Source organism: Schistocerca piceifrons, chromosome 5 (genome assembly GCF_021461385.2).
Source record: "Schistocerca piceifrons isolate TAMUIC-IGC-003096 chromosome 5, iqSchPice1.1, whole genome shotgun sequence".
NCBI lineage: Eukaryota > Metazoa > Arthropoda > Insecta > Orthoptera > Acrididae > Schistocerca > Schistocerca piceifrons.
This window is the reverse complement of record NC_060142.1, coordinates 53367326-53511504: the sequence shown is the minus strand read 5'-3', so window position 1 is coordinate 53511504 and position 144179 is coordinate 53367326. Positions and strand designations below refer to the sequence as shown.

The 144179-nt window shown below is 42.0% G+C and overlaps 1 protein-coding gene across 1 annotated transcript; it reads left to right on the top strand.

Moving 5' to 3' along the window:
• The first annotated feature begins 36593 nt into the window (after positions 1 to 36593).
• LOC124798729 (E3 ubiquitin-protein ligase TRIM71-like) lies at positions 36594 to 136225 on the top strand. Its single transcript, XM_047262256.1, has 10 exons — positions 36594 to 36597; positions 46446 to 46713; positions 81089 to 81371; positions 92677 to 92910; positions 96916 to 97250; positions 101179 to 101350; positions 124453 to 124773; positions 125056 to 125620; positions 131108 to 131119; positions 136128 to 136225. The coding sequence occupies exons 1-10, from the start codon at positions 36594 to 36596 to the stop codon at positions 136223 to 136225; spliced, it is 2292 nt and encodes a 763-aa protein (XP_047118212.1).
• Positions 136226 to 144179: the final 7954 nt, after the last annotated feature.

Genomic DNA, 144179 nt, shown 5'->3' with positions numbered 1-144179 from the left:
GCTAAATTTTAGACTGGCAGCATGCCATGTTTTATCGTTTTAACTCCCCACATGGCTTCATATTTATTCCTAGAGTAGAATATAAACTGTCAGTTGTACAGTTTCTTTGCCTCACAGACAACCATATTAATTTTTTCACATTTTGAAATAGTCATGAAATTTATTGTCCTTTATTCCAGTGTAAGCTACACAAGAGACTGTCTCTTTTTTTGTTGCAAGTAATTTGTATTCCATCCTAGTAGCATTTTGCAGTGCTGTGTAGATGTAAACCTGTTGGAAATGCTACATAACAATATTGCAGAGTACGAATTAAAAAGAAAAAAATCTGTCAAAGTCACCCCTTATGGTACTTCGAGCTGTGTAGTCTAATTTTGAAATGATATTTTGCCAAGAGCTGCTCCCTTATTTGCATCCTTTATCTGTGTGGGATATGATAAAACAATTGCTCTAAGTACAACTCGGTATGTCCTCTCAACAACATGCCGCACGGGCGGCACGGCTCCACATGGTCACGTGATGCCCCACCAGAAATACGACGAAAAGCGTATGAGCAGAGCAAGCACCAAGCACGGGCTGCCTACGTCATCGTAGCTGCGCATGCGCAGTACAGCCTGTTGTCTGGCGCTTTCTGGTAACTGCTCAAACGAACCTAATGAAACAGTGCACGCTGCACAATTTGTTTCGACAATTTATTCTCATTGTCATGTGCAAGTATTTATGTAAATATTTTGAGTGGTGGTTGTGTGTTGTGCATCGCGCGTGCGCAGGCTCAGTGTGTTAGGAGACGGACAGCACAACGCACAAGTTACTGACGTAACTATTTGATAACACTGAGGTTGTACTTAGCAGTGTTTTGTTTAAAGAATGAATGGCAGTTGCAGGCTTTCTCAAAATTTCGATTATAATGAATGAAACTGAGTCAAACACATCTGCTTTCCACTTGAGATCGGCACTTCTTGGGACAAAATGTTCACTCAGGTAGTTCTTAATTATTCCTGACACCACTTTCTTTAGCAACATTGTTTTCTTGTCATATTTTGATTGCACCCACATGGCAGATTTGATAAGCTTGTCTGAATTTAGTAAAACAACTTTAGTTGCTGATTGACAATACATTGCCTATATAATTAGTACAAATGTTAATAAACTACGATGTAGTAAAAGCCCAGACGTTATAAATACCAGAAATTACCTAATTTGAAGATAAAGTATCGTTACTTTAGTTGGCAGGGAGTGATTGCAATGTGTCAAGTGGTTATGAATGTGGTATGTAGATTTATTTCACTAATATATGTGTAACAGCATAGTATACTTATTTCTGCCTGTGCCACCACCCTTCTAAATGGGCCAAGTTAATGTGTACATGTCGTTTATAGCAATAAATGTAGTATTCCCCCCCCCCCCTTATCGGCTGTTGTGTTCGGATCCTTGTATGGAAGAGAGAAAATTTGTTCATTTTGAAACTGAAGTCAAGAGGATAGTGATGCCAAAGGTTTTATATACGCAGAAAAATCTCTTTAAGGAATAAAATGACACTAAATTGTATAACATTTTGACAAGGCTGATATGTACCGTTCGTTTAAAAGGCTAGCAGGAACCTAGTACTTTATTTTCTTCGACGAACACACAACGCTATACGCGTGTGTGTGCACTTAACTCGGTGGTATTAAACGTTTTGGAGCCAGTCAGAAAAATTTCCTGTGGTCGGTCGAAACTAGTTGCAACCGTCCACTGGCTGCCACTCGAACAGTTTCACCGAGTCACGAACTACGGGAACTGAGCGAAGGCCTGCGCCGAACGCATTCGCGCGGTTCAGGGGCTGCAGCTCTCTCGAAGGAACCTTCCAGCAGTCACACAGGCAATAGTTTCGCTACTTCATCGCTAGTTCCAAGCGTCAGAAAACGGGCGATGCCGAGGTACACAGTTGCCTCAAACGTCTGTCGAAAGGTCCTAGTTTCTTGTGTAGCTCGACGTTGTTGAAATCGGAAAAAATAAGACGTCGGTGTATAAGCACGTTGCCTTCACTCTCTCTCTGAAGGTACTTTCTTAACCTTGTACGTTAGTAACGCTATGGTTGCACTTGCGTAGTAGTCATGTCTCCCGAAAGCACTTGTAACAAGGCGACTGTTACAGGAGAACAGTTGGTCGTATTTTGTGTTGACGAGTTTTGTATTTGAATTCCTTGACGTAAAAGACTATTTTATAAAGGCAGAATTTCTCTTGTATGAACGCAATCACTTCTTTTATGCCTTGTACTTACAGCATAACCATTTACTTCTTACTGTTGCCTCGAACAGGCTTAGGTAGTCTAAATATCTAGACACTAAAATTTGCAATAATTGAATAGGAGAAAATGGGTTCTTTCCTATACATCTCTTGGCTTTGTACTGTTCATTGCTCTTTCGTGAGTGGGAATGTTGTCTGGGCTAGCTGGCCGGCCGCAGTGGCCGAGCGGTTCTAGGCGCTACAGTCTGGAACGGCGCTACCGCTACGGTCGCAGGTTCGAATCCTGCCTCGGGTACGGGTGTGTGTCATGTCCTTGGGTTAGCTAGGTTTAAGAAGTTGTAAGTTCTAGGGGACTGATGACCTTAGAAGTTAAGTCTCATAGTGCTCAGAGCCATTTGATCAACTTTTTTGAGCTAGCTGGAGAGAGCAAACAGCGTGTATTATGCTATTAAACCGGACATGGTACAGTGTCAACCGTCTATGGTCTTATGCTGTTTCATGCACTGAGTCACTCTTAATTGTTGTTGGATACAGGAAAGTTATATTCTACAGAGTTCGAAGTGAAATTAATCAGCTGCCATCAAATAAACTTCGACAGGAACACACCCTACCACTTTCAAGGCGTAACTGAACCTGCTGAGGGGCGGGCAAGGGAATTTAATGCCTCGCTTTGCGCAGAAACTCCGGAGTTTCTCTGCATACTGACGTTTTAAATCCCTTGCGTTGCGCTCAGTTGCTTCAGTTATGCCTTGAAAATGGCAGGGTGTGTTCCTGTCGAAATATCTGCGGTTGTCGACGACGTCACCCGGATGCATTCCCTTACGTTATTTCAACATCACACACGCCAGGAGAAACTCGGGTATCAAATTCATCACCTCATTAAATCATGTCATTTGTGAAGAGCAGCAACAGCACCGTAATAAATCTAGGAATGTGTGGTCATCATTGATGTGTAGATAACGAAACTAGGTGAGGTTTTAAGAGTATAAAACTGTTCGCAAACTGACATACATTATTAAGCAAATAAAATTCTATTACAATGATAAAACACTGTATGCTGTCAATCTATAATCTACGAAAACTGTCATTACGTGAATCTAAGAGTAAAACGATAAATACAAAATATCTGGAAGTCTTTTGAAGGTACCAGGCAGTTGTCGAAACATGTCCTGTGGTCGAAAAACGTTCCGTGGAAGGTAGGTATATAAAAGAAACCATTTGTTCTCTTAACCCTTTGAGCTCCTGTTGCTTCTGCCGCAGCTCAACATTTTGTTCATTTTGTTTTGAAGTACCAATGTCTTTAGCACTAAGAGAACGCCAAACTTGGTTCGCATTGCCACCTCATAAAAATGATAGGCAAAAGAATTACTAGGGGAAAGGGATCAAAAGCTCCCGCGTCAAAACGAGCAGGCCGTACGTAATGAAAGATTGCGTACTATATTCTTTTCCCGCAATCAACTTCAAATGTCATTGACAGCAATGCTCCATGCAATTTCTGCGTAGATGACGCTGAAACTAACCGCTAATTACCTGGCAACCGATATTAATGTGCACGTTTGAACTATAATGTTTCTGTTTCAAATGAAGACATCCTAAAACTATAAAATATATTAGAGGTTCTTAGTAATTATGAAGTTCTATCACTTTAAATTTTTCGGACGAAGACAATGCCCACGCATAGCGAAGTTTAGGATTATCCATGGGGATTGGCGCCCTGTGCACTGAAAAGCAACTGTAAGAGTCCCTGTCTGTGCGGATAGTGAGAATAAATTCTGCCACCAGAACAAATACGACGTAGTTAACTGCTGAGCACCACCGTACAACGTTGGCTACAGGGCTCTGCGCTAGTGGGATGGTACTTTAAAAAAACTGTAGTTTATACCACCTTTTTTCCGTTAAGTCTTATTTTCGTCCACGGTTAACTGTATCGGTTTAAATGCGGTATTTAGGAAAAGTTTTCAATGCGTCGCGTACACTTCTTAAAACACTAACACTAAAAAAAGAAATCTGTATAAGGCGTATATTAAACTGGAGTAATTTTCCTACGTCGAAACAGTAGCTTCTGTAAAAAGTAATATCGATACGCAGCTACGTAAGAAGACGTCACAAAAAAGGAGTTAACGAATCATAGGAGAAATCTGATTAATTCGTGGAATAAAATAGACTTCTGTCGGTAGCTTTCAAGAACTAGAGTAAACTTCCGAACTCGTCCCTAAATCATGTACTCGCGCGTCAGTTTTGCGCATTTTTGAATAATTAGAAATCCTACATATTCTGCAACGATGAGCTTAATATCCCCCGCAACATCAGCATGTTGGGTTTAATTTGCCTGCATTGCACGTTTTTCGATGCCGTGCCATCAGACCTTGTAAAATACCATACTTTTCCAGCCAATAACGGCTTCATTGAGGCTTTAGCTCTCATGTCCGATTTTTGGCACATAAGTCAACTCTCAGTAATTTTCAGTTTTCGTTTTGGTGGGAGTTCCTAGACCCTTCACGTTACCTAGTGGCCCACTGTGGCAGGGGAACTGTATACGCCCTTGTCAGATGTACTCACTGAACTGCAACGTTTTCCGTCTTGTAATATTTGTTTGTTTCTGGCGTTTCTTTAGTAATCTGATAAAGACTCCGTTCGCTAGTAATGTCTTGAAGCATCAAAGACGGCACAAAATTGTCGAGGCTTTGGTGAGCACTGTTAGACCTATTGCTTCTTGGCTTCCGTCGGTATGTTTTCCGCTGACGTTTGTTTCACGATTTCTCTCATGTTTTACCAATCGCTCGTGCTGGCGAAACGCCAGAAAAATCGTCAAATGTCAGCCGAAATGTCATAGACGGAAGCCAGCAGTCGATGTCAAAGAAGGCATCCCAAAAAGTTCGTAATTATTTCTTGAATATAATTTATTTTTCCAAGCGTTTTTGACGGACTGTCGAGTGAAAACTTCGTTCACCCACAATCCATATTCTTCTGCTCTGAGTGGGTTGTAAGAAGACAAAGGGTGCTCTACCTGCGTGAAATGTGTGGTCGGGAACTGGCAGCCTCGCACGCAAAGAGGGATGTTTGTGCCGCTCATTTGCTAAAAATAGCCACAGCCACCACCTTTCCGCTACCTGAATGGCAGACCGTTACCTGTTGACCAGCTTTTGTGATCCTCACACAACTGTTCGAAAACAAGTTGTCGACGAACTGGCGGCACATCTTTTGCAGCAAAGGAATGCACTGAACGGTAAATACCTATTCATACTACGGAAGATATGCACGGGAACACCTCAGTGACATTATAGTTCGATCGATTCTTAGACAACCGAGCAGGACGACACGAACCGTTATAACCCCTCTTTTGTATTCGGATGGAGGAGATTCATCAACGGCATGTCATTCCCTATCTGTGTTTCCAGTTTCTTCCAGAAACTTCAGTTTCATACGGCCGTGATTTCTTAAAGTTCACAACCGATTTTATGCTCCTGCGCTCTTAAACGAGCGTTTCCTTCGAAACTATCTTCTATTACCTGACCTACATTTTTTGGTGGTAACGTGTCCGATTTGTTTCGAATGTCTTGATCTAGTGGAGGCGTCCTAGAATACGAAAACGGTTTCTCTCTCCCACACAGTGAACAGAGCTAGATCGTAGAGGTGACAGAAAAATAACTGGAATAGACAACCAGTAATTTACGTTATTGTTGTTCCGTGGAAGTTGCATTTCATTATTTTGGCAACCAGTTCCTAACTGCCAACTTCAGTTACAAACCAGGCTGCTCTAACGGTGTTGGCGACAATCAACAAACACAGGCAATACAGGCTACACAAAAGCACACTTACATACAGGGTGGTCCATTGATCGTGACCAGGCCAAATATCTCGCGAAATAAGCGTCAAACGAAAAAACTACAAAGAACGAAACTCGTCTAGCTTGAAGGGGAAAACCAGATGGCTCTATGGTTGGCCCGCTAGATGGCGCTGCCATAAGTCAAACGGATATCAACTGCGTTTTTTAAAATAGGAACCCCATTTTTTATTACGTATTAGAGTAGTAGATATAGTGTTTCAAAATATTTCCACACACGCTTCTTTGTGGCGTTCAACCTGCTTTGTTGCTAGATATGGTGTTTGCTTACAGTGTGCCTGTGTGTTCGTTGAGTGCATTGCGACTTCCTAACCAGTTAGTGTGACAGTCCAAGCAGTAGGTAGTGAGTGGACGATGGGATTTACCAATGTAGAAAAATCCGACTCACGGTGTATGGAGAGTTTAGGAAGAATGCGGTTGGTTCGTGTACGGTGTATGCGGCTAGATACCCCAATAGACGCCAACCGTCTCGGCAATTATTCATCAACATCGTCAGCATCAAAGTGGTACTGTAACATCCAGAGAACGTGACAAAAAAAGGTGAAGTTAATGTTCTTGCAGCTGTTGCAGCTGATCCGCACGTTAGCTCCCTCGCATTTGCGCGGGCACGAGTCCGGCAAGCGTCCAATGCATTCTCCATCCACACAGGGTTCTATTCCGATCACATTTCTCTCCATCATGCTGCATGGAAACCAATATGGGAATCATGCTAATTTCTGTACATGGCCATTACCACAGGACACTGCAGATATATCATATATCTTGTTTAGTGATGAAACCAGATCTAACAATCATGGCCAGGTATCCAGTCGAAATACACGCCATTGCTCACCTGACAATTTCCTTTGGCTTCGTTAGGTGGAACGTCAGCGTCAGTGGACTGCACACCTGTGGTGTGGTATAGTGAACCATCAGCACATAGGCCCGTTTTCTTATAGACAGGACACTGAACGCATGTAAGTATCGCAGCCTCCCAACAAAGCATCTTTCTTGGTTGCTAGATGACGTTCCTATGCGGGCTAGTTGGAACCTGTGGTACCGACATGATGTCTGTCCAGCACATAGCGCACCAAGTTCCACAGCATGTGTTCACTAATTCTTCCCAAATCATTGTATTGGGCGCAGAGTACCTGGCCCGGTCGTTTCCCCGGATTTACGCCCAGATAAGTAGCAGTAATATGACAAAAGAGACTTGATTTCTGCCTGGTGACTCCGGTGTCTTGTCGCCGTCTTTTACTCACTCTTCCGTGACGTCTTGCCGTTTTAGATTCGTTTTCTCTTCCTTTCTGTATTGGACCTCGAAACGGTTTTTTACCCTCACAGTCCCAGCATTCTCTGGTTGTATACTGGGCGCTTACGACCTTAGATGTTTTGCGCACTAAAACCCCACCAAAGAAGCCCACAGAAGTGGGGACAGCTGAAAGGAGCTGTCTACAACTATATACAAACTACACCCGACTATACGCAACGACGTGTTACTACAGCCCGCTTGGGTATCTCAGCTGAAATACTAGTACGTGTGCAGCAATCATTCCGTACCAGACTGGAAGCGCATGTTGCAGCTGAAAACAATTATCTCGTTACCAGTGAGAATCCCCATGACTAGTGTATGCACTTGAGTTGTTCTTTAGTGTGAGCTACCACAGGTTCGTACAAGTGTCGGTGCGGGAACTTTACAAAATACGTATATCTCGTAAACGACTCTCACTCGAAGCATGCACTAGATAGCACTGACATTGTAATTTACCGTACTTTTAATTTGTCAATAGGCATTGTTCCACATAAGTGTGTGTGTGTGTGTGTGTGTGTGTGTGTGTGTGTGTGTGTGTGTGTGTGTTACCATAAAGTGTTGATTTGCTAGCAATACGAGTCCCTGACTACAGTCTATTCTGTGAAAACCACACATTTTCAGCCGGCCGCTGTGGCCGAGCGGTTCTAGGCGCTTCAGTCTGGAAACGCGCGACCTCTTCGGTCGCAGGTTCGAATTCTGCCTCGTGCATGGATGTGTGTGATGTCCTTAGGTTAGTTAGGTTTAAGTAGTTCTAAGTTATCTGGAGCTGATGACCTCAGATGTTAAGTCCCATAGTGTTCAGAGCCATTTGAACCATTTTGAACACATTTTCACAATATCTGCTGTGGAAATTCTAGATGATTTACGCTGTGTACTAATTTTTCAGGGCCCTTGGATGGGTTTCTCTCGTAGTGCCACTTTTCCCTGATTTTTACGAATGTCTTCTCAGGAACAGATTTTTTTCCAGAATATTCTGCCTAATCCTAATGCATTGCTTCCCCTGGTTATCATCACCACATGGTGGTTTTATTCCCAGCAGCGGTTGCTCTCTTGGGTGTTTGTCATTATCGCTTACCTCATTTGGACGCCTGCTCAGGAAACCTCGCTTCCTCGTGCATTCCCAACACGGCGCCTTTGATTTGGCTAGAAGCCATGTCCCTGTTTCGTTGCTGAGCTTACATCAGCGTGAATGGCAGCAAATGTACTTCTGAAGAACCAGCATCATCTCATCGATCCATGAGATGGGACCTCTTGAAAGCCGTTTCAGGAATGGCCATGGCAGGAATCGCAGTCCGACATTGGCAAGTGCTGAGGCAGTGGAAATACGCTGCTTAATTCCTCCCTGTTTACCATATTTAGTAAAGCCGCGCACTCGCTCGCTCGCTCGCACTTCAGCTCATTGATTAGAGAAACTTTTCATTCTAAAATAATACATTCCTTTCCCGCACAAGACGCGTTGCTTCTTCGTCAATGTGTGTTTTCTAAATATTCCGGGAGGACTGCAAAATCTTATCAGCACATAAAGGTAGCAAAAAGGTAGTGGTCATAAGTTAGGAAGTGGACACTGCAAATCTCTGCCTTACTTGTATACAATTTACCAGTTGCGAACCATGTACCCAAGCACCACACAGGTAAACCATACTCCTAAAATACGTCGTAAACAAGCAACTTTTTCATTTACTTGGTCGTAAAAGTATATATTGATTCCAGCTATGAATGTGGAAAAAGTAAAATGCATTTCAGATAACGAAGACTCAACAAATTTCTTGAAAAGTTGTCTCCTACCATGCAATGCTTTTGTATCATGGTAGAGGGCTTCATAAATAATTCTCGAAGCGGCGCAACGCTGGGAAACATGATCTTGGAGAACTATTTAATTCAGCGGATGAGTCAGACGCCGGCCAATAAACGTAATTAGTCAACTGGGAAAGTATAGACGTTAAGATAGATGAACAATACATTACTCATTTTTGTGGGAGACTGAAAGTTCTAGTCTTCTGCAAAATATACAAAGATTTTGTCAATAAGTGTGAAAAATGTGCTTCGTTCAGATAAGTTGGTGGGCTAAAGAAGCTTATGTTTAAAGATGGTTACCTATCGCACCGCTACGCGGAACAAATGAGGAAATAGCGTCAGTTATTTATTAAACGAAAAGTAAAGATTTTGTGCAATAAAATAACAAGTAGGCTTCTGAAGGTTGGTGCGCCAGGCATCTATGCTCTTCTCAATCACCTTAGCGATATGACACGTACATACGAACAGTTTCAAAACATATTAAACAACTTGCTACTGTAATCATTGTTTCCAACGGCGCGAGTAGAGAAAAATTGTGCTGGTGCGAGTAGGACTCGTACACTGACTGTTCCGTTCAAACTTAATTTTGACGATAGACAGTTGATCCATTAAGGGAATCGAAAATCTCGATTTTTGCGTGTTACCGACATTGATACTAGCAAGATATCGATCCCGCGGATCCCAAGATTTTCCGAGGATGTCTTAATTGAAAGTCTGAAGTCGGATGACAAATGACGAAAGTAATATTTTTTCGTGTTATTTACTATTTTGGGAGTTTTTCCTTCACTTGTACTGTAAGCTGTCTCCCTGCTAAATTTCATCAGTCTATGTCAAGGGAAAGTACCCTATAGTTTTTAACGAGTTGGAGAGTATCGACATGTGACATTAATGGCCGTATCTTTTCGTTGTATTGACTTGCATGCTTCACTTTTTGACATCGCCTAGGGACCGTAGACCTAAATATGTGACACACATTTCAACTTTATACGCCATCTACATCATACTCCGGAAGCCATCTAATGGTGTGTGGCGGAGGGTACTTTCGGTAGCACTATCTGATTCCTCCAACCCTGTTCCACTCGCGAAGAGTGCGTGGGAAGAATGATTGTCAGTAAGCCTCTGTATTGGCTCTAATTTCTCGAATATTTTCCTCGTGGCCAATACGCGAGATGTATGTGGGGGAAGTAATATGTTGTCAGACTCCTGAAAAGCGTTGTCCCAAAATTTCGATAGTAGCTCTCTCCGTGATGCACAACGCCTCTCTTGTAACGTCTGCCAGTGGAGTTTGTTTAGCATCTCCGTAACGCTCTCTCGCCAGCTGAACGATCCCGTGACGAAACGCGCCGCTCTCCGTTGGATCTTCTGTCTCTCCTCTATCAGTCCTGCCTGGTAGGATACCACATAGATGAACAATACTCAAAAATCGGGCGAACAAGCGCCTTATAAGCCACTTCCTTTGTGGGTGAGTTACATTTCCTTAACACTTATCCGGTGAATCTGACTGACAAGGGGAGGCCGCCAATTGTGAAATTCAGATTCGATTCATACTGCGCATAATAAAAGCTCATGGCCAGAGGTATAATGTGGCAAAGCACCAAGATGCACTTCTCAGCCGTTGTCGAGAAAATCGACAGTTAAAAGAAACCGTTGCGGTGAAATACTCTCTACGATTAGTAATTTTGTACAGCGTCGTGGTGCAGCGGTAAGCGCTCGGGTTCGTAATCTGAAGGTCGCCGGATCGAATCTCGCGCCATTCAACTTTTTTTATTAGTATTTGTATTTTGTAATTTATATACTTATATATATATATATATATATATATATATATATATATATATATATAATTCCCGGCAATCACTTGCAACAATTATGCATATAATAAGTTGTTGAAAGAAGTCGTTTGTCGTGGAAAAACTGGCGACTTCGAACGTCATAATGTTTTCCGCAAACAAAGTTGTATTTCACAAATGTTATTAATTGTCTTCATAAGGTTAACCACGTATAGTTAACGGAAGACGTAGAAACGATATTCCGAAACGAATACGTATAGCGTAAGTCAAATTAGAATAGAGACCCCATGAACACAAACTTGCTGTGGCAGGTATGAAATATAAACTCCGTTACTCGCTCGTTACACTTGAAGGACAGATGTTGAATGGGCCGAAACGAGCTGCCGCATAACAGCGTAGTTGCCTGCTAACTTCGAAAGTAGATAGATGCGGTCCCTAGCGCAACTTATAACACGTCGAAAATCAGTGCGGACGGGAGAGCTTTGGTACACCCTGTTAAACAAACGGAAAAATGGAGGCGGTAGAATTGGAGAGCGATCCGCCTTCACCAACATGCATAAGCAATTCATTAATAGTTTATTATATATATATATATATATATATATATATATATATATATATATATATATATATATATATATATATATATACTCTACGATTAATGATTTTCTACAGCGTCGTGGCGCAGCGGTAAGCGCTGGAGTTCGTAATCCGAAGGTCGCTGGATCGAATCTCACGCCATGCAATTTTTTTATTATTTTATATACATATGTATGTATATATATAATAAAAAATTGCATGACGCGAGATTCGATCCAGCGACCTTCGGATTACGAACTCCAGCGCTTACCGCTGCGCCACGACGCTGTAGAAAATCATTAATCGTAGAGTATTTCACCGCAACGGTTTCTTTTACCTGTCGATTTTCTCGACAACGGCTGAGAAGTGCATCTTGGTGCTTTGCCACATTATACCTCTGGCCATGAGCTTTTATTATGCGCAGTATGAATCGAATCTGAATTTCACAATTGGCGGCCTCCCCTTGTGAGTCTCGTGTTTGCTTTTTCCCACTGTTCTACATGGTCATTGCACTTAAGGTCGCTCTGGATAGTTACGCCTAGATATTTTACGGCAGACGCTGTCTCCAGCTATTGTCATCAGTAGTGTAGCTATACAGTAGTGGATTTCTTTTCCTATCGCTGCGCAATATGTTCATTTATTTACATGCAGGGTCAACTGTCAGAACCTGCACCACTGGTAAATTCTCTGCAGGTCGTTTTGCGAATTCTTACTATTTTCTGGCGTTGCTACTTCGGTACAGAAAACCGTATCATCTGCGAGTAGCCTTCAAGAGAATCCGAAGCTTTCTACTAGCTTATTTACATTTATCGTAAAGAGCAACGGTTCTATCACACTTCCCTGTGGTACTCATATTACCTGCACTTCCGCCGATTTAGTTCCGTAAAGAGCAACGTGTTGAGTTGCATCTGCAAGAAAGTCTTGAATCCAGCCGCAGGTCTGCTCCGATACTCCGTAATTTCTTTCATTAAACGGCAATGTGGGACGGTGTCAAATGCGTTACCGTATTCAAGGAATACGGCGTCAACCTAAGCGCTGTGGATGTCACGGAGGAACAGAGCGAACTGGGTTTCGCAGAATCTCTGTTTGTGGAATACATGTTGATTTTTATAAACGAGATGTTCATAATTCTTGAGCATAAAACATTTACCTAAATTCTACAACAGATTGACGTCAACGATATAGGCCTAAAATTCTGTCGATCTGTACTACGGCCTTTCTTAAAACCGGGAATGACCTGCGCTTTTCCCAATCATTAGATACCTTACGTTGCCCAAGCGATCTACGATAAATTACTGCGAGAACGGGGACAAGTTTTTCCGCATAATCTATATAGAATCTTCTACGTATCTCACTCATCTGGTCCTGACGCCTTTTCATTACTAAGCGATTGTACCTGCTGTTCAGTTCAGCTATCGGTTATCTCAATATCTGCCATTTCGACGTTCGCACGACGATTGAAAGGAGGGACAGTGTTCCGATCTTCCGCGGTGAAGCAGCTTCGGGAGACAGTTCGGTATTTCGGCCTTCTGTTACCTTCCTTTTCGGTGCCGATGTGGTCGCTGAGAGAATGAACAGATGATTATGATCCACTTACTGATTTTATATACGACCAAAATCGCGTAGGGCTTTTTCTCAGGTCGGTAGATGAAGTCTTACATTCAAAATCATTGAACGCTTCCCTCATTGCTCTCGTTACGCTCATTTTGGCTTCGTTGAGCTTTTCTTTATCAACTAGGTTTTTACTTCTCTTGAATCTGAGAGGAAGTGCTCTTCGTTCACGTAACGCTTTTCAAAAATGGCTCTGAGCACTATGGGACTCAACATCTTAGGTCATCAGTCCCCTAGAACTTAGAACTACTTAAACCTAACTAACCTAAGGACATCACACACACCCATGCCCGAGGCAGGATTCGAACCTGCGACCGTAGCAGTCCCGCGGTTCCGGACTGCAGCGCCAGAACCGCTAGACCACCGCGGCCGGCGTAACGCTTTTATAACACTATTAAGCCATGGTGGATCTTTCCCATCCCTTAAAACCTTACACGGAACATAGTAGTCTAGGGTATATTGAACGATGCCTTTGAATTTTTTTCCATTTGTGCTCCGCATCTTCGTCCCCATCACAGAATATTTTATGCTGACTGCTGAGGTGTTCTGAAATTTCTATTGTGTCACTCTTTCTCAGCAAATACACACATCAAAAAAAGTTTTGCATCACCCCGAAACGCAGAACTCCTGAAGACAGACGTTGACTGTGGGTATTGTCACACAGTTCCTTTCACTGTTCGTAGACGTCACTAAACCAGCACAGAGATGTAAATAACAATGCATGAGGAGCGCCTATTAGTCGGATGGGGCCTGATAGCCGATCACTTCGTCATTCCACCAGGAAGGAGGTACACGGCTTGTATCGTCTATAGTTCAACCATGCCTAGACGGTCAATACCGCGATTTGATCGTATCCGCATTGTTTCTTTGTGCCAGGATGTGTTCCCAACAAGGAAAGTGTCTAGGCGTCTCTGAGCGAACCAAAGCGATGTTGTTCGGACATGGGGGAGATAGAGAGACAGGAACTGTCGATGACATTCCTCGCTCAGGCCGCCCAAAGGCTACTACTGCAGAGGATGACCGCTACCTGCGGATTATGGCTCGTAGGAACCCTGACAACAACGCCACCATGTTGAATAATGCTTTTCTTGCAGCCACAGGACGTAGTGTTCAGATTGAAACTGTGAGCAATAGGCTGCATGATGCGCAACTTCACTCCCGACGTCCATGCCGAGGTCCATGTTTGCAACCACGACACCATGCAGCGGGGTACAAATGGGCCCAACAACATGCCGAATGGACCACTCAGGATTGGCGTCACGTTGTCTTCACGGATGAATGTCGCATATACCTTCATCCAGACAATCTTTGGAGACGTGCTTGGAGGCAACCCAGTCAGGCTGAACGCCTTACACTCACTTTCCAGTGAGTGCAGCAAGGTGGAGGTTCCCTGCTGTTATGGGGTGGCATTATGTGGGGCCGACGTAGCCCCCAGGTGGTCATGGAAGACAGCGTTACGGCTGTACGATACATGACTGCCATCCTCCTACCGATAGTACAACCATATCGGCAGCATATTGGCAAGGCGTTCGTCTACATGGACGACAGTTCGCGCCCCCGTCGGGCACATCTTGTGAATGACGTCCTTCAGGGTAACAACATAGCGCGACTAGAGGCCAGCGTGTTCTCGAGACATGAACCCTATCGAACATGCCTGGGATAGATTGAAAAGGGCTGTTTATGGACGACGTGATGTAATGTCTCTTGCAGCGGTCTCTCCGCGATATTTTCAGAAATTTTATAAATTATATAACTCAGTACATATCTCGAAATATCTCTTATCTTACCGATTCTTAAACTTTAATATACGATGATTATCAATGTAAAGTAATTTCAAGCCCTATTATTCCTTGGAACGTGCATTTACTCCATGGAATAGCTTCTCTGCTATCTATGTTTTCTCTTATGAAAAGGAAGATTGAGATCTTGCCGATTAGCCGTGAAAGAACGAAGATGTATATGTATGTATTGTTGAGCTAGTCGCCATCTTGATGAGATTCTGTATGAGAAGGAATTTAATTCATGAACTAAACTAAAGTAAGTGTGTTCGCGTATTATTTAACTGATTATTATTGACAGTGTCTGCTTACTACGCTGTGTTGCACGGGATCAGTGGGGAACGTCTGATTTACACTGGACGGACCTGCCGTTTTGTACGCTCAAGATATCCAGTTTATTACTTTCAATAAATGGCCTAACACGGTCTTTCCCATGTGATCACCGAAAGTTGATAATTATTACAAATGTTATCAGGAGAATGACTGACAATTTTCGTCGCACCGAGGCTTCGAAATTGCTTCACTTCCTTATGGAATTTAAGTTAAGCTCAATTTAATCAGGATAGAACAGTATTGAACTGTGTGAATGTGATAAGCCTGCTTTGTGAATGAAAATTCCCTTAATTTACGCATGTTTTTTTTTACTATCCTGATCAGTGAAGCTAAATCAGGCCGGTGTGCGAGAAGTTTTTAAATTTAGGATCCCACACAGAAATATTAAAGTGACCCATCCATCACTCTGAGGATCTACGCCAAATCGCCGTAGAGGAGTTACGCAACAGTGCCTTGATGAATTTGTGGATAGTATGCCACGACGAATACAGGCATGCATCACTGCAAGGGGACCTGCTACTGAGTATTAGAGGTCACGCAATGTGTGGTTTTCATGAGCAATAAAAAAGGGCGGAAATGATTTTCTGTACAGGTTCCGGAACTCTTTGAACCGAGGTGATACATAACTTTCTGGCGTGTGTTTATCTCACTGCCTTTATTAACATTAGTTGTAGGACCCGTCGTCATAGATGTATCTGTTCCTGTGAAAACAGACAACAAAGTGATGCTAGAAGGGCTCCGGTTTTACCGATTTGAAGTGGGAAACCCTAAAAAAAAGTCGGTACATGAAGTCTGCTGTCACAGTTGGAGTTTGATTTCAGGAAAATTTCGAGAGACTGAAAAGTCATTCTTTTGTGTGTGGGGGGGAAACGATAAACTGAGCGCAGTAGGCCTCTTCTTTGACGTAAGCAGAAACTTTGATTCGGAGGACACATGAAATGCTCAACAATGCTTCACTTCCCATCTAGAAAATAAAGCCACAAAGTCCTTCGCCAGGGTTCAGTCAATCACATGATCAGCTCATAAGCAACGTTGAAGCTTACTTGGAAGTACACTCCTGGAAATTGAAATAAGAACACCGTGAATTCATTGTCCCAGGAAGGGGAAACTTTATTGACACATTCCTGGGGTCAGATACATCACATGATCACACTGACAGAACCACAGGCACATAGACACAGGCAACAGAGCATGCACAATGTCGGCACTAGTACAGTGTATATCCACCTTTCGCAGCAATGCAGGCTGCTATTCTCCCATGGAGACGATCGTAGAGATGCTGGATGTAGTCCTGTGGAACGGCTTGCCATGCCATTTCCACCTGGCGCCTCAGTTGGACCAGCGTTCGTGCTGGACGTGCAGACCGCGTGAGACGACGCTTCATCCAGTCCCAAACATGCTCAATGGGGGACAGATCCGGAGATCTTGCTGGCCAGGGTAGTTGACTTACACCTTCTAGAGCACGTTGGGTGGCACGGGATACATGCGGACGTGCATTGTCCTGTTGGAACAGCAAGTTCCCTTGCCGGTCTAGGAATGGTAGAACGATGGGTTCGATGACGGTTTGGATGTACCGTGCACTATTCAGTGTCCCCTCGACGATCACCAGTGGTGTACGGCCAGTGTAGGAGATCGCTCCCCACACCATGATGCCGGGTGTTGGCCCTGTGTGCCTCGGTCGTATGCAGTCCTGATTGTGGCGCTCACCTGCACGGCGCCAAACACGCATACGACCATCATTGGCACCAAGGCAGAAGCGACTCTCATCGCTGAAGACGACACGTCTCCATTCGTCCCTCCATTCACGCCTGTCGCGACACCACTGGAGGCGGGCTGCACGATGTTGGGGTGTGGGCGGAAGACGGCCTAACGGTGTGCGGGACCGTAGCCCAGCTTCATGGAGACGGTTGCGAATGGTCCTCGCCGATACCCCAGGAGCAACAGTGTCCCTAATTTGCTGGGAAGTGGCGGTGCGGTCCCCTACGGCACTGCGTAGGATCCTACGGTCTTGGCGTGCATCCGTGCGTCGCTGCGGTCCGGTCCCAGGTCGACGGGCACGTGCACCTTCCGCCGACCACTGGCGACAACATCGATGTACTGTGGAGACCTCACGCCCCACGTGTTGAGCAATTCGGCGGTACGTCCACCCGGCCTCCCGCATGCCCACTATACGCCCTCGCTCAAAGTCCGTCAACTGCACATACGGTTCACGTCCACGCTGTCGCGGCATGCTACCAGTGTTAAAGACTGCGATGGAGCTCCGTATGCCACGGCAAACTGGCTGACACTGACGGCGGCGGTGCACAAATGCTGCGCAGCTAGCGCCATTCGACGGCCAACACCGCGGTTCCTGGTGTGTCCGCTGTGCCGTGCGTGTGATCATTGCTTGTACAGCCCTCTCGCAGTGTCCGGAGCAAGTATGGTGGGTCTGACACACCGGTGTCAATGTGTTCTTTTTTCCATTTCCAGGAGTGTATTTGAAAGGGAGTTCTATCTTCACACTCCACGGACATAGCTTGAAGGTTTGTTTTCTTTGCATATTTCTACTCAACTCCATTCTGTGGTATGAAATAGCGGATAAATTCTGCACTGCGAAAGAAAAAGTGGTCACTGACGATCTCCAGTGTCAAAAATTCTGAGTTGAACTACGGCTATCCCTTCGATAACAATTCCCAAACCAGTCTACAGGAATTTGTGTGTACTATTCTGCAGTTTCTATAATCATCAGCCGCCTTGCAGACCCGAAAAAATATTAGTGCCTAATTTTATAACGTACGTTGGAAGGCTTTGTTTTGCACGTTCTGTGCGCGACCGCCTCACGGTAAAAAAGGCTGTGGCCGCACAGCCGTGGAAGGAATGGGAGGATATCTTAATAAATAGCATTGTTACGCACGTCCCCTTTGTTAAGATAATGTTAATTGCGTTCAAACTGTTATCTTTGTGCGAGGATACACATTCAGATGGCGAATGGGAAGTCCGCTGGGGTGAAGCGTATCCGCAGTACCGCACCTCCGGTGGCGCCTGCAGAGCGCGCTACCCGCCTATCGTGTTAGTTTGTGTGTGTGTGTGTGTGTGTGTGTGTGTGTGTGTGTCGGGTTGTTTACGACTCTCAGCAGCAGAGCTGCGCGTCCGCACTCTTCTTTCTCTGCCACTCGTCCGAGACTACTGACGCAGACTCACAAGGGGAGGCCGCCAATTGTGAAATTCAGATTCAATTCATACTGCGCATGATAAAAGCTCATGGCCAGAGGTGTAATGTGGCAAAGCACCAAGATGCACTTCTCAGCCGTTGTCGAGAAAATCGACAGTTAAAATAAACCGTTGCGGTGAAATACTCTCAACGATTATTAATTATCGACAGCGTCGTGGCGCAGCGGTAAACGCTCGGATTCGTAATCCGAAGGTCGCCGGATCGAATCTCGCGCCATTCAACTTTTTTTATTAGTATTTGTATTTTGTAATTTATATATATATATATATATATATATATATAATTCCCGGCAATCAGTTGCAACAATTGCGCATATAATAATTTGTTGACAGTCGTTTCTCGTGGAAAAACTGGCGACTTCGAACATCATTATGTTTTCCGCAAACAAAGTTGTATTTCACAAATGTTATTAATTGTCTTCATAATGTTAACCACGTATAGTTAACGGAAGACGTAGAAATGATATTCCGAAACGAATACGTATAGCGTAAGTCAAACGTTCGAATTAGAATAGAGACCCCACGAACACAAATTTGCTGTGGCAGGTATGAAATATAAGCTCCGTTACTCGCTCGTTACACTTGAGGGACAGATGTTGAATGGGCCGAAACGAGCCGCCGCATAAAAGCGTAGTTGCCTGCTAACTTCGAAAGAAGGTAGATGCGGTCCCTAGCGCAACTTATAACATCGTCGAAAATCGGTGCAGACGTGAGACCTTTGGTACACTCTGTTAAACAAACGGAAAAATGGAGGCGGTACAATTGGAGAGCGATCCGCCTTCACCAAAATGCATAAGAAATTCATTGATGTATATATATATATATATATATATATATATGTGCTAGCGTCGAACGGTTAAGCATAATAATAGAATACTTCGCAGAAGCCCGGAGTATTGGGTTACGAAACATAGTAAACTTAAATGAGTTAGGCACCTCCCGTTTCTGATCGTTTGTCAGGTAGTTTTTTTATCCGTTCCGTTTTTTCTTGTAGTTGGCTCAGGTGGACGGGGGAAAAGAATACCTCCATTATGTTAATATACGCTGCCTTCTCCGTGTGACAGAAGCATTTAAAGATTTTAAATTTACTTTTAAGTAGATGAACCTAGTTTTCTTGAATACCTTCGAAGTATTTGCGTAGACTTAACACTTTTGACTTCATAGCGTTACTTTTCAGGCTAAGTAGCGCAGCTGCTGACAAGGAGACACAGCTAACCGATTTGGATCATGTTCGGCAAGTAGCTTGTGTACAACCGAAAATTAAAGACAGATATTTTGGTCACCACCACCACCACTACTTCGACAGTTTCTGAGAAAACTGGCCTTGCTGGTCATGACGCGCAATATACTCACAATTGACGGAATCGATAGATCACTGAATTTCTCAACAACATATATGTGGTCAGCCAACGTAAATTTTCCTAGAAATCCGCTAAAATATAATTTTAGACTGTCAATTATGTACCCATGAAATGGAGCTGGCGTAGTGACTTGCGCATCTGACTAAGAAGCAGGGAAGTTGTGTTGGATTCCCAGTTGCAGTCTGAAGTTTATTTGAATTTTTTCCGCGTAGAAACTAATAGAAAGACTAGGGTTAGTCTAAATGAATCAAAACGACATAACAATCCGTCAAACGACTGAAATGGTAAAAAATTAATTTTTTTATCAGTAAGTATCTCTGAGTGAGATCGTCTTGAAGACGAGCATTCGATGGACATATTCGCGTAAGGGTGTAGAACGAACCCTTGTAGCAGTTGGTAGTGTTCATAAAACAGCGCATTCGTACACGGCGCGATAACCACCATAGTGCCTCAAAAACTGTTGGCTAAATTTTTCCGTGCTTGTAAGAAACCAGTGATTAATTCTGTCTTCTGTACACAGAAGTTAACCATTAGTGGACGCGTTAACGAAATGTTTCACTACTTCCAAATCTTAAAAAACTGACATTCGAGTTACAAAACATGTCTCGAACACTTTATAACCATACGTCATGATAGCGAGTGTTGTCGGATTTTGGCTTCCTGGGGTGGACAAATTAACACCGTCTTGTATGATAGCATCTTTGTAGATGACGAGGGTCAACCGACTTGCACGATAGAAGTAATACTGACAAAATGCACATCTGTGTACCAGCCATGTGATTTTTACTTTCAATGCCAAATTAAAAACTTTATTTCGAGACTTCTAAGTTTGTCTCTGCTTCTGGAAACCCAGCGGGAAATGCAAGGCTGAGCGGATGCAGTAACGATTCGCAGCGTAATTTAGGATTTAACTTTCAGCACCGATTTTTCAGATAATGTTATTGTAAGCGTGTTATGTATCGAAAATTTCCGAAAAAACTATTTTTAAATGCAAACCAAGATTGTTTTTCTCCTAATCTTCGTAACGGACGATGTATCTGCGCGAAGATAGCATTCATTAGATGTTCTTGGTGCTGCGAGTATATTTGCTTCGAATGTTTACATGACAAGAACCATACATCTAGTTATTCAATGGAAATGGAGCACCTGTAGCGGAATGAGAGCGGTAGACATTTTAAATTTACCAGGATTAAGTCTTTAATGTTGTACTAATACAAGTCGTCTGAGAAATCTACCTACCTTATTATTGCGTATGCATTTACTTATTCTGTAAACACTCCTATCCCTACAAATTTCGAAACGGAAAATACACACATAAAAAAGACTGCAGAATGCAACTAAGAAACGAACAGATTCTCCACTCCGCAGCCACACGCTTTGGCCGCTGCAGGGGCGCTTGGGTTGCATTGCTCTAGCCTTACGCATATATAGGCGGCAGTCAGGTAACGTTCTTTCCTCGATCCATAGGAAAATGTGTGTTTGCGAACCCCACATATGTCAATGAAATACGCTCAGTTTCCAATTGTCTGTCGTTCCCGTCAGACGAGTAGACAGCACGTCATGAACTTCAGGGGAAGCTTTCTCAGAAACGGAGAGTTATTGAGCCAAAACATCTGAGTCTTTCATTTTAGGTTCTACAGAAGCGACCTGCCAAATATGAATCAAATCGGTTGACCGTTGTAGGGGTCTCGCCCTAGCCAGCCGCACGCGAAAGGCCGCACAGTGTTTGCTGTTTGGGCCACTACCCGCCAGGCTGCGGTTTCCACATCGCTAATATTCTCCTATTCTGGAACGTCCTGAAGAAATCCCACGTTGTCCCAACACACGTATCTGAGGCGATTTCTAAACTGTTTTTCCATTGTGGACGGTGGATGCAATTAATGAGACAGTGACGGCTACCTACAGACTACATCCTGCGAATACGGCTGGCAAAGTTGTTGCCGCTATTCGGCGTGCTGATTTTTTGAAGTTGAAACTTTGAAACATCGCACTCAAAACTTCCGTGTTAAAACTATCCGAACTGGATGTGCCATTTAAACCGGAGAGCCTCCATTCCGAATATCTGGAAGATCCCTAAGTCACAGCGAACATGCCGAAACTGGTCCAGCCAGTCAATAGTGCTTTTCTTAATCTTTTTTTCTCTAAAAAATTTGAGTATCGAATATAAACGTTCAAAAATATTGAGTACAGCGTCTGCTGTATCGCTTTGATTGGGGTTCTTGAAAGTATCAACAGAAACCTAGTCGTAAATCGTGCACATCCTAAACGGAATGTCTAATGAGTGAAGAACCCATTAGAGTCCAGTCCAGGCACTTCTTGGCGTTTCATGTAGGTCTTATACGCAGCCAGTTGCTTTCCCAGTTTCAATTCGTTATCCACAGCAAATATAACATACCTCAGCCATTTATCCCCTGGCAACCGCTCCAGCATATGTCGACATATCGTCCTAGATTATCATATAGACACGTAAAAAGAGTTTCGTCGTAACGTGATTAGCCTATACATGCTAGGCATCTTCACTGTTACACACGGTGGCTCAAAGCTTTTATGGCAACTGAAACATTATATTGATATGAAACTAATGGTCGGAAACGCATATTCATTTTGTTATGGACTTAAATAGCGTACACCGTATAACAAAATAGCTCACAGTAATTGTTCAAAGTGACTCCCGCCATTATGATTGCATGCATGGCAGCGGCACATGAAGGTCTGCCGCACTATCTTGAAGATTTCTGGTGTCTGTTGTACCAAGAGACAGGCACCTTGGATCCTATCAAGCAGTTCTTCATCCGTTTCTACGGGGGTTTCAGACACCGTCTTTATGAACCCGAAAGGAAAAAATCCAGAGGCGTGAGATCCGGCGATCGCGCTAGCCGTGGGGCAGGACCTCCCTTCCAGTCCGTCGACGAGGGTGCGTGTTGTTCAGGTGCTCGCGGTCCTTAACGTCGATGTGGTAGGTGCAGCAATGTTTCGAAACATCTTTTCGTCTAGAACAATGGATACAGTCTCAAAGAAATTGACAGCATATCTCACAGGAACACAAAGTAACGTGAACCAGTCAAGGGGAGAGGGAGACCTTTGACAATGCCCGTCCGTATGTTGACAGAATTGTTGCTCGTGGCCACTGACGTGAGTGGCGTGGGGATTCTTCTCACTCCAGACCTGGCTGTTGCGCCTACTGAAAACATGACGGGTCAATGAAGCCTCATCCGTGTACAATACAATCCATACGGATTTCGGTACTCCAACACTGCGGTTGATAATCCATTAACAGAGGTGAACGCAGCGCTCAGAAGTCGTTGATCAGTGGTTGCATATGTTCTTTACGATAGAGGTGTAACATCTGTTCCACGAGTAGTATGTAGACTGTATCCTTCGAAGTGTGCGTTTCACGGGCAGTTTCACGGATGCTTTTTACTGGGTGGGTGGTCACTCAATTCAAGACCATCTCCTCAAAGTCTGGTGTTCGGACGTGTCTTTGGCGGAGACGTTGGCCAGCTCGCTGCGGCGTGAACGTCTTCGTTTATCTTAACGTGTCCCACAGAGAGAGACTTCTTCCAGTTAGAATTATACTAGTTGGGAAAGTGTTCTCTGTACGTTCGTGCAGTTTCACGGGCACTACATCCTCCTGCAGTAGACATTAGATGCATGTCTGCCGATTCTCGTAACGAATACCGTAGTATCTTTGACCACGCGTCATGCATGGTACACACTAATACTCACCACGGACACATTACAAGCTGTCTGATGTTAAGGAAAAATGAGTAGTGTAAGTGCGGCGCAAGTTAATGCCCAGGTGCGATGCATGCGGCCGTCACATGACACACGTGCTGTAAGAAGTGTGTAGTATGCCTGTTTAGTGTTCAGGGTTCTAACCTGTTCATCACCCGCTGCCTGTTCCAGTGTAAAATAAACACCTGAGATCTTTTGAGTGTGGCAAAACTGCATGTGCCTTTGCAATATATGAATTGAGACTGTTGGTCGTCACAGTTACTATGAGCTACGTTGTACGGTGTATACCTTGCATATCCATAACACAATAAATATTCATTTCTAATCATTGATTTGCTATGCCAAAGAATTGATTGTGAATCCACTATCACCTGCATCAATGTGACTCAAAGTTTGAGAGCTTCTGTATATTATTGCTACTTCCTGTGAAGACTTGCCATCACAGGCCTACAACACATTTAAGACGTCCCTCATCCAGCTCCACAGGGCAAGGAACAATCTGAAATTCAAAAAAGGTTAAACAGTTTCATGTAATTCCAAATTAGTATAGACCACCGAAGCACCTAGCATGAATAGGGGGAACAAACATGTTTGCTACTCACAAACAAAGCACACAGTTCCAAGAGACGGAACTTTTTCTTATCTATTTGGAATGAATATATTTAAAGTGCCGGCTGAAAAAAAATGGTTGCAGATATTAACAATACGCCTTCTTTCAATGAGAAAATGAAACTTAGTAAGCCTCAGTTTTCCTACCACTTGCGATGGCCTAACCGTGGGATAGGTACAGGAGAGGGTTGCAAGTCTTGAGAGCGTTGGTGAATCGTAGTGTCTCCGGCAGTGCCAGACAGTCAAGATGTCGCACCTTGCGAGTTTACTTGCCGTGCAAATGGAAAACCCCGGGAGAGCGACACGCCATTATTCGCTGCGAAAACTAAAGTTGGCATTCAGTAATTATTGCACCATATTTTTTTCAGAAGGCAGGTTGGCTTTATTCAATACTTCAATACTCCAATACACCATATTGTTCCCCGCCATTTTGGGTGCAAAACCCTATTTCTCAACATAATCTCCGTTCAATGCGACGGCCTTACGTCACCTTACTAGGAGAACCTGTGTGCTCACATGGTACCACTCCACTGATCGATCTCTGAGCAAACGTCTTGCTCCATCAGTTATTTCCACGTCACCAACGCACTGCTTGGCACGCAGTGCATCCTTCATTGGGCCAAACGGTAGTCGGAAGATGAGAGATCTGGGCAGTAAGGTAGGTGAGGAAGAACAGTCCAACGAAGTTTTGTGAGCTCCAAATGTGTGTGCAAACTTACTTGAGGCCCAGCATTATCATCGAACAGTAGTTAGTTTGCATCCGTCGATTACCTCGATTGTGTCCGCACGTTCCGACATTGGAGTGGCAGCTGTGTGAAGCCAGTGGCACGCGAGAGATTTGACAGATTTTCGCTACGTTGTTGCGATGATAACAGGCTCCCGGCCCAACGACTCACCGTACCTCTGCTACTCCCAGTTCTCCGGAAATGTTCTGCAAGCGCCTATGCATATTGTGATGCTCTGATTTTCTGACAAAAGAAACTCTACGACAGCTCTCAGCTTGGAACGCATCTCCGTTACAGACGCCAATTTGAAGGCTACGTATAACGCCGCCATCTATCGGAATTTCATGAAACTACAGACTCTGGTCGAGAAAAATGTACTGCATTAATTATTGAACGCCCCTCGTATAAATAGACAATGTCGGGACAGCTGCGAGTACTCTGAATAGCAAACGTATATGACAACGCTCTAGAGTTCACAACTTCAAGCACAGAGACGGGACAGAAGTAACAGACGGTTATATACTAAGATGACGAAAGTAGTGCGATAACTCCTACTATCGTGTCGGACCTCGGTTTGCCTGGCGCAGTGAAGCAACTCGACGTGATACTAAGTCGTTGGAAGTCCCCTGCAGAAATATCGAGCCATACTGCCTCTACAGCCGTCCATAACTGCAAAAGCGTTGCCGCCGCACGATTTTGTGCACGTACTGACCTCTCGATTTTGTCCCAAAAATGTTCGATGCGATTCATGTCGGGCGATTTGGGTGGCCAGATCATTCGCTCAAGCTGTCCAGAATGTTCTTCAAACGAGTGGTGAACGGTTGTGTCCCGGTGACATATGGTTGTTCAGGAACGTGAAGTCCATTAATGGCTGCAGATGGTCTCGAAGTAGCCGAACATAAACACTTCCAGTCAGTGAGCGGTTCGGTTGTACCAGAAAAACAAGTCCATTCCGTGTAAACAGAGCCAACACTATTATCGAGCCACCACCAACTTGCACAGTGACTACTTGGGTCGATGGCTTCGCGGGGTCTGTTAGCACTGCCAACTCTACGCAAACGCCGCTGCTCTCGGTCGTTAAGTAAAGGTCATCCACCAATGTGTTTCCCATCGTAAGAATAAATTCCTGAAAATTGGTGTTCTCCGCACACTCTTGACACTACGGATCTCAGAATATTGAATTCCCTAACGGTTTCTGAAATGTACTATCTCAGGCGTCTAACTCCAACTATCTCTCAGGGCTCACAGTGTGTTAGTTACCGTAGTGCGGCCATAATGACGTTGAAAATCTTTTCACATGAAGCACCTGAGTGCAAACGGCAGCACTGCCATTTCATGCCTTGTGTACTCGATACAGCCTCCATCTGTACTTGCGTTCATCACTACACCATGACTTATGTCACCTTAGTGTAATTAAAGTGGAGCTACTCACAGAGGTCCAGTTTGGGTTGAAATATATGAAATCGAAACTTGGTAGATACGCTAATACGTTAATGCAGGACTGATTTACGCTGAAAAATAGTTCCAATTTTGGCCACCACGTGCAAATCTTGTGCTATACGTAGTTCGTATGACGGTATGACATCCACACTGTCCTTTGACAAGCCATACAGGGTTATTACAAATGATTGAAGCGATTTCACAGCTCTACAATAACTTTATTATTTGAGATATTTTCACAATGCTTTGCACACACATACAAAAACTCAGTTTTTTTTAGGCATTCACAAATGTTCGATATGTGCCCCTTTAGTGATTCAGCAGACATCAAGCCGATAATCAAGTTCCTCCCACACTCGGCGCAGCATGTCCCCATCAATGAGTTCGAAAGCATCGTTGATGCGAGCTCGCAGTTCTGGCACGTTTCTTGGTAGAGGTGGTTTAAACACTGAATCTTTCACATAACCCCACAGAAAGAAATCGCATGGGGTTAAGTCGGGAGAGCGTGAAGGCCGTGACATGAATTGCTGATCATGATCTCCACCAAGACCGATCCATCGGTTTTCCAAATCTCCTGTTTAAGAAATGCCGAACGTCATGATGGAAGTGCGGTGGAGCACTATCCTGTTGAAAGATGAAGTCGGCGCTGTCGGTCTCCAGTTGTGGCATGAGCCAATTTTCCAGCATGTCCAGGTACACATGTCCTGTAACGTTTTTTTTTTTTTTTTTTTTTTTTTTTTTTTTCGCAGAGGAAAAAGGGGCCGGAAACTTTAAACCGTGAGATTGCACAAAACACGTTAACTTTTGGTGAATTGCGAATTTGCTGCACGAATGCGTGAGGATTCTCTACTGCCCAGATTCGCACATTGTGTCTGTTCACTTCACCATTAAGAAAAAATGTTGCTTCATCACTGAAAACAAGTTTCGCACTGAACGCATCCTCTTCCATGAGCTGTTGCAACCGCGCCGAAAATTCAAAGCGTTTGACCTTGTCATCGGGTGTCAGGGCTTGTAGCAATTGTAAACGGTAAGGCTTCTGCTTTAGCCTTTTCCGTAAGATTTTCCAGACCGTCGGCTGTGGTACGTTTAGCTCCCTGCTTGCTTTATTCGTAGACTTCCGCGGGCTACGCGTGAAACTTGCCCGCACGCGTTCAACCGTTTCTTCGCTCACTGCAGGCCGATCCGTTGATTTCCCCTTACAGAGGCATCCAGAAGCTTTAAACTGCGCATACCATCGCCGAATGGAGTTAGCAGTTGGTGGATCTTTGTTGAACTTCGTCCTGAAGTGTCGTTGCACTGTTATGACTGACTGATGAGAGTACACTTCAAGCACGACATAAGTTTTCTCGGCTCCTGTCGCCATATTGTCTCACTGCGCTCTCGAGCGCTCTGGCGGCGGAAACCTGAAGTGGCGGCTTCAGCCGAACAAAACTTTGAGTTTTCTACGTATCTGTTGTGTGTCGTGGCCATATGTCAATGAATGGAGCTACAGTGAATTTATGAAATCGCTTCAATCATTTGTAATAGCCCTGTAACGTGGGACAACAGTATAGCTGTCGAGAGGAGAAATCGTGCGCTGTTAGTGAAACTGTTTTATGTGTACGGCAGCAGTTCGTGCTGCGTTTGGAGAGTATAGCAGACTGGAAGGTCTGAGGAGAGCTTTAAAGATACATGGAGGATGATGATGATGATGATGATGATTGGTGGTGGTGGTGGTGGTGGTGGTGGTGGTGGTATTGGAAAACTTGGTGTGCGACCTGGAAGAGGAACACGTCCTATGACGGTGGTAATTATTGACAAGGTTGCTGTTGCTGTAACTGGCCATGTGGCACTGCTTGAACTCATGTGGTGTCACAAGGATTGTCCATCCCATGGTCCAACAGTACCGAAAGTTTTGCTGTCTGGTTTTCACGAGTACCCTTACAAGATCCAGACAGGAGAGCAACTGAAACTTCTTGATCGGCAGCGACGTACCGAATTTACTCCTCAGTTTCTGGCTCGGACCGAAGTTGATGACATGTGTACGGGCAAATTCTATTGAGTGACAAGGCACATTTTACACTGCAGGATGCAATGAATACACAGAATTACAGAATTTGGGGTAATGTTAAACAGCGTGTCGCGCATGGCGAGTTACTGCACTCGCCGTATGTGACGGTGTGGTACGGATTCACAAACACCTCTGTTCTCAGTCCGTTCAATTTGGAAGACAGTACGCGAGAGGCCGTGCCAGGTGCACCGTGACGTCCGTTCGTTATCGAGGCCTCGAGTGTTGTTTGTCCTCGGCAAAGAGTAACTACGTATGATGGGCAGGAGGAGGAATTGGAGATGAACGTTCGATAGGTGAGCTCAACGGATCTTTGCTTGCTGTGTGTTCGAAATGTTCTTCCCTGTAACTCGATATGAGCTGTGTAAGAAAATGACATAGAAGAGAGTGGCATTCTGTTTCTACAATGTTCTAATAAGACTGACATTTGCCATGACAGCAAAACAGCTTCGAAACAGCCACGGCGGCAAGAAAGATGAAATTTCCCATAAACAGCCTGACAGAAAAATTAACGCAAGCTACACAGGACTTTTAATGCCTGTGATTCCCTCGACAATTCTATATCTGAGATACGGTAGAGTAACAACTGCCCATTTCTAGAAATGCTTGAAAAATCTCTAACGAATGAAAGTCTGGTCTGTACGCAACTCCTCCCCCCTCCCCCTCCCCCCCTCCCCCCGCGCACGCACACTCACCGTCCCATCCCTCCCGTGCGGACGCTTTAAGAGTGACAATACTTCCGTAATACCACTAAATTAAAAAAATAAATATTTTGCCACGTGCAAGTGGAACTCGCGTATGAGTGTTCCGTACAAATTTAATTATACAGGGTGTTACAAAAAGGTACGGTCAAACTTTCAGGAAACATTCCTCACACACAAAGAAAATATGTTATGTGGACATGTGTCCGGAAACGCTTAATTTCCATGTTAGAGCTCATTTTAGTTTCGTCAGTCACCTACGCTCAATGGAGCACGTTATCATGATTTCATACGGGATACTCTACCTGTGCTGCTAGAACATGTGCCTTTACAAGTATGAGACAACATGTGGTTCATTCACGATGGAGCTCCTGCACATTTCAGTCGAAGTGTTCGTACGCTTCTCAACAACAGATTCGGTGACCGATGGACTGGTAGAGGTGGACCAATTCCATGGCCGTCACGCTCTCCTGACCTCAACCCTCTTGACTTTCATTTATGGGGGCATTTGAAAGCTCTTGTCTACGCAACCCCGGTACCAAATGTAGAGACTTTTCGTGCTCGTATTGTGGACGGCTGTTATACAATACGCCATTCTCCAGGGCTGCATCAGCGCATCAGGGATTCCATGCGACGGAGGGTGGATGCATGTATCCTCGCTAACGGAGGACATTTTGCACATTTCCTGTAACAAAGTGTTCGAAGTCACGCTGGTACGTTCTGTTGCTGTGTGTTTCCATTAAATGATTAATGTGATTTGAAGAGAAGTAATAAAATGAGCTCGAACATGGAAAGTAAGCGTTTCCGGACACATGTCCACATAACATATTTTCTTCCTTTGTGTGTGAGGAATGCTTCCTGAAAGTTTGGCCGTACCTTTTTGTAACACCCTGTATGTATAGACAGTTCATCCATCCCGGGAATCGACATGGTTCGATATCGATACGGCAAGATATTGGTCCTCGGAATTTGAAGACCATATCAAAGTCTGTCCATAGTTTATCAGACTATGTCGGACATACAAAAATAATTGGACACGGGACCTCAAATGACATGCAGAGAGAATATTTAAGTAAATGCTTAAGTACTACATCATGACTAACTTGCAATTTAACAAGTTCCGTATTTTTTGTCCTTAATTGTACTGTGAAACCTTTCTTCTTCCAAAATTTCGTGATTGTATTCAACGGGAAGTAACCTACAGGTTTTTATGAATGATATCGGAAGTATGAAAATACGTGTCATGAATAGTTGTAGCCTTTGACTGCATTGGCTTTTATAGGCAGTCAAGTAACCTTAGACCTCAGCATGTGGCGTAAATTTCAACTTCGCACGTCTACCCGTTGCTGAGGAAGAGGCTCTTAACAGCCAGGCAGACAGACACAGACGGACAGCAAAGCGAATCTGTAAGGGTTCTGTTTTTACCGATTGAGGTACGGAACAAGTGTCTGTTCCCTTAGGCGGACTGGTACAGGACTTTGCGTATGTTTCGCCCATGGTTTCATGACTGGTGTGTAATGACGAACCAAGGTTCCATCGGCAGTCATGTGTTCGCAACGGATTGAAATTAAGTAAAGCTATTTCATTTGTAGTTTTTCGTGCAGGGGTTATGTAGTCCTATAGTGTACTGTCTATCGCACTTCCACTCTTCTGCTGCAAATTACGGCATAATTTTTTTTCCCAGCGTTTCCCGTTGTTGTGACTTAAACATGGCAGCTAGAGCACTTCACATCATATCTGCTTCCACAGCCATCGTCCAGTTTGTTTATTAATAATTAATTGATCGTGTTATTTCCCATGAAGGAAGAGAACATACAGGGATGCAGAAAGAGTAAAGGTAAACATCAAGCCTTGCGCGGCGTTAACAATATTCTTCAGCGGTGCAAGAGTGCTACTCATGCTTATGCTGTCTAAATTTAATTAAGAAAATTAGAAAAGAACTTACAAGCTGTGGTTTCCTCAGCTACATCAGATTACTGATACTTACGTGCTATTGGTGGCTCGCATGAGTGCAATCTATTTGGAGAAAAAGAAGTTACCTGCTATTGTAAATACGGAGTCCTGTGTACAGGACACAATTACTTTCATGCAGCTTTGCAACGAACACTGCTGTTTACCATGCAACTAACATAACTTCCCAATTCTTGAATCTAGGTACCCAGTTCAAGAGAGTGCCTAATCAGGAAAGGTTTTTTTTTACTGGTTTGAATTTATCAGTTTCTTCCTTTGTTAGATAGGTGCTTGTTCGCTTTTAAACTACAGATAACTGCACTCTCCCCTTTGGTGCACAGTCCCAATGATCTTCAAATGAAAATGTTTCCTAAAAGCACGAAACGTGTCTGTCCTGTTCCCCTTCAGCTGTGGTTACAGGCCGTGTTGGATGAGTGTCAACAGGTTACTGGTCTCGCGCTCATTTCCGATTGCCATTTACTGCACACCTTAGTTTCGGGGCTCCTCTAACCGCACAGGCGTAGGGTTGGGGTACTTCCTGAACCTGCATGCATCCTTCCTGTTTCCAACTGAGCACTGACGCTACGCTTTTCGCTATAGTTTCTCTCATCTGCCACAGATATTGTCATTCGTCACGAAGTCGCAGGATAATTTTCTGCTTTGCTATCGTCGTCTCCTCATTTTTCGCTCCATTTCAACTCGTCTGCGTGGAATACCTTCAACCCATCGACTCCATGAACGTCTAACAGTTGCCAGATGCCACGTATTTTGATTAAGACCACTTGTGTGTGTCATTTTTATCGTCCACCTCGTATCACTTGTTCGCAGTCGGGAAGGTAAGAGAGGTAAATTCCGTGACGTCACGTTATTGACGATGGTGTGTACGCCACACAAAGCGCCGAATTGGAAAGATTGTTTTAACTGCGTTAACCGCCTACCAACATGATAAAACTTTGAACATAGCTGCTAAGGTTCAGTGACCGTGTCAGAATTACATTAGAACAAATAAGCCCTCGGTCACAAATATTAAGTCAAAATTGACCAGGTTTCGACGCTACTATGAGCGTCGCCTTCAGAATTAAACTAACTGTTCTGAAACATCTCAAGTACGAGCAGCCCTTAGCGGCTCGCCATCTTATTTACAACTATTAATGACGTCGCCTTTGCGGCTTAGATTTTTAAAATGTGACTTGTAAGTACTGCATCTTTTTCCAGTCAGTACAAACTTTAATTTTATTAATGTATTGTATCCGTAATATGTTTTAGAACAGTTAGTTTAATTCTGAAGACGACGCTCAAAATAGCGTCGAAACCTCGTCAATTTTGACTTAGTATTTGTGACCGAGGGCTAATATAATACCATCATAATACACTGAAACAAACACAGGTGCAAGCAGGAAACTTGTCCACCTGTATTTTACGGAAGTTTCAACGTCTCCATTAAATAGTTTTGGTGGAGGAACTAAAGAATTGTGGAAGAGAGATGCATACCCATGTAACCACAAGTTGTGTAATCATTCCAGGTCTCTTACACCAAATCTGTATGTCCACAAAAAGTCCCACAGACCTGACCGTGATGGTGTAACAGCGGAAATACCGTTCGTGACGTACATCTATATATGTAACAGTATTTAGCTACGGTATAATGGATGGGGACCACTTTCTTCTCTACATTTTCCTGTTCCATTAAAGTACTGAACGAGAGAAATAGCTTGTCACTATTCCTCTGTAAACGCTATAATCTCTCATTTTATTTTCATGTTCACAACTTAAGGTTTACAATGAAACCTGCAGGACTGTCGCAAGTCTTCCCAAAATTTTCTAGTATTAACGAACACCGTTTCACGAGGGTAACGTTCTCTCTCGTCAAGAAATTATCATTCACGTTCATCAACATCTCTCTCTCACTTTTGTACATACGGCCGTGTGATGATCAGTACATGCTGATAAAGACGAAAGGAAGTTGATAAACCTTAACAAGGACTATTGGCATATCACATCGAAAGTGCAACAGTGAGGTTGTCTACGTATTTCGTGAGATAAATATCTTCCAGAGTGCTTTGTACTTATTTCTGCACGTATTGTATTTACTTTTTTCGGATTAAAAAAAACTTGGTTTTTCGTACTTGTCATGGGAAGAGCAGCCGTAAATGAGTTGTATGTTGTGTCTAGACAAGACAGCCTAGACACAATGAGAGGAAGCCGAAAGGCACGCGCTTAAACTCACGCAGGCTGGCGTGAGGTCTGAAACAGGATACGTAATGAATGCTATAAAGAAAAGTACGTAGCTTCTGGAATACTTAACTTTAATCCACATTTGTAGAACATCGCTCTTGATGATACATTAATAGAATCTTAATATCAATTGAATACGGCGCCTTGCTAGGTCGTAGCAAATGTAGCTGAAGGCTATGTTAACTATCGTCTCGGCAAATGAGAGCGTAGTTGTCAGTGAACCATTGCTATGAACGTCGGCTGTACAATTGGGGCGAGTGCCAGTACGTCTCTCTACACCTGCCGTGTGGTGGCGCTCGGTCTGCTATCACTGACAGTGGCGACACGCGGGTCCGACGTATACTAATGGACCGCGGCCGATTTAAAGGCTACCACCTAGCAAGTGTGGTGTCTGGCGGTGACACCACATTGTAACTAATTAAAGGTATTGGAATAAATGTAAACTGATTTTTGCAGCTGCTTTGTGGTTGTAATTGAATTCATGCAACAAAAACCACGAACTGATACAAATCATTCGATCTGTGGCGACACTTGGCGATCGTTTCGCAGGAATGACAGGAATGGAATCATCCTGTTACTTTAGACTCACTATTATTTCCCCCCTCCCTTTTCAACCAAACGTGTTGCAGCGCTTCTATAACATTATTCTCGATTTTATTTAATACATGGAAGTTTAAACATTGAAGTTTTAATAATACAAGCTGTGGTGTATCGCACATGGCGGGAGCGTATCTCTCGCCTTTCGGCTAACTAGGCAAGTGGTTTAGTTTGAATGACGCGCTGGTCTAATATGGAGGTAAGCTAGCAATGCCTTCTCGGGTAGGGTAGGAGGGGGGGGGGGGGGACATGGGGAGGTTCGGCACGAAGGCAGTGGTTACCAATTGTGCTTCAGTGGGTTGTGCTGTGGGCCAACTCGAAGTGGTTGAACTGGCTTTTCCGTTCCTTGAAGGAAATTCTTTCACGGTTGTTAATCAGTGGCTTACGACTTACGTTCAAATGTTAATGAGTTTTTTTGCAAGGATCAGCGGGGAAGTTACTGTTTATTTGGGTTGTCGCAGTTAAGAGTTGAGAGTTAATGCTGCAGATATCATCTGGTTAGCCACTGTGTTCGTTAGTTTAGTAGCAGTTTATTCTTGAAATTTACCAGTGCTTTTAGGTGCTGCTCAGATGAACCGGGCAGTCGTAGAGTTCATTTGAGTTGTTGCAGTTGGGTCTGAAGTGCTGCATAGCTTAGCCAGGCAGCCGTTGGCACGGTTGATGTTGTTGCAGATTTTCCTTATTATGTATGAACGGGAGTTTAATTCCTGCGAGGCTCACGCTAACAGCTTTTGAGTTAATTAGCGAGGCTGAAGCTGGTGGTCCATATCGCAGTTGTGAATTAAAGGGAGCTATTGCAGATATTTACCATTTCTGTTGAGGCGACAGTATTAGACGTTGTACTCCACGGGGATTATAGTTTGGCGATTGCGAAATTGTGCGTTATTAGCAGACTGAAATCTGTTTGCGTCGGAAGGCGTGGATAATAGTTTCAGAACGCTGTGTAACGAGCACTTCCTTCAGCCTTGCGTATCTACAATTAGTGTGTGCCCGAGTGGCCCTAGTCCTGGCCGCTCACTTGGTTGTTGAAACAAGTGATTGTTAAGATATTGCAGCTGACACATTCCCCAGTCGTTGACTCAGGAATTGCTCGTGGGGCCGAGCTCTGGTTATAAATTGACATTTGACAATTAATTGCAATCTTCCACTGTCAGTGTTATAAATTGATCGCTGCCTGGCTACCATATCTGATATATTGTTTGAAAGCTACAACACTTTTAATGCGCCTGTGCCTAGGGAGCCTGTCACACAGAATGCACTTTTTCGAATTAGAGATGCCAATTCATAAAAACAAACGCTGAAAACAATGTTAGTCGAACATTGCATCAGTATTTACAGGTTTTCTGTACGTCCATGACTAATTTCATTCCGTTTCGTTTGAACGTAAAAAATCTCTGCTACCTATGGGACTAAGATAACGCCAGCAATGCCTTTTCTTGGAACTGTTGCAAGGTGACGTTTCATACACAAGCAGCATAGTTAACACAATGGTTAGAGTAGCTGGGGAGCTGGCTTGATTTTTCAAATGACGGTTACTGTTACCTAAATTTACGTTTAAAACATCGGGGTATTATGATGAAGGCGAAGTGGCGGTGATGGCATAAGAGTGCTGTTGTAGGTTCCGGTCAAGATTTTAAGAATCTGTACGTCTGTGAAACACGGGAAAATTTATAAAGTTACACCAAGAATAATTATTAAATCAGATCACGATGTGAAATGGTAAAATAACAATCTCTGTATAAAAACCGCATTATGTTACCTTCATTCGATCTAAAGCATTGAGATATCTGTTACTACCTCGAACAAATACTGAAAGAAAAATTAGGCATTTCTAGGTTCTAGGTAGCTGGCTATGGCTCATCGGAGAAACGAGGGTAAGCAGTGATGTAATATAATATTCCGCAACTTTTGTGGGTTGTGGGAGCAGGAAAGAGCTAACTTCATAAAACAGTGACAGGAGCGTCTTATATATTACGCAGTGCACAACACATACAAAAACGAAAGGAGACAAAAAGTTTCGTGTATGAGGGAAGTGGTTGAATAGTCTAGCAGTTACACTGCACTACTCCTGCGGGTAAGGGTTTTTGTAAGACGGATTGTGAGCTTCAGAACAGTGATGGAGCCAAATACTGAGGATTTCTTGTTAGAGTTCAGCTAAATGGGTTCATAGTTACCAACCAGCAGCAAAAGGAAACACTAGTATGCCAAACAGGTGAACTAACAGACCCAACGCTGAAACCACCGGACTTGGTGGTGGTGGTGGTGGTGGTGGTGGGGTGGTGGTGGTGGTGGTGGTGGTCGTGAACATCAGTTACGTTAAAGAATGGAATACGGATGTAAGCACTGTCATGGGAACTGCGCATTGATCACTTTCAGCAGTGTGTCCATAAAATGAAGCGAAGTGATTAACATTTCGTGTCACTAACGTCCTTTACCCAAATTAAAGCGAAAGCTATTCATTCGATCCTGTACAAACACACAGGGTGGCGACTGGACAATGCGAGAGAAATATTTTTCACGACATCTCTTGTGTACGTAGGGCGCTTTCCCAGCAGAGGTACAAACAGCAATTTACTCCGCAGCCTCACCTCCGTCCCTCCCCTCTATCCCTACTCTTCCATGCTACAAGAAACGTCACAATGCTGGGACCAGGGAGCAACAGAAATTGTTTCGACTAGGGAACACACTCATTCCCCACGAACAGTAATGTTCATTTGCAGAGGAAGGGGCGAACACAATGGGTAGGCTGCGCGCAACTTCTCATTTCCTTCGTAAAGACTTCTCTGAAAAAGAATAAGCTTTACTTCCAAGGAGCACAAAATTAAAAAGAAAGCGCGCACGCTATTGTGTGCGCATATTCCCCAAGTCGGGCACGAAGGTGCTACTGAAATGCTGAGAACGTTGAGAGGGGGAAGAGTTCAGATTACCCCAGCTTGCAGTGTCACTGCTGTTGTGGGTGGAACTGCCGGAGCTCTGTTGCAGTTGCTCAGCTGCCTTTGTTACACTGAGCGCTGGTCGTGCTATAGAATTAAACTTCCGCTGCCTGAGCCGGTCTTCAGACTGCGCGCTGGAGGATTTCCGTTGTTGTTAGTGTTAACGGCGTGACTTGCCATTAGGCGACGGTACTGGTAAAGGCGACCTATGACTGAAACACAAGCATTAGTGTGCATTACAGCTGCAGTCAGTCAACTTTGGTATGGACAAAGTGATCCGGCTTCTACTAGTAAAGCTGTTTTATTAGAACAGCAGCAACAGTGCTTCTGCTCTTCAAATATTAACACATTAAATGGATACAGAGAGGTCCTCTTAGCGCGACGGGGTTGAAGAACACGAAAGTTCGAATCAATTGGCGAATTGGTAAATGCTCCTTGAAGAGGCCGATGGTCATTTGGGCCACAAATTGTTCAAGTTACTGTTGCCATTGCTGAGAATGCCGGACGAAACACACGATCGTCATGCGGTGCACGAGCTGTGTGACAGCTGACCTTTCCATGCTCCTCCGTTCGAAATTCACTGAGAAGTACTGCGAAACTGGCATTTCCGAATATGTCAGAAATAGACATTGAACATTTACAGTGCCTACAGTTATCTGTATGTACTGCAAATGTTCAATGCACATAATGAGATTTTCACTCTTCAGCGGAGTGTGCGCTGTTATGAAACTTCCTGGCAGATTAAAACTGTGTGCCGGACCGTGACTCCACTTACATGGTAGAGCACTTGCCCGCGAAAGGCAAAGGTCCCGAGTTTGAGTCTCTGTCTGGCACACAGTTTTAATCTGCCAGGAAGTTTCAATGCATATTTTTGACATGTTCGGAAACGCCAGTTTCGACACGATTATGTCGATTTGAAAATGGGTCTCGGCTCAAAGCTAGACAACGAATGAATAAAAAGTAAAAATTTGCAACTTGGGACTGGTTTTTCTTTCTGCTGAGAGAGTTGTGACGTGGGCTAGCGGGGGACTGTGCTGTCGCTAGTAACCTCGAAAGTGTTCTGCACAATAATTCGACAACCGATCTTGCCACCTCCTTCAGGTGCTGCGTGCTTTGTTGTGCAAGTGTACTCCCTGCCTGGATTCAATCAGACAGTGGACTACTGTTTAAACTCGCGCCGCTGTTTATGGCTAAGTATACCGTTTGGTGCTTCATTATTCTTTCGAATCCGCACTGATATTCCGTGAAACGCACATTCCTACAGCGTTTCCCAACTTCGTGGGTGTGGTGGCTGACGAGATCTTAATAAAGTCAGTGTCAGGCTGCCTCTAATAGCTTCGAATTCGGGAGGTCTTAAGGCCCTTCCTGGCTCCGCTAAAAGCTCTGTCAGGACCAATACTGGTCCGACTCTGGATCATGGATTTGATTTTTGGCCGGGTCGGGAATTATGTCTGCCCTGGGACTGGGTGACTGTGTTGTCCTCGCCATTTCATCATCATTCGCGAAGGTGGCGAGACTGGATTGTGTAATGATTGGAATTTGGACAGGCGCTGATAGCAGGGCAGTTGAGCGCCCCACAAACCAAATATCACCACCGTCATGAACAGATAGTTGTTCAGTGAATCACTCCCACCGACTGTCGAATAATTCAGCAAAACATACAGTACACAACCAGAATGATAGATTGTGGACCGCTGTAGACCAGTGGGTTACGGACTATCAAATTGGTGACAAAATATTTACACTCTAAAGCTTTTCATACCGGTCACTGTCCAATAAAATGGTGGGAATACGGTTGTATACTACCGATAATGTAGTGGTTTTCTAAGAAAGAGAGAATACGTTAACAGCTACAGTACGTATTATGTGATGCAATGGCAATACATCTTTAAAACCTAAAAGCAACGCTTAAAAATTGCAGCCATCTAAATGAGAATGTTATAACATTAATCACATAAATTTATTAAGTTCCATTGTATTAGTAATGGAAGATGGAGCTAGTTAAAAATCTATTACTGCTTCTGTATTTCTATTAGTCGAATAACATTGTTCTTAGGGATGACCCTTATTACCTTCGAAACAAGTGGTTTTTTCACACCAGATGTCATTTTCTGTATTGACTTAAAAGTGGTATTGTTGAAATTCTAACACTAGAGTTATTGATGTCAAATGCTATTTACTTTGATAGTGTTCTTCTTTCCTTAAAGCAAATTATGAACTCGTGTTTGGTTATTATTGTATTGTATTACACCGGGGACCCAGAAACGACGGAGAGTCTTCGTCCCGCTATAGCCCTTAGTGGTTCACAACCCCATAACAGGCCACAGAAGTCCACCCACCCCACTGCCGCCCCACACCGAACCCGGGGTTATTGTGGGGTTCGGCCGCATACTGACAAAATATCAATTCCTGGAACTCAAAGCCCATGTCAAAATCTCTACAGCAGTACCTCAGAGTAGCCCCGACATACGAAAAGTAGCAGGCAAGGGGCATCATATCTACAGGGTGTTACAAAAAGGTACGGCCAAACTTTCAGGAAACATTCCTCACACACAAAGAAAGAAAATATGTTATGTGCACATGTGTCCGAAAACGCTTACTTTCCATGTTAGAGCTCATTTTATTACTTCTCTTCAAATCACATTAATCATGGAATGGAAACACACAGCAACAGAACGTACCAGAGTGCCTTCGAACACTTTGTTACAGGAAATGTGCAAAATGTCCTCCGTTAGCGAGGATACATGCATCCACCCTCCGTCGCATGGAATCCCTGATGCAGTCCTGGAGAATGGCGTATTGTATCACAGCCGTCCACAATACGAGCACGAAGAGTCTCTACATTTGGTACCGGGGTTGCGTAGACAAGAGCTTTCAAATGCCCCCATTAATGGAAGTCAAGAGGGTTGACGTCAGGAGAGCGTGGAGGCCATGGAATTGGTCCACCTCTTCCAATCCATCGGCCACCGAATCTGTTGTTGAGAAGCGTACGAACACTTCGACTAAAATTTGCAGGAGCTCCATCGTGCATGAACCACATGTTGTGTCGTACTTGTAAAGGCACATGTTCTAGCAGCACAGGTAGAGTATCCCGTATGAAATCATGGCGGTGAATCGAGGAAGTACAGTACATACTGACGAAATTAAAATGAGCTCTAACACGGAAATTAAGCTTTTCCGGACACATGTCCTCATAACATCTTTTCTTTATTTTTGTGTGAGGAATGTTTCCTGAAAGTTTGGCAGTACCTTTTTGTAACACCCTGTATATATAATTTGTGTGTGTGTGATGTGATGAAACATTTTTTTATTTACGTACTAAAACATGACTCCAGCTTATATTTTACATTTGCACGCGGTAATGATCGTCTATTATGCTTTTGACGATGATGAGTGCAATGTATATTAAAATGAAAAAGATTTTTTTTACAGTTAAAGTTTAACAAGTTTCAGATTTGTTTACTTCACTTTTATAGTGAAAATTTGCTTCTTGTTAAATTTCATGTGAAGACCATCATAGGTTTTGAAGAGTGAGTTGGTGATTGTCAAAATCACGTAGAAGCTACATTTTTTACACCGCTACTGGACCATAGATTTTAAAGAGATAAATATGAGCTTGATATGTCTACCTATCCTTCCAAAAAGGGCTTTTGAGAGGCGTGCGGACGAACAGGCTAACGGACGGACGGATCCCATAAGGGTTCCGTTTTTACAGAATGAGGCACGGAGCCCTAAAAGTATTAGGGCGGACTTTCGTTCCCAAGAATGTGACACTTGATGTTTACGTTTGGTTCGCGTTTGTTCCTGTGAATGGGACTTTTCAACGTACGGTAAAAGTTAAAAATAGAGATAAAGTTTAGAAGTTATTGGGTGTACCTAGTTTGTATTGTAAATAAGTGAATAATGTAATAAAACAGTATTAGTAATACTAAATGACTGAAGATCATTAATAATATTCCTCTTTATTGTTTTGTCTGTAGAATGGTAGGGAAAACCCCTACTCACATCGATGGATGGATTTGTTTAATTCCTTAAATTTTCTGTAGATTCTATGACAATTTCATTTCATAAAAGGAAAAGGGTGTGTTTGCGTCTACAGTCGCAAATTTAGTTTGTTGCTTCATGGCGTGTCAAAAATTTGTCAGTTATTTTGGAAAAAAGCGTAATAGCTGTGTGCCGGGGATCGGCTGCGTATGGTACTGTGTACCAAAACCGTTAACAAAGAGGTAAAATTTATTAATTATTTATTCAATTAAAACTGTTGTCACTAAATTATACATTCTCAGTACTGTATTAGTTGCTGTTCGACCGACAATATGTCGGGAGTGTGTCTTGCAGGGATATATTTCTTCTTTGATCTCTCTCTGAAAGGGGTATTCTAAAGACTATCTAGACTTTAACCTTTCTGTGCTTCTTCCTTCACGTGTTGGTAACTTCATCCATTTTTGATGTCATCCAGCATTTCAAGTCGTCTTCCTGTCCATCCCTTCCCTGCAACCTCCGTTTCAATGACTCATGGTTGATGGCAACTTCTTCGCAGTATATCTCCCTGCCAAAATGATAAACCCCATTCGTATAACTTCCACAAGTTTCCCTTCACCTCTCATTCTTGTTTCCTCCTTCATTCGTCATTCTGGCAGTCCATTTCACTATTAGCACTTTTCCTCATCTCATTTCAAAACTATCCTGTATTTTCCTGTTACTTACAAAACATCCACAATTCAGAACATGCCCGTCAGAACAGTTGGCAAATCTTTTTGTAAACACCGTTGTAATTTATTCAATCCCAGCAGAACTTTCACCTTTCGGAAAAACTTTTTAACCCGTTGATATTCTACTTCTTATTCCTCCACATAGCTCCTGTTTTCTGGCACCAAACTTTCTATGCATGTAAAAGATGTTACGTGATCTGAAGTCTTTCCTTCCAATAATGTTTGCTTGTTAACACTTCGGCCTCTCATACATTCATTCTCATTTCTCACTTTTGCGACTCTCTCCAACATAAATTGTAGTTCATCCCTTGGAGTTTATGAGCATCAGTCCAAAAATTAAAAAAAAAAACAATTTGTTGACTGATGTTGATGCGTATTAACAAGCATTTTGAAGAGGCACTGGTGTTTCAGCGGAGTACAGAACATGAACACGTCTGTTAGCACTCTCTTAGCAACATCAACGCATTTTCAATAACGTATACTGCCGAGGCGAGTATTTCATGCTCAACCTAAAGTAATTTTTTAAAATGAAAATTTCGTTAACTGTTGTTGACTTTTACTCACAACATTCTTTTCAGAGAAATACTGATTTGTACGTAATATTCTGAACCTGTAAATATGATTGACATTAACTGGGGAAAGCGAAATCTGCTAATGATACTTCAATTGAACTGAGAAATTTAAAACATTTGTGGAATCAGGTAGAAGAATTCATTAAACACAAATATTTTTCCTAATTTTATAGTGTTGACTGCAATGGTTGCAATATTTTCAAAAGATCGTCTTAAAGTATCTTCGCGCCGCCCCTCCCCCCACCCCCCAGTATTGTTAGTTAAGTCAGCTATCCTTTGTCTTCGCCGCATTTTTTAAGAGGAAACTCCAGGCCACTGTTGAACACCGGTTACGTATAAACAAAACAGATGAGAATACCCTGTTTGGGTCTAGCATTATTTTTTCCTGTCACTCAGAAACATGCAATAGCATCTAGTTTCCCTTTTTGTTTCCTGCATGCAGACACGGATCCTCTACCGTTAAGATGGTCCAAGTATCAAATTTCGTATCTTCACAAGGCTTATATCGTGCATTTAAGTATGATAGTAACACACACAAGATTTTATCAGAAAATGTTTCCTTTGAGGTCACTAAAGGGCACACAACTTTTATAGCACACGGAAAAAATCATTCTCTTGATGAATGTGCAAGTAGTGCCATTACAGTAGCTTGTGAAGTATCGAGCTCTTTACGATGTTTGGATGTAATCTGAAAAAGAAAGTTTCTGCTCTTCATCTTTCGTCAACGTTTCATTGCCCTTTTACAACCGACTGACAGCGTATTCTGCTGTCATTTACTTCTTTCATCTGAAAGCAGCGGTGCCGAAGTTCTTTGAATACTGGATGATCTGGTCATTTTGCAAGAGAGAACTGTAGGAAAGATGCTGATTTCATACTTCCCTCTTCAATCAATACATCGAAAAAAAGGTGTGGTCTGTGCTGTCATAAGAATCTCAAACTAAAAGTTTTCCAACTGTCTTGAGTCGACGAGGCGTAACAAGTATTCGTTGGCGTTGCAAGTTTTCACCATGTTTTCCTTTGTACTCTGTCATCAAATGAGGCTTGCGCAACCAAGTGTTCGGCCAGAAATCTAAGGTGCTTGCAGAGAGCTTTATATGCTTTACTAGCTACAGTCTTGTTGGTATAATTCTTGAGGAGAGTAATAAGTCTGATACCATTGTAAGGACTTCTGACAGACAAGCGCTTCACTCCACTCTCTCATATAAACAAGACACAAATCAAGTCACTTATATTCTGCACTTCTTGTTGTGTTTGTTACAGCTGAGAGTGGAAAAGAAATATTTTCAGTGCATAGATGCCTTTAGCTATCCAGCGAGCACGATGCTTTGGACTAAGAGCGCGATGTGACTGGGTCTTGCACGACAAGGGCAACTCTAAGAAGTCCTTATGTCGTCTTCGTTGTTGAACTTGTTGTTACTTGGCAAGTAATCCAGCATTTCGTGCCGCAATTTTTTCATTACTGGATTCTTGAATAGTTCGTCTGGTGCTGTGACTAATTGATCATTTTTGTTGAATACGTTTGAACAGTGTTGTTTCTGGACTGGTAAAAGTGCCAAAAATATAGGAAAATACATCTGATACTCCTAAGATAATTTACAAATCATGCTGACGGCAAGCAGTCCACACCAGGTCTGTACTGAAAGTTTCTTGGATTTTTGTACACGCTCCTTTGAGTCCGCGTGTTACTAGCTGTACTATCCAAACCAAAGTCCCATTTCCGACATCAGATTCCACTTTTTAATTAAATTCATGCAAGGCTGAGCCTGAGATTCGCCAGTTTCTCGTTCTGTTTGAAGCTTTCCTTGTCTATTTTCAGTGGCAACGACGGCAATTCGGTAAACATTTTTCTTTCGATCGCTGATATTTCAAAGTATTTGCCGTTCCAGCGTAAAAGAAGAGGAGCATCCAAATTATTACCTTTGTCTTTGTCTTCCTCTTCTACAACTGCTTCCCTCGTTTTCCTTCTCGACCTCATGATCGAACTTCTACAGATGGTTAATCTACGAACATCATGGCCTAGTGCCTGTGCAGTGACTCCAACTCCAAATACGATCTGAAAGACTGACTCTGTCCAAAGCACAACTAATTTTAGTTGACACGAATATGTTTACATGTACATTTGGTGGTGGAGTGAGTATCTGCAGAAGATGATGCGTTCTTAATAATTTTAATGGTTGATATTTTCATTAGTTGCAATTGTTTATTATTATTATAGCTCCTTTCATGGATAAATCATTTCTTCTTCGTATCTACCGTCCTCGCTTTATTCATTCTTTTTCCCCTCGCTTCCCCTCGCTTCCCCTTCTTGGTTTCTTTTGATACTGTCTTCAGATTAGCTGCTGCCATACTGGAAGGAAAGGCACCTTCTGTATGCTTCTGAAGAAGCTGCTGATCCTCTTCATTTATAATCTCTTGTATTGCATTTTTCGCAGCAACATCTAAGAACTTGTTCAGATTCTTTTTTGAATCCTGTTTTGTTCAATTATTTCGACTTCTCTATTTTTATTTTTATTTAACTTTAAATAGTTCTCATATATTTTAGTTTCCTAACACAGAAATTTATTCGCTTCCAAACTGAAACTGCAGTTATCTGGCAGAGACTTGTGTTCCTCTAAGTAGTGGAACTGAACACTTGTGAGAATCTTTGTTGATCCATTATGGACTGTGTCGCCTAGCCAGCAAGAACTGTTGCAGAGCGATTTGATGCACGGATCCAGTTATATGGCTCCTTCCGTGTATAGCGATTTTACGACTATGACGTGTGAGGCCTGAAGATGGCATCAATGTAACGCCGAAACTGGTAGCATGTAAGAAGTTCATAAAATGAATTTCTAAAGTACATACGGCTGTTGGTAAATTATTGTATCAAGGAGGACTTCTGAGAATGTCTAATACATGAAGTAATACTGCTGTTAACTGAGATACTGGCTTTCCAAGGAGCCTTCTGAGAATGTCTAATGCATGAGGTAATACTGCTGTTAACTGAGATACTGGCTTTCCAAGGAGCCAGTTCGCAGCAGATCATCTCAGGCTAGTAGCAGTAATAGCCATATTCTACATCCACATCCGTACTCCGCAAGCCACCTGACTGTGTGGCGGAGGGTACTTTGAGTACCTCTATAGGTTCTCCCTTCTATTCCAGTCTCGTATTGTTCGTGGAAAGGAGGATTGTCGGTATGCCTCGTGTGGGCTCTAATCTCTATGATTTTATCCTCATTGTCTCTTCGCGAGATATACATATGAGGGAGCAATATACTGCTTGACTCCTCGGTGAAGGTATGTTCTCGAAACTTCAACAAAAGCCCATACTGAGCTACTGAGCGTCTCTCCTGCAGAGTCTTCCACTGGAGTTTATCTAACATCTCCGTAACGCTTTCGCGATTTCAAAATGATCCTGTAACGAAGCGCGCTGCTCTCCGTTGGATCTTCTCTATCTTTCCTATCAACCATATCTGGTACGGATCCCACACTGGTGAGCAATATTCAAGCAGTGGGCGAACAAGCGTACTGTAACCTGCTTCCCTTGTTTTCGGATTCCATTTCCTTAGGATTCTTCCAATGAATCTGTCAGGCATCTGCTTTACCGACGATCAACTTTATATGATCATTCCATTTTAAATCACTCCTAATGCGTACTCCCAGATAATTTATGGAATTAACTGCTTCCAGTTGCTGACCCGATACATTGCAGCTAAATGAGATGGGATCTACCTTTCTATGTATTCGCAGCACATTACACTTGTCTACATTGAGATTAAATTGCCATTCCCTGCACCATGCGTCAATTCGCTGCAGATCCTCCTGCATTTCAGTACAGTTTTCCATTGTTACAACCTCTCGGTATACCACAGCATCATCCGCTAAAAGCATCAGTGAACTTCCGATGTCATCCACAAGGTCAGTTACGTATATATGTGAATAGCAACGGTCCTACGACACTCCCCTGCGGCACACCTGAAATCACTCTTACTTCGGAAGACTTCTCTCCATTGAGACTGACATGCTGCGTTCTTTTCAATTATTCATTCGCCTGAATGGACATGAGCAACACCTAAACACAATTTATTAGGATCAAATTTTGCACAGCAATCGCACTACCCTGGAGGACAAAGAGTACTTGGAGCAAAGATTGGAACAATTCCTGATTTCAACATTCTATTGTGAACCATGCTACTCTCCCATGTTCCCCAATTCTATTTCTTTCTAACCTTCAGTGAATGGCTCCACACACACTTTGCAGTGCGCGACTTGTAATTAGCTGTCATGTGATTTATCAACAAATGTACAAACATCAAACTCGCTTGGACGTGAGTCCGCGAGTACTGATCAGCCAGAGCAGTGGAGCTGACCGCCGCGCTTGTCTGCCCCGCAGCGACTCTCGGCGAACCCAGCGCCGCGCTAGCACCACAGCAGGCGACTCCCGGCCAAAGGTCCGGCCCAGCCCAGCAGCCAGCCGAGTGGGACGCCGCCTTCACAGGAGGCGCCGGTCCAGGGCAGCAGCAGCAGCAGCAGCAGCGGCAAGCGGAGGCGGAGCCGCCCTCACCGCAGCCGAGAAACCCCTACGTGACCAACGGCCACCAGGAAGCTCCGTTGACCTACTACCACGCTCTGTCTGAGGTCTTCGCGAGCTTCGGACTCGGGTAAGTTGATTTGCAGCTGTCTGGAAACCCAGAATCTACTCTGTAGGAATCAACATGGATTCCGGAAACAGCGATCGTGTGAGACCCAACTCGCTTTATTTGTTCATGAGACCCAGAAAATATTAGATACAGGCTCCCAGGTAGATACCATTTTCCTTGACTTCCGGAAGGCGTTCGATACAGTTCCGCACTGTCGCCTGATAAAGTAAGAGCCTACGGAATATCAGACCAGCTGTGTGGCTGGATTGAAGAGTTTTTAGCAAACAGAAGACAGCTTGTTGTTCTCAATGGAGAGACGTCTACAGACGTAACCTCTGGCGTGCCACATGGGAGTGTTATGGGACCATTGCTTTTCACAGTATACAGAGTGTTACAAAAAGGTACGGCCAAACTTTCAGGAAACATTCCTCACACACAAAGAAAATGTTATGTCGACATGTGTCCGGGAACGCTTACTTTCCATGTTAGAGCTCATTTTATTACTTCTCTTCAAATCGCATTAATCATGGAATGGAAACACACAGCAACAGAACGTACCAGCGTGACTTCAAACACTTTGTTACAGGAAATGTGCAAAATGTCCTCCGTTAGCGAGGATACATGCATCCACCCTCCGTCGCATGGAATCCCTGATGCGCTGATGCAGCCCTGGAGAATGGCGTATTGTATCACAGCCGTCCACAATACGAGCACGAAGAGTCTCTACATTTGGTACCGGGGTTGCGTAGACAAGAGCTTTCAAATGCCCCCATAAATGAAAGTCAAGAGGGTTGACGTCAGGAGAGCGTGGAGGCCATGGAATTGGTCCACCTCTTCCAATCCATCGGTCACCGAATCTGTTGTTGAGAAGCGTACGGACACTTCGACTGAAATGTGCAGGAGCACCATCGTGCATGAACCACGTGTTATGTCGTACTTGTAAAGGCACATGTTCTAGCAGCACAGCTAGAGTATCCCGTATGAAATCATGTTAACGTGCTCTATTGAGCGTAGGTAACTTTGAGTCTTACGAAAAATAAGAAAATTAAATAAACATAATTAGTAGAGTTCATAATGTTTACTGGTAACACAAAATCAATATTTTGTGGGCTCACCTTTTGCCCTCATTAGATCAGAAATTGTTTTTGCTAGAGATTGCACTAGCTTTTTACACTCCTCAGCACTTACGGCGTTCCACTCAAGACCGCCTGAGCCTTAATTATTCTTTTGAGTTATTGTGTGCCGCCTGACTTTGCGCTTCAATAAACCCCATAAATGCTGTATGGAGTTCAGGTCAGGTGATTGGGCAGGCCATTCTAGAAGCTGGATATTAGTGTCCCGAAGTGAAGTTTTGTGCGAACAAATTTATGGCAGGTTGCTTTATCGTGCTGGAACTTAACGCCTCCCATGTTTGTATCCGCAACAAAGGCCATAAAAGAGGGCAGTAAATCAGATTCTAGGACGGCTATATACTTCCTGGAATCCATGCGACTTCCACATACGACCATCTGTCCCACTCCTGCAACGTTCATGCAACACCAGACCGTGACTGTCCCTGCGCCGTGTTTTATGATAGGTACCTGACACTCTGGCTTACATTCCTCACCCATCCGACAACGGACGTACGTCAGACTTAGAGTACCAAAAAACTGAAATGTTAATAAATATTGTAGAGATTCCATTCATCAGTTTTTGTATTAATACATTTTTCTACCCAAACTGGTTTGTGTTAGAGGGTGAAGTTGACAAACCTACCTGAATGTTTGCTTCATCAGACAACACAATATTTGACCAATCTGGTTCGGTGAACGTTTGGCGTTTTACAGTCCACTCATACCGTACCGCCGGCTGGTGTGGCCGGGCGGTTCTAGGCGCTTCAGTCTAGAACCGCGCGACCGCTACGCTCGCAGGTTCGAATCCCGCCTCGGACATGGATGTGTGTGACGTCCTTAGGTTAGTTACGTTTAAGTAGTTCTAAGTTATAGGGGACTGATGACCTCAGATGTTAAGTCCCATAGTGCTCACAGCCATTTGAACCATACCGTACGTATCTATTCTCGTCAGTTAGCCATGGCTTCTTCCTGGCTTTATACACTTTCCGCTCAGCACCGAGGTCAAGAGAGGTTGTCTTCCTATCTTTTAGCGACTCTCTTACTATCATTCGGTCTTCACGGTCTGCTATGGTCCGTTTGCGCCCGGTTCTGGGGCTATTAACATGCGACCTGGTCGTGGCGAATCGCTCAATAGCATATTGTACTGACCGGCGTGAACATTCCACAGTTTTCGAAATCTCCACCTGCGATTTCCCTTGTTCTTGCAAAAGCTTTAACTGCGTCGCATTCTTTTCTTTGAGGCATAATACAGCAGTATCACGATATCATAAATCCGAACAGGAAAAGAGCTCTAGATTACTGATACATGTCCACGGCGAGCGAATGTAGTGAACAGATAAGTACACACAAAAACATCCGAACAAAATTTTTATTACTCCAGGTGCTTTATTGGTTGCTTTGAGGTGGATCATTTTTGTGACCCTTTTCGATGCCGTCAAACTGCTTTTTAAGCCAGAGTTCCTTACTGTTACGTACGCCGCACGCGTGTAAAATTTTTATGTTGCTCAACACTTACGGCCAAGGGTGTATTAACAACAGTTCGCGGGGCGGGGAGAGAACAATCTACGCTTTCCTCAAGCGGTTCTGGCACTACAACTGTTTTTGCCGATTTGGCACGACAGTTTTTTCTAGATGACTACGGTGTATATAGGTGTTCAATTTTTAGATCACCAGTGTTGGAAGCGGTCGGATGATGGAGGCACACGGACAGAATTGTCGGGCGTTAAAGAGCGTCGTCATTAGCACTCTCTCCCAACATCGTGGTTCTCCTATAGGAGTACCTACTGTCGTTAAAACGAATAACATAGACCATATAGCTACATCCTCAGTAATGGGAACAAAATTCAGCTACAACCTACAGTATCTCTCTTCATGCCTTTATCGTGCGTTAATGGAATTAATAAACAAGCGAGTGGCACTCAGATGGTTGGTTGACTGCGATAGTAATAGAAAGTGCCGTCCACCCTATAACAAATTAAAATCTTTAGCCCAGTTAAACTGGGCAGAAGTCATGACGCCACACGAAACGTTAACAATTTGCTTTCGTTCCGTCCTCACCTGAAAGTCTTTCGGTAGACCAAAGGCTTCCCTCGTGTGTCTTACAAGACACATGACGTGAATGGGACGCCTCAAACATTGCATTCTGGTGTATCTCTCTGCCTCCGAAGATAAGCATGCGACGTTGGGTAGTGGTTCCTGCAGTGTCAGATACGAAGGCGAATGAGGTTACTTAGACCCTTGTTGGAGGTCGGGATAAAGTCCGCCCTGGCCGAATTGTTGGATAGACCGACCCTAGCTTGTTGTTGGCGACTTCCAGCCAGTCTGTCCCCTCAGTCAACAGTCTCATCCAGGGACGTTAAGCTGAAGTCTCAGACTGCTTTCGCTGCTTTTTCAGATTCCTGGTTCTCCTCGATTCCCCCGTTTCCAGGGACCCAGTAGAATAACTCCTCGCTCTGCCTGTTCAGGAGGTGGGCAGTGTCAGAGTAGTTGCTGAGTTGCCTGCGTAACTCTAAGCGTTCTTGTACACAAACTTCCCTCCGCAAAGAGGTCTCATGCACTCCAGTGCCGGATTGACCAGCCACAGTATCTGCATACAATAAGCCGACAAGTGACCTGGTAGGCATATTTTAACGATAAAATCTTGTAAGTTTACAGAACATCCGATGATTGTCCCCTTGCTTTTAACCGTCGGTAAAAATTACCGTGTGCTCGTGAGACTCTGATAAAACGCCGTCAAACAATCATTTTTGGTCGGACACAAACCAGTCGTGGCCTACAGTCGATTCAGAATAAGGGACCTCTCGTCCAGGACGTTATGAATCATATGACTACCAATATGAATAACGTCCAAAACCATCGGTGTCTTTCTTCTCCACTCCGAGAATCTTTTTAATGGTTCCCACAAGGGAACACAGTCTATCTGGCAGAAAACAGAGAGACAGAGAGAGAGAGAGAGAGAGAGAGAGAGAGAGAGAGAGAGAGAGAGAGAGAGAGAGAGAGATTCCAGTCGTGTGTAAAAGTATGCCAACGGCAAGACGCCGTCAACACCTTCATTGCTCGATAACAATGGTGATGTTACGGATGACAGCGCCATTGAAGCTGAGTGACTAAACAGTTTCCCGAAATTTCTTCGCCAAAGATAATGAAGTAAATATTCCAAAATTCGAACCAGGAACTGAGGACTCGAGTAACTTTGTAGATATTCTCGGTGTAGCGAAGCATCTTAAATCACTTACTAAAGGGAAATCCTCTGGTCCAGATTGAATACCATTCAGGTTTCTATCGGAGTATGCTGATACAATATTTTCACACTTAGCAATCACATTCAGCTGCTAGCTCGTCAAAAGATGGATATCTAAAGACCGTAAAGTTGCACTAGTCACACAAATACCCAACAAAGGACATAGGAGTAATGGCTGAACAACAGTCCCATATCACTAACGTTGATTTTATAGTAGGATTTTGGAATACATACTGTTTTGGAAAATCATGAATTGCCACCAAGGAAACGATCTATTGCTAACCAACCAACACGGATTCAGAAAATGTTGTTCTTGTAGAACACAACTAGCTCTTCATTCTCACGAAGTAACGAGAGCTATTAACAACGGATGTCAGACTGATAGCATACACTATGTGATCCAAAGTATCCGGACACCTGGCTGAGAATGACTTAAAAGTTCGTGGCGCCCTTCGTTGCTCAAGCTGGAATTCAATGTGGTGTTGGCACACCCTTAGCCTTGATGGCAGCTTCCACTCTCGCAGGCATACGTTCAGTCAGGTGCTGCAAGGTTTCCTGGGGAGTTGCAGCCCATTCTTCACGGAGTGCTGCACTGAGGAGAGGTATCGATGCCGCTCGTTGAGGCCTGGCAAGAAGTCGGCGTAGCAAAACACTCCTATAGGATCTAGGTCAGGACTCTCAGGCAAGTCCAGGCCAGTCCAGGCCGGTGCAGTGATAGTGCCACGCAAAACAACGAGGGGTGTAAGCCCTTCCATGAAAAACACGACCGCACCGTAACACCACCGCCTCCAAATTTTATTGCTGGCACTACACACGCTGGCAGATGCCGTTCACCGGGAATTCGCCATACTCTCACCCTGACATCGGATCGCCACATGGTGTACCGTGCTTCGTCACTTCCCACTACGTTTTCCACTGTTCAATCGTCCAATGTTTACGCTCCTTACACGAAGCGAAGCGACGTTTGGCATTTACCGGCGTGATGTGAGGCTTATGAGCAGCCGCTCGACCATGAAATAAGTTTCCTCCCGCCTAACTGTCGTAGTGGATCCTGATGCATTCTGGAATTCCTATGTGATGGTCTGGACAGATGTCTGCCTATTACACATCACGACCCTGTCGGCAGTCTGTCAACATATGAGATCTGACTGTACGCTTTTGTGCTGTACGTGTCCCTTCACGTTTCCACTTCACTATCACATCGGAAATAGTGGACCTAGGGATATTTAGGAGTGTGAGAATCTCGCATACAGGCGTATGACGCAAGTGACACGCAATGACCTGATCGCGTTCGAAGTACGTGAGTGCCACGGAGCGCCCCATTCTGCTCTCTCTCTCTCTCTCTCTCTCTCTCTCTCTCTCTCTCTCTCCCTCTCTCTCTCTCCCCCCCCCCCCTCTCACGATGTTTAATGACTACTGAGGTCGCTAATATGGAATATCTGGCGGTAGGTGGCAGCTCAATGCAGCTAATATGAAGAACTTATGTTTTGGGGGTGCCCGGATACTTTTGATCACAGAATGTATTTTAGATTTCCAAAAGGCTTTTAACGCCGTTCCTCACGAGCGACTTGTTATCAGGTTGACTGCCTATGGAGTATGTTCTCAGTTGTGCTACTGGATTCGTGATTTCCTGTCCGAAAGATCACTGTTCGTAGTAACTGACGGAAAGTCGCACAGTAAAATAGAAGTAATGTCCGACGTTTCCAAGGAAACTGTTGTTCCTCGTCTACATAAGGGGTATTGGGGGACAATATGGGCACCCTTCTTAGATTTTTCAGATGATGCTGTCATTTACTGTCTTGTACAGTCATCAGATAATCAGAACCGATTGCGAAATCTTTCAGACAAGATATCTGCATGTTGGGAAAAGTGGAAATTGATTCTAAATAATAAACTGTGTGAAGTCATCGAAATGAGTATTTAATAAGACTCCGCTGAATTTCGGTTTCACAATAAGTCGTACAAATCAAAAGGCTGTAAATTGAAATAATTTTTTTAAGTATTAGATTTGCGAATAATTTAAATTGGAACTATCACATAGACAATGTCGTGGAGAAAGGAAACAAGTCTGCGGTTTGATAGAACACTTAGAAAATGCAACGGATCTACTAGAAAGACTGCTTACATTACGCTTGTCCTCCCTCTTCTGGAGTATTGCCGTGTTCTGTGGGATCTGCATCAGATAGGGTTTAGTGAGGACATCTAAGTAGTTCAAAGAAGGGCAGCTCGTTTCGTATTGCGCCGAAAGGGGGAGGGGAGAGGAAGGAAGAGTGCTACGGACATGATAAGCGAAGTGGGGTGGCAAAACGAAGGCGTTTCTCGTTGCGAAAGTATCTTCGGGTGAAAGTTCAATCACCAACTTCCTTCTCAAAGTGTGAAAATATTTTATTGATGTCCACCAGGGGGGAAATGATCATAATATAAATTAGAGCTCGCGCGGAAACATGTAAGTATTCGTTTTTCCCGCGCGCTTTTAGGGTGTAGAACGGCAGAAAAAAGATTGAATGTCCGATGAACCTTCTGCCAAGCATTTGATTGTGAATTGCAGAGTAATCATGTAGATGTGCACCTAAATCTGACTTTTCGTGTTAAAAGTGGTAATTTGATGACAACTGTTTCATCGCTTCATGCTCATGCAGTGCACCTGGAAAGGCGACGTTGATTTTGATCCGATGACAGCATATGCCACCTGGTGAATAGTAGTACTAATGGTTCCATCGTCGTCCGCCAACAGCGTATTGACATAGCTAACACGGCGCCAATTGTCGCCCTTTAACAGCGAAAGCTCACAGCCAAAAGGCTCAGTGTGGTGCAGACACGTGAAGCAGGCAGGCAATCACCCCACGGAGACGCACTCGTCCTTCCTACAGCCAACTGAGCGAGTCGGAAAAGGGTCAGATTGTGGCCTTCCAAGTGGTGGGATGGTTGTTTCTTTCGGAGAACTGCCTCACAAGTTGAGCATGCTGCGTCAGTTGTGCAACGACACTGGCATCAGTGGTCTCGTGAATGTTGTCAGACCCATAGACGAGGGTCTGGATGTCCTCGCAGCACAGATCGTCGTATTGTAAAGGCAGCAGTGGCAGATCGTACTGCTACCACAGTTAAGAGGGCTTCTGAGCCCAGATGTCAACGCGAACTGCTGAGAATAGGTTATTGGCAGTGGGACTAGGGGCACACACACACACACCTCTGTCCCGTCTTCCACTCACTCCACGGCATCGACCTGCACGGTTCGACTGGTGCTGTCAGAGGATCCCTATGAAGATGGAATGGCGCACCTTGGTCTACAGCGATGAAAACAGATTCTGCCTGCACGCATGTGGTGGTCGTTTGTGCGTACGACGTAGACCTGCTGAGCGTTGTCTCGAAAAGTGCATCCTTCCAAAGAGACACTGGCCTCTCGCCAGGCTGGGATGCGAAAAGTTAACTGCCATTCGCCTTTGATGTTTCTGCAAGGGATGTTAACCAGTGCTTACGACATGCTGAATGTAGTTCGACCAGTTCTTTTGCTGCTCTTGCATCAGGAAGGCGATGTGTTGTTCCAACAGGATAATGGTACTCCCAAGACCACGCGTGAACGTCAACGTGCTCTGCAAGATGCACAGCGACTTCTCTGCCCAACACGGTCTCTCTGCCCAACACGGTCTCTCTGCCCAACACGGTCTCTCTGCCCAACACGGTCTCTCTGCCCAACACGGTCTCTCTGCCCAACACGGTCTCTCTGCCCAACACGGTCTCTCTGCCCAACACGGTCTCTCTGCCCAAGTCCCCAATAGAGCACGCATGGGCTGTGATGGGACAGAGTGGCTCGTCAACCAACAGCCCTTAGAGAACTAAGTTAACAAGGTGAGCACATGTGGTATAACGTAGCCCAGGACAGTATTCGCCATCTGTGAGATCGACTAGATACCAGAGTCAGCAGCTGCATTGCCACCCGTGGAGGCTACACAACGTATTAATACGGATGTTCCAGCATGGGTCGATACCTCGGCCCTCATAACTGCTTGTGCTGTTGCTCTGTAAATGTAACCGCTGTATTCACTGTTGCAACAATAAATCTTCAGCTTATTGAAAACCTCTCACAGGGGGGACAAATTTTTTCCGACAACGTGTTAGTGGGCAGTGTAACCTTTTTGTTGGTCCCGATGTAAAACCTTAATCATCGTCGCTTTCAGATATCTGGCTGTTTTTTCATTAGAAGATATCGCCGCTACTCCCCCCCCCCTCCCCCCCCCCAAGCCCCAAAACTTAGTCGTGAATAATTGCCGCTATTTGAAATGCATTGTGGAATTTATTTGCGTATGCTTTTCTCAGTGTTCTCAGCAGGCGCTTTTACGGCACTATTGTTTCTCTCCACAGGGGACATCAGGGACCCGCAAGCAGCAACTACGTGAACGGTTCAGCGATGGCTGCTTCGCTTCAGCAGAGGAACTTCGGAAGTGCCATATCGCGGGACTTGCCCTGGCACCAAAGATCGTAAGGCTCTTTCCTTTTATTCTATGTTTTCATTGCTGTATCTGTTCTGTTACTAGTGCAGCCCGTTCAGGGAGGCGGATGTTGAAGAGGGGCGTGAAAAATCTTCAAGATATAAAGACCATAATTGTTGTGTGTGAATGAGACATTCCGTGATTAGGGGTCCATGTTAAAACTCTGCCCACAAGGTGAGGTGGAAAACCAACCACGTGTTCTACTTGCTGTAGTGCAAGTGGGATGTATCTTAGGTCTCACCTAGCCCGTCGCAGTACTGGAAGGGTCGTCTGTTCCATGGTACGTACCACCCGAATGGGATTCCACTCAACCTTCTTGTTAACGCGTCATTATAACCCACCTCTACATACCCCTGTATGATTGACAAGCAAATGTCGAAGCAACGATACAACGTGAGACGTTAAAAGGGCAATGCCGAGTACAGCACTGCGATTATTAAATCAGTCTTAAGTTTGAGAACAACTTTACCCTTTCTACCTTTTTTGCACCTCCAACAGCAACAAAAGACTTGTTTGAGGCTGATAAACAACTTGCTAATGGCGTATTGTATGTCAACACTGTGATAAAAACGCGTTGTTTAGCTTTTGTCGCAAGTTACTCGTTGTGATTTCGAAAACTTATTGAATCATGAGGATTTGGAGAGGTTTCATACTGTTCACAGTATAAGATTGAGTGGAAAGTGTAAAAACACTGTAAGCTATTAAAATATTCTTAGTTTTCATACGCGCACAAAGGAAACGATTCGAAACGTTTACGTTGTCTACAATGAGTATGTCATTGAATGATGCACGACATCTAGTTATTTCGTAGCTCTGCTTCAGAAACAGGATTGGTCATGAAGCACTATGAAAGATAGAACACCAACCAACCTTCCCCATGGCTGTCTGTGACAATGCGTATCCTTGTATCGCCATCACCACAGCAATCTCAGTATGTGCGTTGCTCCGCTTAAAGTACGTCATCACCCACTAATAGCGGTACAACGTAAAAGTTACAGCATTGCGTTGCTTGTCAGTGATCACTGCTACTGATCCCATTGCAATCTTCTTATGGCATTCTACTGAGGCCATAACACAGGGCCGGCCAGAAATTCTGCACGCGTGCGGTGCTCCTGCACATGTGCAACTTCCGGGTCACAGCGTGCACGCCGCAGCCGTCAGCGTTCATGTAGTGCATGTTTCTACGCACACTGTCACAGTCTACTCATTGAGACATCTACTTTTATGTTAACAGTTTAACCCCCAGTTAGCAACCGTGTTTTTTAGGCAGCTTGACTGACGGCACGTAAATACGCGTAATGTTTTTGATCTAGTATTTAAGAAAGAGAGCACTTACCGACTTCCAACGAACCTTATTCGTGATTTCAAATAACATTAAACTAATGCAAGGTTTCCGATAACTAATTCTCGGTGCCCTCAGTTACACCCACATAATTTGTGTCTCACTGACCTATAAACAGAATAACCGCAGACCTCTCGATGATCACCTGTTATTTCAATACCATTATTGCTATATCTTTCATCAATTACGTCTGAAATCTGCATAATAACCGACAATTAGATGAATGTTACGTTTTATCGACTTCAGCTGAGCGTAGCCCTTCACACATTAAAAAAAATCCCTAAATGTACGTATACATTGGAACAATCGATTTAATGACCAACTTTCCTGATAATGTAACGTGGAGCAGAATGAGGCAATAATGCACAGTTAGTAAACAATAATTTTTAATTATGAAAGGAATAAATCCAAACACGTTTATCACTGGTCATGAGAATTGATAATCGAGTTGATGTGTCTAATCCATTTTCTTAAGGACATTTAATTTTGCTTGCCGTTCTTCACTGTTGAGTACACTACATTCGTCTTTGTGATATTTATTGTAGTGTCTTTCACTTGAAAACTTACGCTGGCCGCCTATTATTCGGCGGCACAGCAAACATTGTGAGTTTTCACCAACGGATACAAAAAAGAATTGCAGTTCCCAGTCCTTTTTAAACGACTGAGAACATAGATCTCCCGTCCTTTGCTTTTTCACAGTACCTGGCATTTCTCAGTACTTCTCTATTAAGGTTACGGTTACCAGGGGTAAACGAGACTGGGTATGTTGCGCTCTTGCTTGCACCACATATACAGGGAAGTCGAGCCGCCGCGGTTCATTTAGGACACATGTCTAATAACAGATGTCGCTGTCGCACACGTGCGCACATGTGCAGCACTTCTGCACGTCTGCACACTGTGCAGCGTTTGGCCGGCCCTGCCATAACAGTTGTGGTATTTCCCTTATCCACTGTGGTGACAAATCATTGAGAGCTTTTCTTTCCCGCGCTGATAGATTGTTCCTGGTCGGTTTCGCTTCCCGCAGATTTCTTGATACATCGTGTCTTACATCCTCCGCGTGAACCATCGGAACAGAAAAAAAACTATGTTTCTACGACACTGCTGATTTCTTTTGCAGGTATTTTCTTAGGTGCAGTTGCGAAATTACAGTCAGTAGAGAAGAAAGTCCTTGATAAAATCTAATTAACGAGAAGTTAACCACCGCACGTTTTGGGTTTAGGAATGAAGTGCCCTGAAAAGACGTCCTTCTCGAATAGATTCAGCCATTTCTGTCCACTGTAATAAAATTCTCTCCTTCACGTGAGAGAACAAAGATTATGGATCTGGGAGAACGGCATTATAACTGCCTATGCAACCATACAGTTAGGCTTTCCGAAGTTCTCTCATGAATGGTCCTTCAATCATGAGTATGGCCCATTATTTCGTTGTTCTTGTTTATCCTGAACTGTGGTAGAGTTATGTGGATGACACTATGAATTCCAAACATAACACTGAAAAAAATTAAAAATCTATAGAGCTGTCTTCCGCAGGTACACTAAGTCTGCAAGACACCGTGCAATACGTGGCTGATGGTACTTTGTATTATTATTACCCTTATCCTTTGCATATCGCATCTGCATGTCAAAAGAGGAAGCTTTCTTTTATGGTAGGGTGTGACTTCTAAAAATAAACTCAGTAGGCTCTTGAGTACACAAGGCGGTCTTTCTTTCATCGACATAGGTCAAAGCTTCCAGATTTAAACGTCTTATATTTTCTTGGGGGTTATGCTGACCAATGTGACTCATACTGTCACTCCATCTGGTTCCTTTCTATTCTTTCTTCAAGCCACTTGTTAAGGGACAAGAAGCTTCACTATACCTTCCCATAATTCTCTCCACGTGTCTGTCCCATTCACTTTCTGTACTACTGATTCCATGTTAATTGTGATATTTCTTCGTGAGTGTTAATAAATGACAGGCTGCTAAAGTTTAAAAGGTACTGCAGTCCAATACTGCTATGTTTCTCTTCCTAATCAGAACTGGGAGTTTCCTCCCATTAAGAGGAGCCGTAATAAATCCAAATAACTAAACAATATATTGTATTGCATGGCTTTCTACTGTGGTAATATAGTGAGTTTTAATTTGTGCCTTTCCGTTATTATTTTAGAGATTTCTTTTTAAAAATTTGAGCAGTGATCGTGTAACATGATTTAGAGTTGCAATATGAGTGAGAATGGAATTAGTGCGTGGGATTTTGTTACGCGGTTTATAAGTTTAATACTTTCCTAGTCATGTTACTATCGCCATTATACAAAGTGCACTGAAACCTTGCCACTGAGCATTCTAAACGCCACGCCCCCGCATTTACCACTCTACCTACTGTTGCGTATCCTTATCCTGTGTGATGCTATTTTGTAAGCTACACGAGTTAAAAGGTCCACAATTAGTAAACACTGATATGGCATTATATTTAGCTGGACTTTATCTGCCCTAAAATACGGACTACCTGTCTGAAGTACAGTCAGTTGCGTACTTTCAATCGTTTATTATTAATAATAAATTAGTCATTTTATGCGAAATCAACCATAATCGTGCTTTAATTTAAAAAAAAAACATGAAATGACCTTATAATTTGGCATTTCTTAACTACTCAGTTTTCTTCCTAATATAATTCGGCTCGATCGGTATGAAGAAAACCATAGCACACAGACGTAAGAATAGCACTGGTTGGTATACTTATACATCCTCATGGTATACCTTGCACCACTTCGTTGCGCTTACATCTGTAGCTTGGAATGGGCTTTCGTTGTGCAAAAAAACCTAACAAAAGCTGGACAGGCAGGAGTTGTATATTTCTGGCCGGACACGACCGTAAAATCGCCCTACGTGTCAGACTAAATTCATTCGCCTGGCAACTATAAGACCACAGTATAGTCAGCGTACCAGGTGACAGTTTTGCTGAATTTCAAATTGGGAACAGTATGCAATAAAACTCTGCAGGCAGCAGTTCACTACGCCACAAGTACCGGTACTTAAAAACCCTAGCTGTTAACTTAATACCCACTGGTCACAGAGACCACATGTTGTGAAACGAATGTATTAACGCCGTTAGTAGAAACTGACATGAAGTCAGCGATAACGACAACTATGCCATTGTATTGAACCGGTGTGCGGGCGTACAGTTGCACACCAGAAATGACGCCTAACTTCTTGCAACGTTCTGTCAGTCCGTTGTTAATTCGCCGGCAGTGCCGAAATTAAAGATGATTGTAACTTTTCAGTCTGGCTTACATTCTGATTCCTAAGACGACACGAATTTACCTAACCTCCGCTTGCAACGCTATATGTCGAATACCTTACCTAGAAGTTCCGCTCACAAATTGTAGCCGTGTCAACACACGGCCGAAGTTAAAGACGTTAAGATATCCCCTTAACTGACAATGACGATGGACGCAGGCTGTGCAGCGCTCAGTCACAGATGGAATCGGTTGGCATGTAATGCATATAATGAGTACTATTAGCCGTTATTTGCCTGATTTGTCAGATCTATAGATAAATAAATAGGTTCTAAGTAAGTTTTCAGTGAACGAAGGCATATTTTCAGACAACGGATTCGAACCGAAGTAAAATTTCTCAGATACAGTACAGACTAAGCAATAAAATTAGTATTTGTTGCAACAGAACTGCAAAAATTTGGTGAATTTTTCATGAGTATCAGCACTAACTATGGAAAGAAAGCCTTAAAAGCACTGATGAAAGTTGATCTTAGACTGAGGCAGCACTGGAAGCAGAAAGGGATCAAATAGCCCTGGAGACAGACAGTCTATGGCTGACGGTGTTGCTTGAGAAAGAATCTAAAAGTGTTTCAGAAAAGAGCAGTACCAACTGTTACAGTAATTCCCCATTTTTTAGTTTTATGAAACAGGTTCAAAAACATACAATATTATTAGCTTGAATGTTAAAATACAATCGTCATTTTACAAGTAGGGTTGCTAATTTTATTCCAATTTGAACTTTAGATTAGTATTTCAGGCAGTTAGCTATCAATATTATCGAAGCTAGTGCAACACTTCTGCCGAGAAAGGTGACATAGAAAATAAATTTTTTTGATGGACACAGTATGTGAAGGAAAGCCTCATACATAAACAGGAAAATACAAAGCCATGGGTTTTATGTGGAAAGACCCCAAAGGATCAAACACGGTTTTTGATGATGAAACATTTTAACGGTTTAAATATTTAAACCAAAACATGACACCTCATAAGAATACGACAGAAACACGCTGAGGTGACAAGTCTCGGGATGCCTCCTAATATAGTGTCGGACATTTTGCGCGGCACAGTGGCAGCAACTCCACGTGTCGTCGTCTCAACAAATCTCTGGAGGTCCCCTGCAGAAATATTGAGCCATGTTGCCTCTATAGCCGCCCATAACTGGGGAAGTGTTGACAGTGCAAGATTCTGTGCACGAATTGACCTCTCGGTTATATCCCACATATGTTCGATGGGATTCGTGTCGGGAGATTTGGGTGGCAAAATCATTCGCTCGAATTGTCCAGAATGTTCTTCAAACCAATAGCGGGCAATTGTGGCCAGGTAACATGGCGCTTTGTCATCTCTAAAAATTCCACCGTTGTTTGGGAACATGACGTCCATGAATAGTTGCAAATGGACTCAAAGGTAGCCAAACACAACCATTTCCAGTCAAATATCGGTTCAGTTGGACCAAAGGAGCCAGTCCATTCTGAATAAGCACAGCTGGGACCCTTATGGAGCCACCACTAGCTGGCACAGTACGTTGTTGACATCTTGGGTCAATGGCTTCGTGGGGTCAGCGTCACTCTCGAACCCCACCGTCAGCTCTTACCAGGTGCAACGGGGACTCACCTTATCAGGGCATGGTCCGATCGATATGGTCGCGAGTCCAGGAGAGGCTCAGCAAGCGAGGTGCTTTCAGCAAAGGCACTCGCATCAGTCTCCTGCTGCCATAGCCCATTAACTCTGTATTTCGACGTACTGTCCTAACGGATACGTTCGTTGTATGACTCACATAGACTTCTGCTGCTATTTCACGCAGTGTTGCTTGTCATTTAACACTGACAACTGAACGCAAACGCCGCTGCTCTGTCATGAAGTGAAGGCCGTCCGCCATTGCGTTGTCACCGGTGAGAGGCCTGAAATTTGGTATTCTGAGTGCACTCTTGACACTGTGAATCTCAAAATATTGAATTCGCTAACGATTTCAGAAATGGAATATCCCATGCGTCTAGCTCCAGCTGCCATTCCGCGTTCAAAGTCTTTGAATTCCTACCATGCGGCCATAACCACGTCCCTTGAATCACGTGAGCACAAATGACAGCTCCGCCTATGCAGTGCCCTTTCATACCTTGCGTATGTGATACTTTCGTATCCGAATGTGTACATTTCGCTCTTCCATGACTCTTGTCACCTCAGTGTACAAAGACAGTAGGTAAATTTTCAAATGTGTGTAGTTCAATAGGCGCTTAAAAAAATGTGGGAAGAGACGAGATTGATGTTCCACAAGAGCGTGGCTGTTACTAATTTATTGTATGGAAGTCACTCAAGGGCCACATAAAAAGAAGAGTAGAATTCCGGCAGCAGGAATAAGAGTTCACCGACCACTAAAACGATGTAGCGGACTCGGCCAAATTAAAATGATTGCGTGAACTGAACATCTACTAATCAGAAAATAAAATCGATGATAACATAACAAAATGGAATGGACACATTAACTGGCCTATTAGTCAGAGATTGCCTCTGTCACAAAATACAGTCCTGAAGGGACAAGAGATCAAGAAAGGAACAGGAAGAGCTGGGTATAGCAACGGGAAATCATTGACACATTTGTGAGCAGTACGGAACAACTATTTTAGGTCCGTGCCAAACCTTGTTAGGGACGTTGGCTTGACATGCAATGTTGCCCATTGGTAGAGGTGTGCTACAGTAGCGGGCAGTGACGGGGGCGTCCGGCAGTGCTCGGGCAGCTGGCTCCTGTGGGCTCGGAAGAGATGCGGCGGCCGCGTGTGTGTGAGGGATGGGACTGTGGGTCGCCTCCCCCCCGACCAGCCCAGCAGCAGAGCCCTTGACCCACATAGCTGACGCCGCGCCACAGGGGTGAACACGCGCTGCCAACCGCCGGAAGTGCCCACGCGTAGCTTTCTCTTTCACACAGCCACTTCCGACCACAGCCGTCACACTTTTTCGTTTAACTTTGCCTGTTACAATGACATCGAACAGAACGTCGGAGGGACAGGATAATGCTTCACGTTTATGTATCGTGTATATGGCAAGAAATAAGTACGTACCTCCGCGAATATACGTAACTACAATCAACATATCCGCAACATTAATGGATATACGAGGGTGGTTTGATAAGTCAGGTAACCAAGCAAAATAGTTTCGTAGACAACTCACCTTACTTCTCGACATAGTTTCCTTTCAGGGGTATGCACTTAGTCCAGCGATCCTCCAGCTTTCCATAGGATCTGTCAAACTCTGCAAAATACACGTTGACTACAACCATCACATCCTCATTTGGTGAAAATTTCTCCTCGGCAAGGCAGTGTTTCAACTTAGGAACAGGAAGAAATCAGCTGGGTCCAAGTCGGGTGGGTAGAGTGCATGAAGAACCAATTCAGAGCCCAAAGTATTTTAGACAGTTTTATAGCTGATGAGAAGGATGGTGCATTGTCATGGTGAAAAAGCACTTTTTAGCCTGCCAACCTTGTTCTTATTCAGCCAACCAAAGTTTCAGACAGTCAGAGTTAATCCTAATGGATCTAGTTATGGTTCTGCTCTTTTTTTTTTTTTTTTTTTTTGTAAGTAATCTACGAGGATTATTTCTTGGGAATCCCGAAACACACTGGCCATCACCTTGCCAGCTGACAAAATGGTCGTCTTTGGTGCACTTTCACCAGCCTGTGTCCATTGTTTTGACTGTCGTTTTAACTCTGGTGTGTAATGGCGCGGGGTGACAAATGTTCTGGAAAACCTGGAATTATTTGGAAATTAAATTTTACCTTGGACGAATCTGGGAAATCGCAGGGAATTTCATAAGTTTCATAACATCTAAGGGAATTCAGAGTTTTTTAACGTATCGTTGAAATTGAATTTTGTGTATAACAAACTATGAAATACTTAATATTTCAAAGTATATTAATTATACGAATATTATTATATATAAATTATCGATGTTTAGAAACTTAGGCTAAACTACTGCTTACGGTTCGCATACAGCTCATCTGAGTGGAAAAAATGTAATTATTGTGGTATACTCTCCCAACCTCCATTCGCTCTCCATTAATTCATCAGGAGCTTCTCGACACACATTCCTCCTCACAACTGGAATAATCAGATTTTTTTCCCCCCCGAGATTTAGTAGCCATCCTGTGATGGGTCCAGATTTCATCAACAGTCAGAAGTCTGCTTCCGGATTTAGAGTAAACATAGGCAGGTACTGTGCTGAAATGATGTGCCAGATGTGCATTTCGTAGACTGTGAGCAATCGTAGTACCCTCCTCGCACAGAGCTTCTTCATAGCCAGTTCTCCATATTATGCGCTCGCTCCGTTGAGATGTCTACAATCTCAGGAACATCTCAAACATTTACTCGACGGTCTTGCATTAAAATATCACGGATTTTGTCAGTGATTTCCTTTGTGCTGACCTGAATTGAACGGCTGGAGAGCGCTTAGTCTTCGGTGCTCGTCCGACCACGTTTAAATTCATTAATTCGAAAATAATATGTCTTCAATGACGGTGCAGATTCCGCGTCAACATCACCCAGGTCTGTTTTGATTTTTGCAGCAGTCATCCTTTCAACTGAAAATAATAATTAATAACCACGCGAAACTCGGAGCCGTAAATATGTAGTTAACTCACAAGCTGAAACGTGCGTCATATAGTGTGGCGGTCATGAAAAGACTCTGTCACCGCAAAGCATTCGTGTCCGCCAGATACAAGCAGCGCCACAACTCGTTCCTACGACACAACACAGCTATGTGATGGTGGTGTCCTCTTACTGGCGGACCTATTCTTGGGAGACTGTTTTTTTTTTTTTTTTTTTTTTTTTTTTTATTGGGAAGGTAGGGAGGCTCTCATAGAAGTGAAGCTATGACTATGCATGGAGCCATGCCTGGATAGTTCAGGCGGCAGAAGTATTCCACAAAAACAATGTTTGGAGTTACGGTGTCCGGCTCTGGGAAAAAGTTCTAATGTGACGCAGTTGCAGAACAGCGTACAGTTTTTTTCTCGATAGTTATTAGTAAAGACTTTATTAAAATTGAGACACAGTGTTGCTCAAACTACTAAAACAATGGTTTCACGTCACCTCATATAAGCGAACGTATGGGGCCTATGTTTCGAGGGTAACAAGTTAAACATAGGTTATATTTCTCTTAGTCTTTTGACTGGTTTCATGCGGCCAGCCACGAATTCCTCCCTTGCTCCAACCTCTTCATCTCAGTGCAGCACTTGCAACCAACGTCATCAATTATTTGCCGGATATATCCAAATCTCTGTTCCCCTCTACAGCTTTTACCCATGACAGCTCCATGTAGTACCAAGGAAGGAATCTCGTGATCTCCTAACAGATGTCTTACCACCCTGTCGCTTCCTCTTGTCAGAGTTTTCCGTATACAGTATTCCTTTTCTTTCCTTGCCGATTCTGCGGAGATCCTGTTCATTCCTTTCAGTCCATCTAATTTTCAACATTCTTCTGTAGCACCACAACTCATATGCTTGATTTCTTCTGTTCAGTTTTCCCCACAATTTTTTTCCTCAAATTAAGGCCTGTATTTGATATTAGTAGACTTCTCTTGGCCAGAAATACTATTTTTGCCAGCGCCGTTCTGCTTCTTATGTCTTTCTTGTTCCGTCCGTCGTGGGTTATTTTGCTGCCTACATAGCAGAACACCTTAACTTCATATACTCTATGATCGCCAGTCCTGATAAGTTGGTCAATGTTCAGATAGAATGTACGTCTTATTACTTTCGTCTCATTAGACTGTACATTCTACCTGGCAAATCCTGCACTTCTTCTTCACTTCCATTGAGGATACTGTTGTCCTCAATGGAAGTGAAGAATCAGGCAGAGAAGTGTCATCAGCTGATGTAAACATGGATATCCTTCAATTTTAATCGCATTGTTGAATCTCATTTCCGTCATTGTTTTTTCGATATACAAGTTTAACAGTAGGGGCGAATTACTGCATCCTCACCATTCACCCTTTTTAATCAGAGCACTTCGTTCTTGGTCAGTTGTGTTGACTGGATTAGCTGTTTTCCAGGCGCCATATTTAATTGGGCTAGCAAATCCGCTTCAGACCTTAACATGTAGACAAGACAGCTAAAAACTATTTGCGAAATTCGATTTTCGTCTTTCTGTAGATGCGTCGCATGCCCACTCAGTGAATGGAAGCTTTCACGGCGTTTCCTCCAGAGCTTCGGTGAACACCTTCGAAGGTGCTCTTGGCGACGCTGATTCTTACAGAGTGACGAGTCGGAGCAGAGAGAATCTTTGCCTGAGATAAAGCTTAGCTATCGATTGCCACCTGTCGAACATAAAAAACACATATCGATCCTGCAAAGCCACCGTCCAATAAGGCCGAGAGGTAACCTGAGTTTTGCTGCCAAATAACAGTAAGGAAAATGACAACAATAAAACAGAGCGAAAGAACACGGTTTCTCTCACGTTTATCAAAAATGTCGGCAAGATTTCACAGAAAGATGACGTAAGGCCGGTTGCTAGACCAGCTAGGAAAATATGTCAAGCATTCTGATCTTCTCTGTCAGCAAGTGGGGTATATGATTTTGTGTAGCCGTGGAAACATCTACATTGGAACTACGAAGAGAATAGCTAACAAAATACTGAAAAAACAAAAGTCTTTACCGACTAGGGAAAACAGGAAAGTAGGAAAATCTGCTGAAGCAGAGCATGCTCTTCAATCAGGAAATGAGGTATGAAGTTTTCCGAAGCTAAAATTTTATCTGCTATAACAAACTGTTATCCACGGCTATGTAGAGGAGTCATCGCAATACAAGCACAGTGATAACTTTAGGAGCAAGGAGGCAGCAGTGAATCTCTATTAGACGTGGACAGTGGCTCTGTAGAATCGAAACATAAGTTTTTATCCTTGAAAAGACAGTCGATAGTTAAGTTTTTTCTCTGACAAAGATTCTCTGCTGATGACGTGTAAACTCGACCACGCTCATTTTAGGCAGTAGATAAGATGCTTTCAGACTCGTGTACACCTCTGAAGATGTCTAGCGCAACTCTGGACGAAACGCCAGGGACCGAAAGCTCCTTCGACCTCGCCCATACAGCCCAGATGACTCATCAGCAACTGTAACATCTAACGTGAACCGGCATTTTTGGGACTGCTGAGAAAACTGTTCCAATGAATACGTACGTTGAGGTTAAATGTCAGTGATGTGGCAGCATCAGAGGTAAGGAAGAAAGCTGTCAGGAAGTGGTTTCACGACGAAGTTGTGCATTTAGTTCGTTCGTCCGCGAAAAGTTTAGCGTTACTGAATGTACAGTTACTGAAGTATAGGAACCAAGATAAGAAATATTGTTGGTAGAAACGGGGCGATTTTGGCGTTTCTCATCCCACCCTCCACCTTTTCGTGAGATGTCGCGATATTTACCTGGGCGCCCTCTTACCCACCACCCCCACCCCTGCCCCACCCTCACCAATCTCATGCGGTATTCTTCAAAATGCGTATTTTTAGCGCAAGAACGTTAATCCGTCCTTGACTACGTTGGATTTATTTAAAACATATAATTTGCTTAATTATTTTTACTTACGAACTGTCGGTGGTGAAAAACCACGCAAAAACTGCTTGAGTATTCCCCCCTCCGTATCGCAATCTCGAGATGTCTTGCGAATAAAATACACTGAAGCCCCAAAGAAACTGGTACAGGCATGCGTATTCAATTAGAGAGATACGTAAACAGGCATAATACGGCGCTGCGATCGGCAACGCCTAAACACGATAACTGTCTGGCGCAATTGTTAGATCAGTTACTGCTGGTGGAACGGCAAGTTATCAAGACTGGTGAGTTTGAACGTGGTGTTACAGTCGGTGCTCGAGCGATGGGACACAGCATCTCAGAGGTAGCGATAAAGTGACGGTCTTCTCGTACGGCCGTTCCACGAGTGTACCGTAAATATCAGGAATACGGTAAAACATCAAATCTCAGACATCGCTGAGGCTGGAAGAAGATCCCGCAAGAATGGGACCAACGACGACGGAAGACAATCGTTCAACGTGACACAAGTGCAACCCTTCCTCAAATCGCTGCATATTTCAATGCCGGGCCATCAAAAAGCGTCAGCGTACGAACCATTTAAAGAAGCATCATGGATATGGGCTTTCGGAATAGAAGGCCCACTCGTGCACCCTTGATGACTGTACGACACAAACCTTTACGCCTCGCCTCGGCCCGTCAACACGGACATTGGTCTGTTGATGACTGGAAACGTGTTGCCTGGTCGGACGAGTCTCGTTTCAAATTCTATCAAACGGATAGACGTGTGCGGGTATGGAGACAACCTCATGCATATCAGCAGGCAACTGTTCAATCTGGTGGAGGCTCTGTAGTGGTATTGGGCGTGTGCAGTCGGAGTGGTATGGGACCCCTGATACGTCTAGATATGACTCGGATAGATGACACGTAAGCATCCTGTCTGATCACCTGCATCCATTCACGTCCATTGTGCATTCCGACGGACTTAATCAGTTCCAGCAGGACACAGCGACACCCCACACTTCCCGAATTGCTGCAGAGTGGCTCAAGGAACACTCTTCTGAATTTAAACACTTCCACTGGCCACCAAACTCCGCACACATGAACATTATTGAGCATGCATAAAAAGTTATCGGTTTACTTGACGCGGCAAGTAAACCGAGAACTTTTTATGCAGGGACTCCGTCGCGAAAGACTTCGTAGTCATTATTGAGCATGTCTGGGATGCATTGCAGCACGACGTTCAGAAGAGATCTCCACCTCCTTGTTCACTTATGTATTTATGGACAGCCCTGCAGGATTCATGGTGTCAGTTCCCTCCAGCACCACTTCAGACATTAGTCGAGTCCATGCCACGTCGTGCTGCGGCACTTCTGCGTGCTAGCGGGGAACCAACACGATATTAGGCAGGTGTACCAGTTTCTTTGGCTCTTCAGTGTAGAAAGGTGTTCAAATTACCTTACCAAAGAATGCCATAGTTGTCCAGACATTTCTCTCCGCCGCTTCTCTGAGGAACTGTTCGATCTCGCTGCGAGCGTGTAGCACCAAGTCTTTCTGTTTCGGGAACCTCTGCTTTGCTGCGTTCCATGACTGTTACTTCCTCCTGACAGTATTTCTTCATCTTGTAGGCGTATCTTTTCACGTACGCGATACAACGATCATGATTAGTCATTCTGAATGAGTGACAGCCTTCACTGAGTCATCGAGTAACGAGATGCTTACGGGCGTCTAGACAGCAGGTCGGGGCCTGCCCGCGCGTCGCTGCCAGCCGGCTCGTACGCTGCAGCTTTAGTAGAGTCGCGCGTTTGTTTGGCCGGTGGCGGCTGAAAAATCGAGGTGCTACTGTGCTATCGCGATAAATATTATAGTGTAGATTTTAGCCATATTTTAACGTAGAAGCATGTCTTAATTTAACCAATTTTTCTCGCAATTTTACGCAACTTCTTCAGGAAAGAAGTACGTGATATTTGTTGAGAGCGCTCCCCCCCCCCTCCCCCGCTCCCCTACGTGAGATTGGGTGAGACTCGGCTCGAATCCTTCCCCCGTCCCCCCACCCCACCGCACCCCATCCCGTCCTAGGTGTCTCACGTAATCAATGGACACCCCCAAATGGCTACTTGTTTTAGCACATCCACAGAAGAAATTTCAGGGAAAATTAACGATTGAGGGAATCAGGTGAAGCAGTTCTATAAGATAGAAGTTGCGAAACAAGTTGTATTGAAAAGTAATAGTTTCGCAACTCTGAAAATTGCCCTTGAACTTAAAATAATACAGCTGTATCTAAGATTTCATGGTATTTGATTGTACTATTATACCTGGTGTTTACTGAATTAAAGTAAAATCCTTCTAATTTATGTCCGGAAATGCTTCATTTATAGGATATCACTCATATTTGGCTTCTCAACGAGTGCCGGTATAAAGATCATATCTGGCGTAATTTTATTTCATACAAATGCCAACTAAAAAAAAAGACCCTAACTGTAGATTTCGGTTCTGAACTATGTTGATACTGTACGTAACTACCGTGGATAACTTTCTGCTTTGTACTGATAATGCACTCGGAGGAAGAGGGAGAATATAACGACGCACCACGAACAAATTACCTGAATTTGACTAAATCGGAAGATCTGACGTACATGTACAGACAGACAAATGATAATTTCAGAAAAATTGGAGAAGCTTCACAAATTGAGCAAGTCAATAAAGAGTCGTTCCACCTCTGGCTCATACGCAATCAGTTATCCGACATGGCGTTGATAGAGTTGTTGGATATCGTGCCAAATACTGCCCAAATGGAGCTTTGGATCGTCAAACACCCTAGATGGTTGGAGGGCTGTGCCCATAACGTTCTCAGGTGGGGAGGGATCCGGCAACCTTGCTGGCCTAGATGGGGGTTGACAAGCACCAAGACAAGTGGTAGAAACTCTCGGTGTATGTGGCATTATTTTGCTGAAATATAAGTGAAGGATCACTTCTGGTATCGGGCCGTATGGCCGTCGACAGTCAGGTTGACATCCCACCTGTGTCTGGGGCATCTCCAGGTATGTCTTCGGCTTGGAATGTCGACTGGAGTAGAACTGCATTCAGTTAAGAGTCCCTCTTCGAACTGAGATGTCTTGAGAGGTCCTGAACAGTGAGTGGTGGAATACCTAGCTGACTGTCGCCCGTCATACGGCTCGTGACGCAGGAGTGATGGTCTGGCGTGTCATTTCAACTCGTAATAGGATCCCTTTGGTTGTCATCCACGACATCCTCGCAGAACACCGATACTTCGACGATATTCTACGTCCCGTTATGTTGCCTTCGTGGCAAGTGACAAGCAATCCCGGGCTTCCATTTCAGCAATATAACGTTCACCCCTCCCTTGCATACCGCTTGGTCTTCGTATTTGCCTAGCTTTACCTCGGACAGCAGGATCACCTGATGTCTCCCCAACTGGGAACGTTTGGAGCGTTATGAGCAGGGCCCTCCAACCATCTCGGGGTTTTGACGATCTAACGCACCGATTGTGCAGAGTTTGGCATGATACCTCCAACAACATTCTCTGTGAATGCGGAACCGAATAACTGTTTGCGATATTGCCAGAGGTGGACAAACGCTTTATTGACTCGCTCAGTTTGTGAAGCTCTTCCAAATGAATAAATCATGCAATATTTTTGAAATTTTGATCATTTGTTTGTCTGTACATGTGAATTACATCTCCCGATTTCCATCCCGTTCGAAACATTTCGTCAATGTGCATCTTTTTCTTGGTGCAGTTCCAAACAAACTGAAAAAAAGTTGCCTGTAACTTATTACGCTGAATTATTAATTTTGCTACGGCATCGTGCATTTAGTCGCGTACCAGAGATACCAGTACGTTAATACCAAGGTTTTTGAGCAATTGAATGAAATCCATTCTTATCCGACACAAACGCGATCGTTGGCGGTTTTTTTCCCAAAAGTATTAAAAATGCGCTCTTCCATCGCAATCTGGCATTTCATGCACAGAACGAAGATTGAAAATAATCTCATGGGGAGATCTCTCAGCTCACAGACGCTCTCGCTCTGTGTGTAAACGCTTCAGACACATGCCCTTGCAAGAATGACTGTTATAGAAAGTACTCGGCAAGCAACTATCCGTGAAAATGCGCTCCTAGTGTAAACAAATCTGCGAGTACTATCTGTGGGTACCAAACAATCGGAGAAAAAAACCCTCACGTGGATCCCAGGTGTGTGTGTCCCATTCTTCGGCGGTTATCCTGAGTGCGAGCGTGGTTTATACGGCGGCGCACACAAAGCTTCAACTGGCTCCAATCGCGCTCGATCGGGTGGAAATCAGCGGACACCCCAGGCCACTACGTACTGTTGATTGCTGCACATCGTGGGGGGAAGGTTTGCATGAGGCGCGAGAGGTGTGGTCTGTTCGTGCGTTGTGATCTTAAAGACAAACTGTCACCGAAATGCTGACTATGACTGGGCAGTATCCTGTCCAACAAGCGGAGGCGACGACGTTTGGAACGCGGATATACTACAAACTTCGGACACTCGCAGTATTCCATGAGGACAACAAAATGTGTGAGCAGTAGCGCGTACTTTAAGAAAATCGCAAGATAATTTCGGTCGACAAATACATACCTGTGCGTGGCCATTTCTACAACGAAGCGGCGGTAGCCGAGTGGTTAGCGTTCAAGCCCCGTAATCGCTGGATCGATGAATCGAGTCCCGTCCGTCAGTTTTTTATTTCTATCACAGTAATTTTCTTTACTATTTACATCACAATTGATATAATGGGAAAAATACGTGTAATCGAATGAACTTTTATTAAATTTATAGTGTTATTTGGCAGTCTACAAATTATCATCACAAATAATATAATATTCATAACTATCGACTAGTTAACGACCAAACGCCAGGCGCCGCCGCCGCCGCTGCCGCACCTAGGCGACGATGTGTACACGGTACTGGACAACTTTCTAAATAATCAACTATTTAAATTTCTTTAATAAACGGTGTTACTTAACGAAACAATGGACAGGAATGTCGTTTAAACTGGATGGTAAACACTGACGCAGCTCACGCCACAAATCAAGTACATAATCAGGAATAGGGTCGAGTAGATTACAGGTATCCATGTTTACAGTATGTAAACACCATATACGTGATGCTAGATTAATATCTAAGAGCAAGAAAATTTGTTACATTACGTTACAGGTCAGTAAATGGAAGCATATAAACATGGCTTGTTATTTATCAATCCAGTCTTTCCTGCTTTTGTTAGTTCGCAGTTCATAACTTGTTACATTACGTGCCTATGTTATATCTAAGGATGTGCACAGTACCAAGCCACTTTTATGTGCTTCCTTTCTTGGCCAATTTCGGTTGAAAGAATGCGGAATTTGCTGTTGGACATAGTGGAATATTCCCGTACAAACACCTATAATTTGATAAAGTTCCGATAGGTGGCGGCGCTAGACGCAGCCTTGAAAATGGGGTCTTCAACGGACGTGTGTTCCAAGCATAGAGCCGTGATTGTTTCATTTTGAGGAAGACCATAGCATCACAGATATTAAAAGACGCTCGCAGAGTGTGTACGGAGACCTGGCAGTGAGCAAAAGCATGGTGTGTTGTTGTACGAGGCGCCCGTCGTCATAGCAACAAGATCGCGCAAAACCATAGGGTCCCCAGCATGCCGGCCGGCTGCATATACCTGTGACTTTCTGCAGTGTTAGAACGTGCGCGCACACTTCCATCCGAGGTGATCGGCGGATAGAAAAGAAATTCTCCTCCATAACAACTCAAGGCCTCACGCAAGTCTGCGCACTCGAGAGGAGCTCACAGAACTTCACTGGACTCTACTTCCTCATCCAGCCTGTATCTCTCACATTCCGACCTCAGTCTGTTCATCCCAATGAAGGATGCATTCCGCGGGAAGCAGTATGTGAATGCTGGGGAGGTAATTGATACAGCAAGACGTTGGATCACTGGTACCATGCGGGAATACAGGCCTCCCAGTAAGGTGGCTTAATGCCGTCGCATTGCACGGATATTATGTTACAAAATAGGGTTTTGTTGGCAAAAGAGAGGGGAATATTGTGGTGTATTAGAATCCTGAATAAAACCAACCTGCTTCCAGAAAAACACCCCTCGTACATCGTGAACGGTCAGCTACGTCAGGGACCGGGTGGGAAATCGTTAAATCAGTGGAAACTTTATCATGTAATGTGTTATCGAGAACTTCAGTCTGTTTAAACACGCAGGTGCGAAGTATTAGTGTGGTCTCAAATAGTAATTCGCTCCCTGTTAGAGACGATTGCTGCAGCTGGTGGGGCGTGAAGTACGTGCTGTGACGTACGCCGCAGTGCCCCAGTGAGGAGCGCATGACGTCACTGATATAGGGGTCTATACCAGACGTTTCCTAGCCCACTTTAGAGCGCGACAGAGCCGGTTAGTTCCAAACTCTTGTCTGCGATGAATGCCTTTGTGAGTAGACACAGTCCGTCCAGCTGTTTCCTAAAAAGACGGTGAGCATTTCTGTTGAAACCTCTACTAGCAACGAGTTGTCGGTAGTTATCAGCATTTGGTGGTGAATGCGGGCGACCATTACGAGACAGATTGTCAATACTTTCCTCTCAGTGGTGTACACTGCTTAGACAGGCAAGCTCGCATACTGTCAACCGTTCTTCCGTCAGGCCTAATGTCCAACAAAGTGTCGCACGATTATGCACGAGAGTGCATGGGTGAAGGAAGCACGCGCAGGGGGATGGGGGCACTACTGCAGCGAGCGAATCGGTCGTTCATTGTCGTGTGATCATGCGCCAGCTTCAAATCGGTTTGGATTTTCCAAGCCTGTCGCTCGACACAGTGATGAAGTGCGAGAAGCTAATCAATCTAGTGCCAGCACGGAGATGCTCGTGGGACCAGAAGACACCTCAGTGCTACATCAAGAATGTTACCTACAAGTTGTGGGACGAGGTAGCAATGGCATTAGAAGAGATGGGCAATTTTCTTTGCTCTCGTGCGTTCAGTCACCGACCAATGAAGACGGGATCATAAGTGGGATTTTTTTTTTTCCCAGTTTGTCCCAAATTCTTAAAAGCGTTGTTTTGTGTGTAAAGATCTATTACGGTAAAAATTCTTGGTGACGTTAAGAGGCAGGAGCTGTCTGACTAGGTCCCTTGCCCATTCCTGTAAACTGTTGAAGTAAAACTTAAGGCAGGAGCTGGGGAGTGCCAGTGAAAGTTAAACCTGAGGACGAATATTAGAGTGTAACTTCATAGCAAAGTAGTTTCTTGCACCATTGCTGAAGGAATTTGAGAAATTTGTCATAAGAAACCAGGATAATTTGTAATGACGCAAATTAAGATACTTAAAAAAAATAAGGCTTAAGCTTAATTAGAAGAGACATCTACACAAACACTCTACTTATGTTACACAATGGTGATTTAACAGTCTTGTAAAACCACTGTCACAGTCCACTCCAGTGACCCATAATAGAATCTCATCTCATCTCACGTATCGACAAATAACTTTTTAATTTTACAGTACAATACATATGTAAATGGTGACAGTATTGTTTAATAATACAGTACGTTGCCAAGTGCTTGATGCTTGGGAGCATAATTTTAAGTGTCCGTCACATACGATTCTCAACAAACAGGTTGAATGCTCTACTTTCACCTCTGATGCGACGGCACTAGTTCTATCATGTGATCTGAAAATTGGTGAAGGCCTGTCCGGATTATCTGTTTCGTTGGAAAGTTCACAGAGCCTCATTTGTCAATTACTATATGGTGTAGCAAAGTAATTCATTTTTCATAGTATCCTGTTTTGTCAGGGCCAGCGTCAGTTTCTTTCAGTGAAAGACGCCATTTAATTGCCTTTAGTCCAAAAGTACTTTCGACCACTTGTCTTGCGTACGACAATCGTTTATTGAATAACTCAAAGCTGATGGCTCAAATTCGTTGTAAAGGGATATGGCAGCATGAGATAACTTGAAGGGAATGCCTGTATCGCCTAGAAAGACATTTAGTACTCTATTTATTTCTAGGAGGCTTTTTCTCGCTGCATAATTGCAGAGCCCCAATTCGTGACCGCACTTCACTCTGTCCGCCGTAGGCTCCATCATTGACGCTAATGAACCTGTAATTAGCTCCCACGACTGCTTGCAACACATTTGAGAAAAAATTCCTGCAGCTGCAGCACGTACTTCCAGAAAGCTTCAGGAACTTGATTCTAACATGTTTTCAACATACACAGCTTAAGGTTCCAATGTCCCAAGATTTTGTCGCGATGCATTACATTTCTTTAGATTATGGAAACTGCGTACATTGTATCACCGATACAACGCTCCAAACAGCCGATGCGAATAACCCAAAGTTTCAAATGACGTACTGGTTGCGGCCCTGTAAAATTAAATTACTCACTGTATGAATAACACGAGTAACAGACATCGCAACGATATTTTGTTGTAACTTCAGGAACGAAGAAAAATTGAGTCAGAGGAATTATTTGCGGAGAGAAGGTAAAGATACGAGTACGTCTAAACAATGTCCTTCCCTCACTCAGATGATGATCCAGACGGACAGTAACATACAAAACAGAATTATCAATGAAGTATAAAAGAATGCTTCTGATGACGAAGATAAATGGGATAGTGACGTTGACTCCAGTGCAACGTGTAGTAGTGAAGAACAATATACTAATAATGATCATTTAGATGGTATTAAAGACAAGGACACAACTGCAAACCACGGCAACGGCTACAATTCAAGAAAAAAAGTCAAGCGCCCGTGAAGAAATCAGATTCAGAAGACAGATTATATTGAGAAACCAGCGCCTACTTGAAACGGAAAACAAGCATTCCTTTCTTCAGAATCAGGCTGCACATAACTAAGAGAGTGATTATTTATTATTTTTGTTGCCACATCGGCGTGACCTTCCTCCACATACGAAGTTATGCACACGTGGAAAAGGAATTAACGATGTCATAAGAGAGCAGGAACAGCGGCCCTTCCTTCAACAACATTAGTCATCCGAAACAGTCGTATCTTCTGGGTACAACACGGCAGACAACAATTCTACAGGTCCTTGCTACAGTGAATTTAATTTTCAGTAGAAGTGTCGTTTTTACAATTTCGGTTTTACATTACTTTTGAACGACTTCTTTTCTAAACAATTTATTTGAAGGTTTTGTGAAAGTACGTTGCAATGAATAAAACACTTACCTTGGAGTAACTGCCAGAAATTCTTTAGGTGTCAGTTTCTCTGAAGCCACTATATCCTCAGTATGGGTTAGTGGGTATAGAAAGGTGTATTCACTTATTCTAAAGTAGGGGAAATGATGCTCATCGTTTTCCGACGCGTTCTTATTTAAGCGAGCAAGTTCTCCGTACAAAGTTCTTTTGTATCAGCCCGTTCACACGGGACTACCAAAACCGGACTTCGTAAAAAATTTCCCAATACCGCTTCTGGCTCATGTAAACACTTCAAATTAGTCTGGAAATACGCTTCTAGTTATCGGTTCTCCAATTCCACAATCTATTTTCGCTCCCAGGCTGTCAGGTTTCGCCTTGTTTTTAAAAATTTTCGGCTAATATGTACGGATTAGCTTTTTGTACAGTTGATTTATTAGACTGAAGCTATTTATACCTCGTCTAACTGAAGAGAAATAGCGATTTTTCTGACTAAATCGGAAACTGTAACCGCTGTTTTTCAGACGCTATATTTAACTGGGCTAACAAATCCGTATCAGACCTTAGCATGTAAATACGACAGCGGAAAACTGTTTCCGAAATCCGGTTTTCGGCTTTCGGAAGACGTGTCGCATGTAAACGTAGTGTGTAAGATACATTCACCATTTCTTTCTTCCGTCCGTCCTTTGTTTCTTCGTCATCTGATATGTCAAGTGTATACCGGTACATAAAAAGTAATTCGAGGAAAGACATGACACCTTAACTAGCAAAAGAGGCCGACTGCACTTATTTGGTCGATAGCGTGACACACGAGGACCTGTGACGGTGTCAAGCGTATTTATCCACCAGTGAAAACCTAGTCATTTAACTACAACGCGCGCTCAGTCTTAGCTCGTAATGACACACAGAGGCACACTGACTGAACGGCGTAGACAAGCTCCAAACAACGTTCACAAAAGAAACTGTGTGTGACGAAAGGTCTGAAACCTGGATTCGGGAAACCATTCCTTCTTAAATGCCAGATTCATCTGTCCATAGTAGAAAGTGAGAATACCCACCAGCGCCAGCACACCACACAAAGTTGTCCGCTAGAAAAAAGCATTGTTAATGTCTCACCGTGACCGAGGAAAACTATGTAGGATGCGCAGAATTTGTGGGTTCGCTGATGGTCTGTTTGTTCCATAAACAGCACAAAAATTTAAAACCGTGCGTTGCCGCGTCGGATCTAAGCTGGTATTTCCAATTTCCGTAACGTGCAACTGTGAGAATAAGTGAAAAGGCATCCGTTCTGTTCAGACGCTTTCAGCTAGAGTTAAAATGTGGTGGGTGTTTATTATTTGACTGCCCCTTAAATTGTCAAGTGATGCTCATTGAACTGAAGTACTTCACTGAGTTGATACACACCAGGAAACCTCCCACCCCCATCTGCACTACCAGTTCTTTAGACTCAAATTCCCATGTATGCAACAGCTTCGTAGATCAAATTAGCTCACAAGTGAATTAGTGCATGAAATATTGGACATTAAGCATGAGAAACCTTTATGGCTGAAGACACAAAACTAGTTATGTTGCTTCCAATAGTTTCTAATTATTGACTCATAGGTTAATGAAAAGCTCGTTTCTCGTGCAACTCAGTGGTTATAAGTCATATTTTTTGAAATTCTTGCCATACGATGACAATGCCTGCAAAATTTGTCAGGAAGAGAGTTATCAGTAGGCCTATTTAATTAGTAAATTAAAACATCATGCCTCGTGCATGAAAAGTGAAGACACAGAGAACAATAAACTTTTCCTTTCATTATTCTGTATGTGTGGGTGGGAGGAAGGAGGAGGTAGGAGGTGGTCATCAACAAAACATTTGAAATTACATGTAAAATTTGTTGGGAGCTGTAATAGTACTCTCACAAATACTGCACGAATATAGTCTGGGTAATGTGTGCATCACGAGTTACACCATCCTAAGATGTACATCCTAACTGAAGATACAGTTTCTATCTTCAGTACTTCTGTGTCAAACCTTTGAAGTAAGCTTACATCTCTTGAAGAGTAGATTGTGACAGGAATTTAACTGTTTGTTGCCTCGTGGAAGTCATTAGTTGGACAACTCGCAACTGACTCTGGATGACTGGGCATCCCTGTTTGCCATTTTGTGATACAGATAATACACAAAGGTCAGGCATTAACTATAAACTGCCATCTTATGGTATGTGTACCTATGATTTTAAAAGTACAGACTAGACTGGTTAAAGTGATTCCTTGTGCCACCAAAATGATCCTGCTGACAGGACTGCCAAGAAACTGAGCATTTCTTAAAGATCCATTTAGCCACAACATACCTTATGATGCACAAACAGCATCTGGGCTCTGAGTTGAGATGATGACAAAGATTAAAGTATCTCACTGATGCATTTTTGCTCCATGGGAAGTGGAAGTGGCTTTGCAGAACAGCTATCTTGTAGTGGTTTACCATTGAGAAACAATTAAATTACGTAAGAAGGCATATGAGTTGCTGGAGAGTTGCTCGGTGGAATATTTTCATAGTGTCTCATGAAAGGATATGCATTGATCATAAATTTTCCCTATGATTGGCTTTTGTGAAAGCTTACGAAAACGTTATGTCCAACTGTTGATACATGACAATCAATGGTGATGTGGTTTCCTAATAGAATTGGGCATTTCAGAGTTCTGAGAACAAAAACTGCCTCATCTTTGTAGTGTTAGAGAACACAGCTGTAAGAGAAGCAATTTTGGCAAGAGAGATCATTTAGGATTCTCGTTTTAGGGAGAACATAGCTCTAAGGATAGTGACTAACACCTTTCTGCTGATTTTTAATTTGTTACACACTGTTTGTATGGAGTATTCCATTAAGCAAATTGAGAATTTATGTAGTGCTTGCAGAATACACTTTTTAATTGTATAGTTTACAAATTATTATTTCAATTTCTGCAGGGGAGAAAATGGGACAGAAATACCAAAAAAATCTAATTTTGTACTGGAATGCTGAATATTACACTTAAACTGCATAAAATGTATGTTACATAGGATTTAAACTCAGCAGTACCCTACTAGGCTTACTTTGTAATGTGCTGAAGTAGTATCTTGTAAAGACAGGCTGTGTATGAAATGTGACCAAGTAAATTTTGATTTAATAATAAAGTTAATATTTTGTGTACATCTATAATAACTAGGATAATACAGGGTGATTCAAAAAGAATACCACAACTTTACAAATGTGTATGTAATGAAAGAAACATAATATAACCTTCCGTTATACATCATTACAAAGAGTATTTAAAAAGGTTTTTTTCACTCAAAAACAAGTTCAGAGATGTTCAATATGGCCCCCTCCAGACACACGAGCAATATCAACCCGATACTCCAACTCGTTCCACACTCTCTGTAGCATATCAGGCGTAACAGTTTGGATAGCTGCTGTTATTTCTCGTTTCAAATCATCAATGGTGGCTGGGAGAGGTGGCTGAAACACCATATCCTTAACATACCCCCATAAGAAAAAATTGCAGGGGGTAAGATCAGGGCTTCTTGGAGGCCAGTGATGAAGTGCTCTGTCACGGGCTGCCTGGCGGCCGATCCATCGCCTCGGGTAGTTGACGTTTTTCGTAGGACTCTCCATACAGTTGATTGTGGAATTTGCAGCTCTCTGCTAGCTCTGCGAGTCAATTTTCCTGGGTTGCGAACAAATGCTTGCTGGATGCGTGCTACATTTTCATCACTCGTTCTCGGCCGTCCAGAACTTTTCCCTTTGCACAAACACCCATTCTCTGTAAACTGTTTATACCAACGTTTAATACACCACCTATCAGGAGGTTTAACACTATACTTTGTTCGAAATGCACGCTGAACAACTGTCGTCAATTCACTTCTGCCGTACTCAATAACACAAAAAGCTTTCTGTTGAGCGGTCGCCATCTTAGCATCAGCTGATGCTGATGCCTAGTCAACAGCGCCTCAAGCGAACAAATGTACAACTAAATGAAACTTTATAGCTCCCTTAATTCGCTGACAGATAGTGCTTAGCTCTGCCTTTTGTCGTTGCAGAGTTTTAAATTCCTAAAGTTGTGGTATTCTTTTTGAATCACCCTGTATTTCACAGTAAAGTCAGTGGCAGTTCATAAGCAAACATTGGAAATTATCTTGTGAAAGGCTCATTTGGGGACCCATGTTTACTGGATAGTTTTGTTTCTGCTATTGTACACTTTCACCACGCGTGTGCGTGCAATTATTATTAATGAGTAATGTGAAGGTAATGAAAATGTTGTACTTTGTTTGCAGAATGGCTCCATCATATTCAAATTTCCAAATGAACCACACCCCTTGTCCACCTCAGCAAATCCAAGATCAGCAACTTTCTCAGTGCCAGCCGCAAGAAGACTATCAGCACTGCCCGTCTCCACTGTTAAATGACAATCAATGCTGCCTGAGCCCTGGATTTCCACCTATTAATATGCCAACTCAACAAGTGCCTATATCTAGCCAGGTACCATCAGTTACGGGACCACAAACTCAGCAGGATAATTTGAGAGATCCTGTGGACTTAATTAGTGATTTTCTACAGGTATGCTTTGACAGAAAGCTGAACTAGAAAAATTAAATTGTACTATTTAGTGGTATAATAATGTACAGAAAGTTCTGGTTGAGAATTAAGAATTATTTAGGAATAAAGGACATAATTCACAGAAAGACAGAAGTGCTGTGTTGTTGATAGGTGCACAAATAAAAGGTACAGAGAATTGCTAGCTTTCAGAATGGACTTCACTTTTCAGACTTAAAGGAAAAACATGCAAGTGCGTGCACATGAGGTTTATGCCAGGGAGGTTACAGGAGCGAAGGGTGTGCTGTAAGGATAGTTCCTGTCTGTGCAGCTCAGAAAGGTGGTGGTGGTGGTGGTGGTGGTGGTGGTGGTGGTGGCACGGGTTGTGAACCAGCCTTTGAAATCTTGCACATAGTGCCACTGGGTGGTCCACCTTGTTCTTGGCAACAGTTTTGCAGTGGCCATTCATTCTGGTTGACAGCTAGTTTATTGTCATACCAATGTAAAAGACTGTGCTGTGGTTGCAGCAGAGCTGATACATAACATGGCTGCTTTCCCAGGCGGACCAGCTTCTGATGGGGTAGGATAAGCATGTGACAGGATTGGAATAGGTTCATAATGGGTTGGTGGATTTGGAAAAGAAAGTTCATTCCAAAAGTTAGCCAAGCTCTGTACCTTTTGTTTGTTTTGTTGTGGTTCTGCCTTTCAGTGAATTGTCTCCTTTATTCCTAAATAATACTATTTAATGGCATCCACAATCAAATGACTCAGTGATAGATCTGGGTAACATTATGTGGCTGCATGTTGTTGAACTGAACATATTTGTGGCCTTTGCAAGTAAACAAACTTTGTATTAATAATAATTTTAATAATAATGAAATCTATCATACCTATTTCACGTTATGTCATAGGCAGAAATATATGGGGGTCAACCAAAGATCTAGGTGGCCACAAGATCAACAGTCTAGTGGTGGTATGAGTGATTCAACAATCTAGATGATGCTAGATTAAATACATGTTAACTTCTCTTCCCTAATTGTGCAGTGTTTGAATTTTTGAACTTTTTCACATTGTCTGTAATTTTTGTTGATACACTGCTGTGCATTAGTTATAGCCATTTTTCACTGCTGTAATCATTTTGAACTGATCTATATCAGCAGCTAACAAAAATATAACCACTGTTTCGTGTAAATTATTTTCCAAAAATTTTGTGTTAAGTTTTTTCAAGTCATCTGTACAATGATTCTTATTATATTTTCTGATAGAACTTGCATGCATAATCTATCACTTCATATATCATAAATTTCATGTGCTAGAAAATGGTCATAAAAAATGGAAAATAATATACTTCCAGTGTTCGTTAGCATGACAGCACTTCAACAAAGAAGGGTCTCTTGTTCTTCAGAGTGGTAAGCGTGAGTATAGTAATAAGGATACTCTGTAGCTGGGGGCATTGTACACACTTGCAAAAGAGTAGGTCAACAACATGTGGCACATTTCTCACACTAAAAAAATAAATTGTGACAAAACTCAAAATAATGTGATTCAACAAATATCTTGTTAACACATTCCCTGTGGAGGAAGATTTGATGTCTCACCTCTACTGCATATTGGACCACTGGAGACCTAACAAAAATTTTTCTGAAATGTGGCTCAGGGCACCAGTGTCCCAAATGCTGCAAGTGTGATTATACCTCTGTATGATGTTACTTCACCACGTAAGTGCTTGCTGGGCTGTCTATAGCAAAGTGGACATATATCTGCATAAACTGTTGCAATATTGGCCAGCTAGACCCCAAAACAGCCACAAAACAATGTGCTTTCCTTGCATATTTTTGCAGTACTGCTTTATTTCATAACCTCATATCTTACAGGAAACAATACTAAAAAACAGTTTTCAAAATTAATTTGGACTTTCTAACAATTAGAATCTGAAATAGTCATACTTGATTTTGTTGTCTTTGCTCTTTTGTTTTTGAAGGACATTTTACCTCCTAATTTATTTGCAGACACACACAAACAAGTCATACAAACAATACAAAAATTCGTTATTAACATAACCTTTGCAACATTTAAACGGTGCTATCTTAAAAAGTCATTCCTAGATATGGTTTTTAGTGGAATGACTCCCCCTGCTCACCACTCTTTGGCGGGTACATGCTTTGCTACTGTGGGGCCCCAGCCTTTGCAGCATCTTTTCCCTTCCGTGCTGGATGTCTATCCTCTTGCCATTCTTTTCCCCTCCCTTGTGGAACATGTCTGGTGTGTTATTGGGAATGTTCTGCTTTGTCTGTCACTGACATAAGAAGTCTCTCACCACTGTTTTTTGTTCCCTTTTCTTTTCTTAGTTGCCCTTCTCCTATCCTTCCTCCACTTCAGCATTTGAAGTCTCCTCCTCCTCCCCTTCCTCTTCCTCCTCTTCCTCCTCCTCCTCCCCCTCCTCTTCCTATTCCTCCTCCCCCTCCTCTTCCTATTCCTCCTCCCCCTCCTCTTCCTATTCCTCCTCCCCCTCCTCTTCCTATTCCTCCTCCCCCTCCTCTTCCTATTCCTCCTCCCCCTCCTCTTCCTATTCCTCCTCCCCCTCTTCTTCTTCCTCCTCCTCCTCCTCCTCCCCTCTTCTTCTTCCTCCTCCTCCTCCTCCTCCCCCTCCCACTCCTCATCTTCCTCCTCCTCCTCCCCCTCCTCCTCCCCCTCCTCATCTTCCTCCTCCTCCTCCCCCTCCCCCTCCTCCTCATCTTCCTCCTCCTCCTCCCCCTCCCCCTCCTCCTCCTCATCTTCCTCCTCCTCCTCCCCCTCCCCCTCCTCCTCATCTTCCTCCTCCTCCTCCCCCCCTCCCCCCCTCCCCCTCCTCCTCATCTTCCTCCTCCTCCTGCCCCTCCCCCTCCTCCTCATCTTCCTCCTCCTCCTCCCCCTCCCCCTCCCCCTCCTCCTCATCTTCCTCCTCCTCCTCCCCCTCCCCCTCCTCCTCATCTTCCTCCTCCCCCTCCCCCTCCTCTTCTTCTTCCTCCCCCTCCCCCTCCCCCTCCTCTTCTTCCTCCTCCTCCCCCTCCTCCTCCTCTTCTCCTCCCCCTCCCCCTCCCCCTCCCCCTCCCCCTCCCCCTCCCCCTCCCCTCCCCCTCCCCCTCCCCCTCCCCCTCCCCCCTCCCCCTCCCCCTCCCCCTCCCCCTCCCCCTCCCCCTCCCCCTCCCCCTCCCCCTCCCCCTCCCCCTCCCTTTCCCCCTCCCCCTCCTCTTCTTCCCCCTCCTCTTCTTCCTCCCCCTCCCCCTCCTCTTCTTCCCCCTCCTCTTCTTCCTCCCCTCCCCCTCCTCTTCTTCCTCCCCCTCCCCCTCCTCTTCTTCCTCCCCCTCCCCCTCTTCTTCTTCTTCCTCCCCCTCCCCCTCTTCTTCTTCCTCCTCCCCCTCCCCCTCTTCTTCTTCCTCCTCCCTTCCCCCTTCCCCCACCCCCTCTTCTTCTTCCTCTTCCCCCTCCCTCTTCCCTCTTCCCTCTTCCCTCTTCCCTCTTCCCTCTTCCCTCTTCCCTCTTCCCTCTTCCCTCTTCCCTCTTCCCTCTTCCCTCTTCCCTCTTCCCTCTTCCCTCTTCCCTCTTCCCTCTTCCCCCTCCCTCTTCCCTCTTCCCCCTCCCTCTTCCCTCTTCCCTCTTCCCTCTTCCCTCTTCCCTCTTCCCTCTTCCCTCTTCCCTCTTCCCTCTTCCCTCTTCCCTCTTCCCTCTTCCCTCTTCCCTCTTCCCTCTTCCCTCTTCCCTCTTCCCTCTTCCCTCTTCCCTCTTCCCTCTTCCCTCTTCCCTCTTCCCTCTTCCCTCTTCCCTCTTCCCTCTTCCCTCTTCCCTCTTCCCTCTTCCCTCTTCCCTCTTCCCTCTTCCCTCTTCCCTCTTCCCTCTTCCCTCTTCCCTCTTCCCTCTTCCCTCTTCCCTCTTCCCTCTTCCCTCTTCCCTCTTCCCTCTTCCCTCTTCCCTCTTCCCTCTTCCCTCTTCCCTCTTCCCTCTTCCCTCTTCCCTCTTCCCTCTTCCCTCTTCCCTCTTCCCTCTTCCCTCTTCCCTCTTCCCTCTTCCCTCTTCCCTCTTCCCTCTTCCCTCTTCCCTCTTCCCTCTTCCCTCTTCCCTCTTCCCACTTCCCACTTCCCACTTCCCACTTCCCTCTTCCCTCTTCCCACTTCCCACTTCCCACTTCCCTCTTCCCACTTCCCACTTCCCACTTCCCACTTCCCACTTCCCACTTCCCACTTCCCACTTCCCACTTCCCACTTCCCACTTCCCACTTCCCACTTCCCACTTCCCACTTCCCACTTCCCACTTCCCACTTCCCACTTCCCACTTCCCACTTCCCACTTCCCACTTCCCACTTCCCACTTCCCACTTCCCACTTCCCACTTCCCACTTCCCACTTCCCACTTCCCTCTTCCCACTTCCCTCTTCCCTCTTCCCTCTTCCCTCTTCCCTCTTCCCTCTTCCCTCTTCCCTCTTCCCTCTTCCCTCTTCCCTCTTCCCTCTTCCCTCTTCCCTCTTCCCTCTTCCCTCTTCCCACTTCCCTCTTCCCTCTTCCCACTTCCCACTTCCCACTTCCTCCCTCTTCCCACTTCCCACTTCCTCCCTCTTCCCACTTCCCACTTCCTCCCTCTTCCCACTTCCCACTTCCTCCCTCTTCCCACTTCCCACTTCCTCCCACTTCCCACTTCCTCCCTCTTCCTCCCTCTTCCTCCCTCTTCCTCCCTCTTCCTCCCTCTTCCTCCCTCTTCCTCCCTCTTCCTCCCTCTTCCTCCCTCTTCCTCCCTCTTCCTCCCTCTTCCTCCCTCTTCCTCCCTCTTCCTCCCTCTTCCTCCCTCTTCCTCCCTCTTCCTCCCTCTTCCTCCCTCTTCCTCCCTCTTCCTCCCTCTTCCTCCCTCTTCCTCCCTCTTCCTCCTCGAGTGCTCTTGATGGCTGGCCCATTAATGTGGCATGTAACAGGTGATTAGGTAATGCGTAATTCCCATCCGTGGTCGACAGGTGGGGTTTCGTACACACCCCTGGTACAGGCCAGGCCCAGGGAGGAGTGATTGCCTGAGCTGCTACTTTCCCAAATTGCCGATTGGTCTCTGTCAGGTGTGACTTAAGGTATGAACAGTCACCTGAGGCAGGTGCATGCCCTTGTGAAGTGGGGCCCTCAGTTGGAAGGAGTGTACCATCACAGACGATGGAAATCATGGGGATTTTCTAACAATGAGCCAGTGATATTGACAATCAATGTCTATAAAATGTAAACGGAATGAGGCTAAAAATTCAAAGACCCTCTCATCTGCACCACAGTTCCTCATGGTTCCACATACTGAAGATAGTCAGTCCTTTGCAGTGGTAAATCTGTTAATTATTTACAAAGGTGTTGATGCAATTGCTGGCCCTGTGAAATCCTGTTCTCATTTATGGAATGGGATTTTGCTTTTAGAAACTACTTCTGATTCTCAAGCACAACTACTGCTTGTCACCTTGCTTCTCCACAGCTAACCTGTTTATGTCTAGGTCCATAGGCTGCTCGATGGTCTGACAGAGATCAAAATCCTATCGTACCACTCTGATCAGGGTGTCATTGCTGTCCATCAGCTGATGAAAATGGCAGATCCCTCATTAGTGCCAACATGCACTGTTTTTCTCACCTTCGATGGAGTGGTGCTTCCATCCAAGATCATGGCATGCTATGAAATTATCACAGGCAAACTGTGCATTCCGAACCTGATGCACTGCTACCGGTGTTAATGTTTCAGTGACAGTAGAATGCCTTGTCGACATCCAGATAAATGTGTAACCTGTGGTAGAGATGTGCACGATGAGGGCGATTTTCCATCTCCTTCTCCCTGCTGTTTAAACTGCAATGGCAGCCATGCTGCCTCGTCTTGAGATCGTCCCATGTATCTTGATGAGCACGCTGCAGGTAAAGTAAAGAAAGAGACCTTTCTTGATCACTTGCAAGTTATTGGCTAGTAGCAAATCCTGCGCTCTACCATCTGGTGCCTGTGAAAGGACGGGAGGAGTACTTGCGTGAAGGCTTCCTATGTCCCTCCAGCCAACCAACACCAGAGTCTTCCTCTGCAGCCAGAAAGTCTCGAAAAAGGCAAACAAAGGCAAATGGTCTTCTCCTTGACTGACTCAAAGATTATCTTTGATGGTGTCACCACTATACCTTTGCCTGGTCAGCCTCCGTGTCACTGGTGTGCACCACCAACCATCTTTCTGCATTGGACTCTGCAGACCAACAGCACAAGAAAGCTGATACTTCTGTGCACCTCATGCAGTAGGATCCTCCTTCCTCTGCATCCTGTAGTAGTGAGTCTTTGCAGGCTGGCACTCGGCAACTCCCAAGGTGACATTTGTGGCCTTCAGTCCCACAGAGGATCTACTGCTGCTTTTAGAATCACAGCATTCACTTGTACACTGCCTTCAGGAAACGCTTTGAGCTTTTGCATTTCTTCCCAGTCTGTTTTGGCCTTACCCTGATGTCGGCATTCCATCTCGTGGAGGAGTCGTGCTGCTCATTTGAGATAACATTCATAGTTAGCCCATCTCCCTGACTACCCATCTTCAAACTGCTGCAGTTTAGCTTTCCCTTCCTCACTTGACTGTTTCCCTTTGTACTGTTCACATCCCTCCATCATTCAGTGACACCAGCGCAGACTTCCTCCAGCTTATTGGGCAGCTACTCACCCCTTTCTGCTGCTCGGTGACTTTAATGTGCACTGTCCCCTTTGGGGTTCTCCCAGAACCTGTCAGAGGTGCTGACTTTCTTAATCAATCTCTTCTGCATTAACACAGGAGCATCCACATGCCTTTCCTACTTCTCATACGCCTATTCCTATTTGGACCTATCCATCTGCACTGCCTAGCTTGCCCATACAGTGGTCCATTCTTTTCCACACCTACTCAAGCAACCATTTTCCATGTGCTATCCATTTCCTGACTCCTGCCCCACCTGCATGCAAGCCCAAATGTTACATTACTAAGGCTGACTGGCAGCATTCCTCCTCCCTGGTGACCTTCGAAGAAGATAAGGTGATGATTTCCCCAGTTGCAATGACAAACTGGAATATCGCACAAACATTATCCTTACCACTGCAGAATGTTCCATTATTCAAACTTTCTCTTTACCATGTCATGTCCCAGTCCCTTCATGCACCAAGGCACACCACAAGGCAATTTGTGTGAACAGACATGCTCTCTGCATTTTTAACTGTCATCCTATGACGGCTCCGATGGCTCTCTGTGGCCAAGATCCGTTCCCCAATTTCTGGCCAGACAGTAGCAGATAGTAATTGTGGACCCTATTGCTATCTCCAACGCCTTAGGCTGCCATTTTGCAGAAATTTTGAACTCTTCCCACTATCACCCTGCCTCCCTCCATTGGAAACCAGCAGAGGATGCTCAGGCAATACCCTTCTCTTCTCAGAATCATGAGTGCTATAATGCCACCGTCACTGTGAGGGAGCTAGACCATGCTCTGTTCATTCCGATCCTCCATCCCAGGGCCAGATATTGTCAACATTCAGTTGTTGCAGCACCTCTCTCTTCCAGACCGGCTCTTTCTGCTTAATATGTACAATCGCATCTGGGTAGAGTGCGTGTTCCCCAGATGCTGGCGTGAAGCCACTGTCATATCCATACCTAAGCCTGGTAAGGACAAACACCTTCCTTCTAGCTACTGCCCCCCACCCCCCTCCCCCTGTCCTCACACCAGCTGTGTTTGCAAGGTGATGGATTATATGATTCATGCCCTGCTGATATGGTGGCTAAAGTCTTGCAATTTGCTGACCACTGCACAGTCCGGATATTGAGCACATCATTCTGCAGTTGGCCATGTTTGTCACTTCATCCATCCGAGTCATGAATTGTTTTCTGCACGAATCCCAGACTGTGGCCATGTTTTTTGATTTGGAGAAGGTGTATGACACCTGCTGGAGAACTGGTATCCTCTGTACTCTTTACATGTGGGGCTTCCATGACCCCCTGCCCTGTTTCCTTGAGCAATTTTTAAAACACCGGGTTTTCAAGGTGTGTGTGGGTTCTGGCTTGTTGGATGCCTTTATCCAAGAAAATAGTGTACTTTAGGGTTCTGTCCTGAGCTTTGTCCTCTTTGAAACTTCCTGGCAGATTAAAACTGTGTGCCCGACCGAGATTTGAACTCCGGACCTTTGCCTTTCGCTGGCAAGTGCTCTACCAACTGAGCTACCGAAGCATGACTCATGGCCGGTACTCACAGCTTCATTTCTGCCAGTACCTTGTATCCTTGTCCTCTTTGCTAGCACTGTTAACCCTATAGTGGCCCATCTTCTGCCGGGCATCTCCTGCTCCCTTTTCATTGATGATTTTGCCATTTATTGCAGTTCTCCAAGGACCTGTCTCATTGAGCAGCGTCTTCAGTGATGTATTGATCATCTTTACTCATGGAGCATTGACAGTGGCTTTTGTTTTTCCACTCATAAAACCATTTGTATGAATTTCTGGTGGCACAAATGGTTTCTCCCACCAACTTTGCATCTTCAGCCTGTTGCCCTTCTGTTCATCGAAACTATGAAATTCATTGGGCTTTTGTTTGATAGGAAACACTCTTGGTCCTCCCATGTATCTTATCTGGCAGCCCACTTATTTGGGTCCTCAGTGTCCTCCATGTCCTGGAGTCCACTTTTGGCACTTGCTCCGGCAGTTTTATCTTTACTTTACCTGTAACTTTCCCAGTGGGTGTGACCCCTTCACCACCTCAGCTTTGTGTGGTGGCCCATGTTCACCTTGGCCTTCATTCAGTTCCTAAGGACACTACTGCAGTCTCCCTCTGTCGCCTTCAGTTTCATGACCTTCAGTTGGAACTTTGCGATAGTGACTTTGTATACACAGATGGCTCTTGGACTGACTGTGGTGTTGGATTTGCCATCATCATTGGTGCCCATGACTTTTGGTATTGGCTTCTGGCACACTGCTCAGTATTTACAGTTGAGATCTTTGCTCTGTATCAAGCTATGGAGTACATCTGGTGACATAGGCTTTTCAATCGTGTCCTCTGCTCACACTCTCTGCGCGCTGTACACCTCCCAGGAAACCTGTTACTTGTTCACTCTTGATGGAGCCACTGTGATGATTGTGTGGGTTCCTGGTCATGTTGCTCTGCCAGGAAATGAGGCTGCTGAGAAAAACCCTGTTGCTGCACAATGTGCAGTGTTGCCGAAATTTTCTATCCAGTCCCTCAATTTTTCTCAAAGTATTGACTTTATCTATGGAGGAGTGGCACAGGTAGTATTTAGACATAAATACAAGGCAATGAACTCTCCCTGAAAATTCAAAATGCCATTCTTCCTGTCAAAGTGGTCTTTTCACAATGCAAAATCGAAGCTTTTTCTCTAGAGGTCCAGAGTAAAAGTTCCATTGCAACTTTTCTCCACCATTTCACCCCCTTTCTTAATAGTGAATAGTACCACGCCATCTGGTCACAGCTCCATCACAGCCTTTGGCTTCATTATTACTTCTCCTTATCTGTTCTCTTTCCCAGAATCCTCTAAAGCATAAGTATGTCCAGAAACTGTTGAAATAATTAGAACTCTTCTTTTATCTATTCTGTTAATTTTTTTTTCATTATCATTCTCTGCTCCACATACTTCCCTTTTTAAGCTGCTTCTCCACAGTATTCTTCAGAAATCCTGGTCTATTTTAATGAATTGTTCCATAGAGAAGCATATTTTCATCTGACAACCTATGCATTAGAGAGAAATTTGTACAGAAATTGTCATCGTAAAGAGTTTTCACGAAGAGGCTTGCACATTCTCATAGTGATAGCCTCAATTTGATCTACACCTACCAATTTAGCTTACTCTTGATAGATACTAAAGGCAAAAGTGTGGCTTTCCCCTATACCAATTTTGTACACTTTTACTCTATAATTCAGACTTGTTAAGAATATGCAGCATAAAAATTGATCATCTCCAACGAATCATAGATCTATCAATTACCACATCTCTTCCAGGGGTTAGAGCCTTCTGAAAGTTGCTGTGCAGGTGTTCAACTAACAACTGTACTTTAAAAGTCTTGTCATTTATGTTTCTAGGGACATCATTATCAGCAAACTGCCAGCAAGGTGATGAGGTTATAAATCAATCACAAGGCACAGTGGATTTTCTAATTTTATTTTCATACAGTAGATTCTTTGACAAATAAATTGAATTTTCTGAAACCTCATGTAACCCTTTAGTTCACATCATGCCACTAAACTTGATAATTCCTTTCTCAGAAATGTCAGCCCAATTTGCTAGTCAATCCCCCCCTTAGGTTTCGGACAGTTTCGGTGCTGCATATCATTTGTGTCCAACAACGTACTGTATTGCTGTATTGTTTCATATGTATTGTGTTACCAACATTTTGTGAACATTAGAAGGGATGTCAAAACTGGTGAAGATATTAAACTTCTGAATCCCAATCAGAATTATTCTTGTTATATTTTGTCCAGTTGGTTCCCAACTGGGGATACCATTTTCAGAGTTACATATGTTATGATGAATATCCTCAGAACAGGACTCATTATCGCTTACATTTAAATCAAAAGAGGATCTTGCGTCTTGGGACTGTAAGCTGGATCATCAGATGCAGGAGACACATCATAGTCCCTGGAGTCACATTTATTTAGGCATTAGTTCAGATAGTGGTGTGGTCTCTCCTCATCTAATGGTATACCACATCTTTGTTTCCTTGTTACTGGCAGCCCAGAAGTAGATAGATCCATTTTTAGCTAAACATGAGATGAAACATGATCACTACTGGTGGGCAACCATAATTATTATAGAAGATAAACAATAATTTCATAACCATAAACAATATTTTGCCACATACATTAAAGCAGCTGTTCTTGCCTGCTAACACTAACAGATGGTGGCATGTGAATTTTAATGTACAACAATAAGTGACCTGTTTTCTCTAGTGTTTGGTGCTAAAAGTGTGCAGCACAACAATCTGGACACAAGGTGACCTGAACGATTGAAAACCAGCATGAAAAAGTGTTATCAGGTCACTGGTGGGCCAAATGGAAGCAATTTGAATTATTTATCTCATTGTAAATAAGTATATACCTTTGAGCTTTTTGCAGCTCAGACTTTGACATAATAATCACTTCTGCAATTTTGGGAAGTCATTGAAATCCACGCCCATCGGGTGGAAGGAAATGCATCTGAACACATGATGGGCCAATTATCAGAGAACATGTTAACATAAGTAACTTGAAGTATAAGAAAATGCATAAGCAGTAAGAGAAGTGCAACCTGATCTTTTGATTATTTGATAATTGTTTGCTTCTTCTTGGACTGTATTCTTAATACAAATCTCTTATTTTCTGCAGGTAGTCAGAGTTGAGTCTCCTTTGGACCCATTCAATTTTAGTAGCAGTGGAAGCACTAGCCCAGGTTCTAATCAAGGTAGCAACATTGCAGTTACACCTTTCGTACCTGAAAGAGAAGACTCAAAGGTGTTCGGGGAAGTTGAAGCTAGCTACCAAACTATCAGAAGTCAGATAGAACATCTGAAATTTATTAGAGAGTGTATTGAACATAGGGCACAGCAGGCTGTATCAGAGGTATGAATCACTGAATTTCATATTTCATATTTACTATTTATTTATTTTTCATTTACTTGTATGTTAAGTTTATTCATGTTGCATAAATTCTGTATGCCATACTTGAAGCTCAGAGTGCCACACATTGTGCTTCAGGTAAATGTTAAATGTAATGGATGAAGTGAAACCACATTCGGCATACGAAAGAATTAAAATCATAAAAGATTAGAGAGCAGTAAATTTTTGTCCCTTGAAGACCCATCCAAAGATGACAATTACTAATCTAAACAGTAAATAAAATAAAAAATATATTACTTTTAATATCTAAAGACTGGCATAAAGTCTAAAAATGTTGATGTAATGAGTGAACCTTCCTTTCATTGCAACTAAAGCACCATATAAGTATGTGCTGTTTGTCTTGGTTGTAAGAGAAATGTATTTTGAAAGATTTTCATTAATGTTGGTAACCAACGCAATCAACATAGTCCTAACCAGACTATGCAGTAATAATGAAACTCAATGAAGTATTCAGTTGTCACTGTGATCAATATAGGTCATAAAGCACTGATGTCTGTTTCTAAAACTGATCAGCTCATGGCATTCTATTGTTAGCAAGATTTTTGCTGCTTATGGGACATTGATTTCTAAATTTATAACAAAATAAATACAAAGTAAAAGTGTGAAAGAATAGCAGGTGAATAGTGCATCTAGAAATGCAGCATTCATTCATTTTCCTTGGAGTGTACAGCATTCCTCTGTTAAATAAATTTAGCAAATCCTCCTGATTAATTTTTTGTAAAGCTCAGCTTATAGCCATTCTGTATCTTATTTATATATTCTTCATCTTATTTCACATTGGAGTGTTTTCCTTTTTCTGAATTTATAGAATGCAATAATGTATCGTATGTTAAAAACATCTGTCTCATAATTGTAACCAAAAGTTGAAAATAAGGTGAGATTACAGCCATGATTTTTTCCTGGGGACATGCACTTCTAGTGTATGCTTAAATGATGGCATCTTCTTGGATAAAACACTGTGGAGGTAATATAGCCCCCCCCCCCCCCCCAATTCAGACTATTCAGAAACACACAATTATCTATCAGGAGAAGCAAATTTGGTGCTCTACAGGATGGAATGTAGAATGTTTGCTCCCTTAATCGGGCAGATAGATTAGAAAATATAAGAAGGGAAATGACTGGGTTAAAGTTATAGCAGGCATTCATGGGAAGTGTGCTGGCAGGAAAAACAGGACTTATGATCTGGTGAATACACTGTTGTAAATACAAAATCAAATATGAGTAATGCAGGAGTAGTTCTAATAATGAACAAGAGAATAGGAATGCATGTTTGTAGCCAAGATAAATGCTGAGCCCACACCCAATGCAGCAGTAAAAGTTTTTATGTCATCTAGTTCCACAGATGAAGAGATTGAAAAAATGTATCATGAGAAAAAAGAAATTTTCAGATAATTAAGGGGGATGAAATGTTTAATTGCAAGGGAGGATTTGAATTAATAACAAGAAAAGGAAGAGAAGAAAAAATGGGTGATTATGGATTGGGTGAAAGGAATGAAAGCCAGCTTGTAGTATTTTGCACTGAACACAATTTGATCTTAGGAGTTACGCATATTGAGCCTTCAGCTGTACATGTGCAACTTTATTTCTTAACTAGTTTCACTTGTTACAAGCATTGTCACTGTGCAGTAAAAAATCAAAATGAGATTAATGTCAAATAGCATATTCCCAACATACTGTCTGTGGAACAGCGACCAATGTAAAGGAAAAAATGCATGTCTTTCATTCTATAGTCTCAATTGATTTGCCAACAGCGTATTGTTTTCAGTACAGTATCATCTTCAGGCCAATGCCTGGGCTGCACACTAGGGGATGGCCTAAAGATGGTACTGTGTACCAAAATGTTAAGCTAATTATAAAAATAAATTAATTGTGAAACATCAATATAGACTAGGGTGTGATCATATGCTCATATAAATAGATGTCATGACCAAATGCACACAAACAATAAAACTAACTCCTTTGCGACTGTTGCATGTAGTGACGATGCTACCTGTATGAACAACATTGAAGACAGTTTTATTGTTTGTATGCACTTACTGACATTGTCATATGGAACAAATGATTATGCCCTATTTTATGTTAATGTCACTTTGATTTTTCACTGTATAGGTTTTCCTCCAGTGACAATGCTCATAAGACATGAAACCAGTTAAGTAACATTGCACATGTACAGCTGAAAGATAGAGGTGCTTTACTTCAAATACCTTAGAGCAGTAAGCAGTCAACTTCAAAAAGTTTGTGTACGGTACTTTAATCGTCGCTAACCCTTGGTTTAACAATTGTGAATAAAGGCTGTACGCATCAGAGACCAGTAGACACTGAAAGGTTTGATATTGATTATATAATCATAAGACAGTATTTCAGAACCAGCTTTAAACTGTAAGACATTTCCAGGGGTAGATGTCGGCTCTGATCACATTTGATAGATTATGAACTACAGAATAAAACTGAAGAAAATTACAAAAGATACTTTAATGAAGAGATGGGACCTGAATAAGTTGAAAGAATGAGAGGTTGACCAAGTGAGGTGGCATGGTGGTTACCACACTGGACTTGCATTCGGGAGGATGATAGTTCAGACCAACATCTGACCATACTGATTTAGATTTTCAGTGATTTCGCTACATTGCTTCCAGCAAATGCCTAGATGGTTCCTTCAAATGGGTATGGCTGACTTCCTTCCCCATAACCCAATGGGACTGATAACCTAACTGTTTGATCCCACCTCCAAAACCAACCAATCGATCAATCAATCATTCATTATTGGCCCTCAGTATTTTCAAAAAAGGTATTGATATATCAATGGAAAAATAAACATGGTGTACTGACCTATAAAAATATTAGGTGCACATTGTAAATATACTGTTAGTTTGAGAGCTGTGTATTTAAGTATTGATTTATTGATTATTGATTTTTTTATTTGGGTACTGATTTATTTGGGTACTGATTTATTTGGGTACTGATTTATTTGGGTACTGATTTATTTGGGTACTGATTTATTTGGGTACTGATTTATTTGGGTACTGATTTATTTGGGTACTGATTTATTTGGGTACTGATTTATTTGGGTACTGATTTATTTGGGTACTGATTTATTTGGGTACTGATTTATTTGGGTACTGATTTATTTGGGTACTGATTTATTTGGGTACTGATTTATTTGGGTACTGATTTATTTGGGTACTGATTTATTTGGGTACTGATTTATTTGGGTACTGATTTATTTGGGTACTGATTTATTTGGGTACTGATTTATTTGGGTACTGATTTATTTGGGTACTGATTTATTTGGGTACTGATTTATTTGGGTACTGATTTATTTGGGTACTGATTTATTTGGGTACTGATTTATTTGGGTACTGATTTATTTGGGTACTGATTTATTTGGGTACTGATTTATTGTGCAGGTTCCAAACAGCTCCCTCATGTATTTCACAAAAAATATTGACAAAGATATTAATGCAGTGCAGTAGCAACACAATTCTAAAACAGCAAACATTCTGACCATAGACATAAACTCTTGCATATTAATGAATGTGCCAGCATGTGTACAGGTGCTGTTACTGAAGTTGCTGTTCCTCACAAAGGAGAGGAAGTAGAGCCATTTGCAGGTATGGAAAGTCTGACATCATCATTTGGCAATGGAGTAACAGCAGGGGAGGGGAAGAGGGAAGTCATAGCAAACAGGACAGTAGTAGTATCTATACATTCCTACATTCCTTGTTGCAGACCAGTAACACCCCCCCCCCCCCATTAATATGCATCACTTCATAGTTATTTCACTGTATACAGTTTCCTTTTGGTGAAATAATGTGATTCATAAATTTTCTAGAAGTGGAGGCAAATGCTTTTCCTATTTTTTTTAAATACGAATAAAAATGACATTTCTGCTAAAAAAAAGAATAGAAGTAGAAAAAAAAATTAAATATGAAAATTGACTGATTTCAGATCCATGCCATGAAACAGCACGTTGTATCATCTCTTGATGAACGTGAAAGGCAGTTGCTGCTACTTGTAGATCGTGTCAGGACATTGAAGGGTCAAGCTTTGAATCATCAGTCAGGTACACTGTGTAAGACTTTGGACTCTCTTTCAACATGGCTTAAATGTGCTAAAAAGGCACTGCGGATGGGTGGCTTGACAACTCAGATGACAGCAGGTGCCCGGAAACTGCTTGCAGACATACGTGAATCACCATTCCAACCCTGTGAAAATGATGCATTAGTTTTCACACCTGTACCATTCAACAGCATGATCACCATCGGCAATATTTCAAGTTCTGGGTAAGTAAGTAATTAGTCTCAACAATATAAATATATATAATTGATTTAGAATTTTGATATTATGTTAAGGAGATAATTTTTGGGCTAGTATTGTTGAAATGTCAGCTTCATACTTTATAAAGATCCAACAATAACCCTTTTAATAATATTATGAAAAGGATGTATTACGTGGTCGGAATGCAGAGATGTCATGTATAGTGGAAGCAGCAATCTGGAGTGGGGCAGAGGAGGATGTGGGATAGCAGGGTATGGCTGGTGGGGAGAGTAGTAAGCACTGCCTGACAAAGTATAGGGACTGGATGGTGGCCAGGCAAGGCCACCTCGCACGGCCTCCAGAGGTTCTGGGTGGGGGGGTAGGGGATGTGGAAAAGAAGAGCAACAAAGAAGGGGAAAAGACCAGTGGCATCGGTAGAGGCAGTGCACAATCCTTCCACCACCCTAAAGAACCAGCTACAAAGGTGTCCCCTCTTCATTAATCGATACTTCCCTGGACTGGAAGAACTGAATCCGGCTTTGTCTGTAACCATTCCATGAAATGATGAACATCCTACCCAAGATCCTTCAGACTCCTCAGGTGTTTCATCACCCACCCAACCTCCACACCATCCTTTCCCATCCCTACACCACTCCCAATCCCATCCCATTGCCATAGGGATTGTATCCCTGTGGAAGGCCAGGTGTAAGACCTGGCCAATCCATTAACCCAGCAGTTCCTATTTCAGTCCTGTCACAGGCTTATCCGACCCTGTCAGAGGCTGGGTCAACTATGAAAGCAGCCATGTCATATACCGGCTGTGCTGCAATAACTGAACAGTTTTTTGTCATGGTTTATCTACCAACGAGCTATCTATCAGAATGAATGGCCACCACCAAACTGTCACCAAGAGCAAGGTCGACCACCCTGTGCCAAACGCTGAACATAACATGCTTGATTTCAGTGACTGTTTCACAACCCAGGCCATCTGGGTCGTTGCCTCCACCATCAGCTCCTCTGAACCAATTCTCCACTCCCGAAATTATCCCGGCCTCAACCTGAGGTAACTTACTGTCCCCACACCCTACACCAAACAGTTTGTACCCCCTCTGTTCTAATCACCTCATTCCAATTTACATCCTTCACCCTCACTGTACTCTGCTCTGTGCCAACACCACTTGTCGTTTCCCCTTCTCTGCAGTCCTCATTCTCCGCTCCCCATCCCCACCCCTCCATCCCCCACAGCCTCCCAAGGCTGTGCCAGGGCATCATGTCTCAGCACCATTTAGTCCCTACATGCTCTTATCAAGCAGCACTGACTTCCATTTACCCCCACCTGTAACCAGCTACCCCTACCTCTTCTCTGCACCATTTCGGAATGCTGCTTCCACTCAATGTGACACCATTTCATTCTGGCCCCAGCAGATGCAGAGAGGAGGCATGTATGTGTGGGATATGCTTGCTCATGTGAATGTGGGTGTTTTCTTATCTGGAGAAGGCTTTGTCCAAAAGATCAGTGTGTAAGCTCGTTGTGCTTGTCTGCAACTCAACATGTCACCTTTGTGGTGAGTAGCTATCTATCCTTTTCATAATATTGCTGAGATTCCAACCTGGACGTTCCATTGTCTAATTATATATTTAAAACTTTTATTTAGCAAATGAACTTAACTCTTCCAGTTCCATTAATTTCAACCAGAAATTTTAAAAAACAAAATCAGTAATATCATACCTTAAATTCTATTTTTCATTGTTACCCAGCTCATTTTCAAAGGTTTTGGTCATCTGAATTCTGAAGTGTTTTGATATAGGTAGATTACAGTTGCAGGTTTTGCTGATACAGCTTCTGATTTCAACTGTTATTTACACAGATTTTTATATCTGTAAGCAACAGAAATAAAACTAACAAAAAAAGAAACAGATTTAACTTTATAAAAGGAAATATCATACCATATATTGCACTCACAACACTGAGGAACATGAATTATGTGATGTTTATGGTAACGTGTAAAAGAACATCTACAGAACATATACAGAAAATAGCACATGTCAAATCATATCTTTTTATTCTCTCGTCTATGGAAAAAAGATTCCATCATCCACTAAAAGTATTATTCCAAACTTCCTCACTTATACAACTAGTTTATCTTCCACAATAGTTTTATTTTCCTCCAGTTTTCTTGTTCTGTAATCATATTTCTTTATCTTTTCATGTTTCCTAATACCTCTCACAAAATTGCATGATTACAATATTAAATGAATTTGTACAACTAGTTATATTTTTTGAATTATTTGATTGCCTACTATGATTGAAGGTACAGATGTCAGCCTGCCACCAAAAAAGCAGTTGTATGCAGCCTGTATTGTCACAATTTTGAAGTGTCTGTTATGTTTTACTATGTCATGCTGTTCCTTTTTGTGGTTGGTGTACTCTTTGCTGTTTTCAGTGCTTGCTGAAACCACACAGATTTTATCCATATATTAAAGTAGCTGCACTAATTACTTCTCCAGTCATTACATATGCAGTCACTCAGGAGGACAAAAAAGTTTTGGACCTGCTTATGCTTAGTATTGCTGAATTAAGCATGGTATCTTCATTGATTCAACTTTTCTGAATTTACAAAAATTAACATATTTAATATGCACACTGAACATATGCATCGTGTAAAATTTCAGAATAGGCCCACAAGATTAATACAATTAAGGAAGAGTTGTTGTTAAAACTGGCGGTTAAAAATATTTATTTTCTACTACAGTAACTTTAGCAAACTTCACAAATTCTTCAGACTATCTTTAGTTGAAAAGTAGAGGGTGTTCTTCAAAATTCGCCATATGTTGCACTTCATCATATGTAACATATTGTAAATAGGTATGTACAGCATAATCTGATGCTTTGCATCCTGCCAAAATTATCATTATTAAGATCTGGGTAGAATGGAAGGGTAGAATGTTGTGTAAGGAATTGAATAATTTTAGTTGTGTGTAAAGTTGTAAGGAGAGTAATTTGGTTAAAATAGGACTTAAAACAACTAGACAGTGGAATTGCCAATGGCCTTGCCTCAGTGATAATACTGGCTCACGTCAGATCAGTGCTGCTGGACTGGGCTGGGCTAGCACTTGTATGGGTGACCATCCAGTCTGCCGAGTGCTGTTGGCAAGTGGGGTGCACTCAGCCCTTGTGAGGCAAAACTGAGGATCTACTTGATTGAGAAGTAGTGGCTCCATTCTTGGAAGCTGACATAATGCCAGGAGTGCAGTGTGCTGACCACATGCCCCTGCATATCTGCATCCAGTGACACCTATGAGATGAGGATGACATGATGGCCGGTTGGCACTGTTGGGCCTTCATAGCCTGTTAGGGAAGAGTTTAGTTTTAGTTTTAAACAATGGAATTATTTTGATGATATGTGAACTGTACCTAGACAGATGTAAATTACAGACTGTTCTGCAAATAGTTAATAATGAAATATTGAAGTGAATTCTGACATAAGTAAAATCAATACCATGGGATAGTAGTAATAAATTTAACTGCTAAAATATTGGTTGTAAATCTGACTCCAATGAACTGCTTTTTTTCTGTATCATCAAATAAACTGCAAATATTTTAAATTCATTTAAGTAATGGTGTTTACTAAAGTACCATTCATGTGAGAGTTACCAGGAAGGGCAGTAGAAATGATCCACAAACTACCAACCAATGTCTTTGACACAAGTTTCTACAACAAACTTATATTCTGAGCTCAAACATAATGAGGTATCTGAAACCAAATGATTTCCTCCATGCCAGTCACCATGGGTTCTGAACACTGATCTTTTATGTGAATATTTTTCAGGTCACTATTCTTGCTATACTGATTAAATGTGTAATTTGTATAACTACCAAATATACATATAAATAAAATAATTTTAAATGACACATACACAATGAAATGAAATGCAGGTTGTTTGTGTTTTAAGGTATGCCCCACAATGTTGTGTGTTGGGTAATGGTGTATCATCTGCACTGTGTGGTAATGTCACAACTTTCATGGTCAGAGTGAAGGATCATCTTGGAGAACAACGGAGAGTAGGCGGTGATCTAGTTTCAGCTGTTCTGGCTGAGCCTGGTCGGAGATGGAAAGCAGCTAAGGTGAGTTTGAGTAATGATTGTAAATTGACTGAAACATAAAGTATTACTTTTGACTCGTTCCTTGGATTAATTCAATAACTGAAAAATTACTGAGATTTAAGGATGAGTTTTGGGTATCTTTGTGAATTATTTGAGTAATAATAATAATAATAATAATAATAATAATAAAGATTTTATTGTCTTTAGGCCATTACAGCAATTGACAACGTCAAATGAAGTTACAATTTATAATACAGTGTGATAAGGTATTGACTACTTAAATATTTTAGCTTATATTACAATCAATGTACAGTGGGTCATCTGTTAGATTACTGCATTTTACAGTTGAAGAATTCATTGATATCATAGAATGGGTGGGCAATAAACCATTCATGCAGTCTTTCTTTGAATGTATGTTCAGGAAGATCCTGTATGGCATGTGGCAGCTTATTAAATAGCTTGTGCCCTGTGACTTCATAGCTATTTATTGATTTTGATAGTCTGTGGTAAGGCGTGTATATGTGTTTGATGCTTCTTGTGTTGTAACAATGTACATTTTCTCTACGTTTCACATCTTGTAGGTTCTTCTTCGTAAAGATTAAGACATTGTATATATAGAGGTTTATTACAGTCATAATTTTTTGTTTAGTAAATAAGGGTTTGCAGTGAGCCTTATGTGAAGAATTTGTAATTATCCTAATGGCTTTCTTCTGCAATAATAGGATGTCATGTATATGACTACAGTTACCCCACAAGATAATGCCATAGGATATTATACTCTGGAAAAATGCAAAATAAGATGATCTGATGTATGTTTCAGGTACACAATTTCTGAGTTGTCTCAATAAATAAATTACTCTAGATAGTTTACTACTAATATAGTTTACATGTTGGCCCCAGGATAACTTTTCGTCTAAATAAACTCCGAGGAATTTAACAGAACTAGGGTCATCAGATAGTGGCTTGTCTCTTAGAGTGAAGATTATCTGCTGAGTTTTATTTTCATTTAGCAGGAAACTATTTGCTCTGAACCAATATGCTGCATGAGTGAGTGTATTTTCAGCACAGGTTTTAAGATCATTAAGACTGTTACTGCTATGGAGAAAAGTCGTATCATCTGCATACAATACAGTGGTGGATCTAATAAACGAGGGGAGGTCATTGATCATTATCAGAAACAGGAAGGGCCCCAGTACAGATCCCTGAGGCACACCTACTCTAACATTTTCTATGTTTGACATTTCCTTACCAACACAAACTACCTGTTTACGGTTGTTGAGATAAGCTTTTAATAGTCTGAGACTGTTTTCTTTGATGCCGTAGAATTCTAGTTTCTCTAGTAGTGGCATGTGCTCAACACAGTCGAAGGCTTTGCTTAGGTCACAGAATGAGACCTGAGCAAAGCCTTTGTTTTCAAAAACTTTGAGGATGTAACTGACTACCGTGTTGATTGCATCAATGGTCGACAGATTCTTCCTAAACCCGTATTGTGTAGCATTAATTATTCCTAGATTCTCAAAGTGAGATGATAATTGTTGGTACATGATGCATTCTATTACCTTGGAGAATGTGGGTACTATTGAAATAGGCCTGTAGCTAGATGGAGAGTCTTTATCTCCCTTTTTGTATACTGGGACGATCCTAGACAGTTTTAACTCATCAGGAAAATATCCCTCAAGTAAGCACTTGTTTATACAATGGGTTAAGGGGTAGAGAATGCAGTCACACACTTTTTTTTAGCAGGTTGGATGATATGCCATATATATCTAAGCTATCAGATGATTTCAGTTGTTTTATGACCCCTTGTACATATCTAGGCGATACTTCGGAGAAGGTTACCATGCTTGTATTTAGTGACTGTCTGCCCCAATTTTGGGAGAGTAACTCTGATGGACTAATGTCTGGTTTGATAATTGTGTCTCCTATTTCTTTCACTGAATTAATAAAAAACTCATTGAGTGTTTGTGGTGGGATATTAATTTTGTCTTTTTTAGTATCTCTGGCAGCACTGTTAATTACTTTCCACGCAGTTTTGCATTTATTGGTGGAATTATGTATGCTGTTGGCATTGTAGGTTTTTTTGGCTTGCAGGATGGCTTTTTTGTATTCATTCCTGCGTTCCACATAGGCTGATTTGGCACAGTCAGACTTCATACTATTGTATATATTGTACAGTAACAAAACTTGTTTCTTTAGATCTGTCAGCTGTTTAGTGTACCATATATTTTGTCTGTTTTGAGATCTGGATTTGTGGCTGCTGTCCATTATTTTTATTTTCTTTATGGGAATACTATGGTTAAATAGGGTCAAGAATGCATTAAAAAATCTATCAAATATTATTTTGGCTGGCAGATCATTACTTGATGTGTAATGTCCATCAACACTACAATGGCCAAACCAGTCTCTGTCAGCAAGGGAATTAAGAAATGTTTTAATTTTATCCTCAGTTATGGGTCTGGTAATCACAACTGTTGGGACAGGTCTGTTTGCATTGCACCTATTGAGGGGAATTTTACTTGCATAATTTAGAGATACGGAGTCATGGTCAGAGAATGGGAACACTACAACTTCGCATGTGTTTTCAGTGGTCTTGAAGTTTACAAAGATGTTATCTAAACATGCTTTGTTTCTTGTGGGCCTGTTATTAACATGATGTAAATTGTATTGTCTTAGCAAGTTTTCCAGATCTGCAACACTACCCTTACATTTAGTAACATCAAAATCAGCATTCAAATCACCTCCTATTGCAATATCATAATGTAGCCATTTAATATTACTTAATTCACTCAATAGCATGTCCATTTTTTCTAAAAATATGTTAATGCTTCCCTTTGGTGATCTGTACATGGATACTACTATTAGCTTATGACTATTAATGATTATACCCGTAACTTCAAAGTGCTGTTCATCACACAAGGAATTTAGGTCTAGTTTGGTTATTGTACAATTGAGTGACTGGTTGGAATAAATTGCCACACCACCTCTAATGTGCTTTTTCCTACAGTAGCTATTTACTATACTAAAATTGTCAAATTTGGCAACTGCAAGTTCATTCTCATTAGCCCAGTGTTCACTCAGACAAAAAATATCTTGGACTAAGAATTATCTAGGTAATAGCATCTTAGTTCTATAAAACTATCATGTTTCACATTGGTCAAGCACTTTTGAGCCTTGTTAGTTCTGAAAGTGTGTACCGTAACACTGTTCCTAAGTTGGTACACTAATATAAGTGAATTTTGTAAGAGCTGCATACAGCTGTATTGCATTGACATCAGATAAATTAGTAATGCTTAAAATCAATATATACATTACGTTCTATCTTTTGTCTCCTTTGTTGTTGCAGTTTTGCTGTTTATTTTTTAAAATACTTGCCAGAGATTCAGCAATTACTCAGAACATATTAAAAATACCAAGGACAAAATTAAACATCAATGACTAGCATCATAAACACAGGAAATGTCTGTCAATATGGAGGTCATTTCTCCTGTCCTTTTCTGTAGGTAAAAATGTTTTAGGTAATTTACTTTTGTTACTTGTTTTTGGAATGAGACCACACAAAGATTTCCATACAGTCTCAAGTGCCAATGTCAGGTCTCTCAAAACAAATATTTGTTGCTGGTAACAGCTGCTATATGATGGAACTGAGAAGACCATCTGGTGTAACTCAAATTCCACTTTGAGTTCTGCTTGAAAAAACTGACAATGCAGAAAAAAATAATACCCATTTGGGTTTTCATTGTGTTAGTTGGTTCAGTTTAGTTCGGTATCACCTAGTATTATTTCACGTGCATCTGGTATGATGCATCACAATGTTCTGTTAAAGGATTCATCAAGAATCAATCTGGCTTGTGTAATTCTGGTTGCACTGTAGAATTTTGTGGGTTGGGTATACTGTGCCACACCCGTGTGGACTTCTCTGAAGTGTCTTCTCCATTGCAGGAAACTGCTGAAGCTTTCTGACTAATGATTTAAGAATAAATTATCAAATGATAGCTGAACATGTTTTTTTTCAATTTCAGCCATCTGTTTTCAGATGTTTGTTGCATAACTGTATTTACAATTAAGTCCATTAACATGATGCTAAAAAATTCTTTCTCTAAACAGCAGCACTTCCTGTCTAACAGTAATTCAAAAGCTTTTTTTTTACATCAGAATCAAAAAACTTGATTTTCTCCTAACAGATGTGTAATACCATTTATCCTGTGTGCATTTTCTGGGTCTGTGGACTGCATGCTGGATACCCAGAAAGTAGTAAGCATTCTCCTGGCATACTACAGTATGTATGCACAGTAGGTCTTTTGATATTTGACCCTCCTACTTTACTAAAACATTGTGAACATCTTTAGCTGACATAACCATTCTTTATATGGCGGAACAGGACTCAATCAACAATATCCTGTCACACTAAAACCTTTTTCTTTTTATTCCCACTGTGTGGCTGAACACTTTATCACACTAAATTGAGATAACTTCATCGATTGAACACAGCAAATTAAGGCTAACTGAATAAGAAACATTTTATGAATACACTAATTTTCATTTAAAACTCAAGTCATCTTTTTAGGCTGGCTCTACTTAAACATCACATTCAGAAAATATTGTTCTTATGGAACACAGTTAGGTCTTTATTCTCATGAAGTAACAAGTGCTATTGACAGGGAATATCAAATTTATTCCATGTTTTTAAATTTCCAGAAGGCTTTGGACACTTCCTCACAAGCAACTTCTAATCAGATTTCATGCCTATGGAGTATCATCTCAGTTATATGACTGGATTTGTGATTTCCTGTCAGAAATGTCACAGTTGGTGATAACTGACAGGATGTCATAGAGTAAAACAGAAGTAATACCTAGCAATCCCCAAGAAAATGCTGCAGCACCTTTGCTGTTTCTGATCTACATAAATGATTTAGGAGACAATATGAGCAGCCTTCTTAGATTATTTTCAGATGATGCTATCATTTACCATCTTGTAAAATGATCAGACAATCAAAACAAATACAAAAATGATTTAGACAAGATATCTATATGGTGCAAAAATTGGCAGTTGATTCTCAATAATGAAAAGTGTGAAGTCACCCACATGAGTACTAAAAGGAACCCACTAAATGTCAGTTACATGATAAATCTCACAAATATAAATGCTGTACACTCATTTAAATTCATAGGGATTACAATAATTAAACTGGAAGGATCACATAAATAATGTTGGTGGGAAGGGGGGGGGGGGGGGGGGGGAAGCAAACCAAGACTGCAATTTATTTGCAGAACATTTAGAAAAAGTAACAGGCCTGGTAAAGAGTGCTTACACCACACTTGTCCATCCTCTTCTGGGCTATTGCTGTGTGGTGTGGGATCTGCAACAAATAGTATTGATGAAGGACATTAAAAAAATTCAAAAGAGGCAGCTCATTTTGGATTATCACAAAAGTGGAGAGAGCGTCATAGATACGATATAGATCTATTCACAAAATTTCCATTACCGACTTTATCTTTTGAATATGAAAATATTTTATCACCCACCTACATGGAAGAAATGTTCATTACAATGTAATTGGAGAAATCAGAGCTTGCACACAAATGCACTATGCACTGTTAGTGGAACAGTAGAGAAGTAGCTTAAAGGTGGTTTGATGAACCCTCTGCCAGGCACTTAATTGTGAATTGCAGAGGAATCATGTAGATGTTCATGTAGTACTCACATGTTTGGTGAAATGTTGCTACTCTTAACACTTTCAACACTGCCCTCTTTACACCCGGCACTTGGCTGGGAACTGGCATATTTAATGAATGTTTGAAATTATATTGCAAAAAACAGGAAAATGATAGGAATATGGTTCTTGCATCATTTAAAAGGAAAAAGTAAGAGCTTTACATAATAGTGAGTTTATTTTACAATATAAAATACAAATGGGTGTTATAATTAAAAAAGAAAACACACAAATATCGTGGATGAAAGTTTTACATGATCTCTCTTGAGTAATGCCATTATTACTGTATCTAAATTTAAAACAAAATATCACTTGACTGTCTAACTGCCGGTACCTGTAAACTAGAGTATTTTAATAGTTCAGATGTAGTTAGCCTTCATGTGAAAATCCTGGAAACACTGTGGGACGCAAAGGCCAACGCCACAGTCCTTGCACCACCATCTACTTCCTTCCTGATGCGCTTACCCGTCTCTTTCTTCCCCCTGTCTGAACATACTTTGCAATACCTAGTAGTGTTCACCTTGCTTGCAGTGGGTGGGACCTTCTCTGGAAAGTGCCTTGCAAATGTCCTCTCAATTTGTGAGGATGAAGCGGCTAGTTGCTGAAAAATATTTCCGCCTTTCTCAGCCAATTTCTTCCCCATTCTGTGAATAAAGTCTACTAGGAATACATTCTACCTAGTGTTCTCTTCATATAAAATAAAACTGTTGACAGTTGACACTATAAACAAGTGGAAAAACAGATTTTACCACCACTCAGTTTTTCGGGCAAACGGGCTCTTCACTTTATGAACAATTGAGACACATACATACCTGAATCGTCACTTGTACTTTCGTCTGGAGAGTACAAATCCTCTTTGTCAGAATCGTCAACTTCAGATCCTTCATCTCCGTATAGAATATCTAAGATCTCTGCCTCCGTCAACTCACTGCGCGATATTTTCACGATCGTAAACACCTGTGAATGAACTGCAGGTAACTTCAACTTTGCAGTGCTCACAGCCGCTCCCAGGATGAGATAGCCGATAAGTGCTTGCCTCTTGCAGAAGAAGAACGAAATACGCCCACATTAGTTGATGAAACTGCTTCGGAGACGCACTAAACGCGCTTACGGAGCCAAATAAAGGCTCGCCCATACGGTATACGGGCACTGTCGCCAACGTCAGGGCGGTCGCACCCGTATGGCGTATGGGCACCGTGCTGTAAGTGTTAAATAAGAAAAATTTCCCTCTGATGTTCTATATGTAGATGGCATTTTCCTCAAAACTAGCTGAGGGGATTCACAAATTACAGAAGTTTTAGAGCCAAAACTGTTACTTCCATACATGGTGTATTGTAGAATTTGAGGGTGATGTCCATTGTTCATTTGTTTACTGCAAATGTCCTGGTTTTATTATGTTTTTGGAGGATACTGAATTCCTTAGCAGATTCTACAAGTTTTTTTTAATTAAATGATCCAGCATAAATAGGGCTTATAAATTTTTTCCTTTTCTTCACTCTACCACTGAAAAGTGGCATAAACCAACTGACAACTAACTTGAACTATCCAACTTCTATGGCTTGACACTGGCCCTTGCATAGAAAAATAACAATTATTGTTGGTAAATACACTAATAGATCTGGTGATTTTATAAAGTTACAGTGAAAAATCGTGCATTCACAAAAGCTTTCCCTAAATGAGAGAAACATTCACTACTCAGTTTCATCGAATAATCAATTTTTTTTACACAAATTGTTAATTATTTCTGAAGTATCCAAATTCCTGCTGAAGTCCGCAATTATTATGACAACTAACATCTATGTAAGTTCCCTGAGTATAGTCATATTTTTTCATTCGGCAACTTATTTCATGCATTGTTGCACATTACTAGACAGTCTTGATTTTTCCATGCATGCTTTCTGGTAGTTACTGAAGAATAATTTCATAAAAAACCACTTTCAAATTCAGCTTTAACTGAATACCACTTCCATCTATCCAACGGCTTCACACATGATTGCGTTACAAATGAGTTAATGTTCTAAATATGTGGCATTGAGCATGTGAGGGAGATAAAGCTTAGGAAGGATTAGAAATTATGTTTAACACTAAAATGGTGGATTTCCAACATTCTTAAAATGGCAGAAAGGCTAATTTTGATCTCACATAAAATATTTTCATACTGACTTAAACAAGACTTTATTTTAGTGTATGTTAATCCCTACCTTTTTGAGAGTTAAAAGATTAATTATTTAACATAATTAATACATTATTTACGTGTTAGTAAGTCTCATCAACTTACTGTTGTTCATCTTAACACTTTTCTAAATTGCAGAACTCAATATATAAACTAGTTGCCAAACCTTCTATACATATTTAACACATATTGTTCATATCACAACTCATGTGTTTTGAACACAACTTTCTTGTACTATTTACTCGACCCTTTGGAATCTGATAGATGCATTTAGCACAGGACATTTCGGTTTTACTCACACAACACATCTTCCCTGCACGACTTTCAGACTTTACACAATTGTTGCTTGTTGCTTTGCAGAGGCTGATTTGACAGTACTTCTGCTCTCTGGTTGCTTTTGGTCCTGTATCCTTGTCTTTTGTGTGCTCTTTTTCCTGCCTATTTTCCCCTTGGCCATTTGCCAACTGAAATGTTCACTCATTCTTTCCATTTTCTTTTTTGTTACTATTTTGTAAATGACCTATCCAATTATTGCTGCCATGTCCGAGATTTTGTAGAAGACAAGAACAGTTCATTTGTACATGAAACATTTGTAGTATATTTATGGGTCATTTGATAAACCACGTCCACTCTATACTTGGTTGCCTTGTAGAAGATTGTGTTTCCAAGTTTCGTCTTTTTCTTATTGATATTTAAGCATTTAGTGCTCTCAGCAGAATATTTTATCCTGCTTTCCTTGATCTACATTCAGGGTCAAATCGGTGCTGACAGTCTGGCACAAGGTGGTAGTGGGGTGTCTTTCAGCTATCAACTTGTTTACCTGTTTAGGGATCTCATGACTGACCTCCTTCATTCTATAAACAAATGAAGTTTCCTTTTGAACTTCTTAGCAAGTTAAACATAAAGTAGTGATCTATTGTCAAGTTTCTTCCTTGATTTAGGACTGGCTCCATGAAGCACATAACAACCCATGTGTCCTCTTTCATTAGCTATGTGGAAGTATTAAGCTGGCCATATGCAATAGTTTTTCACTCTGATTGATTCTGCAAGTAATATGTGTTGTGTAAAAATACGCAGTGTCACTGCACCAACAGTGTCAGGGAGTGGGGCGAGATCTGAGATAGTCGCACTCTGTCAATTAAGACCTCTCGTGCAAATGGTACCCTCCATGCCCAGAGAACTACTCTCCATAGCTCTCACAGAAGAAAACTATACTGGTGTTGTCAGGATAGCAGAGAGTACTGAGTGAGTGCTGAGCAGCCATATTGCATCTGTAATTTGTGGCATATTTTTAAATTTTATACTACCACATTATGGCAATAAATTTTGCCAAACTTGGGCACATATTAAATGAAAGCATCAACAAAACTGTGTTTTGACATACAATCTGTCACTGTGGCATGTTTTAAGGTGAAGATACGATCTGTTACACCTCCTATATGAACAGCATGACCAGAAAGCCTATTCTGAATGTTTTAGGCTTAAGAACTTGTGTAAGAACGTCTAAGAAAATCATCTGCAGACTATACAGAATCAATAAGCAGAAAAAAATACTGGGAAGACTCACTCCTACATTTATATGAATGGGAAATAAGCACATAAGCGATTGTGCCACATAGGCACTGCAACTAGCAGCTCTATAAATATTTACCAGTACCAGTTGAGACTACTGCTGTAATGAATACACATGGCAAAGTGAACATCAGTGGTTTTTTTGGCAAAAGAAGTATTGAAGAAGGCTACCAGGAAGTAGACTTATGACAAAGTTGTGCATTTAATTAGTTTGTATGAGGAAAGGCCAGCATTATAGAATGTACAGTTACTTGAATAGAAGAACCAGGATAAAAAGTGAAGTTTGGCCTACATTTTCTTAGCACCCCCACAGAAGAAATTTACTGGAAAACCCACAATTTAAGGAATCAGGTGGAGCAGTTTTATAGCAAATTAACATAGAGAAAAAGATCAAGCTATGTTTGAAAGTAATCATTGTGCAACTCTGACAGTGGCCAATTACCTTAAAGTAGTATAGCTGTATCTGTAATTTATGACATGGCATTTAATTACACTATTTCAAAGGATATTAAATGACAGATTTTCAGGAATTTGACTAGTTCCCAAAGTCAATAAAAGTAAATATATGTCTGGAAATGCTTCATTTATCAGATATCAAACTTTTTTGGTTTTTGAGTGAGTATGGGTATCAAGGTGAAATCTGATATAATGTTAATTTATTGTAGTTTTTACTTCACAAAATATTAAATATAGTAAATATACTTGAAGCAAGAAATCTGTCACAAGCAGTCTGTCTTCATCTTGTATGGGTTTATGCATAATAGTGTCTAGCTTGGAAATTTTTCGTCCAATTATAAAGAATATTTGTCTCATTCTCATAAAATTTGATATTGTTGCATATCTTCCACCACAGTCTCCATGATAAGGTTTTTGTATGTTCTGAAATCATCCCACCACCCTATTCACTTCCTTATCAAATGCAAACATAGTTTTTTAAGTTTCTTCTTTGCCACTAAAAGTATTAGAAGTGCATTTGGTGCCCTACACTCGTGCTTTGGAACGTCTTCCTTGACACACATAACTAAGACTGAAAACTCGGCTCTGACTTTCTCCCTATGCTGTGTGTAAATGCTTCAGACATCAGCTCTGACAGTTGCAGAAAGTGCTCCCAAAACCATCAGACAAAAATTATTAGCAAGAACCCTCCTGTAGTGTAAAAATTCATGTGTCCCAGCCCTTTATATACATGCTTCGGTGCTACACTGGCAGCAATCCAGAATTAGAAACAATATTTGTTGGGTTTGTTGGACATAAATTGAGTGAACCTGCAGCTTCCTCTGCTTGGTACTAGCTGTTCACCTATGGTTATATTTGCTGTACTGTGGTGAGAATGAATACTATTTTCCATGAATTCTGATAAAAGATCAAATTTTTTGGCTGCCAGACATCCAGCTCAGACCGATTTTTCATCACAATGGAGAAGTCTGAGAAGGTCCTGTCCTCTAATATGTTGTTTATGAAAGTAGCTCACACCCTAAGAATGTGACCAGAGGTCATCCACTGAAAACTTCCATATGAATGATAATCCAAGCATATATGATGGCTGTCATCTTTTCCAGTTCTTCACGTAACAAGTCCAATTACTGTTTCTAGTTTTTGAGCATTTGATTGTGTATTTTCTCATGGGATGTAGCAGTGCTTCATTAGAAACAAGAAGGAAGCCACTGATGAGTGTGTAACGAGTGACACCACCCCTCTCCTTGGGGAATTAACAACTGACCCGCTTACAGGAGGAGGAAAAATTGGCAATATTCCACTCAGTTCCATTCCTAGCAGCCATCTTTGTAGAGGCATCCAGCTGAGCCTGCTGTGAGGATGAGGCTAGGACTGACATATAACACCATCTGGGTCTACACTATGTGATCAAAAGAATCCGGACACCTGGCTGAAAGTGACTTTAAAGTTTGTGGCACATTCCATCAGTAACCCTGGAATTAAGTATGGTGTCAGCCCACCCTTAGCCTTGATGACAGCTTCCATTCTCACAGGCATACTTTCAACTAGGTGCTGGAAGGTTTCTTGGGCGAATGTCAGCCTATTCTTCACGGAGTGCTGCACTGAGGAGAAGTATTGATGTCGGTCGGCGACACCTGGCATGAAGTCAGCATTCCAAAATGCACCAAAGGTGTTCCATAGGATTCAAGTCAGGACTCCATGCAGTGCAGTCCATTACAGGGATGTTATTGTGCCACTGACCATGCATTATGAACAGGTGCTCGATCATGTTGAAAGATGAAGTTACCATCCTTGAACTGCACTTAGAGTGGTAAGCAAGCAGGTGCTTAGATCATCAATGTAGGAGTGTGCTGTGATAGTGCCATGCAAAACAAGATGATGTGCAAGCTCCCTCCATGAAAAACATGACCACACCATAACACCCCTGCCTCCAAATTTCACCCTGCCTCCAAATTTCACTGTTCGCACTACACATGCTGGCAGAGGACATTCACCTGGCATCCCCCCTGCGGGTCCGGGGGTTAGAATAGGCCCGAGGTATTCCTGCCTGTCGTACGAGGCGACTAAAAGGAGTCCATCCCCCTCACGGGGGTAGTGGGGGTAGTTAGCGCCTGCGTCCGGAGACGGACGGTTTCACGACCTATAATTGTGGTCTTTTTGGATTTTCACTTCTCGTTTCTTCCTTCCTTTTGTTGGTTCCTTTCTTTGCTCTTCTCCACTTCACTGTCTTCCTTACTCTTTCCCTTGCCTTCTCATTGCCTTCTTCTCATTGCCTTCGTCTCATTGCCTTCTTCTCATTGCCTTCGTCTCATTGCCTTCTTCTCATTGCCTTCTTCTCATTGCCTTCTTCTCATTGCCTTCTTCTCATTGCCTTCTTCTCATTGCCTTCTTCTCATTGCCTTCTTCTCATTGCCTTCTTCTCATTGCCTTCTTCTCATTGCCTTCTTCTCATTGCCTTCTTCTCATTGCCTTCTTCTCATTGCCTTCTTCTCATTGCCTTCTTCTCATTGCCTTCTTCTCATTGCCTTCTTCTCATTGCCTTCTTCTCATTGCCTTCTTCTCATTGCCTTCTTCTCATTGCCTTCTTCTCATTGCCTTCTTCTCATTGCCTTCTTCTCATTGCCTTCTTCTCATTGCCTTCTTCTCATTGCCTTCTTCTCATTGCCTTCTCTGGTCTCCGCCTCGGCGTTTGAGACAGTCTGTCCTCTTTCTCCCTCTCTCTCTTCTTTTTCCTCTTCTTCCTTCCTCCCTGTGCGTGCCTGAAGGCCGACCCACGCGTTCGCACGCGTAGCCGGTGACGGGGTAACGCGTAATTCCCCGCCCTGGGTAGACATGTAAGGCATGCGCGTACCCCCTGGTAAAGGCCAGGCCCGGGGAGGGGCGATTGCCTGAGCTGATACCTTCTGACCATGCCGATTGGTCCCTCCGTCTGTTTCTCGGGAGGTGTGACCTGAGGTGTAAACATTCACCTAAGGCGGGAGTGCCCTCTGAGAGGGTCCCCACAAGGAAGGAGCGCGCCATCGGAGACGCTGGCAATCATGGGGGATTCCTCCGCAATGGATTCTACTCCATCGCTTTCGACTTCTGCCCAAAAACGGGAACGTGACCAGCCACCAGTGACAAAAGTACTACCACCTGCCCCACAGTTCCTCGTCGTTTCTCGATCTGAGGACGGAAAGGATTTTTCCTCTGTCAACCCTTTCGTTATCCAGAAGGGCGTAGATGCCATAGCCGGATCTGTCAAATCTTGTACCAGGTTGCGTAACGGTACCTTATTACTGGAAACTGAGAGTGCCTTTCAGGCACAAAAACTGCTTCGGGCCACACTCCTGTACACGTTCCCTGTCCGGGTGGAGGCCCACCGAACTTTGAATTCGTCTCGTGGTGTAGTCTATACTAGCTCCCTCGACGGATTGACTGACGAGGAGATTCAATCTTTCCTCGCTGAGCAGGGCGTGACGGCTGTCCATAGGGTCATGAAAAAGGTCAACAATGACCTTGTACCGACCCGGACACTTTTCTTGACCTTCGATAGTGTTAAGCTGCCATCGCGCATCAAGGCGGGCTACGAGGTTATTTCTGTTTGCCCCTATGTCCCGACACCTACGCGCTGCTACCAGTGTCAGCGTTTCAATCACACTCGACAGTCTTGTTCCAATGCGGCTAAATGTGTCACTTGTGGCCGGGATGCCCATGAGGGTGACTGTCCCTGTCCACCTCCATCTCCTCGTTGTGTGAACTGTCAGGGTGACCATGTCGCATCCTCCCGCGACTGTCCTGTCTATAAGGAAGAACGCTGTATCCAAGAAATTCGGGTCAAAGAGAAAGTGTCCACCTCGGCTGCTCGCAAGCTATTGGCTAGTAGGAAGCCCACGCTGCTCCCAGCGGGGAAATACAGTACTGTCCTCGCCTCTCCTCGGACTACCAGGGAGGTAGCAACCCAGACATGCGATCTGACCTTCAGCACCACGGTCGTCCGTTCGGCCAGTGCTAAGATCGCGCGGTCGACGTCTCCTCTTCCTCCCATCACCCCACAGACACCAGCCCCTTCATCAGCTTCTGCTAAGACGAAGACCCCGAAGTCAGATGCACGGGCCTTCAAGAAGGAACCATCCCATGCAGACTTCCTACGTACCTCGACCTCCCAGCCTTCGACCGGTACTTCCACCAAACGTCCTTCCAAAAAGGCTCATAGGAAGCACAGTTCTCCTTCTCTGCCACGGCGCATTTCTTCTCCTGCGCCACCCAGCGGTTGCCGCCCCAGGCCGTCATCCGTTTCGCCTGGCCGCACCGCTGGTAGCCGTCCATCTGGCCGTTCACCGGCGGAGGAAGCTTCCCCTCCCGGCCATCCTCCCGAGATGGCCGATGAACTTATAGACCCAATGGATGATGACTGTCCGCCTATTGATAGCGGCGGCAGTGCTCGCTCGAAGCCAGGCCCTCAGCGGCCTTCGAGGTGACCCCTTCTTTCATCTTCCTTTTCTTACGATGGCACTTATTCACTGGAATATTCGCAGCATTCGCTCCAACCGAGAGGACTTGCAGTTGCTGCTCCGCTTGCACCGTCCGCTCGTCGTAGCCCTCCAGGAAACGAAGCTACGCCCATGCGATCAAATTGCCTTGGCACACTACACCTCTGTGCGTTTTGACCTACCCCCTGTGGTAGGTATCCCAGCTCATGGAGGGGTTATGTTGCTGGTCCGGGATGATATTTACTACGATCCCATCACGTTGCACACCGGCCTGCAGGCAGTTGCCATCCGCATTACTCTCCCCACTTTTACGTTTTCCTTTTGTACCGTTTACACTCCATCGTCATCTGCCGTTACCAGGGCAGACATGAGGCAACTTATTTCTCAGCTACCTGCACCATTTTTGTTAACTGGAGACTTCAATGCCCACCATCCCCTTTGGGGCTCTCCAGCATCCTGCCCGAGGGGCTCCTTGTTAGCAGACCTTTTCAACCAGCTCAATCTTGTCTGCCTCAATACTGGCGCCCCTACTTTTCTTTCGGACACATCTCACACATATTCCCATTTAGACCTCTCTATATGTACTCCCCAACTTGCACGCCGGTTTGAGTGGTATGCACTTTCTGATACATATTCGAGCGACCACTTCCCGTGTGTTATCCATCTCCTGCAGCATACCCTCTCTCCGTGCTCCTCTAGTTGGACCATCTCCAAGGCAGACTGGGGGCTCTTCTCTTCCAGGGCGACCTTTCAGGATCAAACCTTCACAAGCTGCGATCGTCAGGTCGCACACCTCACGGAAGTCATTCTCGCTGCTGCTGAAAATTCCATCCCTCACCCTACTTCTTCTCCACGTCGCGTACCGGTCCCCTGGTGGACCGCAGCATGTAGAGACGCTTTACGTGCTCGTCGACGTGCTTTACGCACATTTAAACGCCACCCTACAGTGGCGAATTGTATCAATTATAAACGATTACGTGCTCAGTGTCGTCGTATTATCAAAGAAAGCAAGAAAGCCAGCTGGGCTGCTTTCACAAGCACCTTCAACAGTTTTACTCCTTCTGTTGTCTGGGGTAGCCTGTGCCGGCTATCTGGCACTAAGGTCCACTCACCAGTTTCTGGCTTGAAGGTCGCGAATGACGTCCTTGTGGCCCCTGAGGCTGTCTCCAATGCCTTCAGCCGCTTTTTCGCAGAGGTTTCGAGCTCCGCTCATTACCACCCTGCCTTCCTCCCCCGCAAACAGGCAGAGGAGGCTAGGCCACCTAACTTCCGCTCCTCGAATTGTGAAAGTTATAATGCCCCATTCACCATGCGGGAACTCGAAAACGCACTTGGCCTATCACGGTCCTCCGCTCCAGGGCCTGATTCTATTCATATTCAGATGCTGAAGAACCTTTCTCCTGCGGGTAAAGGTTTTCTTCTTCGTACATACAATCGCATCTGGATTGAGGGACATGTTCCCGCATGCTGGCGCGAGTCTATTGTTGTCCCGATTCCTAAGCCGGGGAAGGACAAGCACTTGCCTTCCAGTTATCGACCTATCTCGCTTACCAGCTGTGTCTGTAAAGTGATGGAGCGAATGGTTAGCTCTCGATTGGTTTGGCTGCTCGAGTCTCGACGCCTACTTACCAATGTACAATGTGGATTTCGTAGGCGCCGCTCTGCTGTTGACCACCTGGTTACCTTGTCGACCTTCATTATGAATAACTTCTTGCGGAAGCGCCCGACCGCGGCTGTGTTCTTTGATTTGGAGAAGGCTTACGACACCTGTTGGAGGGCGGGGGCGGGCATTCTCCGCACCATTCATACATGGGGCCTTCGCGGACACCTCCCTCTATTTATTCGTTCCTTTTTAATGGATCGACAGTTCAGGGTACGTGTGGGTTCTGTCCTGTCCGACACCTTTCGCCAGGAGAATGGGGTGCCACAGGGCTCAGTTTTGAGCGTCGCTCTCTTCGCCATCGCGATCAATCCAATAATGGATTGCCTCCCAGCTGATGTATCAGGCTCCCTTTTCGTGGACGATTTTACCATCTATTGCGGCGCGCAGTGTCCACGTGTCCTGGAGCGCTGTCTTCAGCGTTCTCTTGACCGCCTTTACTCCTGGAGTGTTGCCAATGGCTTCCGTTTTTCTGCCGAAAAGACGGTCTGTATTAACTTCTGGCGCTACAAAGAGTTTCTCCCACCGTCCTTACGGCTCAGTCCCGTTGCTCTCCCAATCGTGGAGACAACAAAATTTTTAGGCCTTACATTTGACAGGAAACTTAGCTGGTCTCCACATGTCATATTTGGCCGCCCGTTGTACCCGTTCTTTAAATGTCCTCCGTGTTCTCAGTGGTATGTCGTGGGGAGCGGATTGAACCGTCCTACTTCGTCTATATCGGTCGATCGTCCGCTCCAAGCTGGATTATGGGAGCTTCGTATACTCCTCTGCACGGCCATCCATCTTACGCCGCCTCAACTCCATACAACATCGGGGTTTACGACTTGCGATCGGAGCATTTTATACTAGTCCTGTAGAGTGTCTTCATGCTGACACTGGCAAATTGCCACTCACCTACCGGCGCGATATACTGCTTTGTCGGTATGCCTGTCGGCTACTGTCAATGCCCGACCATCCGTCTTATCGTTCCTTTTTTGACGACTCTCTTGACCGTCAATACGGGTTGTATGTCTCTGCCCTACTACCCCCTGGAGTTCGCTTTCGTCGCCTCCTTCAACACCTTAATTTTGCACTCCCTGCAACCTTTCGAGTGGGCGAGAGCCACACGCCACCTTGGCTCCAGGCTCAGGTCCGTGTTCACCTTGACCTCAGCTCGCTCCCAAAAGAGGTTACCCCCAGTTCGGTCTACCACTCCTGTTTTTTGGAACTTCGTTCGAAGTTCATCGACATGACTTTCATTTATACAGATGGCTCTAAGACCAATGACGGGGTCGGGTGTTCCTTTATTGTCGGGGCACAAAGTTTCAAATACCAGCTCCATGGCCATTGTTCGGTCTTCACAGCTGAGCTCTTTGCCCTCTACCAGGCTGTTCTTTACATCTGCCGCCACCGACATTCTGCTTATGTCATCTGCTCCAATTTCCTGAGCGCCATCCAGAGCCTCAGTGATCCGTACCCGGTTCACCCTTTCGTACACCGGATCCAACGCTCTCTTCAGCAGCTGGTGGACTTCGGTTCTCCGGTTAGCTTTATGTGGGTTCCTGGCCATGTCTGTATCCCTGGGAACGAAGCTGCAGATGCCGCGGCCAAGGCTGCGGTCCTCCAGCCTCAGACAGCTTCTTGTTGTGTCCCTTCGTCCGATTTTAGCAGGGTCATTTGTCGGCGCATTTTATCGCTGTGGCATGCCGATTGGGCTGCTCTTACAGACAACAAGCTTCGGGCCTTAAAACCTCTTCCTGTGGCTTGGACGTCCTCCTCACGCCCTTCTCGGCGGGAGGAGGTAGTTTTGGCCCGGTTAAGAATTGGACACTGCCGGTTTAGCCATCGCCATCTGCTGACGGCTGCGCCGGCGCCATTCTGCCCATGTGGGCACTTGCTGACGGTTAGACACATTTTAATGTCCTGTCCAGATTTTAACACACTGCGCCTAGATCTTAACCTGCCAAGTACTTTCGATGCCATTTTAGCGGATGACACACGAGCAGCTGCTCGTGTTCTTCGTTTTATCAATTTGACAAACCTCGCTAAGGACATTTGATGATGCTGTTTTTTAATCCTATGCCTTTCAGTCTGTCTTTTATCATGTTTTCCCCTTTAGTTGTTGTTGTCAACTTGTGCCTCGCGGTGGAATCTTAGAGTAGTCAGGGCGCTAATGACCATTGAAGTTGTGCGCCCTAAAACCACAAAAAAAAAAAAAAAAAAAATTTCACCTGGCATTTGCCATACTCACACCCTGCCATTGGATCACCACATGGTGTACTGTGATTCGTCACTCCACACAATGTTTTTCCACTGTTCAATCGTCCAATGTTTACGCTCCTTACGCCAGGCAATGTGTCGATTGGCTTTTACTGGCATGATGTATAGCTTGTGAGCAGTCGCTCGACTGTGAAACCAAAATTTTCTCACCTCCTGCCTAATTGTCATAGTACTTTCAGTGGATCCTGATGCAGTTTGGAATTCCTATGTGATGGTCTGGATAGATGTCTGCCTGTTATACATTACGACCCTCTTCAATTGTTGGCAGTCTGTCAGTCAACAGATGAGGTCGGCCTGTACACTTGTGTGCTGTACGTGATTTTTCACATTTCCATATCACATCAGAAATGGTGGACCTAGGGATATTCAGGAGTGTGAAATCTCGCGTAGAGACGTATGACACAAGTGACACCCAATCATCTGACCATGATCGAAGTCAGTCAGCTCTACAGAGTGCCCCATTCTGCTCTCTCACGATATCTGATGACTACTGAGGTCGCTGATATGGAGTACCTGGCAGCAAGTGGCAGCACTATGCACCCGATATGTAAATATATGTTTTTTGGGGGTGTCTGGACACTTTTGATCACATAGTGTTTCTCTTACTACCCCCCCCCCCCCCTCCCTGTGCCCATTCATGAAGTTTTTATGTTCACTTGTTTCTGGTACAACATTGGAATTGTCAGAGAAGTAACATTTCTGAATGAGAGAGATGACACTGAGGAGACATTTTCAAAAAGTATTTTAGGGGCCAAAGAATATTACCTGAATGACATAACTGCAGCAGATCGAAATATGGCTGTGCTAAGAACAGTGATGAGCAGCATCAGCTGTGCATGATTACAAGTGTGGCTGCTTCATTGTCCAATTATTTATGTACATTTAGAAGAGTAATTAGTAGTGCCAAATTGGCCACTACATCGTTACCAGTTTTAACACATTTGTGGGCTGTGGGGAATATTCTTAAGTTACTGTGTTTCTTTACTGTATTCTATGGAATACCTCACAGAACTTCAGTATGCTCCTTGCATCTAACAGTAGTGCACAACACTAACTGTAGTTTCTGTTTATTGTGAAATTTGGCTTTTAGGGCCATTGGAAGTGTGCATACCACCAAATGATGTCGTTTAAAAGGTTCTTGGAAAGTGTGGCTACCACCAAAGAACTTTCTCAGAGTCTTGGGAAATAGACTTAAAATAAATTTAGTATTTGTTTTATGGAGCGTAAAAAGCATACTTACCGTAAACTTAAAGGTTTTTTCGAAGCTTTGGGGAATGTATCTTGCCACCTCTGGAAGTGCCTGACATCTTACAGTAGTACACCATAGCAGGAGTGTAAAAAAATCACCAGCAATCAGTTTCTGCATGTCATATGACTACTATTGTTGTCACTTACAGTCAGAAAAAATTTCTTAGTTTCTACAGTAGGAAATACAGTTACATCAAAATAGCATCTCACAGCACCATGGGAGATATTCAAACCACCACATGAATGTTCCCCAGAGCACAATGGAGCTGTCATGTGCTGTCTCCGTCCTGCAGTACAGGTGTCAAGGAGCTGTTCCCTGAAAGACAACAGATTCGTGGTTAGTGCCCCCCCCCCCCCCCCCCCCCCCCCATCAGCATGATGATGAAGGTATGGGGATTCATCAGACTAAGCAACACTCTGACACTACATCTACACTCCGCTAGCCACCAAGCGGCGTGTGACAGAGGGCACAATTCGCACCAAAGTCATATTCCCCCCCTGTTCCACTTGCGGATTGTGCGAGGCAAAAACGACTGTATGAACGCCTCAGTACGAGCTCTTATTTCCCTTATCTACGAATCATGATCATTGCACACTTTGAAAGTTGGTGGTGATAAATAATATATGCTCTACATCCTCAGTGAAGATCGGATTTCGGAATTTAGTGAGCAGCCCGTTCTGTTTAGTGCGCTGTCTATCTGCAAGTGTGTCCCACTTCAAATTTTCTATGAGATTTGTAATGCTCTCAAGATGATTTAAAGGCTACCACCTAGCAAGTGTGGTGTCTGGCGGTGACACCACAAAAACGACTGTCTGAATGCCTCAGTACGAGCTCTAATTTCCTTTATCTTTGAACGATGATCATTGCATGATCTGAAAGTTGGCGGTAATAATATATGCTCTACATCCTCGGCGAAGATCGAATTTCGGAAATTAGTGAGCAGCCCCTTCCGTTTAGGGCGTCGTCTATCTGCAAGTGTGTCCCACTTCAAACTTCTATGAGATTTGTAACTCTCTCGCGATGGCTAAATGTACCAGTCACAAATCTTGCTGCTCTTCTTTGGACCTTCTCAATCTCTTGAATGAGACCCAACTGGTAAGGATCCCATACAGATGAACAATACTCAAAGACTGGACAAACTAACATATTGTAAGCTATTTCCTTTGTTGAAGGACTGCATCGCTTCAGGATTCTACCAATAAATCACAATCTAGAGTTCGTCTTACCCGTTACTTGTGTAATCTGCTCATTCCATTTGAGATCATTTTGAATAATCACACCCAGATACTTGACGGACATTTCCACTTCCAAAGACTGGACATTTATTTTGTACTCGTACATCAACGGGATTTTTGCCTTGTTATACGAAGTAGGTTACACTAACTAGTATTGAGAGATAACTGCCAGTCATTACACCACGTATTTATCTTCTGCAAATCCTCATTGATTGTGATACTACTTTCCTGTAGACTACAGCATCATTGGCAAACAGTCTAAGGGCACTATCAATACGATCAACCAGATCGTTTATGTAAATCATAAAAAGCAGAGGTCCTATTATGCTTCTCTGGGGCTCACCTGAAGCTACGCTTGTTTCTGTTGAAGTTGCCCTGTTCAGGATGACATACTGCTCCCTGGCCGTTAGAAAACTTTCTATCCAACCGCATACGTCATCGGATAGACTGTAAGCATGCAATTTTTGTAGCAAGTGACAGTGTGGAACTGAGTCAAATGCCTTTCGAAAGTTGAGAAATAGGGCACCAACCTGGGAGCCAGCATCTAGAGTCTGTTGTATATCATGCGCAAAGAGGGCTGGCTGTCTCTCGCATGACCACTGTTTCCTAAAACTGTGCTGGTTTCTGCAGGTGAGCTTCTCAGAGTCTAGTAAGGTCATTATGTCTGAACACACAATATGTTCCATGATTCTACGACAAATCAATGTCAGTGAAATTGGCCGGTAAAGCACCAGTGTCTAGTGCCAATGCTCACAAGCCCATTTGTCATAGTTGTTGATGTTGTGGTGTTAACATTGGCACATGCATGGGTTGTTGGCTGTGAAGGCCCATCATTAGGAGTATTCGGTGCCCTGTGTGTTGAGACACACTTATGCTCTGCCCAGCTTTCAAGTCTAGTGTTGGTTCTGCCACAGTTCACTGTCTGTCCTGTTTTTACCCATCTGCCCAGCCTATATCATCAGACATTCATAAAGCAGTGTGGACACCAAACTCCACAATACGTTGGTTTTACCACATGTTGCACACACTCATCAAAGTGTTCCTTGAACACCTGACAAATCGTGGAATTTCCAAAATGCTCATGCCAAGCCTCTGAGCCATCACACTGCCCTTGGTTAAACCTGAATCTGTGGCTAGGTTGAGGTCATCCATCTAGTCCTTTCCCTGTACTACACAGCCCTCTATTCCACCAACACAGTCTTTTTTTACTTTTCTCCTTTTCTGTTGCTCCCACCCCTCCCCACCTCTCTCACACCCGCCGCCTTACCTCCAGGCCGCACTTAGCAGCCCTACTCTCTCCACCTCGTCCCTGCATGATCCCCAGCAGCACTTCACTGTCCCCCAACCCTACCCTGCTAACCCTCCCTCTCCCTGCCCCAGCCTCCTCCTTGCCCCTACCAAATTACCTCTCACATTGTGCACTGCTGCTGTTGCTCGAGGTGTGGCTTCAGCTGGCAGAGACTGTGGTCATGTGTGCGAGTTGTGTTTGCATGCATGCACACTTGTGTGTGTGCATGCATGTAGTATATTTTTGACAAAGGCCTTGTTGGCCGAAAGCTTATTTTGTGGCCGTCTTTTTGTTGTGCCTATCTGCAATTCAGCATCTGTGCTATATGGCAAGTAGCAACTCTCCTTTTCATAATATTTGTTATATTTTCTATTCTACATCTGAGCAGCACATTCACTGATGCTATATGCACCATGTGTGTGTGTCTGACTAGCAGCTGTTCCTCTCAGGTGAAGCTGCTATTGCCTGGACAGGATTGTATTGATATTAGGTCAGTGGTCATAATGTTCCGGCTGATCAGTGTATTTAAACGTTAATCAAGTGGGAAATGTGCTAAAGTAGTTGTGCACCAGTGGATGATGGGAATGGGGTACTGCTGGAAACTCGGTTGTTTCAAACAATAAAGCCACTTTCATTGCACTTGTTTGGTGGCAATCTGTGTACTCATAAACAGTGTCGGTATTCAAAGGTAGGCACTTTCTACAGGTGTTTATGTACAGTAGTTTCTCTCAATTACATCTTGTTCCTTGAAATGGGTGTAGTTCTTTCATTCACAAGATATTTTAGAGCCACAAGTTCCCACATCCTGCCTCAGATTCTTTAATTTTATCCTCATGTATTAGTGGGGAAAAAACATGACTTGGAGTGCTGTAGGAATATGTTAAATAGTTAAGTTTTTTAGTCTGCACTGCCTGTCTCTTCCCATTGTTATTCCCATAAATTTTCTCTAAGCTCCTCACTGGTGGTGTTGAGAGTTACGAAATTTCAATTAATACTGTTATTATTAAATGTTACAATATGACACATAAATGTACCATGATTCTAGGTGGAAGATAGAGGTGATGGCACATACCTGGTGACATACTGCGCCATGGTGGAAGGTCTACATACAATGTATGTCTACCTGCGAGGGCAACAAATTGCTGGGTCACCATTTTGCATAACAGTTCGGTCTCGGCGGAATTATAGAAGCATATCCCAGCCAGTGATGATAATTGGAAGTGAAGGCACTGCAGAGGGTCAGCTGTGTCGACCTTGGGGAGTGTGCTGTGATTCAATTGGAAACATCATAGTGGCAGATCGTAGTAACAATCGCATCCAAGTGTTTTATCCAGATGGTTCATTCAGCCACTGCTTTGGCAGACAGGTAAGAATCTGTGCAGAAGGAATACTGATAGCAATTTTATAAATTTAGCTTTCAGAAAAAAATTTGTGCGGCATAAGTAATTTATGAAGAAACTTAGAAGTAATTATTTTATATGCGGGTCGTATCACATAGCTGCCACAAAAAGATGGCGAGTGTTCCAAATAATCTCTCTCTCTCTCTCTCTCTCTCTCTCTCTCTCTCTCTCTCTCTCTCTCTCTCTCTCTCTCTCTCTCTTGAAACGGTTACACTTGAGCACTGTATATACCCTGTTCAATTTTGCAGGGTAAAGGAATAGGCGAGTTTGACCGGCCAGCAGGGGTGGACACCAATTCAGCTGACCACATTATTGTTGCAGACAAAGACAACCATCGTATTCAAGTACTTACATTAAGTGGAAAGCCATTATTAGCATTTGGTGAAAGAGGTAGTGCAGATGGACAATTCTATTACCCCTGGGATGTAGCAGCAGCACCAGATGGACGCATAGTTGTTTCAGACACAAGGAATCACAGAGTTCAGATGTTCACTCCTGATGGGATATTCATATGTAAATATGGTTATGAAAACTGCTCAAATATGTGGAAGCATATGGATAACCCACGAGGAGTATGTTTCAATAAGGATGGTGGTGTTATTATGACAGATTTTAACAATCACAGACTGTTTCTGATAAAACCTGACTTCAGCAATGCAATCTATCTTGGTAGTGAGGGACAGAGAGAAATGCAATTTCTAAGACCACAAGGTGTTACAGTTGATCTTGAAGGCCATATTATAGTTGCAGACTCAAGAAATCACAGAGTACAAGTGTTTGATCCCAGTGGTGACTTCTTGGCTCAGTTTGGAGGTAAGTGTTTCTAGTTAATTATTTTTAGTTTTACAATGTTTTGAGTTATCAAGAAACTGTGCAGATTGTCTCAGGCCTGTTGAATTTTCCTAAAAATAGTATTTATGAATGACTACTAACAACGAATCAAGTAAGATGATGGGTAAATCCCAGAGTTAACTGGTGAAACCTAAGATTTACCATCATGGTGTGGTAAAAATCCGAAATTTCTTACTGTATGCATAGATTTCAAACTTTTACGAAGATATGTTGGTAAATCTTAGGGTGTACACCTACCAACTGGTAAAACTGTATATTATTTTTACTTATGGACCGTCTGACAGCAACTGAATAAAACACAATTTTAGTGCCATATGCGTTTCGCCTTTATTTTCTGTAAGGCATCATCAATGGCCTGGAATATGTACATATGTTAGCTATTTTATTTACATTTTTGTCATTGTGCCTATAGGTTATAAACAGTTCTGGTGGTTGGTGTTTCCTATTAAGTAGTAATTTTTTGAACTGTACTTACAGGTTGTGTGGACAATTTCCTACATATTACACTCCTGTTGCATTTTTGGTGTTGTTCTTCTTCTTATGAACGCCAATTTGCGGATTTTTTTCCCCATTCCACAACACTATGCACTGAACGCTTGTTTTAAAGCAATGTTTTGGTTTCTGTTGCCGACTGTCAAATGTTTTTGCCAAAGATCGAATGTTATTGCCAAACTTATGAGTGTAACTATTGAAGTATCTGTGGTCTGTTCGTGTATGCATGTGTGTGTGTGTGTGTGTGTGTGTGTGTGTGTGTGTGTTTTGCTGTTTATATATTGCTGTGTGTGTGTGTGTGTGTGTGTGTGTGTGTGTGTGTGTGTGTGTGTGTGTGTGTCTGTGTGTCTGTGTGTCCAGATGATGTGGGGAAGAGTTTTCTTTTTTTATTATTATTATTATTTTTTGTTTTATGTTATTTCCTTTACTAAGCGTAGTAGGGAGCCTGTACTGATGTGTGTTTGTTCATTTATCACATGTTTGTTTTCTGCTATTGGTTTCTGGATGTGGAAGTTTTCTTGCATTTGTATAAGATGTTTGTGATGGTTGCTTATTCTCATTATTTTCATTTCTTGTTCCATGTTTGTAGGATGATGGTTGTAGTGTTTTAAATGCTCTGCAAATGTGGAATGGTTTGTTTCATACTTCCAACATCTGATATGTTCTTTCTATCTTGTCTGAAAATTCCTGCATGTCATGCCTATGTATACTGCATCACAACTTTGACATTAAAGTTTATATATTCCTGATTGTTGGAATTTGTCTCTCTTGGTAGCTGGCTGGCTTTGGTGTGATTGAAGGGTTTGCCCAGGCTTATATGCTATTTTGAAGCCCTGTCTCTTTAGGATGTTTGCAACTCTGTGTGTTAGTTTGTGTGTGTAGGTCATGGTGTACCATCTGGTTCTTTTCTGTGTGGTGTTGTCATTGTGTGTGTTTGTTGAGTGTGTTTGTAAGTTTTCAGCTTGTGAGTTCTTTTGTATTGTGGAACTGTTGTGTTTGTTTTTTATTTGTGTTTTTATTTTTTGATTGAGCTTGTGTACCACATGTGTGTCATACCCGTTGTTCCTAGCTATTTGTATGATTGTACTCATTTCTTGTTCATAGTTTCTCTTGCTGAGTGGGATTCTGTTTGATCTTTGTAACATGTGTCTTGGTGCTGCAAGTTTCTGGCTGTGGGGGTGGTTGGATGTGGAATGTATTATTGTGTCTGTGGCTGTTGGTTTTCTAAAGATGTGAAATGTATGTTTACCATTTTCTTTTTTAATTGTAATGTCAAGAAAATTTATTTGGTTTTCTTTTTCTTTTTCAAGTGTGAATTTTATGTTCTGATGAGCTTTGTTTATTTCTGAATGGAGTCCATCTATTTTTTCACTTGGCTCATCTACCAGACAAATAATGTCATCCACGTATCTGTACCAATATATGATTTTGAAACTTTCATTTGTGGTTATCTTATCAAATATCTGATTTTCTAGGTGACTGATGAAAATGTTTGCTAGTGTTCCTGATATTGGGATCCCATGGGCAGTCCATCAGTTTGTAGATAATATTCTTTATCAAACTGAAAGTAGTTTTGTTCAGTTGTCAGTCTGAGCATTGCTGTTATTTCTTTTATTGCATCTGTGGTGAGGTTGCTGTGGGATGAGAGATTTTGTTCTACGATTTCTATTGTTTCTGTGATAGGGATGGAGGTATACATATTTTCTGTATCGAATGAAATCAGTGATGCTGTGTGTGGTACCTGTATGTTCTGTATGTTTTCTAGTAGGTTTCCTGTGTTTATCACTGTTCTGTTGTTTTCTACTTTATAGTGTTTTGTAACTAACTTTTGGAGGTGTTTGGCTATGTGGTATGTTGGGGCTTTCTTGAAGTTTGATAACAGCTCTCATTGGCATTCCGTCTTCATGTACTTTCGGTTGACTGCGGAGTGTCGGTGCTTGTGGGTTTTTCTGTGTTAAGTAGTATTTCTGTTTGTCTGTGAGTGTGTGTTAAATGTTTTTCAGTGTTCGTTTCACATTTGCCTGGAATCGTGTAGTTGAATCTGACTTCAGTTTTTGTATGGCGTTGGTGTTCATGTATTCCTTGGTTTTTGTGATGTATTGCTCTTTATCCATGAGTACTGTTACATTTCTCTTGTGTGCTCTTGTTAATAATAAGTTATTGTCTGTTAACTTTTGTTTTAACCTTTTCATAGTAGCTGCTTCTGTTTGGTTGTTCTTATTGTGTGTCTGCTGTGTTTGTTTTATTATGCCTTTTATTTCTTCTTTTACTAGTTCTCTTGTCAGTCCTATGTTTATTTCACAATTATTTTGTTGTTCTTCACGTGTAAGGATGTGTTCGGTTTCTACTACGAGATTTTCTATGTATTGATTGTTCACTTTGCTATTGGTGCAGTGTTTCAAACCTTTTTCCAAGAGCATTTTTTCATTTTCGTGTAGTTCTGTCTCTGTTAGGTTAACTAAGCGTGGATGGAATGTGTGTTGGTGTTCATGTGGTTTCACATTTAAAATGTAAATGTGTTTTTGCGTCTTTTTTACTGTTAGTTTCATTATCTTCTGTTTGCTTGATTTGTAAATGTTTCATTGCTATGTATGTGTTGTGTTCAGTTTTTTCTACTAGTGCCATGAAAACTGCAGCGTTTTCTACGTTTTTTGCCAATTCTAGATGAGTCTCATAGAGCATCATGTTTAGGTGCTGTTTTTTTGTATAGAGCATCTTAATTTCATGTAGTAACCAATATCGTTCTGCAAATGATTTCGACTTTTGTGCCACTGTAGAACTGTTTTTAACCTTTACATTAATGTAACTTGGAATTAAATCTTTCTTTTTGCATGTTTTGTTGAATTTTATATGCTGTATCGTCTAATGGAGTCAGAGATGTATTTTCTTGAACCTGTTGTACACCTTGACAGGGATTGCTTGACATAGCTGTATTGACAACTTCAACTTTTATAGTCCTGTCTTCCTCAGTTGCGTGTAATATTACGGTATATTAATAATTTTTACTTATGGACTGTCTGACAGCAAATGAAAAAAACACAATTTTAGTGCCATATGCGTTTCGCCTTTATTTTCTGCAAGGCATTATCAGTGGCTTGGAATATGTACCACACACACAGGCCACAGATACTTCAGTAGTTACACTCATAAGTTTTGAAACAAATACTAACAAAGAGATAGAGGGGCTGGCCAGTACTTACCTCAGCTCAGTACAGCCGATAGATACACATAAAACAGAACTGAAAATTTACATTCCTAGCTTTCGGAACTTTGTTCCTTCATCAGGGAGGAGAGAGGGGAAAAAAAGGGAAGAAGGGAAAGTGGATTCAGTTACTCACAACCCAGGTTATGAAGCTTCCCTCTGACAACCATGCCTCCATCCTTGCTACCCTCCCTGTTTACCTTTCCCTGTTGCTTCATAACCTGGGTTGTGAGTAACTGAATCCACTTTCCCTTCTTCCCTTTTTTTCCCCTCTCTCCTCCCTGATGAAGGAACAAAGTTCCGAAAGCTAGGAATGTAAATTTTCAGTTCTGTTTTATGTGTATCTATCGGCTGTACTGAGCTGAGGTAAGTACTGGCCAGCCCCTCTATCTCTTTGTTAGTATTTGTTTCACATCTTATATGAGATTTTCCATTAATCATTTAGAACACTCATAAGTTTGGCAATAACATTCGATCTTTTGGCAAAAACATTTGACAGTTGGCAACAGAAACCAAAACATTGCTTTAAAACAAGCGTTCAGTGCATAGTGTTGTGGAATGGGGAAAAAAATCCGCAAATTGGCGTTCATAAGAAGAACAACACCACCAAAAATGCTACAGGAGTGTAATATGTAGGAAATTGTCCACACAACCTGTAAGTACAGTTCAAAACATTACTACTTAATAGGAAATACCAACCACCAGAACTGTTTATAACCTATAGGCACAATGACAAAAATGTAAATAAAATAGCTAACATATGTACATATTCCAGGCCACTGATGATACCTTGCAGAAAATAAAGGTGAAACGCGTATGGTACTAAAATTGTGTTTTATTCAGTTGCTGTCAGACGATCCATAAGTAAAAATTATTAATATACCATAATATTACACGCAACTGAGGAAGACAGGACTATAAAAGTTGAAGATGGTAAAACTGTATTCATTTAAGAAAAAAATCAGCTTAGCAATTTATTGAAATAGTTTGTATTTATTGTGAATTTATGTATTTTAAACAGTCTAGCATTCCAATCTAATTATAATGAGCAATATTCCGTATTAGTGAAAAATGTTGTAAAATGTTACCTTGTGAACATTAACTTTTATTACAACAAGGCTGACTATTGCGGCATTTCGAATTACATAATATGGAAGATGATTTACGCAAGCATTTTTTAGTTGAACACTTTTTAAGTGATTGCATGTTTTGAACCCATGACTTCAACAAAAGATTGTTTGGCAACAACTTCCCATAGACTAATTTCTTCTCCTGTTACTTCTTCGACCTAGACATAATTTTCCTTGCACAATGTAAATTGGTTCCTAGTGTGCAGTGACTTCAGTTTACCAGCTCTGGTATCAAGCTGATAAAATTCGTCATTCTGAATATTTATCACAACTGCTAGATTTTGCATCAGTTTTTGCCCTGTGTACATCTGGTACTTTCTCTCTGTCTGTCCAACTGAAGGTTTTGGAATTTTGTCACATGTGGCTGCTTTCATTTTCTTTGCCTGCAATTGAAGACCTTCTTTGGCAGCTTCTTGGATCACTTTTTCTTTATTAAAACTGTTGGAAGTTGTCAGTATCTCGTCACAATCATCAGCTGGTGCCGATGTGTCATTGTTCACTGTCATCAAATCCTATGTCTCTGGTGCTTCCTCACCTTCTGCATCCACACTTTCTACCTTTGTTCCTTCTGTTCCAGTATTTGATTTGCTGGCATCAGTTACTTGGCCATTAACTTCCTGTGAGTCAGAGGAAGTGGTTTTAACACTGTTTCCAAGTCTTCTTCAGTGTTTATATTTTTTATTAAATCATGTAGAACAACTGAGGTCACAATGCCCATTTTCATTGGAAACCCAAACATGGCCTCATGTGGTGAACATTTGATCGCTTCATGATAAGCCCATCTTTCATTGCTTGCACAAACGCTCAGCCCTTCAGACGATCCAAGTTCATAACATATTTTCAATATCTTAATTTGCTGTGTGAACTGATCCCTATGACTGACTGACTGACTGACTGAGCTTCCTGTGGACTGTCTTTATATCACTCCACAACCAACATGAACTTTGAATGACTTGGTTACAAAATTCCCTACCCTTATCAGAATGAAGGTTACTTGGGGCACCAAAGGTGGTAAAAATGTCCAAAAGATGGTACGCTACTTCATCAGTCCTTTTCGAAGTTAGTGCGCAGAGGATAACAAATTTTGTCAAATGATTTGGTATGAAACTATTAACACACACTTGTCTGGGTTTGCCCGCATGTGGATTAAGTCAATTTGGCATCACGAATTCATTTCACTGTGTATGATAGGTTTCACTAAAACACCCCTTTTCTCTGTTTTTTTTTACACACAGTTCACATAATCTCAAATACATGATTGATTCAACAATCATATTCTTGTACCTACAATTCAGTTTCATGATCATCCATGTTCGGCCGCCGTGGCCTGTAGCATTGTTGGTCTCATGCAGTACAATTAACAGTCCATCAAAACAAATGTAATAAAAGGTTCTTCTTTTTCCAGCAGACACCAGTGCTATGAGTTTCTCTTTACCTCTGATATTGAGATAATCATCTCTCTTCAAACATCTGTAGTGAGCAGATTTTTTATTGGAAACAATTTTTGCATTTTACACTTCACTTAACAGTATATTACATTGCTCAGCAGTTAAATAAAAATTGTCCTACTTTTTAGTCACTGATCCACTTAAAAGTTAATAAAATCTGTTACGCATAATATCTCTCATTCTGATGCAAAGCTGCAGAAGAAATGCCACTAAAACAAGTCACAAAGATGACCAAATGTGTGATGCTCAACATTGATTGAAACTACGCTGCACTGAGCAGACTGAGAACTCATAACTGCCAATAAAGAAACTTATCTGAACACAAAATTGGCAACAATGAAACTTGTCTGAAGCTGCACGTTGATGGTGGGAGCCTTAGATCCAGCTTTCACCAGTTTGCATTGGTAAATCCTAAGATTTACCAATGTCTCTCGGTAAAAGTTCAAAATCTATGTATACAACGAGAAATTTAAGACTTTTACCACACTGTGATGGTAAATCTTAGGTTTCACTGGTTAATTCTTGGATTTACCAATTATCTTACTTTTACAGCAACTTACATATTTTGTGGACTACCAGTGGAATAAAATATTGGTAGCAATGCACCTAATATTAGCAAAGAATTTATATAGCTCTAGTACAGTACTGCAATTACTGGGTTTTAGTCTTGAGTAGTTTCACAAAGGTACTGTTCTGTTCAAATGGCAACTGGTAGTGGTGTGTGAAATGTAAGACAGAGGCTGGATAAAACTAGATATACAGGAAATAAAAGTGTAAAGGATGTCTCGATGAAAACAAAATTTTTTAATGTACATTGGGCTAGTTTGTGTGGTTTTTTGAGAAAAACATATGGTGATGAACCAAGCTCCTCTTGGACACAAATCAAGGAAATGAGAATTGTCAAAAATTTAAAACTATTAAAAACATAACTTACCAGCCACCTTTGCTGAGTGACTGGCGGCAATATTCATTGTAAGCAAGCCTCTCTCATTCTAAATATAAAAAAGTTCTGGTTCTTTAACAAGTGTTACTGTGGTGCTGTAAATGTTGTGTCAGCAACAGTTGTTTCTCTTTCCTAAGTGTAAGTTTTCTTACTAATTGTAATGCGCGAAATCTAGAATGATAGAACAAGCAGCGTATTGCAATGTGAGAAGAGTTCATTATAAACAGTGTACTAATATCTTCCTGATAGTCTTCTTCTTCTTCTTCTTCTTCTTCTTCATGGAATGAATGAATGAATTAATTAATTTAATAATGGTTAGGAAATAGCAATTGCATCTCATGGTTGCTTGCAGCTTAAAAAACCAGTTCTTTGATAATCAGTTCCTGGTCATTGTTATAATGTTGTTTTTACATGGACTTAATTGTTCTGTGAATTTGTTTCATATGGGATTGATTCCCTGTTACACCATGATTCAGATTGGTTTTGAACTGTAGGCTTCTTATAATTGGCTGAGTCACTTTCCAGGTAAAAGGAAGGTAAAAATGTTCTAATTCAATTTAGTAAATTTCAAAGGAGCTCATTGCCCTTAATACTAATGAATCATAGTACTGTAGGACGTAGTAATACATAGACTTTTCCTTCATATGTAAGTCATAACATACATTTTATGAGTGCTTACCAATGGTGCATAACTAGAATAGTTAGGTTAATCATTTTTTGGAGAGTGGATGCATACAGTATTGTGTGCATAAAGTAATGGGGTCAAATTGTAAGAATTGCGGGAAAGTATAAAATTACATTAAGTATGACATTTTCATTTAGCGCCAAAAGCTTATTTGGTTTCCGATAGTAAAAGCATTCAATAATTACTACAAATTATGAAAGGTTCATCCCCTTCCTTGGTGTCAGCAGAAAACATATTTTTGCAAATTATGCAACTGCCAGTAACTTGAAACTCAAATATCACATGAGTCCATAACCTGTATTAAGATTATAGTGTATACCTGATTAAATTTCTTCACAGGTTTAATAACATTCCAGAATGAGAACCAGTCTCTGATTTCAAATGATAACTATGCAGCATGTTGTAAACAATGTGTGAATATGGGCAAACAATGTGTGAATATGGGCAAACAATGTGTGAATATGGGCAAACAATGTGTGAATATGGGCAAACAATGTGTGAATATGGGCAAACAATGTGTGAATATGGGCAAACAATGTGTGAATATGGGCAAACAATGTGTGAATATGGGCAAATAATGTGTGAATATGGACAAATAATTTTAAATGTACAGGGGGTTGTAGTCAGTTTTACAGGTTCAAATTTGCAGCCATCTGGATGACACTGTACACTCAATTTTTGCTGAAATTTGTATTGGGGTTTTGATTTAGGTAGTATCTGCAACTGACAAGTGTGACATGAAATTGAAAGATGTAACCAACATGGATGACAATACGATTTACCTAGTGGAAAGACATACCTAGACAGACATTTGAAATGGACTGAAAGGGTTAGAGCAAATAGCTGCAAATAAAATCTGCAAAAAAGGCAAGCATTAGCGCAGTTACTTTGGCCTTTATTCTAGGTGCTTTTGAAAAGCAGTAAACTCTGAAATGAAATGCTGTAAAGCTGTGATGAGATGTCATGATATTTTGGTCAGTATCAGTGACATTAAAGACGTGGGAAAAGATGATATCATGGATATTAACAACACAGTGAGGTGATTTAACAGATAACAATGCTGCAAAATTAAAGGAGTTTTTCTCCCCCTCCCAGAGTTAATAAAGGCAGAATTTTCTCAGCTGTTCATGCAAAGATCCAATATGGTGTTACAGAGAGTTGGTTTTTATTGAACAGAAGCTGAAGGGATTAAAGTCACTAGACACCTCTGATGTGCTGAAGTGCAAAAGGCATTTTAAGCACTCAATTTACCTTTACCATGTAGTTATTTTGCAGTGACTATTCAAAACCTGGGATAAAGAGTTAAGAGATTTAACAAAATTGCCCAAAAGTGATGCTGGCACACATATTTGCAAATGTAAATGCAACTGCAAAGTGAAAGCAGATGAAGTATTAGCTCCCGTCCCACAATAAGTCGCCTTTAACCATTCATCTATGGCAGCTGAAATAGGTTAGACAGAATTGGTCTTCATTTAAACAAAAGCAAAAATATACACTTAAAGACTAAGTCCAACTACTCCATCATTCCCAAACATCCATATAAAACTAATAGCAGACCAAAGAAATCTAGCATGAAACTGTCCCTATTCTAATTGCGTTTGATGGCTCATGCTATAATCTTCCAACACAATTTATGAAATTTCCACATACCCCGAGGGATGCAGTTGCTGCCCCCCCTCCCCCCAATCCCCATCCCCATTACAGCCACTATAACTTATTAGAGAGAAAGTAGGAAAGATAAATAAAAACCCACTTTCTAAAATAGCTCAGGAACTGCAATGAAACATTAACAGACTCTGAACTTGTGTATGGTTCGGATGTGTATAGTGACTACCTACCACCACTGATAAATTACTCAGCCATGACATTTTATTTATTTATTTGTTATCTGTCCATATAACAAAAAGTTTTCGGACATTGTCAGGAAAATTTAGATTACATTACACATATACAGGAAAATATTTACATTCTTTCAGTATGAAGGGGTCCTTCTCAGTCATAAATAGATAGGACACACTCTTCCTGTGGCAAGAGGATCCACCAGTGTGTTATGGTATACAGTTTTGAGTTCATCACATTTTGATATATTTACTGTATGTTTTTTTGACAAGAGGACAAATGTTAATTTAGCAGTGCATCTGCACTCTTATTTTGTTGTTCACATAATGATGAAAAGTGCAATATGAATTTGAAGATTCTGTGAATTGTAACGGAGGACTTTTCAATGCATCGTCCAGTTTTTCTTTTATAAGTGATTCTTTATCCATACTTAAGATAATATTTCAGCCTTTATGCTTTTGTTGTTTCCAGAGTTGAAGAAAGTCTTAGGACAATAACTATCTTGATAATTTTCATATTGAGTGATTTTTTTGTGTGTGTGTGTGTGTGTGTGTGTGTGTGTGTGTGTGTGTGTGTGTGTGTGTGTGTGTCTAGATGAATAACACACATCCCTCAGACAACTTTTTGTACTTAAATTGTGCTTTGTACACTTCTTCACTCTCTTCTCTCCATGTATGTGCTAATTTATGCTCTGAGCATTAAAACTAAAACAAATTATTTTTTCTGCAGACATATCTCTGATGGACCGTCCAAGTGGGATCTGTGTATCACCTGATGGTAAAATCATACTTGTTGATTTTGGCCACCACAGAGTTTTGGCTTTCTGACAACAGGATCTTGATAAGTATGCAGGAAAGATAATTATTCCCTTTATGCTGAAGAAAGTCCTTATGATGCAATATAGTTTGCCAGCCACCTGAACAAGACTATCAGTTTACGCTGTCTTTGTGATTTCCTTTTTCTTTCCTTTTTTATATTTAGATAGAATATTAGTGCATAATTACCACCCATTTTCCTTTTGAATGTATTACTCGCTCTCATCTTGTAAAATATTTTAAAAAGTAAAGTTGCTGTTTATGCTCATTAATGAGTTAGATGTTGAGATAGAGAGAGAGAGCATAGCAGTTGTGATGAAACAATATTCCTCCAGTTGTTAGTTTTAAAAATGTTTGAGGTTGTTGTTTAGGTTTAACTGGTGATTATAATCATCAAAGACTGACTTATAATATTGTTTTATTTTTTAAAATATTAAGAGAACTCCAGAAACATTCCTGGAGTTATAATTTCAGTAGCTTTAGTGCTTGTGCACAAAGACAGAATTGTAACTAATTGTAATAGTTCCTATAAGGTAATACCAAAAACATCTATGAAATTATCAGACAGTTGGCTGTTTTCCCTTGAACATAGTGTTTAAGTAGCAGGACATAGGAACATAAATTATTTTTAAAAAATTGGAAAAATGGAAGCACCACAAATGAGACCGCAGTCTGTAAATAATGCATATTTATGACTCTGTGGTCAGAGATTTTGCTCAACATAAACAAACATGCTCGATGTTAGTTATGTCAAAACTTGACAAATCTTGCAGAGGATGATACTCTTCTCCACAATATTTTGGCAGCTGAAGTGCTCTGTAAGATCATTCACTAAAACAGTGACATTGCTATCTTCCACTAGATTGCAGTATGACTGCATTTAATGCTAGCTGAAACATTCCACCATTTGACAGTTGACAATTTGGACACTATACACTCTGTGTATAATAATATGTATTTTTAAATAGGTCATGCCATGTTGTGTGATACCTCCAGTGTGTGGACAATTGACAGAAGGAAATTTCTGTGTAAATCAGGTTGCGGGTTTTTTCTGAAAACTACACACAGACCAAAGATCCCATAAAAATTCTGCTCTGAGCAAAGAAATTTCCACATGCCTGGTGATATCCTTACTTTAAAATTGAAGTCTAAGACTGCATTTTATATTATACAAAATTCATCCTCTCAAATGAAGATTAATGAGATAAATAGTAATACTATATTGCATGAAGTTTTATTTTGGAATTTATTTCTAATTTTCTTGATGCTGTATGTTGTTGACAGAGGAAAAATTAATTTTTTGCAGTAGAAAACACATCCTGACATACTTCATTAATGTTTCACAATTTACGAGATTGGTTTTCTGCACTGTTACCTGAAATCTAATTCAACAATGTTTTATGAACTGTTTTAAATATTTTATATATTTATGAGGAGGAACTATGTTAATAGTAACACTAACACTATCACAATGCGATATTTGTAAGCATTTTTAAAGAATGTTATAAAGTATATCGAACAGGAAACTCAGGGATTTTCTACGAACATTATTTTGTACATTCTTTTGTATTTAAACGTTTGAGCATACACTGTACAAATTCTGTGCAAGAAGTATGAATATAGAGAGAACCATTTTTCCAGTGTCTGTTATCTGTAGTTCAGGTCTTAACATTTTACTATAGGGGTATGTTTGCTTGGGGTATGTTTGCTTGGCCCTATTTTAGTAAGAGACACACAAAGAAGGCAGGAAAAATGGGCACTGGGCCAATAGCCATTAGTCCTTGTAAGAAATTTAAATTTAGATAATTTTTTTCAGTGTGTACTGTGGATATTATAATTGAAAAGGTGAAGCTAATATGAAAGGAAAACATTTTTAAATGTATAAATTTATATAATTCTAGTCTCCATTAAATTTTAACATTAATACAATGGACTTGAGCTTTCATTGTCATTGTTAAAGTAAGTGATAGTGTTTTACAGAACATGAAGTAAACAGCATTTTAATACAGTGTCTCTTGGAAACTTTCTTTTATAAAGAAGTTACACTCTCTGTACTATCTATTCATGGGATTGATATTCAGAGATAAGTATTAAAGAGCACATGATATCCCACTACTTCGGTTTTGATGTCTCAGTAAATTGATGCCTGTGTGCCTTCTTGGTAGAACCCATTGATATTAAGATGTGTGTAAAATTTCTTTGCTAAACCAAAATAAAAAGGGAGTGAATTGGAAGATCAATTGTGGTGAAGAAATGAGAAATTTCTTCTAAAAGAAAAATCATTTCACCATTAAGTGGTATATAGGTGTCTGTAACTGTAATTGAAACAAAATTACATCATTGTCATTTTTTCTGCAAATGCTGTTTAAATATTTAGTTTTTATCTGGACTGGCTTGTAAACACATGGGCAAATTATAGCATAAATTCTATTGAAATAAACTGTTGGACATGTATGAAAAAAGGAGTATACTAAATAACAATGGCAATAATGAAACAGGTAACATTTCACTGGCTCCTGCTTCCTTTAAATATTATATCAGTTACTTTTTATCTCATGTTTAATTAACATTGTCACAGAACTAATTGTCTAATATATGATCTGTACCTGTTCTTTGTTTTAGAAAATTAGTAACCTTTGGCAAATTGAATTTGGTTTGTGAAGTTAAAATTTAAATGAGTGTCACAGAAACTTGCTGAAGTTACTAAAATTAAGTAATTTACTGCAGCGTCAAAGACTGTAAAAATGAAAATGTGAGAAATATAAATGTAAAATGTAATTAGAAAAAAATACTCAAACATCAAATGTACTTGACAATTCATTTCTCGGTGTTCGCTGAAAGTTGATTCTTATGCTTTAATAATAAGAAAATATATAAAAAAATATTTGATGCATATGCAATTACATTTTTATAAATTACTGTAGTTTGCACTTAAATCTCTTCACTATAAGAACATTGTCCCATAGGGCAGCAATAAGTAATTTTATTGATGAAAACCTCACTTTGCACAGTAAAACGTCTCATCTTGGTTTATGAGCAGCCATGTCACATTAAGTACTTACCAGAGTAGTCTTAGTAGTTCTCAACCAGACAAGAGAGGTCAGAGTCTCCAAATGGAACTTCTCATGCAAAATTGTTCGTAATTTCTTGTTTTCCAGCACTTTCCCTAAATTAAGGATATATGAAATTATTTTTCCAATAAAACTCCCATGCATTTGCCCTGCAAATGTTTAAAAGCACTTGTTTTGTAAATAAAACTGCCTTTTCTTTCGGCAACTAGATTTATATTTCCCACACACATTTCACCTTACTCTTGCTCTAGGGCATTATAAGTGGGATCACTGATGATGCCTTATAGCAAGAAAAGGTGAAATGTGCCTGGGAAAAATAAATTAAATTACAGCAAGAAAAGGTGGTTTTATTTACAAAACATGTATTTCTGTGGACTTGGCCACACAAACAAACTTGTTTAAAAACTCATTATGGTTTATAAATGTTTTCTTAACAGTTGATCACATGCCTATTGTTTTTTTAAATACTTCTTTCTGGATTTTTGTGGTAGAATTTATTTCTCTCTCTCTCTCTCTCTCTCTCTCTCTCTCTCTCTCTCTCTCTCTCTCTCTCTCTCTCTCTCTCTCTAAACAACTGAGAACACTTCACATCCAAGAAGGAAGTGTCTAGCAAAAATGAATTTAATGGTCAGTGAAGGGGTTACATACTATATGGTCTCAAACTACATATATTTAATGTTCCTTTGTTAATAATATTTTTATTGTGTTTAATTCTCTGTTCCTATTAATTATGAACTGTAAGCTTATATAAAGCAGTTCGTTTTATATTCAACGCACATACTGCACTACTGAGTAACAATACACATTTGTAAGAGTTCATCAGAATGTGTCAATGATATTTACTTGTCTTTTTGACTAGGTAATTCAAACTGTAATTTGATTATTCTTTTAATGTACTATACAGATTTTAGAATAGGCTTTATTTTGTGTGTTGTGAAAACAAGGAAAAAGTTTATTGGTGTAAAAAATATATGGAATATTTGGAATTATTTCTGTGTCCATCATCTTGAATTATTATTATTATTATTATTATTATTATTATTATTATTATCATTATTTACATTAATGTTTTACACTGCACACAGAGCAGTAAACTAGGCATATGAGCAAGCATATCTCATCAATGAAATGCAATGATTGCAGAAATAATAAAAATGTATTTATAATAATTAACCCATTCACTAGTGTTCGGACAATGTGTCTCAGTTGATGTTCTTGGTGCTATCAGTTTATACACATTTTCATAGCACTCGGTGGGAACAGTATGTAATGAAGAAATTGGAGGACATTATTAATCTTTCATAAGTAATACCAAAAATAAATGTCATTAAAATACCAATATTTAAGGGTCAAGACTATAAGTAACCATATAGTGTGCATTTTTTGTTGATTTCCTACACTGTTTAAAAATTGTTAGTTTTGTAAATAGGAGAAACTATGGGCATTATTGACACAGGTGTTGTTGGATAAATACTGTTCATTAACTCCCGGAAGCAATCTGCTTACCAAAGAGAAGCTGGTTAAGACTGAGTAATATTTACTGTTTATCACTGAAATTTATTTCCAGGAGAAAGTAAACAAACTGGTATTAAGAAAGCTAGTTTTGAATCATAATACACATGTATATGTGGCTAAATTTCCTCAAAGTACATTCCTTGAACAGTAAGACTGCAAAACAGAGAGTACAAAATCATAATTGATCTTTGTTTCACTAATGTGAATAATTCTGACAATACAACTGTAGTTCACTCTTTGAGATTAGTGGAAGAATTTGACAAACTTTTTAGCCTGAAGCTCTGTAATATATGTAGTACTTTTCCTGTCCCTTTTGTAAGCAACTACATGCCATACTACCCCCTACAGAAGTACAAAACTGTTTCTATGCATGACAACTCCATACTGTAAGTTTTTAGATTTTTCTGAGGTATAATCTTGCTGGTGAGAGTTGTTCAATATATTATAACTGGAAAGATGAAAAAAGGGAGATGACTGATCGACATATTGCATACAGTCATGTTTTAATATGACCTGTACATTCCTTCAAGTTGTCAGATAAGAAAAAGATATTTTTACTGTTTAATAATAAAGTCTATTCCACAGTTGTTAAGCAGCTGAAATAGGAATGAAACTTTGTAGCAACATTCAAATTTGTTGCAGTAATATTGTATGAAATTTTGTTTGTATGAACAAAACAAAAGCGATCTTGTGCATTCGTATTTTCTTTTCATTGTTTTCATGTTGTCACTCTGATATAGTGCTGTCAATTTAAGAATAATTGCTGATACCAATTACAATAAGTTTGAAGAAACTGAATGAAGTTGAAATACTGAGCAGTTTGTTTTTACTTCAGTATCAAACAGTAATAACTGACTTTTGAGAATTAACTTTCATTGCTAATGTCAGCAATACTTAGTTATAAATGTGATAAAAAACAAAAGCTCAAAATGTAAGGGAAGAATTATTAAGCATGTCATGTCTTGATGTAGAAAGTAAACTGATATTGTCAAAAGTAATGTTTGGAATTAGAAGCATGGTTTAAAAAATAAATAAATCCATCTTAGTAAATGTTACAGATGTTTTGGTATGTGATAGGGACTGATGATTGAGGGTAGTGACATGCATTCCAAATGATAAGGGCATTATGTGCAAATTCCTGAGAGCTTTGAGCTATGCAGTAGGTAATAAAAACTGTTTCCAGAGATATGTAAGACTGTGTTTTTACTGAGACTTTTTCACAAGGCTCATAAGTTTACCAATCATCTCTCTCTTTTCTAAATTCTCACAAGTTTTTTTTTAAACTCTCTTTCTAATGCAAGAGAATTATTGATGTAGGAGCACTGAATTAACAGTATCTACTAGTATATCTTCTAATCTGTCCAGTTTGTTTCCTTGCTTTTAATTTAAATTTTTTATAAAATTTAAAGTAATGTTCTTTGTTTCACTCACTTCAAATACTGACTTTGTTTCATAGGTCTTTGATATCAGCTTATAATGTGTCTAGACTATGAAATTTAAGATGGAAGAAAATTGGTAGAAATAAAGAATATGAAGTTTGTTGATCTCTTCCCCCCCCCCCCCTTTGTTCTGTATCTATTGTTTAAATATGTATTAATTTTTTTATAAATTTATTCCACTTAAAAGTAACTGGTTGTACAATAGTGGTAGCCCCTACTACAGATGCTCCTCATTAGGAAAATTTTCCGTATGCTTTTGTGTCAGAAATGACAAAAGAATTGGCTTTTGAGAACTAAGTGTTACCTTAGTAGACTGTATACGATAAAATTATATTGTGTTGATCATGTGATGGTTGTAGTGGTAAAGGATTGATAGCTTAGCTTGTCATAACACATTTGTGTGGGCTGGATTTCTTTGTGTTTGTGATATTTTGTAAAGATATTAAAAGTATATTTAAGTTGTGGTTATATTTTTAATTCTTTATGCACTAACAAAGTTCCTTGGTTGTTCAGTGAATGCTTCAATTTTTAAATTTTAATGCTGCAGATTGAATCTGCAGTGTGTAATATTTAAAGTTTATGTTCACATTTTTTTGGGAATTGGTTATGATATATGTTATGCAGAATCAGCACTGAAATATTATGAGGCAGAGGTCATCTAAGTCAGTAAGAGGAATGTATAATGCAATATTTGTTCTTACATAAATACATGGTAACTACTGGTTTTATACAGTGTATTCAGATTGTATTATGCAAACATTAATGTAATAATTTGTGAATAATACATAGTTTATGTTCCAAGATTGAAACGTGTTTGTTTTTCAAATTTAGCTGTAATTAGTTCCTGTGGAGCAGTTGCAATAAAACGTTAAAATGTTTTGTATCAAGAATAACTATGTCAGTTTATTTAACCTATAATATTTTGTCAACTAGATTATCAATTATTTTGCTTAGTATATTTAACAGTCCTACATTTAGTACAGGTAAGAATCATTGGGTCCAGGGCGATGGTACTTCGAATTTTTCTTTTCAGCTGAAAACACCTGGCACATCAGCTGGGGGCTTCAAATTGACAAAAAAATTCAAATTTTTCTTAACATAATGGAGGAAATGTTTGTTCCTGGATTAGATCAACAGTAGTGTGACTGCAATCTTCCCTATTTTCAATGACATACAAAACCAATTCTGTAAGGTACTGCTTACGTAACCTCATACTGAAAGCAGCGTGATATTTGGAAATCCAGTCCTAGTTCAAGGAAGCTATGCAAGTGGGAGAACTAATTGTCCTGTTTTGTCCATAAAAATTATTTTTCTGCTGGAAACCTGTATTGAAGGAGGAAAGTTAAGGTATATAAGCTGAAAAGTTGAGTTCACGACAATGACTGAATAGCAGTACTGCCCAATGCCAGCACCAAAGAAACTGGTATACACATGCATACTCAAATACAGAGATACGTAAACAGGCAGAATACAGTGCTGGCTTCAGCAGCACCTATATAAGAAAAGTGTCTGGCACATTTGTTAGATCAGTTACTGCTGCTACAATAGCATGTTCCCAAAATTTAGCGAGTTTAAACATGGTTTCATCATCTGAACATGAACGTGAGACACAGCATCTCTGAAGTAGCTATGAAGTGGGGATTTTCCCATACAACCATTTCATATGTGTACCATGAATATCATGAATCTGGTAAAACATCAAATCGCAGACATCACTGCAGCCAGGAAAAGATCCTGCAAGAATGGGACAGACGACAACTGAAAAGAATCGTTCAACATGAAGGAAGTGCAATCTGCAATCCTTCTGCAAATTGTTGCAGATTTCAGTGCTGGGCCATCAACAAATGTCAGCATGCATACCATTTGATGAAATATAATCAATATGAGCTTTTGGACGCAAAGGCCCACTTGTGTATCCTTGATGACTGCATGACACTAGTC

What these genes read in the sequence shown, in the direction of transcription:
- LOC124798729 (XM_047262256.1), top strand. An exon ending in GGCAATATTTCAAGTTCTGG is followed by an intron (nt 97,251 to 101,178) that starts GTAAGTAAGTAA and finishes TTGTGTTTTAAG; the next exon opens with GTATGCCCCACAATGTTGTG. An exon ending in GGAGATGGAAAGCAGCTAAG is followed by an intron (nt 101,351 to 124,452) that starts GTGAGTTTGAGT and finishes CCATGATTCTAG; the next exon opens with GTGGAAGATAGAGGTGATGG.